A 144,179-nucleotide genomic window follows, 5' to 3' on the forward strand; every position below is an offset into this window, starting at 1 on the left:
CACAAAAAGTATAGAATTATGACATCTAATATGAGAAATGTGGAGAAGGAATAAGAAAAATGAAAAAAATACCTTTGGATTGTGTTTGAAATTGAGTAATCAGCAATTTAAGACAGACTATTAGATAGTAAGGAAGCTATCCTTGAACCTTTGGTAACCACAAAACTAAAAACTAAAGCCTACAATAAGTACACACATATGTGTGCACACACACACACAAATAAATTTCAAAAAGAGATATCCAATTATAATACTAAAGAAAACCATCAATAACAAGAAAAGAGTATGAGAGGAAGAAAGGAACAGAGAAGAGCCTTTAAAAAGCCAGCAAACAATTAATAAAATGGCAATAACTACATATCCATCAATAATCAACTTAAATGTAAATGGGCTGATGCACCAATCAAAAGACATAGGGTAGCAGAATGGATAAGGAAACAAGACCCATCTATATACTGCCTACAAAACACTCATTTCAGACCCAAAGACATACACAGACTTAAAGTGAAGGGATAGAAAAAGATATTTCATGCAACTAATAGGGAGAAAAAAGCAGGTGTTGCAGTACTTTTATCAGACAAAATAGACTTCAAAACAAAGAAAGTCACAAGAGACAAAGAAGGACATTACACAATGATAAAGGGGTCAGACCAACAGGAGGATATAACCATGATAAATATCTATGCACCCAACATGGGAGCACCTAAACATGAAAATCAAATACTAACAATTTAAAGAGGGAAATAGATTGCAACACATTTCCTTTTAGGTGACTTTAACACACCACTCACATCAACAGACAGATCAACAAGACAAAATAAACAAGGAAACAGAGGCACTGAAAAATACATTAGACCAAATGGATTTAACAGACATCTAAAGAACACTCCACCCAAAAGAATCAGGATACACATTTTTCTCAAGTGTACATGGAACATTTTCCAGAATACTTTCACATAAACTAAGAGCAGTAGACTCAGACACTGAGAAGTGTCTAGTGGTTACTAAGGGAAAGGGGTTGATAGCAGTGGGGAGGTGGAGGGGGAAAAAGGACACAATATTTTGAAATCACAATATAAGTTGATCACAGGGACTGCTGAACCACTGTGATGTATATTTGAAACCAGCATAGAATTGTATATTAACAATACTTCAATAAAAAATAACTCCCCACTCTCCCCTCCTTCTAGCCTTTGGTAACCACTATTCAACTTTCTGTCTTTATGAATCTGACTATTCTATTATCTTATAAAAGTGGAATCACATAAAAAAAATCTTGTCATCTGCAAATGTGACAGTTTTGCCTCTTACTCTATTCTTCACTTACATAGACCTTTAAAACATTTACTGAATTTGGGTCTGAGATGCCTCAGGCTTAGACATTAGGCAACCCAAGGAAACCTGGTTGCAGGCAGAATAGAGTGGTATTTTGTTTCATACTCCTGTTTTCCTTCTCTGTGCTGTAACCCCAGCACTGTAGACAGTCCTGCTTGTATATCTTATGTTTCTATTCTCCCCATACAGCTCTCTCTGACCAGTTCCTTTTGCCACCAATACCTAAGATTCTATAAGTCCCTTTACCTTGTTTTGAATTGAGCAGTGTAGTGATTATTTACAACATGGGATCTAGCTATGAAATAAAGAGTGTCCCTTCTCCAATAAAAACCAAGCATTGAATATTAATATCCTTAAGACACATGATTAAGTCTTGCCTACAGTAAATTTTAAGCAACATAAGTGTATGTTTTCAAAAGAGGGGACAAATGGAAATGACACAAAAGCTTTCAGTCATGGGAGAAGAGAAATCCCAAATCTAGAATAGAAGAATTTTACAAGAATGGGAGGCCAAGGAATCAAAGTAAACATTTACTTTCTTCAGTATTTTGCTTAGGAGGAGCCCTGGGAATTTTTATCTTGCAAGGGTTCCTTTCTGGGTGTCCACAGCCATACTGAGCTCCTGCTTGGCGTCAGACTTTGTTACAGGCACTGAACCATTCTGCAGTAAACAACAAGGCTACAAAGTAGCAAGGCAAATATTTTTATTTCCATTTAACAGACAAGAAAACGGAGGCCTGTAGAGCTTCCCAAGAGGCTTTCCTCAGGCTCCTAGAGATGGCCATGACAGAATGGCATCAAGAGTCCAGGGCTCCTTGCAAGTCATAACTACAATTCAGACTTTAAGTATATGATTTTAGTAACACATAGTCATGTTTTCCTTCATCCTGTACCCATTTCTTCATCACTTTGTTCATTGCAATGTTGTTGTCCTCCATTTTTCTCTGTCTTTTCCTCTATTTCCCAAGCACCTTTTGCAACAAGGCCTTAGCTCATTAACTAAATAGACATAGTTAGAGCTTCACATGATAATCTCTGCTGTGAGCATGTTGTCCAAGGTGCCAGAGGCAGAGGCATGACAGCACGTTTGTATATGTGCCATGATCATATAATCAGATACCGTGACGCTGGACAAAGTACAACTGGGGGATAGTAACACTAACACTAATACTAATACTGACTGTACTTCAGTTCTTCTCCCAAGTTTTTTACAGTTGTGTTTCAGAGATTTATAGGAGAATTGGGGAAAATCTTAGAATGTTCTTCTAAGGCAATCTCTGAAATGTCATTTGTTTTAAAAATTTGAAAGGAAAGGTGTCTCACTTCATATTACATTTTCCCATATCAAGCACCATTTCCTGCTCACCCTCAAATGATTGTTTGCTAATATTTTTGTGTATTTGGCAAAAAATGGGTCATCAGTACTCTCTCATTTCATATACAGTGAAAGTTAGAAAATGACTCTGGTAAGGGATGTTTGGGTAAGGAACTAACATTTTCTACCTGTCCCTTGTAAAAGAGCCTCAAGATGATACTTTCAAATCATCTTAACCCCTGCTGTCAGAGACCTTAATGTCACCAGTTATATTTCCCAAGATTTTCTAAATAGCTTTAATATTATGAATGAAACATTCTGGGAGTGGATGTATTAGAGATGTCTGGATGTGGAAGAAATTAGGATGAGATGTATTCCCTTTTCACTTATAGGACCTCCCAGGTGGAAGACAATTGTTCTTAAGTCATTCCAGTTGCTCTATCAATCAAAGTTCTTGAGCTTGAAGGGGTTTTTTCTTCAAAGCTGTAGAAATCGTGGAGTTGGTAGGATAATTTTGAAGAAGAAGATACATGATGGAAAAAAAAAGGGAGAACAAGTTAGGAAGGAAATGACTTGACATGCTATTTCTTGTAAGTCCTTAAGGAGCTTTCAATCACACGATCAACTCCCCCAAACTGAATGATTAATTTTAAAATAAATTAGTGTTCATAAAGTAGCTATAATAAAATAGTAGAAAGAATATTGTTTACTGATGCATTGCCAGTTCTATTTCTTATTCTAAGTAAACATTTATATTTTTAGTTCTTATGCTTTCACATAAATTAAGGATGTAACTCTAGCAGGTAGCACAAAGTTTATTTCCTTGGAAAAATATTTAAATCATAGCTTTCATCTTATCTTTCTTGTCATAACTTTTTAATTTTTTTAAATTAATATTTTTCTATATAAAGATGAGCATGTTTCTTAAATATAATTAGGGAAATACTTAAAAATGAAAAACATATATATGTATTTTTCATTTCACTAAGTAAAGGTGACCACTCTAAAGATTTTGTGTATTTTCTTCCAGTGAAGAGGCTATTTCTTACTGCTTCACAGTGGTTGAATATCAACTATTATATAGTATAGAAAAAAAAAGAAATTCAATGTTATTAAGTAGGATTTGAAGGAAATGATAAAAGTAAAATAGTCATACTAAAGTCATTACGACAACTTAGTCCTTATTCATTTAGGCTTTGCCTCAATTGGAAATATTTTGGTATATATATATATATTTTTTTTGGTTGTAGTTTTCTAATGTTCTACGTGCCTATTATTATAGTTCATTTTGACCACTATTCCTAAATATTGTGACAGCACAGAGCATAGTAAAAAAAAAACTTTCTAATTTCAGGCCCATTGTGCATCTCAACTTCAAATTTACATAGTGATTAGTCCAAGGCCAAGTTAAGAATCCAAACAACCTACAACCAAGCCTACAAGGGCCCAGAATTCTGATACCTTCATAGTTGAGAAAAGTTGATCCTTGGTCTACGAAAATGGTGAGTTGAAGCAGCTGAGTATTAGGAAATCAGTGACAGTGTTTAGAAAATAAAGATTCATGGATGATCCATTAGATGTTCATTTCTCATTCAGAACTGTGGTTGTAAGGATCAAAACGGTAACAGTTGGCTACCAGGATAAGGTGGAGTGTAGCAGGCAGGAATAGTAGTAGTGAAAGATTAGATATAAACTGTACATTGAGGGAACATAAGCCCTGAGTTACTGCTTGGAGACACAAGCTCACTGTAGTGTAAAGACCAGGAGTCTGTAATGGAGTCGTCCACTAATAGCTGTGGAAACTTGAGAAAGGCATTTAACTTTTCTCATCTGCCACATGTGAAACTTGAATTAGTACTATTAATTTGCATTCACTTCAAATTATTTTATGTATTGTGTCGGTCAGTCTGGTTTTTACAGTCACAAGTCATCAGAAGATATTTTCTCAAAAGTCAGCCTTACTGTAGTGAGTGTAAACATAAGAAGTCACTAACTTTGGCTTGACAGTGGAGAGAATTCTGAGATCCCAGGGGAAAGGTAGTTTAGCTTTATTTTAAGCTTTGAAATTGCTTGATTGTGTAATAGGAAATCCTTGTACATGATGGAAACTCATTTTTCATGATTCTGATAGTATAGAGGATCAACTATTGATTGATAATTGATCCATTAATTTGCTGATGAATCTATGCATTCAAAAATATTATCAAGTACCCACTCTGTTTTGACAGAGTAATGACTGAAAAGCCACAGTCCCTTCCCTCCAGGGACTGCCAGCTTAGTAGATAAAGATAATTATTAGGACAAGGCAAAATTTGGTAGCTTTTAAACAACAGTCACTGACAGTAAATTTTCCAGGAACTCATAAGCAGAAACAGCCTCTCTGACTAGAGGGGTTCATAAAGTCCCTATGTAGCCTGACAGTAATTTGTCCAGCTTTTATGGGAAACCAAATGCTCAACTAAGTGTACATTCTTCCTTAAGGAGAATCTACTGGTGTTTATATAAAATTCCTTTGGCCTGATTTTTGCCATAAGCAACTTAGTCTTTATTTCTGCTTTACAACATGACTAGAAACAGCAACACACAAATGAAAACAACAGTAATATTCTCTGAACATACTTCATTTATGTTTTTTAGGACAGATATATTTTTTAAACCATGACACAAAATTACTAGAAATTTCTATAACATGACTGTAGATGTCAAACTTTCTTAAGAAGGAAATTCCTAAGACTCGTAAGAAAAATAGCAAAACACCAATCCTACTGATAAACTATATCAAATGAAATTTTATCTAGAATTTAGGTTCTTGGTGAGGCAAAAAAAGCAGTTGCTTTGATAATATATCTGGATTCCATCTCTTACATTTCAGTTATATAAATATAGTAAAAAGAAAAATTTTAAGACAGAATACAGGGATACCTCTCAGAGATATGTTTCTAGAGGATTTGGTTCTAGACCACCACATTAAAGCAAATATCAAAACAAAGCAAGCCAAACAAGGTTTTTGGTTTTCCAATGCATATAAAATTTATGTTTATACTGCAGTCTATTAAGTGTACAATAGCACAATGTCTAAAAAACAATGTGCAGAGCTTAATTAGAAAAGACTTTATTGCTAAGAAGTGTTAACCATCATCTGAGCTTTAAGCAAGTCAGTCAATGATCACAGATCACCATTAACAAATATAATAATGAAAACATTTAAAATATTGTGAAAATTGCAAAAATATGACACAGAGACATGAAATAAGCAATTGCTGTTGGAAAAACAGTGCCAATAAACTTGCTCTATACAGGGTTGCCATAAACCTTCAATTTGTTAAAAAAAAAATGCACTATCTGCAAAATGCAATAAAGTGAAGTGCAACAAAATGAGGTATGCCTGTAGTTGCCCTGATTACCCCTCCTGAGGGAAACCACAATAGAAAAGCATGTGTGGTGCTGTTTGTCAGGTAGAGGTTCAAAGGACTGCAAGAGAAAGTGTGCAAATTCACAGCATTTTCAGCAGAAATCTAGATGACTACAATTTTCATTAATTCCCTGAAACCATTTAAGGTATACACTGAGATACTTCACATAATGTAGGGATGTAAATATGTTTTCTGGTTCTTAAGCTCCCTATCTAAAGGGTTTTTATACATTCTAGAAAAAAATCTAAGTGTTGCTAGTGATCCAAGACAAATGAGACAATTGTTGGAACTATCCTCTGGATATTTTCAGTTTTCAACATTTTTACAGATCAGATTGCTGCCCAACTTGCTTATTTTCTGTAGCTTCTTCCTGTGAAGGTAGAAGGGAAATTCTCAGCATGGGCAAAAGGAGTAGGGGATCTAGAAGCCCTGTTTGGTTGTATAAGCTAGAAAGATTTTCAAAGTTGGGAAAGGATGGAGTCACCAGTTACATAACCTTTGGTTTTTAGGGTTTTCCTGCTCATTGGCATGTGGGAAGATTTGCTAATGTCATTGAGTAAGCTGAAGTGCATCTCTCATCGGCCCAGAGCTGATGTGGTTGATAAACATAAAGTGGTTGCTTTTGTCCTCAGAGTAGTCCCAGCCCTCCCTTCAATGACTCTTCGGTCGAACATCAGTCTCTGTTTTCTAGTCTAGTACCTAGCAGCTTGTTTCCTTACACAGCTCATTGAAATAAGTTGTCCAGTCATTTTTCATAAAAAACCTTCCAGTGTGACAGGCCCTGTGCTAAACAAGGGTAAACTCACTAACACGGAGTTATGACTGGGAAATAACTGAGCCAGACCTCCAAGGGCATTTATATCATAATGTGACTTAGCCCCTAGTGACATTAAGAGAGTGGGATAGACTTCTCATTTGCAATATCGTCAAGAAAAGCAGAGGTGATATTTTTTAAGACTCAGTGATTTTTATTGTCTCTTGGATCCTACATACATCTTAATGTTTAAGTAGCATATGATAGCAAAATCCAGTCACTTGCTTCTGGCTTGTGAACTGGCATACATGCAAAGCAAACATAACATTTCATGACCCCTTTTTCCTAGTGACTCCTCCCTTGGTCTTTGCAATTCCAGTCTAATTCTGATTTAGCTTTCAACTTTCTATATTCACACATCCATTCATTTTTTTATACATCTTCCATATTTCCCTTACTATTCATCAAGGCCTTTGGACTAAATACCTAAAATTGATTTGCTGTCCAAATGGCAAATATTGATAAACATTGAAGCTGGAGGAATGGGCATATAAGGTCACTATACTTTATTTCCATTTTCAAAAACCAGTCCAAATACAAAGTCAAAGGACAAAAACCACAGTAATCATGATTTTCAGATATTGTTCTTGTGAACAAAATGAATACAAAATTGACCTCTAACTTTATGGGAAGAGAGAAGCTGATAGGAAGATTCACAGGCCTAACTATACTTCCTCTGTCCATTAAAAAATACAAACTTGACCATTAAGAAACACAAGTATTTTCTGCCTTGTGAATTTTGTTTGCAGTAAAGTCTTTATGTGCAAAACTGTCTCCTGTGGTTTCTCAGGTTCCTTGATGGAGTGATGTCATATAGATCGTGATAAGAGTTAGGCCTTGACATCTTAACTGCTAAATTCACCCATTTCTACATTGTGGTCATTGTTGTTATCCACAGGTCTGTGTTTCTTTTTTAGCACATCGCTAACGTTTGGGGCCAGATGTTTCCTTTAGATCAGGTTAGCTTCTTAGTTGCTTCCTTTTTTTCTGTCATAACACATATATGCCAATATCTTCCGTGCAGTTGTTTGAGGAACATTTCAGTGTAGAGTCCTCAAGCTGGAAGCTCTGTATAGAGTCTCAGGGACAAGGAAGGAAGCTTTAAGGAAAAAAATGTAGAAAGGGAAAAAAGAAGAGGAAACAAACAGAGTGTATGGATTTACCAGATGAGGCTGAGAAAAAAATTGACAACATTCTCCAACTTGTTTAACTGTGATCCTCATTTGGAGGAAAAAATGTCAAATGGGGAAACTTTCCAATTTGCATTGTTAGTTTACTTTAATATTCAGATAAAGTTAGTTATCTTTAAGGGCTTGACTGAGTATTCCTATGGCTTAATATTCTCATTGTCTCATTATATTTTCTATTATGTATCATTTAATGGGAAAAAACAAAAGTGCTGACATTATTGCACTGTGCTTCTTGTGATGTGACTTCTGCTTTATATGAACAAATATAAAATATGCACCATCAAAAGACATCCAGGAGTGTGCTGGCTTCTATAAAAATCAAGTTAATCACATCCTATTAATTTATCATCTTTCAATTACATTTTACAAATGATAAAATTAATGTTTAGAGAGTTTATGTGGCTTATGATTACACATCTTGTAAGAGGGAGAATCAGTATTCCCCCTTATAAGCACTATCAGGTCTGACTGGATTAAATTTTGAAATGCTCCAGGCTATTTAAACTGGAAGTGAAAGGAAAGAAATTAGATGTTCAATTTCTTGGCATCTGCCTGCTTGTTGGTTTGTGGCACTTATACGAGGCATATCGTGTAACGTTTATAATTTCTGCAGTCTTCCTTTTGGAAAAAAGCATGGTAGGCCCCATGAGTGTATTGTCATTCTCTGCAACAGCTGTTGAAGTATTTGAAGGAATATTAAAGAGAAAATATCCTCAAGCACCACAGTCATGATGTATGTCAGAACAAAAGTCACCCAAAGAAAGGTTGCAGGGATCCAGGGTTAAAAAAACATGCTAGTGACTCACATCACATGCACTACTGAATGAGTGGTCATAGAAACAAATACATTAACACAACTGGAGGGATCAGTAAAAAGAGTTTCCACAGATTTATGGCTGAGGTAATCCATACAGCTTCAGACATTTGACCTTTATGCAAATAACAATGTACCTAGTCTTCTGTGCCTTGGTCTCTATATTTTATCTACACTTTGAACTAACAGGCATGTAGTAAATTTATAGCCTTTCCTTAAAATTTCCTATTTAAGTCTGTGTACTTTCAGATAGGGTTTGATGTAGCCCTTATTAAGTCAGACTGATCACTGCTTCATTATGCCATTTTAGCCACCAGCAGCCAATAGTAAACAACAGAGTCCTTTGAATGCTGTGTATAATTTAGTCCATCTATATATTTGTGCTTGAAAAGACAAAAATAAAACACATAACTTCTCAAAAAAAGCAAACTAAAAACTCTATCACAGATAAAAATTCTGGCGCAGAGAACTGAAAGCTGCTATTGGTGTCACCTATCCTGAGATATCATATCTAAATATGAAAAGGCAAAGGATAAAAACCACTGAATTAGCTTATATTTTTCAGGAATCCATGACTGCAGTGCCTAAATTCAATAATAAAACAAGTATGATCAGGAAACATACCAGCTAGTTTTATCCCTAATGCTGAAGACTATTGCAATGTGTTATGTAATTATTAAATAGTTTTTGAACTTTATCTCACACAAAAATATTAAAACATCTTGTTATGTAATATTATTATTAAGTCTTTAGGCTTGATGCCAAAACTATTTCAGTTTTGATAGATATGAAGTCCCTTTTCCTTGTACCCTTATAGTTATGATTGATTTCTGGCTACATGTTGAGTCACCAGCTGAATCAGGGACCAGTAATTATGCCCTGAACTCACTAATAAGGTAGATGGACTTGACATAACTGTTCTCTATCTTCCTCTAATCATAAGTTGTTATCAACTATTTACTGAATTAAAAATACTCTTTATGGGTATCTAGATGATATGATACCCAGAAAATGGTGTGGCAAAGAATATTCAATTATATGGTTAGAATTCCATGGTAAAATACAGAAACCTGGTAATTTAGTGCCAATTTGTGCATTAAAAAATGGAAGGTCATGGATGGTAAGAGAATGTGAAAGTTTAAGATAATAATAGTAATATTAGGGCAAAAGGTGGTCCGGATATCTTGAATATTGTTCTAAGGGTCTTTCTTACAACCTAAAATATCTTACATACTTACAGCTACCTGTCTTATTATTGTAATGCAGTTTCCCAACCATTGACTTAAAATACTCAGGGATTAACAATGATAAAGATGGCAAATGTGTCTGTTTTGATTTCTATTTTAAAATCAATTAGAAATATAACTGCCTAGGAAATAAAAAAAAAAAGTTTGTGATCTTAGTGGTTGTAGAATGAGTATGCATTCTATTTATCAACAATGAACACTGCCAGCTATAAGAGATTTAAACTCTATTCAGTTTTAAACTACTGTTTTTCTTATTTTAAAAACTATTTCCTAAATCAGTGGTTAAAGATACTGAGAAACCTAAGGTTATTGAAAACCACAACTATAAGTAGAGGATAGAAAGTACGTACGTCTGCAGATTTCCATCAGCACCATCTGTAGCAGATTTGAAAATCGCATTCAGTTTTTCAGAATGTAGTTTCTACATTCAGAAACTGCTTCACATTGCAGTAAAGCAAGAAGAGTTGTTTCTAGCAATTCAAGATCAGTAATGAAAGAGAATATGTAGCATCACACATATTTAATATTTTGTTAGGTACAAATATAAGTCACATTCAAATAGTGTTATTGATGGAGAGGTAGTTTTATAAAGCATCATGCAACCTTTTTTCTTATTTCATAATTAAGAAATGAAACACTAGAAGCATAATAACAATATGACACATTTAAAAAGTGTGGAAGGCAGAAATCCAAATATCAAAGTTTTGGTCTATATTGGATGACAGAAAAAGTAGTTAAATTTCAGCTTACATTTCACTATATATTTAGTACTTAAACACAAATGTATTAACATTTTTATTTATACATTTACAAATTATGCTTTTTATGACTTAATTATATGGAAGTAAAATATCCTTGTCAGAAAAAATTCAAATTTAGTTTTCTATTATGACTGTATTAAAGAATATACAATCCTTAATAATTTACTAATATAATTAAAAATCTAACTCTTTATCTCATATTATTAGAAATGAATAATATTTTTAAGTAGTAAAGGACTTATAACTATAAAAATGGCCACAGTTCAGAAAAGCTTTGAAATGTTAGTCAGTGAAAAAATAAAAACATATATTTAAAATAATAAGTTAGTACTTTATATTCACTCAAATTTAATGTATAGATGAATCAATGGATGAATAAATACATGAATTGAAAGGAGAAAAGCAGAACAAAATTTGTTGAAGAATAAATTGATTGTAAAGCCAGACAGATTTTGTTTGAATTCTAACACTGCCATTTATTACCTATAGATCCTTAGGAAAAAGATATTTAACCAAAAAGCCCTTCATTTTAGAACACAAAATAATTATAAAAATAATAAATATAACAATATCTCTAATATAACTAGCTATGCAATAGTCACTATGCAGTTTTTGTCCCATTCACCTGCTCTCCTTTGAGTACAGCATCATCCTATGTGTGATATTTATGTGGCTTCAACCTGTGTTGAAGTGTTGGGGAGGAAGATACAAATTCTAAGTTAATATTTCTTCCAAGCTTTACTGTGAATAATGCTCATTTATTAAAATTAAGTTTCAGTTTTTCCCACTGTACTTTGACATCCTCCACTACCTTCCTAGATGAGATACAAGACTAAGGGACTAAGAGTCCTTGAGTTTTCCATTTCATATATTCTTTATAATACATTTCACCAAATTAAAAAAAGATACACCCTCATAAAATTCAATCTAATGAATGACCAATAGGTGTTAATCTTATTAATGAGAGAATTATGTATCTAGATATTTTTCACAAACTCAGGAAAATCTTCCTAATTTTCTCATGTTTAAATCTCAGAGTCACTGGCACCATTCTAGTTATCTCCTATGACATTTGACTAGATAGGTCTGTGGATTAACCAAGAGAGAGTAGAAGTCTGAGTTTGCTGTGCGCTTCCCCACTTTTCCCATAAACATGCCTGAGAATGCTGCTCTAAAAAGAGGAGATGGACTGGAGTTACATTTAGATGTTAAGTATGAAATAATAGAATATATCTACAATGACACTGGAATTTTAGGATCAGAAGTTCCATTAGAATAAGAACATACGTCTTCAAATTAGGCAGATTTCCTGACCAAAAGCAGGGATTTACATTACATGATTCCTGCTTTAGAAATCCCTGATGTAAGAATGCATCTGTTTCAAATATAAGGTATAAACTCTAAAATAAATTGGTTTATAGGATTAGTAACAAGTTAATTTCCAATATTCATGGATAGCATTATTTATATTACTATTTCTAAATTCAAATCAGATAATCAATCAGTTTAAGATAGAAAACACAAGTATAATATTTTTTAATACATGATAGATATTGGAATTAAATAATACCATTCTCCTGTTTAAAGAGAGACTAGGAAGCTGTAATAACTATGCCATACTGTAGAGGGAAGCAGGAATTTCTCAATCTTCCCTTCTGAATGTAAATAGTAATAACTTTGAATTTGATTTTAAATATTAATATATTAGGTGTGGTAGACAGAAATCCATAATGGCACCCAATATTCCTGCTCCCAATGTATACACCTTGTATAATTCCCTGCTCTTGAGTGTAAGTGGGGCTGTGAATATTGTTTTTTTGTGAAATTGTTATATTTTGTGAATATGTTATATTGTGAAATTGAAGGGAGTCAACCAGGTAGGAAGCCTTAAAAGGGATAGAGATTTCAATTATGAGAGATTCTCCTCTTTGCTTTCAAAAAGTAAGCTGCCATGCTGTGAGGTCACATGCAACTAGGACCTGAGGGCACCTTTGGGAGAATGCCTGGCCAGGAGCAAGGAAGGGAGTAGGAAACTCAGTCCTACAACCATAAGGGACTCACTTTGTCCAACAAATGCATCAGCATAGAAGATGACCCCAAGCGTCAAATGAGAATTTCACCCAGCAGAAACCTTGATTTCAGCTATGTGGGACCCTGAGAAGAGAATTCAGCCACTCCACACCCAGACTTCTGACATACAGAACTGAGAAATAATAAATGGGTGTTGCTTTAAGCTATTACATTTGTGGTTATTTGTTATAAAGAAATAGGAAACTAATACATTAGCGTTTTGTTTCATTATTGTTGTTGCTATTCCTATCATTTCTTGTATAAAAACAAATAACCTGAAAGCTATTTCTTGGACTGTAGGTTTTTCCATTCCCCACAGATATTCTTCCATGGAATTAAGGTTCAATGTTAAATTTTTAACTTTTTAATTATAGGTTAATACAATAAATGTATGAAAAACAGCTTACTCAACGAGTCAGTAAATATTTCTGACATGCTTTCTATATGCTAGGTACTCTTCTAAGCAGTGTGGAATATGGCATTGAACAAGACAGTCAAAATTCCCTGGCCTCGGCTGCTGCTTCCTCTCTCCGGGGGCAGCCATTTTCTCTTTCAGATAATAAAATATCTTGCGTGGACCCGTGTCTCCTGAGTCATTCTGAGGCTCACCATCCATTTCCCCAGTCGCTCGTCTTCTCACCCAACACCCACCTTCAATATGTTACTCCTCCTGGGCTATCAAGACCCTCTCATGAAGAATAACAAAACCAGTTAGATGACATCACCAATCATCTCAAGATGCCTGCCCTTCCCCAACTCTACAGCAATGGCCTTGCTAACCCCAGAATCTGTGCCCCCTTCCAGCAGGAAGTAGCTAGAAAATGAGATTCTACGCCCAGTTCCCCAGAGGCCCAATTAAGAAAAGAAAAAGATGGGAATGAAGGCAAATTCTGGCGCACTAGGACCCCCACCCCTTAAGATCCAATCAGCACCAACCAGATGGTCGCCCACCCCTTAAGATCCAATCACCAACGCAGAACACACCCTACCCCTACTCCTTAAAAATGTGCTTCCTCACCCACAAGCTGCACTCCCTCTCTCTGGAGGCAGCCATTTTCTTTCGGATAATAAAATCTCTTGCGTGGGAAAAAAAAAAATTCCCTGGCCTCAAGGAGCTTACATTTCATATGGTAGATATTGAACATTTAAAAAACACCCAAACAAAGAAATATATGGTGAAATCAGGTCACATAATAAATGCAATAAAGTGCAATTAGAAGATAGAGTGTGATGAGAGATAGCTGTTTCAAATACATTGGCCCCTAGAGAGATAACATTTGAGCAGAGAAGCTGAATGAAGAGAGGGAGCAGAACCAGCACACAGCCCTGGGAGGAGAGGGTTCGAAGTAGAGGGAGCAGCCAGTGGAAGGTCCAGAGGTAGAATGTCGTTTGGTGTGTTCCAGGCATGTTTTGAGCAGAGTGCACAAGGTGGCATACAGTAAGAAATAAGGATGGAGAAGTGGTCAGCATCCAAACTATAGGAGATCTTTTAGATTCTGAGTCCTTGAAGATGTTTCCTACTTCTGACACTTTTGCTGGAACTCTTTGAAGACATTATCTATTTTAATGTTTATCTCTTATAAAGATCTACTTAATACTTAATCATTATATTGGTGCATGAAGAAATTTGATATCTTCTAAAGGATGGCCAAGTTTTCATTTGTGATGAGCGCTTTGAAACACATCACCTTTTCCTTGTGGTTGCCAGGAGCTTAGTCTTGAGTGAGCTAATATTCCTGAAAGAAGGTTTTTGGTTAAATCTTTCTCCCATCCTTCATGATTATTTTCATTATTTGCTTCATGTCTCTATTAATTTTATGTTTATTATTTTTCTAAATATGTTATGGAAATAGGTTTAATTTAAAAAATCAATAAAGTCATCACATTTTGCCAGAGATCTTTCTAAAACTGTGATTATGAAATCATTTATTAAACAATTTAATATCTAGGAAATATGTATTAAATAGCTATGTCATCAGTTCCATCAAAAAAATTAAATTAGTATGTTAAGTATGATAAAATAAGATTTAAATTTATAGGGAAGTAACACAATACCATGGGAGGTCAATATAGGAAGAGCTTATGCTGGCTAAGGAGACTTGAAGGAGACATCATGACGAGATGCTTCCACTGAATCTTGAAGTAAGACTCCCATGGGTTACTGAATATGTTAATGCTTATACACTGAACAATAATAATTGATGCCATTAACACTATATATGTGGCAACATTTTATACACACACACACACATGTGTCTTGAAGAAGTGATTCATAGAAGTGTCCATTAATTCCAATGAGATTTGTCTAGGATAGAGATTGAGCATGTTTATGTCCTTTAAAGCTTCTAGTGTACACACCATGTTAAGGATCATTGAATTTGAAAATGCCATTTAGGTAGAAGATTGAAAATTCTAGATAGAGGAAGTTCTTTAAAGCAGTTTAAAATGCAAGGTAAAAATACAGGGACCATTTCATTGAAGAACAGATTACCTGCAGGAATTGAAATGACAGTTGAGGTCCTTTAATACTGGTCTAAGGAGTTTAAAGTCCAATCTACTCAATAGGTACTATTAATGTTTTATTTTAAATAAATAAATCATAAAACCGTATTTGTGTTTTAGGGAAATTAATCTGAAAGTAGTGGGAAGGATAAATGAGAGGGAAGTAATTTTGCATGTGGGAAAATAATTGGGAGACTACGACAATGGTCAAGGTAGGTGATGATCAAAGCCTGACTTAGGTAGAGGCAATGAAAATAAAACACAGGAGGCAAAAGGAAAATATAAGGTGAAGTTAGAGTTAGGTATTAGTGAATTATTGGGCTTGTTGGGGAGCAGGTTCAGGCTGGGCAACAGGAAGTACAGTGATTGGTTAGAGACTGAGAACACAGACTTAAAGATAAGGAAGGAGAGATGGGTATTTAAGGCAGTTGGGTAGAGACGTCCACAGAAGGTTGACATGCAGCTAAAGCACCGTGAGTTGATTGCAACACAGTATGTAAGAGCTCAAGACCTGGAACCATGGAGATCTGGGCGCATATTCGGCTACCTGGGGGACGGTAATAGTGAAGTAAGTTACTCAGCTTTATTAAACCTCCATTTAAAATTGTCAAATGGTAAATATTAGTGTTTTTAAAAATCAATAAACTAATACAGACATTTTGCTAGTATACAGAGAATTCTCAAAAATACTAATTAAATTTACTATTAGGATAGATTTTAGGGGTAAAAAGTAAATTTGGGCATTAACTGTGTAGAGGTGCTAAATTAAGCCTGTAGAGTAGGATACATTGCCAAGGAAGAGAAGATAGAAGAGGAAGAGAGAAAGGATAGACCTAGATCTTAGTAGATACCTACATTTAGAATGTAGATAGACCAAGGGGAACCCAAAAGTGGGCAGGGAAAAGATAGCCGACAGGGCAGGTGTCTGATCTGTAGGTGAAACACATGTGCAGAAACAGAGAGATCATATGGGAAGTGTGATTTAAGAGCTGGCAGTCTTAATTCTAAAGCTTTGTTAGAACCTTTTGGTTGACCTCAGGATTGTCCTGTTTCTGCTGGAGAAAAGAGGACAGAACTACACTGTACTAGACACTACTTTGTAATTGCTCACCAAGAAAGTACATAAAAATTGTTTGATTATTAACTGATTATTATGTGATAACATCAAAACAAATTTTATAGACAAATTGCTGCAGCGTGGTAATAATAATCATAACACCAAGGCTCTGTGTCTGATTTAAAAACTGTGGGATATCTACTTGGCCGCTACCATAATTGGCTATCAGCCTGTTGTTTTGTTGTGCTGGGAGGACTTTCTGTCCTGTGGATATTATTTTCTCTTGGTCCAGAGGGACCCAAGTTTCCATTAGATTACAAGCTCTATACACATACCCAGGTGTGTGCAAAACTCTTGTACAATTTCTTTAAGTCACTTTAAACCTTTTTCTTTAGTATTGGGCTCTTTCAGTTTCTCTTGGTCCATCCTCTGGGAGAATTAACTGTTTCCCTGGACTTCCAGTCTCTAAGGTGTCACTCGGTGTGTTGTGACTCTTCTGACATAGCCTTGTGAAAGCTTCCTATAACCCAAACAAAAAAAGATACACTGACAATGCAATATAACTGTTCCTTCCTATTCACAGTGTGCTCAATTCTACTTATTCATTTATACCATCTGTAACTCTGGGAAAAAAAATCCCAGAGCAAAATACCTCTAAAACCAAAATCAGTCAAAGGGAGGAATAAAGTTAAGAAACCCATTTTTTTCTTACAAGCAGTTGACCCATCTCCCTCTTGACCAGGCTGTAGCAGAAGAGAGTTCCACCCAACCTCTCCAGTCCAGATAAACCCTCCCACGCCCTTATATTTACCTATTGATATGTAGATGGACCAATTTCTCCACCCCTTGAGACACCTATTGATATGCAGATGCACTGAAGCCAGGTGAGAGATTCTGGAAATATTGCAATATTACCCACACCATCTTTCATTCCAGAAGTGTTTCAGCACCAGGCTGAGCCAGACACATTTTCTTATGTTAATTCATGTTATGGTGTAGAATGACTTCCAGAATAGCTTCAACTTAAATACTTCCACACTGTTCTCCTTCCCCTTTCTTTATATACCACCACCACAATTTTTTGTTTTTTGTTTTTTGTTTTATATTAACATTTTTTTATTAAGGTATCATTGATATACAATTTTATGAAGGTTTCACGTGAGCAACATTGTGGTTACAACATTCACCCATATTATCAAGTCCCCCCTCACATCCCACTGCTGTCACTGTCCATCAGCATATTAAGATGCTATAGAGTCACTACTTGTCTTCTTGTACTGTACTGCCTTCCCGGTGACCCCCCCACATTATGTATGTCAATCACCATGCTCCTTCATCGCCTTCTTCCTCCTTCCCCACCCAACCTCCCCTCCCCCTTCCCTTTCATAACCACTAATCCCGTCTTGGAGACCACCACAGTTTTTTTAATCCATGTTTTTTTCTCCACTTTTCTACATACATTTTAGGCTAAGCTACCGTTAAAGGCAGTAATTGTTGCCGAAGTAGTTTCTGCACATTCATTCTTACCTTTCTTCAATCCAATAGCCATGCTGCTATCAGAGTTGGTTTTTTAAATGCAATTCAGATCCAGTCACGTATCTCTGATTAAAGATATTCAGCCTTCCCACTGTTCTCAGGTTAGATGCCTACAAATCCCCATGACATCAGGCTCTTCTTGGCAGTTGTGCATCAGCCCTATTACTCCTCCTTATGCTCTCTGTCAAGCCGCTTGGTTGTCTGCTCAATCTGTATATAATGTGCTCCTATATGTATATATCTGTATATGTACTTTAGGGAAAGCTCTCTGCCCTTTCAGCTTAGCTTATCACAGTGAAACTTCCCTTCATTATTTATCCCAGGATAAGATAATACATGATGATTTGTTAAATAGTGTTGGTCTCCCTTCACTAAACAATAAGATACTTGAGAGTGTAAACTGACTATTCACCATTTTTTCCCATAGAAACATATAATATACCACACACATAAACATAATCTTAATGTGACTTGCTCTTAAATTAATAAGTGATTAAATGACCACCCATCCAACTTAGAAGAAAGCTGCTTTGGAGCTATAATATTTCATGGAAATTCTTGATACAACTTTTACAACTAATGAAGATGATATGAGAAGGGAGAAAAAAATAAGTATATGGAAGTTTAGCAATTTTAGGAAGACTTAAAATCACTACTACTCTGTTAGATTAATTTTAATAGTACAGATATCCATCAATTCTCATTATTTTTCAATAACAAACAAAAAGCCAGCAATCTCCCCTAAAGTCAGTTCTGAGAGGAAATAGCAATAAAAGCTTTACCTTAAGCTGATGTTTAGAATGATGACATTTCACACATGTATAGATTTGAGCAGAGCAAGTTAAGCAGAAAAAAATGAATATATTTGTGGGTAAAATTGTAATATTCCAGAAACTCTTGCCTTGCTTTAGGGCATCTCCATATGAACAGGCATTCCTACAGGGTGGAGAGAAGTAGTTCATCTCCATATCAGTGGGTAATTACCTGGGTGACTGAGGGCTTATCTGAACCTGAGAGGTTGAGGAGAGTTTCTCACTTATTTCTGCCAGAGCAAGAGACAGCCCCCGGACCACAGTTTGTAAGCAATAAGCGGGTATTAAACTTTATTTCTCCCTTTAACTGATTTCGGTTTCAGAGGTATTTTGCTCCTGGATTTCCTCTCCCTGGAGTTACACCTGGCTATAGTCAGCAGGACCTCTGAACCCAAAATTTGTCTAAATGGGTGTGACCTTTGAGAGGGCTGCCCCTAGAGATGATGGGGAGATACCCAGACACTCCCCGTGGATAGTGGGGAGGCCCCAGTGGATGCAGCAGCAGAGGGTGCAGCTTCCCCTGTTATTGTCCCGCCATCTGTGGGGCTTCCAATTTGGGAGCCCCTAGTGGGGACTTGGTCTAGAGAAAAACACTTCCTAGAGGGGTGACGCCTTCCCCAGAACAGGTCCTGAACTGGGGAAGGGCAGAGACACCGGAAGCTGCAGAATTAGCCCTCCGTGAGACAGAAGACTGCTTTGAGGCCCTAAGCATAGCAGCTGGAATTGTAGGGTCTCTTTTCATCGAGATAGTGGAAAATGTTATACAGGAGAGAGAAGGCTATCGAGGAGAAAGGATTATCAAGAGGGTTAGCAAGGGGAGGGACTTAGGTGGGAGAGAGACACACTTCAGCATCACTTGGAGGAACTGGGCGATAACCTATGGGATGCAATTAAGGAAGAGAGACAGTTATTGAAAAGACAGGTCATACTCCTGGAAGATTCCTTAGCAACTGCGAGGGGGGAGGCAGCAGGAAAGCCACCTTGCAGGAGGCGGAGGATGGGGGTGGGGGGTGGGGTGGGGAGGTGGGAGGAAAGAGTGCGCTTTCAGCCTCAGAGATGGAGGAGGAGCCAGGGAGAGAAGAGGAGGAGGTGGGGCCATGGGTGATCTGGTGCTGAGGCCACTGCCTGAGGTACCAGCCTCTCCTGTATTAAAGGCCTGTCCGACTGTAATTAAGAAAATAAAAATGAAACAACCGCGGACTCCTCAGGGGGAGGAGCCGCCCCACCCCACCAGGTTGTGGAGCACTCCATTCCCTGCCCTATACCCAGGACCAGTTGGTGGACCTGAGCATCCAGTATAGGCAGGACCCATTGGGATCTTGGCCTACATGGCTTTTACATGTCTGGGATATGGGGGTGGAAAACATTGTTATGTCAGGTTCTGAGATGAGTAGACTGGCTTCCCTGATGACTCACCTTTCCCTCTGGAAGCAGTTGCAAAATGCCTGTCACACCTCAGGGAATCAGACACTCCTGGAATGGCTGACAGCTGCCATCAGGGCAGTTTGGCCTGATCAGGGTGATTTACCATACTTACCCACTAGCTGGAAAAAGTATGTAGAGCTCCAATAGGTATTGCAGGAATTGGGCATGAAAAATATCTATAATATGGACCCTCAGGGCCCCGGTGAGGAGTTGTTCACTGTAGGAATGAAAAATATGGTGCTGCGTATAGCTCCCACATCTCTTTTTGGGTCCCTAGTGACTACTCTTGCCCCCCACATAAGCCAAGCCATAAGTGAGGCTACTCATACTTTAGCAGATCTGGGGGAGGTTGAAACAATAAGGGCACGGAGGGAAGTACGGGCTGTGACTGAAAGGAGAGGTACAAAAGGTCCTGTGAAGGTCTCGAGGACCCAGATGTGGGTTGATTTGATAAAGGCAGGGGTAGTGAAAGAAAAACTTGATTGGCAGCCCAATAGAATCTTGTTAGAACTGTGATACCAATTAAAGCCGGAGCAGCACAGTTCCAACCACTGAGCTCCAGTACACAGAAACCAGAGTCAAGGCCCCATGCCCAGCCTGTTTTCCTGCAAAAGTTCCTGGGGGACAGTACTTAGGATTCACCCAGGCCCTCACCCCGACAGGAGGATGATTGGGCATCACAGTTCACCGGTCAAGGTCCCCATCTTGGGGGATGTGGTGGGACTGAAGGCCACATGTAGAATTAGCAATTCACTGGTTCCCTGTGGATGTACAACATGTCCTGGCGCTGGTGGACACAAGAGCTGAGTGTTCTCTGATTTATGGCAACCCTGAGTATTTTCCCAGGACCCCTGCTGTGATAGATGGCTATGGGGGTAAGGCAAATGGAGTGAGGAAAGCCCAAATCATATTGGGGATAGGGCTTTACCCCCAAAGGAGTATACTGTGTACATTTCTCCTATCCCTGAATGTATTTGGGGGATGGATATCCTGCAGGGCCTGTTCAGACTGAGGGTACATATGATAAAGGCAGTTCTGAGAGGACATGCTAAGTACCCACCTGTAACTCTGCCTGTACCTTGGTGGGTGACAAATACTAAGCAGTATAAATTGCCAGGGGTGCACAAGGAAATTGGAGAAACTACAGGAGTTGGAGAAGGTGGGCATCATAAAGCCCACTCATAGTCCTTTTAATTCCCCAGTGTGGCCAGTGAAAAAGCCAGATGGCTCCTGGCATATGACCGTGGACTACAGGGAACTGAGTAAAGCCACACCCCCTTTGCATGCTGCTGTTCCTTCTATAGCAGCCATTCTAGACACCCTCAGCCATGAACTAGGAATGTATGATTATGTAGTAGACCTTGCTAATGCTTTCTTCTCTATTGACATAGCACAGGAAAGTCAGGAACAGTTTGCCTTCATGAGGGAAGGCTGGAAATGGGCATTCACTGTCCTTCCACAGGGATACCTCCATAGTCTCCATAGTCTCACCATCTGTCATGGACTTGTAGCCCAGGACTTGGCCACATGTAAGAAACTGCAAATGTTGCAGTTCTATAACTACATTAATGACACTGTGCGCAAGTCTGACTTTCTTTCAGATTTAGAAGGGGCAGTTCTAGACTGCTGCAACATTTACAGAAGAAAGGATGGGCTGTGAACAGCACCAAGATTCAGGGACCTGGTTTGTCTGTAAAATTCTTGGGGGTTGTCTGGTCGGGTAGAACAAAGCTATTTGTGAAGCACTCACAGACAAGGGCCAGGCTTTCTCTCCCCTACCACTGTGGCAGTATTACAAGAGTTTTTGGGTCTTTTGGGCTACTGGAGAGTGTTTATCCCACACTTGGCACGGATTCTGAAGCCCTTATACCAGTTGGAACAAAAGGGCATCAGGTGGGACTGGGATGAAACATGTGCAGCTGCTTTCACTGCTGCTAAGTGAGCAGTTAGGGCTGTGTGGGCTTTGAGTGTAATGGGCTCATCAAGGCCCTGTGAGCTAGATGTTTATGTAACCAAAGATGGTTGTGGATGGGGCCTCTGGCAGCAGCTTGAATGGACACGCCAATCTATTGGATTCTGGTCACAATTATGGAAAGGAGCAGAGGTCCAGTACATCCTGATAGAGAAGCAACTGGTTGCTGTGTACCACACCTTGCTGGCTATGGAGCCCATTGCCGGAACAGCTCCTACCAAGGTAATAACTACCTATCCCATCACAGGGTGGGTGCAAGACTGGACACACAGGTTACAGAGAGGTGTGGCACAGATGCCTACACTGGCCAAATGTGATGCATATTTACAGAAGCACAGTGCCCTCTCTACTAGCCACTTAAGTGGAGAACTCCAACACTTATTGGGGCCAGTGACCTATACCAGTGGAAAGCAGGAAGAACTAGCTTTTGATCCACTGGTACCTGAGAGTCCTTATCAGGAAGGAGAAGCCCCTATACCTGAAGATGCTTGGTAAACAGACAGCTCCAGTCGTGGGCAGCCCCCAAAGTGGAGGGCTGTGGCTTTCCATCCTAAGACAGACAATATGGATGGCAGATGGAGAGAGGAAGAGCAGCCAATGAGCTGAGTTGCGGGTAGTATGGCTTGTGATCACCCAGGAGCCCACCCCTACAGTTGTCTGCACTGACAGCTGTGCCATCTATCAGGGCTTGACCCTGTGGCTACCGAAATGGTACCATGCCAACTGGATGGTTGGTCACCAGCCCCTTTGTGGGCAAGAGTTGTGGCAAGACCTATGGGCCTCTGGTCAGACTAAGACAATTACCATATATCATGTGTCTGGCCATTTGCCTTTGGCATCCCCAGGAAATGATGAAGCAGACCCATTGGCCCAGGTGCGCTGGCTAGAAGGAAACCCTGCCTCTGATGGAGCTCAGTGGTTACATCAGCATTTGTTACATATGAGGCAAAAGGCAATGTGGACTGTAGCCCATTGGTGGTGGCAGATAGACTATATTGGGCCTCTGCCCATATCAGAAGGATATCGGTTTGCTGTGACTTGTGTGGACATGGCTACTGGACTCTTGGTTGCTCTTCCTGCATCTTGTACAGATCAACAAACCAACAAGAGTGACCTAGAGCATCTCTTTGCAGCCTATGGCTGGCCGCCGGTGATCGAGAGTGATCAAAGCACCCACTTTACTGGACATGGGTTACAAGGATGGGTGCAGCAATTAGGAATAAAGTGGAAGTTTCATGTACTATATAACCCTACTGGAGCAGGCATGATAGAGAGGTAAAATGGTTTGTTGAAATCTGGCCTGAAGTTGGACACCAATAGTCTACTGGGCTGTTCAGTTCGCTTATGGACAGTGCTATGGCATTTGAATGAGAAGCCATGAAAAAGGAGCCTTGAGCTCTGTGGATATGCTAGCACACCTTGCTGCCTCTCCTATACAACTGCATGTGCAAACCAAAGAGGAGTTACTGAAGACAGGATATGACCAGCAGAGCAACATCCTGCTGCCAGTCCCTACTTCATTAAACCCTGGGACACTGTTGAATGGATGTGGCCCTGGTCCTTCTGCCACCTTGGGGAAAAGGCCTGGAAGCTGGCCTCATGTATTCCTGGAGTAACAGCAGAGTGGCCCTCAAAGATCACAGTAGTGTACTCAAGACGTCCAGGAGGTAAGAGCTTCTTGCGGGGAAGTTTTGTTTTATCTTTATGACCAGTGTATGTACCTCCCGTAGCCCTATATATTGACCCATCTGTAACTACCACAAGGAGGGGTTGAAAGTCTGGTATACCAGACCAGGACAAGAACCCATTCCTGCCACTGTCCTGTCACAGGACCACTCGCTGGCATGTATCCTACCTGACAGACAAGATTTGCCTATGTTGGTGTCATTAAAACATGTATCTTATTGCCCTTAAGGTTATTTTTTTCTACAGTCCTTGTGGCCTGTATGTGCCCCTTGGCTGTAGCTGCCACATTATGATAGCTCTGAACTCTACCTATTCAGCTACTGACTGCCTGTGGAATGGGCGAGCTATGGACTTAATCTGCATAAGACTTTGAACCTAGCTGAGTCCTCTGGCTTGAAGATTGTCATGATGTTATTGCTGTTGCTATTGTATGTCATTAGTCACAATGCTCCAGTTTTCTCCCCCAGGAACCATTGCGGAAGAGGGGGAATTAGTAGATTGTAAAGTGAGATTTCTGGAGGTGTAGCCTGTGGGTAAAATTGTAATATTCCAGAATCTCTCACCTGGCTTTAGTGCATCTCCATATGACCAGGCATTCCTAAGGGGTGGAGAGAAGTGGTTCATCTCCATAGCAATGGGTAATTACCTGGGTGATGAGGGCTTATCTGAACCTGAGAGGCTGGGGGAAATTTCTCACTTGCTTCTGCAGGAGCAGGAAAGAGACAGCCCTGACTGCAGTTTGTAAGCAATAAATGGGTTTTAAACTTTATATCTCCCTTTGACTGATTTTGGTTTTAGAGGTATTTTACTCCGGGATTTACTCTCCCCAGAGTTACAATAGTAAGCCTTGGTCACAGCTCTCTCCTGCAGGAGATTGCTCTTTAGGAATGATGTCTTTGAGTGAAATTACTTATTCTACGATAACATGGGATACTGAAAAGACAAACAGAAAACCATGGTAAGAAGAGTGTACTGATATAATTAGTTACAAATTAACCCAATATACACTTTAAGCAAGCTGATAATAATCCAAGGGCATTTTCCTAATGTGTTTTTCCTAAAAAAGTTAGCAAGGTTAATGTGTTTAAATATCTTGGTGAATATTCTCATTGTTTTCAAGTATGTACAGGGGTTTATGCCAAATTTTCCTGACAGGGCCACAAATTATGCCTTCCCTGTTATGTTAGAGAGCTGGGATTTCAAGGAGAGTTTACTCTTAGCTCTTACATAAATGGACAGAAATATAAGATAAGGGGAAAATCTTTGATTTAAAATTTGAATTTCTGTAAAGGCAACTTTTTTAAAGCATTGTATTATTAATTTTTAAAGTCCTAAACACAGCATAGTAGAGGATAAAGTCAATGCTGTTTATAATACCTGATGAAGCACATGAGACGATGCTGGTGGTCTGAAGAAGACAGACATCTGACAGAGGAATACGCCCTGACGGCATCAAGAAACAGGCCTGGGGAGGTGCTAGGAAAAAAGGAGAATACAGTACCTACTATTGCCAATGTATTGATGGTACTTTGCATATGTACAAATGAATTGAATTACTTGTTCTGAGAAAAGATTTTCACAGAAATGGGAAATTTCGCAATAATGTCTTGTGAGGGACATTCTCTCAACAGCTGGCAGCAGCTGCTATTAGCAGCAAGATTGGTGATTCAGCTTTAATGCCTTAAAGTTATGCCAGTAATTGTGCAACAATCATCAGATGAGGTTTTGGTTTTGTAAGTTCAGAACTTTAGGTTCATAAACACTTCAGAGGTAACCAGTTTGGGAGGGGGAGTCCTAGGTTTAACTGACATGCTGTAATGAAATGTTTAATTCTGAAGTAGTTGGTAAAGAAAATTTCTGACAGTTCTCTGGATGAGAGTGGTCAGAGGTATTGTTCTACTACCCCAGAGCTATAGTCTTTGTTTTAGCTTGTCCACCAGTATTCTTGCCCCTCACCACCCTCAAGAGTTGAGGCCCAGTAGGAAGTAAACCACTTTATGATAAGGAATATATAACTCATGGAAAGGAAATTCAGGATTTCCTATTATTATTCATAGGACATAATCTGTATTCAAAGAAGATGGTGCTTAGAGTGTCAGAGGCATTCTATGATAGTTACTGGGATTCATACGAAGTGTATGAGCCTGAGTTCACTGAATTTTTATTTTGTCTTCTCACTTCTTTAGTAAAACATTTTGTTTAACAAATTCCTAGTTCAAGTAATAGAAAAACTTTTTGTACACACTTTTTTTCCTTAATGAAAAGGGTCATATTCTGTGAGCACCCACTCCCCCACTTATCATTGCAGAAATCTCCCTGGATTGCTCACCTAACCTCACCAGCTGACTCCTTGCCACCTGCATATCCCTCCCCTATGCCAGTAGTCCAACCTCCAGCTTCCAAGCCTGGTCTTACAGCTGAGAAGTGGCTGGCAGGACAGGCCTCCAGGCTCTGGTGGGTCAAACTCTGCTTGTGCAAACTGACAAGGACAAGTTGAAAAATGTAAATGCAGGAGGTGAGAAATACCTCTCACTGGAGTTGTACCTTACAGGTCTATCTTTTCCTTGTGTTAGGGACATAATGCTTCTGGGGATTTCCTGTGTCATAGCAATACTCCTTAGGGACATTTCTGTATTTTCCCTACCTTTGTTTAAAAAAAATTAAAGAAGCCTTGGAATCTCTCATAAGATAGCTAGTTTGATACAGATAAAACTGGGATGAAACTCGTTTTTAGCCTGTAAGTATAATACAGGATGGGAAAGAAACATGCTTTCAGTCAAAGTTGTGTAGGTTAGACTCTCATATGAACCACTTATTAGCATGTGTCCACTGCCAATGTCTTCCCTTTTGAGTTTGTTTTCTTTTATGTTAAATGGGACCTGAAAATATTAATCTGATTTGAAAGGATAATTTGGTATTAGGAAAAGAAAATGAGATAATGTGATATCCACCTAGCAAAGTGCCACACACATAGACCATGCGCAGTACACAGGACCTATTACTAAAATAAGAAGATACCAGTTTTGGTAATTTGAAAGTATCATTCACCTTTCTGTGATGATAGGTAATACTGGGTACAGATCAACTTCATTTAGAAAGTGGTAACTCCAAATCTATCATTTTTCTTTGATGACAAATATTTAATGCCTCAAAATCTCAGGAGAGCAGGATGACTTTCCTAATTTCTCTGTTCATTTTGTTTTAATATAGAATTAGGGATTCTTAATATACGAATTCCAGAAAATGGTTTATTGTTAGAAATCTCACCATTGTATTTTCAGAGTAATAACTTTAATCATAGGGTCTGCTCAGGCTGATGGTAGAGCCATATTCATATGTTTACTAATAGTACTAAGCAAAATTCAAATTAAATCTACTATTGTCTTGCCAATTGGTTTCAGCCCCAGGCAAGCTCACTATGGATTCAGTGTGACCAAAGGAACCGACAGCAAAACATTCTTGGGGTGAAAGGGTTATACCCAGGTTTATTTCCAGGTGGCAGGTCAGTCACTAGAATCCCATTCACTCAGAGTGAGTCTGCAGGCAGCAAGCCGGTCTCTGCCTCTTGGCCCCTCTGTCCGCACAGTCATCCAACACAGCTGACCTCTGGGCCTCTGTCCTCGGCGCTGCCACCACTTCAGCCTCTGCTCTGCTCTCCTGCAGCCTTGCAGCCCTGCTGCTGTTGGGCCCAGAGCACTGGGTGGAGCTCTTTTTAGAGAGTCAAATTGCCCACAGGTGTGCAGTGGGCTAGTCAACCGGGGCCAGGTGAGAATCCTGGCCACAGGAACTCTCATTTTATCCACACCTATGTTATCCAACTATACCAAAAGATAAATCAGGCACTTCAGCATTGCATGACACTTTCTGCCTCACTAATTAAGGCAAAGAAAAAAGGACCAAATTACCACATAAACTGTAGAGAAAAAATACTGGAAAGTTTATCTAACAGATACTCACATTGTAATGACTCATCAGCAAAAACTACTAAATAAAAAGATTGCTGAATAACTAATACTTAATATTCACTGTTATGTTTATTTCATACTCAAGAAAGGAATGTCTGAACCTGTCCCTACACTATCACAACAAATGGTAATCATGAAGAGAAGCAAGCTGATGAAAGATTAATTACTTGAAGTCCCATGTTTCATAAGCCCAGTAACTGTCTATTCAACAGGGCACAACCGGTTTTAACAGGAAAAGGATTAAGGGTTTTACTTCCTCAACTAAGGCATAAAATAAGAGATTTTTCAAGTTAACTTCCATTTCATCTGGCTCAGGTGTCAAGGATCTATATTTATCTTGTGTTAAGCATGTGTCCGCAGCACTGTGAGTCTCAGGATGTCAGTGGTTTTCAGATGTCAGGATGACCCTAAAGACAGTTGAGTGCTCCAAACCTTGTGCCTTGTTTCTTCTGAGTTCTCAGCAGCCGTGCTGTGGGAATCATGTGCTCCTTTTCTGTGTCTCCTCCAACAACACTCTCTCTGAAGCCAGTCTAAAGATCCTACATCTGGGCAAGCAAGCGCCTCTAGAAGTTGGTGAGCAGAATTATTTTTATTTAGCGGTGTTGTCTATACATGTCTTTATAGTTGATGGACTATCATCTAGTAAATATTATTACTATTTTTAACTCTTTAAAGAGATAAATACTCTCTGGTGCAATAATTTATAATGCTTCTTCTAACAGATTTATAAGCTCTCAACTAAATGGATGAAGAAATAGACTTTTAATGCTTGAATTTTACATTTCCACTAGTCTCTAAATTTCCACTTGTACATTTTTGTACCTTTTATTTTAAAAATATCAGAAAACTTAAACTTGTAATTATTTTAAAAGTATAATTTTAGTGGAAATTTTTATTTCTTCAGATTCTCTAAACTGATCTGGCATGTCCTAAACTAAACTTAACTGATTTCATATTTAATTTAAATTTCTGTTTACCTTTTCATCAACTTTTTAAAATATTGCTCTTTTGAAAAGGACATACTAAAAATCTGACCAATTAGATTTTTATCTTCCAAATTAAAAGGTCTTTTTTTTTTTTTTTAGTGAGACTGGAATTTGAGTGACCTTTATTTGTGGGATTCTGATAATGATTTTGGAGTGTTGTCAAGACTGACAAGTATATTTAAGAGATAATTTGAAAGACCCAATCCTGTTAACAAGCTGCCTCCTAGAAGGAAAGAAGAAAACTAAAGTCTTTCCATACATAAACTTATTATCACTAGTGATCATAGAAATTGTACTGACTGTGGGCACTAGATATCTGTGGGCAGGGAGGGGATTCTGTTACATAGAATTTTCGTTATTACATGGTATGTTTTATAATATGGCTATATAAGACCAGGCAACACTGCAAAGAATGACAGAGCAGTATTCATGCAGAAAGAAAACTTAAGAGATACTTACTTAAAGACCAAATTAAATGCTGTTACAAAAAAAGCATTTCCCTCTCACTCTCCACCCTGTCCTACAAAGTGTGGGAGTGTAGGCTTCTTTACCTTTAAAGAAGGTCACTTCCTTTTATTCTTTGGAGAATGGTTGCTTGGAGCAATGCTAAATTCTGGGGAAAGCATTCTGGACTGATACTTATAAAGGTGTTAACTTCTTGTTCACTTCCTGTGAGAGAGCTCAGAACTCAAGAGGGATCTGGGTCAGATGAAGAGAATAGGCAACCAGCCTTGTTCCCAGGTTTATCTGATGAAACAATAAAAGTGGGATTTGTGGGGCAATATATGAGACTCCTGTAATCCTGACAAGGGGAAAGGAGAAATATTTTCAAATGATGTACAACACAAACACTAATTATTTGGAATCGGATCCTTTTGTAAAGGATAATGACAACTTTGCAGTTAACTGTTCTGAGAGTTAAAGAAAGCAAACACCTGAGAATAATAAAATAATTTTCACCTGGGAAAAAGGTAAGCTCCCGAACTTGGAAGAATCATTGTTAAGCAAGAGAAAAAAAGGCTTTAAATGAGCTGACAAATCATCGGCAAAAGACTATGTAAGACTGCAGAGGGGGCCGATTAAGCAGAAGAGTATTTTTCTTAGAGTAAAGAAATACACAATAGTATATTGTTGTTGGTGTGACTATGGCTATTTTTGCTTTCAGCACCAATTGCTGATTAAGATTACTAATTAAGGAATCTAATATTCTTTTTTTTTAATTTTTGCAAATTTTTAAATTAAGGTATTATTGATATACACTCTTATGCAGGTTTCACTTGAAAAACAATGTGGTTACTACATTCACCCATATTATCGAGTCCCCACACAAACCCCATTGCAGTCACTGTCCATCAGTGTCATAAAATGCCACAGAGTCCCTACTTGTCTTCTCTGTGCTACACTATGTTCCCCATGACCACCACCCCCCCGGACACCATGTGTACTAATCATAATATCCCTCAATCCCCTTCTCCCTCCCCCACCCCCACCCTGCCCCACCCTTCCCCCTTGATAACTACTAGTCCCTTCTTGGAGTCTGTGAGTCTGCTGCTATTTCGTTCCTTCAGTTTTGCTTCGTTGTTATACTCTACAAATGAAGGAAATCATTTGGTACTTGTCTTTCTCTGACTGACTTATTTCACTGAGCATAATACCCTCTAGCTTCATCCATGTTGCTGCAAATGGTAGGATTTGTTTCTTTCTTATGGCTGAATAGTATTCCATTGTGTATATGTACCATCTCTTCTTTATCCATTCATCTACTGATGGACACTTAGGTTGCTTCCATATCTTGGCTATTGTAAATAGTGCTGCAATAAACATGGGGGTGCATATGTCTTTTTGAATCTGAGAACTTGTATTCTTTGAGTAAATTCCCAGGAGTGTGATTCCTGGGTCAAATGGTATTTGTACTTTTAGTTTTTTGAGGAAACTCCATATTGCTTTCCACCATGGTTGAACTAGTTTACATTCCCACCAGCAGGGTAGGAGGGTTCCCTTTTCTCTGCATCGTGGAATTGATATTCTTAGTATTTATAAACTAAACCTCACAGTTAAATTCTTTGAAAAATAATCACAAAATTTTGAAATTAAGAAGAATGGCTTTAAAATGAACAGGGGAAATTTTTTTATTGGTCAGTTGTTTATATGTATCTGGTTACTTTTTGTAAAACTGTAAAGGCACCACTTTACTACCACCTATAAGGAGTGATGTGGTATGCAGAGCAGGGAAGTACTAGAAGGAGGAGGGGTGGGGGGTTTGGGGACTTCGGTGGGGGAGAAATGCTGTGTTGCCATCAGATAACTGGAACCCTAAATAATGCCTAACCCAAAGTGATTCTCTTATTAATTACAAACAATGAATTGTTCATCAGGAAAGGGAAATTGTCTGAAACTAGCATGAAGTGCAGAGAGAAAATAAAAAATATATTTTGGTAAATAATTAGTTTTACTGTTTGTGTGTTGTATATCCCTGCAGAAATTGGCTAAGCCACAGAAAACTTCTTTCTTTACAAAGGGCAATTAGTATGCCATTGGTTCCACAGTGAGCTTTCTAGCCATTTCTTTATGGAGAAGAGCAAGGTAAATTCTGTTTTGTTTCTTCTGACAAATTTAGCCATGTGGAGGTTAAATAGTACTTTTAAATAGGTGTTTAGTAGTATACTGCTAAATAGTGTAAGATGTTTTGAAATATACCCAGAGAACTTTTGTCACATAAACACTATCATCTAAAGGAGGAAATAACAGCAAATTGGCAGGCACTATGGAAGGGGCCTAGCAGACAGCTTGGCTACATTCACCAAGGACTCCAGAGTGGGCTTAAATAAGAAGGCATTGTTCACCCTGCAGTACTTGTGAAGTCTAAAAGTGGAATAAAGACAGTTTTTTAAATTATTAGTTTCATCTCTTTATTAATGTTATTCTCTAATATTCCAATGTAAGATATAAATCTTACATTTCTCCCATTTTAATTTTAGGAACTCAAAAAGAATATTAGTAGATATGTTATGGTTTTAAAAATTAAGAACACAGTCTAATCAAAATACATTTGGAGGCTCATTTTGTTTTATTTAGAACTTCATTATTACCCTATGCAACAGACGCCATTGTAAGATGTCCTTGTATCTCATTCTAGGAAGTTTTAGAAATGAAGAAATAAAAGTTAGTTTATTCACTACAATGATCCCATGGCCTGGACACTAAAAACAATATATTTTTAGAGTAGGCATAAATTTTTAGGAAATACATGAGATATTTTCATCAAGTGTTATTGTTTTACAACTGAATCCTAAAATAGTTAAAAACTTATTTTGGATGGAGTCACTATCTTTCAGATCCACTTATTCATTGAGATATTTGTTGAAAAATACAAGGGCTTACTGTGGGTCAGACCCTGTTGTAGGCTCTAGAGAAAATTATTGGAAACAATATTGTGCTAGGCATTTATAAGGGATCCAGGATCTTCTCCTCAGGTAGTGGTTCTAATTCTGTTTATGTGCAATGAAACCTTTTGAAGAAAGTTACAACAAAAAACAAGTGTGAACTTCATAAATGATGAAGACACAGTGAATTTTGTGGACACTTACCCCGCCACTGCACACAAACGGACCCCTTAGTGAACCACCAACTCCTGAAGAAATTAGACCAAACAAGTGACTAACGTATTTACAGAAGAAGTAAGAGGAAAATACTGGGCAGGGCTGCTTCCCTTGTGCGCTCTTAGCTCATTGCCATTGCCTTTCAAATGTATAATTTATTCTAAGAATGCTAAGTAGCTAACCCACTATACAGGGAATATCTTCCAGAACAGAATGACCAACTGCTGTGTGCACTCCAAGCTTTATGGCTGATAGTTCCCTGTGTTTAATTTTGGTGGAACTGTTTTATCTGGAATGGGGACAAACACTAATCTAAATTTTAGCTTGGTCTCCTGGGGGAAGGCCTTTAGTTTCTGTGGAAACCTCTAGTTTCTAGAAGCCTCATCCTTGTTAGAGCTGTTTGGTCAGAAGTCACATCTGAGCAGACACGGACAGGCAGTTACACTGCAGGGGCGCTGAGCTGGGGTAAGGGTGACATGCAGAGGTAAGGGCACTGCTCTCAGACCTTTGCTGTTACTTAGAGTTGTACTTTGCCACTTTCAGCTGTAAACTGCCCGAAGGTAGGGGTCATTTGTAACTTAGTATCAGCAATGCCCAGTGCCTGACACATAGTAAGCACTCAACAATACATTTTATTCATTTTTTCCCAAAAATATTATATCTAAATCTTCTAGCCCAAAATGTTCACTGTTGCTTAAGGACTATGACTAAAATTCTAAGAAGTTTTAATCATTGAAACAACTTCAAAATCTATTTCTTCTATCTCTTATTCTTAGGGCTCTTTCAAATACCCCAATTGGCAAATATCCCTACCATAAAATAATACATAGATCTGTGCAGAGCCTAGTGTGAGAAATCCTCAGGTAGGGAGTTTCATGGATTCTTATCACCACCAGCACCACTACTGTCCTTTCCAGCTTGCCAGGATTTTTGTTAGTTTTTGTTTGTAGTATAAAGCATATCATTTATTAAATTATGACATTTAATAGAAAAGATTCTATAATTCACATTACACTGAGTATGTAAGCTCACAGACACTGATCATTTCTCAGTGAGTCAAGTCCAAGAACTTTGTTTCATCTAATAACACAAAGTCCTAATTCTTTTCCCCAGTCTGTGTGCCAAGCTCAGATTGCTCCCTTCTGTGGTCAGTCTCTTAGATGTCTTCAGTTCCTGCACGAAGCTTGGCTAAAGCTAGAGAAACCCTCGGCTCAGGCAGTTCCACTCTGGGTCCCATGGTCATCTTCAAGATTTGCTAGCCTTGCATCCAGGCAGATACTGTGATTTCTCTATTTCTCACTTTGGGGACGACCACAGCCTGTATAGCAGTTGTTCTTTGTTAGCCTAATCACGCATGCCCAAACCCTCCCGGGCGGGGGTACAGAAAGGGAGTAGTGGCCAGTTGGTGATAGAGGTGCAGTTATCATCTCTTTTTCTTCCTCCGTCCCTTGGCTAGGGTTCTTCCTGACCTCTTGAAAGGTTCTTTGCCTCAGTCTCCCAGAACTCCGTGTGTTGCATCCTTACACCCCAGTCTTATTATAATAGTTGAGTAAAATTCTATGCCTAACCAGATGAAGTCAGGAAAACAGGAAGAGCAAAGGAAAAAGTGAATCCTGGTATTAATAGGCAAACAGAAAGGAAGCTTGCTATAATTTTTCCCAGTATCCTTCCTACTCCATTAATATTCCTCTTGAGTATTAAAGTTGCCATTTTGTTTCTAAAATCTTGCTTCAGAACTTCTGTACATAGTAACAGCTGGAGCATTTCTGAAGCTGAAATCCTGTAGAATAAATAAAAGCAATTGAAACAATCTGAATGGTCTTTTGTGAGAAGAAAATTACTTACTAATTATTTACCATGGCAGAGCAACAGCTATGAAGCTTGGCTTTTTCTGAGGTTTAAGAGTGGAAGTAGACTTTCGGCAGCTTCTACAATGCTGACATTTGTTCCCAGCAAAAGCTGCAAGTGTCAGAAGTGGGACAGTTCTTAGCACACTCTTAAACTAAGATCCGTTAATTAGACCAATGGAGACTGCGAGGCCACAGAGACACGGTGAGCTTTGCTTTTGATACCCTTGCCTGGCAGCTGCGTTGTCCTTCCCGAAGTCTACTTTCTGCCTTTCTAGGCTCCCCTGCCCCATCAACGCCTACTAAATAAGGGGTCTCATCTCTTTTTATGGTTTTACCTATAAGATGTTGAAGAGGCCCAAGTCTGCATTTCATAGCCCTGATCTCTTCCCTGAGCTTCTGACTCACACATATCTACATGCCTCCTGGTGACCGCTCTGTGTCCTGAGTCGGAAGTATCTAACCTCTTTCAACACATACATAACTGTGCACTGTGTTCTGATTCATGATGTACATTTTATGTTCAGAATTAAACTGTAAACGACCCTAAGATAGGTGTGTCGCTTACTGTGCTTGAATCTATCTTAGTGTTAAGTGAAATATATGTAAATACATGTAGTGTGCAAATACTTTCTAAATAAATGGCTAAGTTAAATTATAATAATTAATTGTAATCTACAAATGCCTGCAAGGCATTATAATTATGCAAAATGATTAGTATTTAATGAGAAGTATTGTAAATTATTGGCTAAGGCATGCTCTCTGTAGTGAAATTGAAAAGGTTTGAAACTTGGATCTGCCACTTCTCAGCTCTGTGATCTTGGGCAAGTTAGTAAACCTCCTGTGTCTTCTGTTTCCTCTGTCAAGTTCTGTAATAAAAATTCCTACCTTGTAGGACATTTGTTGTCATTTGTTCAAAATAAGTGAGTTACTATATGTAAAATACTTAAGTGTCTTGCAAGGGGGTATGTACTGTAGAAGGGTTAACTATTATTATTTAATTTTCACAATAATTTTTAAGTGGGTAATGTTATCCTCATTTGAAGAGTAAGTAAACACACTCAGGAAGACTGAGAAACTGGCCCTGAATATTGCAGCTAATTAGTGAAAATTCCAGGTAGCCTAGCCTCATCCCACCCCCAGATCTAGTCCTGTTATTTCCTCCCCTTTCTTATCTTTCCTCTTGCTGCTTGAGCCTGAGGCCTAGTGCTAGTTCTTGATTTCCAACCCTCTACCTAGCTAATTATTCACCAACCCGAGCTATTCATGCTGCCTTCTAAATATTTCCTTCTCTACTAAGTATTTCCAAGACCTTTCCCAACTTCTTCCTCCCCCAGCCACTACTTTAATTCACAGCATATAACTTTCTGCCTAGATTATTTCAAAAGACTTTCTCTGGCCTCTTCTGTTCTCCATGTTGTGCCATAGCCATCTTCTTAAGCCCACATTTTGTCTTGAACTTCTTCCCTAAGATCTTTGAGTAGCTTTGTATTGCTTTCAAGAGAAACTCCCAAGAGAGCAAATTCCTGGGCATCAGGCACCAACCCCAGTCTGGTATGTTATGCGTTATAGTAGGGCCTCATGATGTCATTTGTACCTCTCTCTCCAGTGTCCTGACTTGCCTTTTGAGACAATCATGCATTGTTCCAAAGCCTTACCAAAATATCTGTACCTCCCAGTTACCTGTCTCTTTATGGGTCTGTATTTTGGGGGAATGCCTTTGATCCCTTCACCCTCTCCCACATTCTCTACCTGGACCTGGATTCTGTGACTATTGAAGTATCACTTTCTCCACTGACTGTCTTCAGGTCTTCCCTAACTGGCAATTCTCCCTGTCTGGGTGAAGGTGTCACAATGTATCATAATTGTCTGTTTGCAGATCCATCTTCCTAACCCCATGAACTCCTTGAGGGAAGATAGCAGGTTTTTGTTTTCTTGATTCTCCTATTTTATCCCAATTAAAAGTCCAGACTGAGAATACCTAAGGAATTTATTTGATTTTACTCTCTCAAAGGCTACAGATTAATGAAACATTTGCCAGTGTCACTGGATAAATAAAAGCATAAATAAATAAAAAACAAAGTTAGTGATTCAAACTATGATAGGAAAGTAGCTTCAAAAATAACCTGAAAATTTCAAGGAGAGTTTGGTAGGGAAATTGATCTAGTATAAGAACACGTAAAAATAATGGAAAAAAGACTGGAGCAGGAATTCATGTATGTCCCAGGCTGTGACCTGGCGGTGTGGGAGCCAGGTCACAGCTTGGTTCAGGTTGCAGGCACGCCTGCCCAGCAGGTGCTTGCCATGTAGGCAAAGGGTTAAGGGCAAGGTAAGATTAGGGAAGGACATACACTGTGGTGGCCTAGCCAGGCTCAGACAATGATCTAGTTTTAAGTCCTTCCTTCTTTTGGAAAACAAGGACTGGCAAGTGAGTGCTGGAGACTGGAGAGTGAGAAGTATCTCATAGCACTCAGCTCAGTTTTAACAGCTGTTTAAATCAGACTTAACTGAACACAGCAGATCTTAAAAAATAAGTGTGTACGGAAATACCCAAAAATGTTTACCTCAGTACTCATAAGAAATTTACCTTAGAAATTGTTTACTTATCTACATTCCTACCCTGTACTTCACACCTCACTGATTACCTAAAATTTTAATCCTTTCCATATATAGACTTTATCTTAATCCCTTTTAAGAAATTACTTAAATTCACTTACTATTATCTTGATAGCCCTTTACTGGGAGGGTCATTAATTCCCTAATTATATTAGGCTATTCCTATGTCCCCTTTTGTAGATCTGAGAAGAGGATAAAATCTTCAGTGGAGTGGCTGAGACGTCTTCCCTTAGTGAGGTTTTGGTGATGGAGACTTAAAGTTCTCCTCCAGCTTCTTTGGCACCCGGACCACAGAGCTCTCTGATGTCTCACGGCCCCTCAGCAGCTGGCATGCCTGCCCTGTGCCCTGGCCTGTGTCCTCATCTCGCCCTTTCACTCTGCGGACACAGCTGCTCTGACCTCACAATCTTTGTTCAGTGCCATTTCGCACACTGACAATAATTTTTCCTGTTCCTTATCACTGTGGCATCTTCTGATTTTCCTTCTTTAATGTTCCATTTAGTCTTCTCCAAATTTTGGGGGGATGTGCTACCAAATATGCCAGAGTCTCCTATAAACACTGGCATGAAGAGCAGAGCTTTTTAGATGCCTTAGGACTGGCAGTGCCCTTCCACCAAGGATCGCAGGAAGACACCTGCGGAGTTGGTTACTCACTGCAGAGAGGGAGAAGTGTGCCACGGGGAGCCAGCGTGATGCAGCAGAAGGGGGGCAGAATCTCTCATAGAGCTTGGGTGGGGTGGGAGCAGGGTTTGAGGAAGCAGAGATTTGTTCTGAATTGGATGTGGTTGGGAAGTAGGGTAATTTCACAATGAGGTGTGTTAATAATCTTATCTAGGAGGAAGGAAGACAAGACTGGCTAAAGCTGCAAATGGCAGAGAAGCATATTCCATTGTGTATATGTACCACTTATGTACCACTATGCTGATGGACAGTGACTGCAATGGGGTGGGGGGTTACTTGATAATATGGGTGAATTCTGAAACCACAATGTTGCTCATGTGAAACCTTGTAAGATTGCATATCAATACCTTAATTAAAAATATATTCTCTGTTCATTTTTGGTAATTCTGATATGTGAAGACAGGCAGGAGGCCATTCCCTGTGGCCTTTTTAATCCACTGTGCTGCGGTGGGTGGCTTCTTGACCTCCTGGAGACATGTCTTTCAATCCTGGAAAGGATTCATGCATTCTGTCCTTATTTCCCCATTGTGTCTGGTTTTATGTTCTCTGGAAATCCCACTATATAGATGTTGGATCTGGTCCACTATTCTGATGTAACTAACGCTTCCTCTGTATTCGAATGCTGTCACTCTGATAATCCTACTGCTCTGCTGACTGTCACTTTTACAATCATTGTAGAAGTCAAAATTTCCAGATTGCTGCCTTTTATTTCTCTGCTTTTATTTATTTCATGGTTTTCTGTTTCACTAGTTTCATGATGCAATATCTTCTCTCAGTTGTGTGAAGACATGAATCACAAAAATATTTAGTGATTTTTATTCCCTTTTCTTGTACTCATCCCTATCGTTTATTTGTTTTAAAATTTGTCTTGCATATCAGAGGTGTTCCTCAAGTGTCTGGTGATTTTCCATTTGTATTTAAAATTAATATGGATCTTATTCTGGAGTTGCATTGTTCAATATGGTAGCCACTAGGCACCAGTGGCTATTGAGAGAAGACTTGAAATGTAGTTAGTCTAAATTGAGATGTGCTGTTAAGAGTAAAATAAAAATTAGATTTCCAAGAGTTAGTACCAAAAGAAGTAAAATATCTCATTAATAATTTTCTGTTATTTGAAATATTATTTATGATATTGGACCTAATAATTTATAAATTAAAATTAATATCACCTGTTAATTTATACTCTAAATGTGGCTACTGGACATTTCAGAAGTATTAAAACCTGAGACTCATGTTATACTTGTGCTGGCCAGTTCCCTTCCACGGAGATCACGTAAGGTCCAGGCCATTTCACTGTCCTCCCCCACCACCTCACCTCCATCCAAAAGTCGTATCAGCAAGTGATCTCTTGCTTACTAGAGTTCTGGAGGTGGCAGTGGAAAAGGAATCAGTGTGGACTTTCACTTAAACTTATTTCAGCTTGGATCTCCCTCCAGCCCCTAGCTGGGCCTTTTGTTTATATGTTAAGTGTTCTCTAGCTGTTGTTTCCAAAGAGGAAACACCCTACCTTTTGACAGGTTGGGAAAAGAGAGTAGGTAGGCTGTGTGGAATACACAGGAAGATCTAGGGTTTAGGACTTCTAAAGATATTCAACCAATTTAGTCCTGTTTTCCATGGCACCTGATGTTGTTGGTTTATGCTCTGTTTGGGGTTATAAAGCAGATTATTTTTGCTTCTTATTGGCTTTTTGCTCTACTCTTAGATGTTTAAAATCTGACACTGTAGGGTCTGCTGAGCAATTCTCATTAGTCCATTTGTTTTCTAAATAATGACTTGTTTCCCATCCTTTCACATCTAAATCTTTGGTCTGAACACAAATGTTCATGTTTTTGTAAACTCTATTATTTTAATGAGATTTCAGGTACAACTGAAAATGTATTCAGTCTGCAATGTTTACCAGAGGTTGCGGTCATGATTTTTAAACTTAAAATCACCTTGTCATTACCTTTTCATCTATTTTGCTAGACTCTGTGCAGGCATTGGAGTCTCCTATAACCTGGTCTAGATATACTTCCCTTTGCTTGTAGACATGAACCATCATGTCCAACCAGGTGTAGGTTATTAACATGACTTTTTCTCCATCTTTCCGATTACAGTGCTAAGTGCTTTATGCAATTACTTAATTTTAATTGCTGGGAATCGCACTTCCTTCTACCTTAGCTTCCAGAGAAGATTAAGGATCTAAGAGTCCTGTGAACATATTTTTAGGATCTCAAGTCCCATTGATCTCTCCCTCAGCTAAACAAAAACAAATCTTGTGTTTGTTTCCCACAATATAGTTTTTATTATATGATAAAATGATATTGTGAGGTATTAATCCACATGATTGTGTCCCACCCTCTTTACCCTCTTTGCAGACTGCAAGTTATGAAGCTGCAAAATGAGACAAGGAGGTGACATCATGTTACTGTTGAGTTTTAATAAAGATTTGGAAAGTAGTTATGATCAGCCTGATCATAACTCTCAACACCATCCCCCAAATAGATAAAAGGGCCATAAACTTGGGTAGAAGTGGGAACACAGGAGCTTAAATGTGAAGGAATTCCAGAAAGCTCCTGTGACCTGGCTGCGGCAGACTCACTCCCACAGGCAAGGTCTTTCTGCCCTTCTGCTCACAGGCACACATGTATGAGGATCTCAGAGCAGAGGTACCGCTCAGAGAGAACAACTCCTAGAAAACATTGCAATGATCACGGCACCGGAGCAGTGGGGTATCATGGGCTGTGTGTGGTGTGTAGGCAGCTATGTTTAGAAGCAGAATCATGGAGTCCCTTGGGCCTGAATACTGTGGTCAAGGCCCTAGAAGGTCGTGTAAGTAACTGAGGGAGAGGGACGCCATCTGCAAAATGCTCATGGCCCGACCAAGGGTCAGCCACACAGCGTGGCTGGAGAGGCTATGCTCTGTGCCCTCGTCTCCTCGAGAGAGAACACCTGCTGAGAAAAATACAGTGGGGTTCTAAATCTCAAAGGACTGAGAAATATCAAAAATGGAAAGTTTCTTAAAATGACTATATGAAATATGCTGGATTAGACAGAATGGAAGTGTGAGGTATAAAAAAATTTAGAAAAGTAGAATTTTATTTCTGCACACCTGTGTTTGTGACTATGAAACTCATTTCCATGTCAGTAATATACAGCCATTCCCAAAATGTTCAACTATGATAGTACTTTCTTGCCAAAATAAATGGAAAAAGCCTTTCCAGGTTACCATGATAGCTTTTCTTTGTTTCCTATTAGTTTAATTTTATATTTCACATTCCCTTTGTCAGGACAGATACAGTTCTGTTCCTGGAGTAATGGAAATGTGGACTTAATTTTCATTTTGAATTTGATTTGATTTTGAAATCTTAACGTGTAACATTTTCTCCCTTTAAAGAAACAGGTCCTTCTAGAGGACGGGAGATTTCTTTGGTCTTTATTTTGAGTTGATTACACATGCAGTTGAGCAAATAATTGGTTATTGAGATGGTATAACAGCCCAGGATTTTTAAAAGACTGCTTTGGAGGGCCATAAACTTTGGAGGGAAGCATTTTGGAAACTGAAAGTTATTTCCCAGTATTTATTATTTGACAAGCACATATGTGTTCCCCATATATCGAACCACTTTTATTAGAATATTCTGTTACAGAGAAAAGCATTCCAGTTGGTGTGACTATAACTCAGCACTTGGACCTGGAGCGAGTTGCTTAACCCTCAGTCCTTATGTCTATCAGTACTTTGTTACTTTTGTCATCTGTAATATTGGGAAAATAATAATACTTATCTCAAATGGCTATTATGAAAATTAATTCAGATAATCCATGTATACTTCTTGGAATGGTGTCTGGTCTGTAGTAAGCATTCTCAGCACTGGCCTTTAGTATAACATGACACAATTCTGATTTTTCAAAAACTGTGCTTCTGGTCAGATTATTATTTCACAAGTTAAATACAAAGTGATGATACAAGGAATAAAAACAGTGATGTAATTATTTTATAAGTTAACCAACACACACCAAGACTCTGACACCTGCCCACTAGTCAGATTCTGGAGATAAGCATATTTTTAATGTACTCACCAGAAATAGTGTTGGCTGTACTTAGCCTAAAAGAGCAAGGGAAGTAAGATAGCATTTAGGTGGCATTTACAATTAGATTTAAATAATTATTTGCCCAGTGTGTCATTCTAGAAGGTGGCCCATATATCTGAACACTTCTCTGTGGATTTAAATGTTGCTCAGCGAAGTTTCAGGAAAAAGGAATCTAGTCTCTACCCCCAGGGACTTTGGGAGTTACCTGTTTGATAGAGGAGAGCAAGACTGCTTTTATTACTTAATCCACTTGAGCAACAGAGAAGAGGGAGCAACTCCAGGACAAAATGCCTGACAGAAGCCAGAGGCTCATGCACGGAGAGAGTGTGCTGTCCTTACGTTACCTGTTTCTGGTAAGGTTAGGAGGGCTTGGAAATAAATATGGCCAGAAAGCATTATATTTGGGTGGCTTCTGTAAAGTAGATTTTAAAATGAGTGATCTGGGATTGAGAAAAAGTGACATTAGGGGAAAATTGATACTTCTAAAAAGCCAGCTTCCATGACATAGTGCTACAATATAGATTATCTATATTTTATGAATGTTTTATGATGAAAATTAGAAGACCCAAGACATTGTTATTTAAAAATATTTTCCTTCTGTGCTTTCAGATGGAAATAAATTTCCTCCTGCATTTAATTTCTTTAAGTAATGACGTATTACTTAAGTTTCCATCTTAATTACTATTACTATTTATACAACCTCAGATTTCTTGTTTCCCTAGGTCTGAATATGAATGTTTGCTTTCTCTAACCCCTAACATTCACAGAAATGATATGTGTTATCCAAAGTAAGAGACATATAAATATAATAAGATCTTTTTGAAATTTACATTACTTAATACAGCAAAGAAATCTGTAGCTGTCATAAACACGTATCTTTTGATGTATTCAGTCTGATGAGTTTTAAATTTTAAACATCATTAAAGTGCTTCTGAAGTTTATATATATACAATATATACACCTTTACTTTTAGTCTTCATTATTTTTTAATTAAATTGATATGTTTTATGACAGTCAACGTACTTGCCCTCATTTTCTAAATTTAAATGAGCCTTTCTTTATAAAGCTCCCAAAAAACATAACATAACAAAGATGCTTATAAACTATGCCCAATATGTTTTTCTTCTTTTTGTCAGTATTAAGGATAATTTTTGTGCTTCAAAGCCGGTTTCTTAGCTCCTACTTATCCCTTTTTATATAAGTTACAACTTTTGCCAGTCTAATGTGAATTGCTTTTTGAATTTTAAGGTGAAACTACCTTTGTTTTCCCTATTAGTGCCTGAACATAGCAGGCACTCAATTAATTTGAAATGAATTTTCTTTAATCTTATTTGAAATGATGTTACCATGACAAGCTTTTCTATTTTCTTCCTTGAAGTCACTTGCTTCTGGTGAATTTTTCTAACGATGGAGAATGTCTTCTGCCCTTCACCATTCTCTGTGTTGGTCAATCATGGTAATTGGTCTCTGACTCACACTTGATGAAGGAGCTGAAATAACAGTTCCTCTGTAAAGTTTATTACTTCTCCTTGCCAGACCTCCCCTGTCTTACATACAGGTCCTCCACTGCCCCATAAACTTTTATACCTTTTCTATATGTCTGTCTGTTACTCCATAAAGCTAGAGTTATATTTATTTATTTTCATAATTTCTGGACCCAGAAATATCAGTGCCAAGGAGGAATAGTTTATTAAGTCAAATAATTGTGTGCAAAAAATTTACCTGTAATCTGTATATAAAAATAATGAAAATAATTCTAAGATGTCAAAGTAGTACAGCAAAACATATCTGCTGAGAGATTTATATTAACAAGAGGTAAGGATGCAGATATGGACAAGGAAATGCTTATATGTAACCACGTATCTTTATGTCTTCTGCTAATCTTTGATATTACTTGTTACCTGGCTGCATAAACTCAAGGTTACCAGTTTTGTACTAATTCTAGAATTTTCCCTGTGTCAGTTATCTCCTCTCAAAAGCGTGGTTAACCTGACTATAGAACTTTTTCTAAATTTGAATGACACATAGAAACATTTAATATGACACCTGACCCATGGTATTATAATAAATATTTTTCCTCTCCCTTATCATTTCAAGTTGTCCCACATGAGAGGGAAGAAATAGAATATACTAATAGAAATATTTTATTTAAATTTAATAATTTAAATACTTAAAACCTTAAAAATATTTCAAATAAAATTTGAGAATTGAAAAGAGTACTGGAACCAGAATATTTCTAAAAAATTAACTTCACTCTAGTAACAGGGTGTCATATATGGGAATTGAAAGGACATGTAATTTGTTCTAATTATCCAGAAACTAAATAGTAAATTGAGTAACCAGCTGAAGAAGACACAGAATATCAGACACAGAAAATTAAAGCAATACTTTGGCAAATATCAGGCCAGACTTGGAAGAAGATATGGGAAAAGAGGTAAAAACTGGAGAAAATAGGAGCATAAGGGGAAAAAGAAAGCAATATTGTAGTTAGGGGTTTTTTTGGTTTCGTTTTTAAATAGCTGTTAAGTCAATAGAGAACAAGCATTTCTGGCTCCCCGAGTCTCTGAAAGCTCATCTGTTCAACGGCTGGGAGGAGGTAGTTCCTAAGATTTCTTCAGTTTCTGCAAGATGAAGCTCATGACCGGAGAGAAAAAAATGTGTCATACATAGAAGTGGGTGAAAAGTCTTTGAACTAAGAGTCACAGCTATTTATAACTGAATAAATGCGGATGTCCTATGAGCTCACGAGACCGTGGTCTTCCACCCTAGAATCTGTGTGTAAATTGTCCTCTGTGTATGAGCTACATCTCTAGAATATGAGCCCCTTGAAGGTTAAGTGTTGCTAAACTATCTGAGCCAATTTGCGCACACCTTATGATGGGGTTCTCTTACTAAATAAGCAGTAGGGAAAGCTGTAGATCTCTCCAAAACAGGTACGGTGAAAGCCCTCTCAGGATGGCTTCTGACCAAAGCAGTTGAGTAGCAAACAGCAAACAGCCTATTCTGTGTCCTCCACGAAGTCCCTGCTCTCTGTCCTTTTTGGTATCCCAATAGTTCTTGCATGGAACATTCATCAGAGACACACCTTGAACATGGTTACTACGGAATTCAGCTAACTGTCTAGTGAGGCAACCAGGAATGCCCTGAAATGAAGATCTAGACAGTTGGCCATTTCTGAACTGAAACGCAGGCAACTGGGCATGCTTTGCAACCTCTGATGTAAGGTAGGGAGGTAGCCAGCAATATTTCTAGCCAATTAATAAATCTCTGACACCATTCATTTCACCAGTGGAAACCTCTCTGCTACAATTTTATGCACATTTCCATATTTTACAGGCTAAAGATAACTAAATTACAGACTTCACTTACATGCTTAGTAGACAGCCCTAGAATGAATGTTCACAACTAGGGTAGCTGCTCACTTTGAGAAGGTAGAGTAAAAGTACCCAGTACTTACACATTGTGTTTTATATGGAAATATTTGAAGTACTATACAGAAAAAATAGGGAACTTTTTCTGTATAGTACTCATGGCAGGGTGATCCTTTTATTCCCTTTGTGGCAGGCAAAGTTCTGAGTACATAGCAGTCACCTAATAAATCTTCATTGACTAATAAATGTGTATATGAGGGTACATGTCAACATTAATCCCCAGAAAATTATTGCCTTAAGTGATATGGGGAAAAAGTCATATGTTGTTTGTGTAATGATTTGTTTTCAGTGTCCTTATTTTTAATTTTTTAAATTCTTATCAGTTGTGTATATAATAGTATACCCACCAAATATTGCTTTCTTACTTCTCATATATGGCAAAAGAGTGTCATGACCATTGCAAACTTGAACTTGTTTGTTTTGCAAGGCTTTGCCCAAAGTTGCTCTCTTCTCTAGCTTCCCACACAACCTAGAATATTCACCAGTACTTTGTTCCTTATCCTAATGGCCAGTGTTCATGTTGTTGTGTGGTTCCTAGGAGGACTGTAAAGTCTTATAACAAAGACACAGAATGAAGAGAGACCAGGCACTTGCTATGAGAAAATAAGTAGGGATATCCCTAGAGAGGGAGTTGCTTCTGTGTTCTTTTAAACGTCACAGATTAAATTGTTTTCTTTTTTTTTCTGTAAGGAAAGAGCTGGGGAGAAGAGCAGCTCATTTTCAAGCTGGAGAGGTTGGCAAACAAGGCTGCAGGGGTTGCTTTGGTTCAGGAATCCCACTGCCTCCCTGGATTGTCAGTCAGAATTCCACAGCCATTCTGGGCTTTTCGGAGGTGGGGCTGACTGATACACAGCAGTGATCTGACCCAGCACTTGGGGCAAACACACCAGAGGCATCAGTGTTAACACCGCGTTGTCTTCCAACCAGCATTTTGAAAGGGAGTTAACATTGGTGGCCTTGCACTTTTTCATCGGACTTCTAACTGGTAATTACGCCTGTATAATCGCTGTGAAGTTATTTAGCCTAACAATGTAGGACTCAACTGGTGCCTGCAATACTAAAATCTCTTACTCTGATCTGATTTTTACTTTGTTCTATACAGTTTAAGCTATATTTTCAGTTTTTCTCAGGAAGTAGAGTATATGAGATATAGACATTCAGACACCTTGACCCCAATTTTTAGATAAGAAATATCTAAAAGAAAATGGAAGGACTTAGTTAGGTATAGTAACCTTAATTATGATCCTGTCAGTAATAACTGCAATACTAAGTAATAAGAGGACATACAACACCCCCCTCAACATACATGCACTTGTTATATACACACAACAATGGAGGAATATCTTAATAGAGCAGCATGCTAAAAGGGCAAATTCATGTGCAGCTATCTTTTGTTCTTAAGAATATGTATGTTCAGGGAAATAGCTCAATTGTAGATAGTCACTTTTTACTTGAAGAGGCAATTATAATAAATACTATGTAGGTCTTAGACTCTATTATACTGTGATTATAAGGCAGAGTAGTTGTCTTCTCAGTCTTGGAGAAAGAATCTGTCCTCCCCCACTTCTTATTGTCAACAGTCACCAGTAGAGGTCACAGGCAGCTTCTACTGCTGACATTCCTGGCATGGCTGTAATCAACAGGTGGCTGCTGTGATTTGTTTGAGAGGTGACTTTGCAACTTTATTTTACCCTTACTTTAGAGAACTGGGGCCATCATATTGTATATCTGACTTGGGCTACTAAGTCTTTGACATAATAGCTAACAGGATATAGGAAGTAGCGTCTAAAAATTAACCATTAAATAAAAGTCAGTTTTCAGTTTGCAAATTATTCCTATGAAGGTTTTCATGGTAAGAACTAGCTACACAGAATGATAATGGGGTGCATAGAAAACCAGGTACCAGAATTAGGTATAATTTTACAGACATAATCGTTTTACTGGTTGCAGATAGCCATTTCTATTAAGTGCACTTTATTTCAGCCTGCACTGTGGTACAATGTTCTGTAGAAATGAACAATATTTTTGTATGCCTTAAGTTTATTTCATTGTAGTCTTAAATAGTTGGAAACCGAGTCTTGTGAATTAAGATAGCATTGGAGACAATGGTGTGCCGCAGTGAGTATTGTGTGAAGAGAGAGGATGAAGAAAATATTTAACATAAACAAGTACAGGAAATGTTAATACAAGCTCATTCACATATAATTCATAACCATGCTGTACCTCAGAACTATGCAATTCTATTTAACATTTGGGTAGTTAATATTGTTATTTAAGAATTCTAGACAAATTATAATTAAATATTTCAAAACAAGATCACAAGCAGTTACTGATTTACAATTATATATGTTACCTAAGTATAAATAATTAGAAAAAAAACGAGCTGACGTGTTGTATAGTAATACTGTTAAACATATATTTTTATATTAAAAGGCAACAACTTTATGAATGCCAGAATTATGTAAATGACTTTGTCTTTAGATAGTTGTATTATGTGTGGCATCTTGTTTATGCATTAAACAACTATTTGCCCAACACATACTAGGTACTGACCATTTTCTCTACCTAATTTCATCTACTTAGCACTTTGAGTAGTTATTTATTCTCCAGTACAATTATTATTTTATAAGTTGGTGTCCATACTGGGTACATTTTATAGAGGTCATTGCTATACTGGGTAATTAGGGAATCCTCCATTGAGTTTGGTACCACAAGTTTGCATATTTCTCCCTTAAGGATGATGAAAGATCAGTGGACTACTAAGTACCTGAAGTCTGTGGAGTCTTAGGTTGCTTAGAAACTCAGTGACTATGGGCTTGCTATGGCGACCCAATTTATCACTGAATGCAAAACTAACTTAGCTGGCATTGTGCCAAATCTGCATATTTTGCTGGAAAGAATATTTAGATCAGGTCTCCCATCATATCAGTGTTGTCTATTTTTTATATAATCAAATTAATAATGTTATAATTTACAAAATTTTGCAAACAGTAATTTTTAATTTTTTATAGATAGCAACTACATGAAAATGAAGCTTAAATTCACCATGTAATTTTAGTTTTCTCAAGTTTATTACATGTGCTGGTTTCTATCTCATTGCCTGAACTTTTTATGTACATAAAATTGCATTAAATTAAAAACATGAGAAAGCAAGAGTAGTAAGTATATAATCTATGATTATAAAAAGGCTATATAAATTTGACTTGTATTAATAGTTCTATACAAATAATCTATATATTTCTCCATATATGTACACATAGTACATTTAATGATTTCATTTTATATTAACTCCTTATTCACATATAAATATGTATGAATATATCAATATGTTACCTTATTATTTCTCTTTAAAATCTTATGCCTTAAGTCATATACCATGTAATCTTATATATATAAATATATTAGAAAAGTAATATATTTGAACTGCACAGTTTTGCAAAAATAAAAAAGACATTAGGTACCTACTCTCATCCTCAGTTTGAGTATTTGCTTCCTGCAGTACGTTTTCAACTATTTTGGCCTTTCTAATTGTAGGCATGTTTTCAGATTTTAATGATACTCTTTTTCTGTTTGTTTGTTTTACATATCCGTGCTATATATGAACTGCAGTCTTCTCTGTACCTCTTCATACATAAGCACTGGATTTATCTTACTTCCCTACTGAGTCCAGTTCTTGTGTGTTTATCAGAGTCAATAGCAGAGGTAGAGCCAGTAGCCTCTCCTGAGACAAGACTGCTCCAAGGTTCTAGTTACTGTCCTTTTCTCATGGGTTTGGTCCTTTATGCATTTTGTTTTGTTACTTAAGAGTTCATCACATTAAAGATTCTCCTGAGTGTAAAAGAGTAAGTCTGACTCAGGTTTTCATGCAGCAAGATGGCATTTGATGATATTTTCAATTTTGGGTTACACTTTATTCATTTCTACAGAATTATGCAGTTGATAGATTTTCTGAATCCTTAGTATGTCAATTTAGCTGGGACGTGCCCATGTTAATGACGTATCTTATCTCACAGATGGAAACAAACACAAAGACAGAACTCAAGCTGTTTTTCTTGAACTAAGTGCCATCAGAACAGAAAAGTCAGTTCCCAGAGGTCCTTGTTCAAGACTTCAATGACTAGGCCACATTAGCACCCTTAACAGACAAGTATTTTGTAGTCAGAAATCCACTATTTTTTAACACAGTAAATGAGCAGTCCTGAACAAATCTACTAAATAACCCAAAGGAATCAAGCTATTAGCAAGGGATCACACATGTTAGTCTATAAAGCGATAGTAGATTGGCATATAAAAATTGGACGATGGAATGAATATTATACTCAGGAACTTGGAAATAATTTTTAATAGTAAAAGAACTCACTACTACCACTTATCAATGATCTGCATTTAATATTTAATCATGGTTTTGGATGTGATTGAATTATTTTAATTTTGGAAATCTTCATTTTAATCAACATGCCTATTTCTGGCAATAGACACATAAATGCAGTTGTGTATTAGATCATTTAAAAAGCTTATGAAAAATTATTGCATAGGAGCATGCCATTCCTCCTTGTATTGCAGTTAGTCACTACTTACCTGTGGAATGAAATAAGTAAAGCCCTTTATAAGACTATTTTCTAATGCAAAAGAATCAGGTTATCTGTTTAATACCATCAGATTTTTGCTTCAAGTGGACTATGTCTCCTTTCATTTCATTACATGTTTGGTATGTACTAAATATAAACAAATGCATATCTGGAAAATAACTAGTTTTTTTTTTAAAGGTATCATTGATATATACTCTTATGAAGGTTTCACAAGAAAAACAATGTGGCCACTACATTCACCTATATCATCAAGTCCCCCCCATACCCCATTGCAGTCACTGTCCATCAGTATAGTGAGATGTCAGAGTCACTACTTGTCTTCTCCGTGCTACCATGTGTACTAATCTTAATAACCCTCAATTCCCTTCTCCCTCTCTCCCTCCCCACCCGCGCTCCCCACCCCTCTCCTTTGGTAACTGCTAGTCCCTTCTTGGAGTCTGTGAGTCTGCTGCTGTTTTGTTCCTTCAATAACTAGTCTTTTTAAACTTGCTACCAGACAACTTACAAAAGTAAAAGTACCATCTAGCCTACCAAAGCATTTAACACATTCATGTCTTTTTTAAATTTTTGCTGTGACACCTTTAGTGTAGGTTCTTCAACATCTATTCAATGGATATTTGAGCCCCTGTCATGTGTCAGACACTATTTTAAAATCTGGAGTGTAACAGTAAATGCTACCAACACATTCTCAGTGACTACATCACAGGGAGTTTCATTGTGGTTTTACTGCCTTGCAACTCATGAATGAACAAATGAATGATGAATTGAGCTTTTTTAACACTTCCTATGAGTAGGACTCTAACGTGTTCTGGAGATATATAGATGAATAAAAAAATGATTACATGGTATTTTATATGTGCTTACTGTTATATAAATATCTGTTTTTTGCATATAGTATAGAAAACTATATTGCAGGGACTTTTTCTTTCCTTTTTTTAAGAGGCCAATTGGTTAAGTCATGTTTCTTGACCACATTTAATGAGCTAGAATTTTGGTTAGATGTTTTAGCATTTACACTTTACATAGAATCTCAGGGTATCTGTCTGGATGCTTTCAACTCAAACTAGCTGAATATCAATTTTGCAACCCACAAAAGTGAAAACTCCAGAGTGAGTACTCTTCAGGCATGGTGGGATCATGGGATCAGGCATGCTCCTGTAACTTGGCTATTGTAAATAATGTGGCAGTAAACATAGGGGTGCATATATCTTTTCCAATCAGGGTTTTTGTTTCCTTAGGGTAAATTCCTAGCTGGCTCTTTCTTTTATTGGTCTCTGCTCTTCCCTTTGTTAGGGTGTTGACTCTGATGCAGGCTGACTTTCCTTGAAATTCTAAGATGCCCATCCCTACCCAGGAGCATGAGCGTGTTTGTTTCCTTATTCTTATGTGTAGAGGATGGGGTTGGGGGAGAGATGATAGGGGAAAGATCAATTCCCACCAATGCTAAACAAAGAGCATAGCTTTTGTGAGTCCTCAGGGGAAATACATGTTCTTATATCACTCCCTATTTAATTAAATAAAGGAACTATTAAATAGAACATTGGCATTTTTAGAGGTAACATGTTCATACCATGTTAATACATGTTGTATAAATTGAAACGTGGAAGCAACTTTTGAATCTTTAATCTGGACTCAATATTAAAGAGCTTCTCTAAAAGGGAAAGCTGCTCATGGCTTCTGGATTCTCATTCATAGGATCTACTAAGGATTGAGGATGTTAAGTTCTTGAAGAAATGTTACTATCTTCTCTTCAGGAAATTCTGAAGCATATTGAAATATCCCTTAAAGATTATGATTTTGTCAATTGAAATGACTGAATTTAGACAGATTCATTCATTATGTTCATCTTTAACTAAAAATTGAAGTCAATCACTTCAAATATGTCTTAACACTTAAGTATTGGGATTTTTCAAGAAACAGACTCAGTTTTAATTGTATTCACCTAGAATTGGATGAAGATTGTGTGAAACAGTGACATATTCAATGATAGAATGCCTTATCATGAAAAGTAAAGGTTCTTCAAGTAATTAATTTGCAACAGAAGACTTAAAAAGAAAATCAGCACAGAATTTTGTTCCTTAACCTAAATGATATGGGAGATAAACCAGAGAAAGTTTAGCAAAACATATTTAATTAGAACTTCATTTTTTGTCTCATAGTTTGAAGAATTTAAAAGTTTTCTACTACATAGGATGGTAAATAATAAGGCTTTATGAGTAAGTGGTAATATATGGAAACCTGCGATTGTATATTGAACTGCCACTTGATGCCTTTCAATACATAGAAGTATCTGTTCAGTGGATAATGTGAGCATATTCATAAAAGAAGTGAATGACCAAAGAACTCAAGGTTTCTGCTAATTAGGGATAACTGATTTTGTAGGTGCAACTGGAATAAGTTAATTTGGATACGATTCCAAATTTCCATCTCTAAAACCATGTATCATTTGAAAGAACATTAGAAGATGAAAATGAGATGTCAAGTAGCCAAATAAAAATCAACTAGGACAGAAAAACATAGGGTAGGCAAGGAAGAAAAGATGGAAAAATGAGAAAGAGAAGAATGTGAAAGAGAGAAGTCTATACCAAGGCTTATTATAAAGACAGTGTTTTGGAACATATTTCTTTATAACAAAGGAAAGATCAAATGGCTTTAACTTTGGGTTGAATGAAATGGTGTGGTTTCCATGTTTTTATGGACTCACTTAACTTCCAAATTTTATTGACAATACCCCTCTTTCCTCCAACCTACTGTGATTGCCCAGTTTTCCCTGAGGAGTTGTAGAAAATACAAGGAAAAACAAGCCTAGCAACAGTCTTGGATCAGGTCCAGAATATGTTTTTAGTCCATGGAATACATGGAGGCTACTGCTCCAAGCCTTGCACATGCAGTCTGGGGAAACAATGATATTCTCAGTGTATTTGCTCTGAACAGGAAAGCACTGTGTCATTAACAAAAGGAACCTCCCAGAGCACACTGAAACGTACTTAGACGATAAGCACCTCAATTCACATTTATATTTTTGTCCTTGAACTGGAGGCATTATGGAGCAGAAGAGTTTGCTTCCCTAAATACTACAACTGACAGACCCTGGGGCTCAAAAGCCAAGAAAACAACTGTGCCCTAGCAGCTTCTGAGGATAGATGTTCTAACTCAGCAGTGCAAAACTATCAGGACTAGTAAAGTCATTTAAGGGTGACATTCCACAGCAATCCAGATTCCATAACCTACTGTTTACTTAAATCACCACCTCAGAACAAAAAATAAGAGTGACATTCAGGAATCTGAAAGGGATGGTCACAGTAAACATGTTTTGTGTTTTTGGAGAACTGTGAGAATGACAGACATTTGCATAAAATATAGGATTGGTACTACGTATATCTGGTTCAGTTAGAAGGGTGGAAGATTTCATTCTACTTAACCACAAGGTAAATTCTTTTATCAAGCCCATTGTCAATGCCCCATAATGCAAAGCAAAGTTTAATGCTGCTATTAAAATGTCAGGAGCAACATGAAGTTTAACAGGTAAGTCAAACTTTCTATTATTCCAAATTTAAGTGTGGAAATTCCAAAGGGAACGTTTTACTTGACTTCTGACAAGGTGTAATTTCTTCCATTTGATCAGATAACCAACTATCACAGAGACACATGTAGGACTATTTCAGGGTTTTGATATTTTTGAATTTTTCGGAGTTAATGTATCTGTCTCGCACATTGTGGAATAATGGTCTGCCACTTTTTATTCTGTCTGGATTCTAACGTTTAGGATTTCTGTAATATACTCATGGAAATATGTCAAAAAAGCATTTAAAATGATCCATAATATTCCCAGGTAAACAGTTGCTTCTGGAAGTTTTATGAGATACACACACACAAAGTATTATGTAGGTGCATATGTGTGTGCATACAAAGGTTTGTTGGTTTTACAAACGATCATATGAGGTTTTATTTATACTGAAAAATACATTGAGAGTAAGATGTTCCCACTTTGAATACTGTGGATTCTTGGAAATCTTAAGACTATATTCTGAGTTCTCCTAAGGGGTTCTATTTGAGAAGTAGCACAATAAACCACACCTATGGGTCTCTTGGAAGACAGAAAACTCAGACTTACCCAAGAGCAAACCCTTCCCATAAACTCACTGAGAACCAACCAGAAAAATGATGATTTGATTTCACTGTAGGCTTGGTAGACTGTTCTGTCTTCCTTTAAAATTTCTAGCAGAAGCTGCTCTGTCCCTGAGATGCAGGGTTTGTGTCAAACGGTTCTTTGAAGTACCAGGGCCAAAGGATCAAACTTCTCCATTCAAACGAACAGAAAGTCATCAGAAATGTGTTATTTCTATGTGTGATTTTTAAAATAAATTACTGTTATGTAATGTGCTTTGTAGAAACTATTTTTTCCAGCTTTAAAAAGGAATCTGATTAGATATGCTTCCATGTACCTGAAAAAGTGTGTGTCTGTGTGTGTGCACATGTGCACACATGTATGTATGTTTAATTCTTTCAGTAATTTGATGCCTGCATGTTGTATATCTTTAAACATAAGGTAACAGATTGTCAGATGGCATATATCTCACTGTAATTGGTTTTTAAAAGATAGACTTGGTGTGGTTAGTATGTGTATTTATTAAATGGAATGAAATCACTTTAAGTCTCATCCATCTGATTTCTTTATATAAGTTCTTCTGTTTTTATACATTCATCACATCTTCAACTTTTTTACTGGTATTTAAACCAAATTTAAAAGCCTGATATTATTTTAGCATTTTAAAACATTATTTTGATCAAGCCATGAGACAATGTTAATATAAGGTGATTTCTCTAACGCTTCTAAAAATTATTTTCATTTTTAAGATAAGGGATTATCTCTAGTACAGATTACCTTTCTCAACACTAGAATTTGTTATGCCCTCAAGTCAGTGACTTTGCTATATTTCTGCCCTGAGATATTTCAAATTAATTGAACATGCATTTTTTTCTTCCACCTTTCTTATTTGACATTCATTAACTAAGTGCTTATTTTTTTTATTGATTATTGTTCTTTTTCCTCCTGTTTTACCATACCTACTTTGAGACCTAGTTATTCTTTTGCCTATTTCTGTTTTTTCCCCCTAATAGTTTCCCATCTACTATATGAGTACAAATTACCCAGACAACTGTGCTGATCATAACATTTTCTTAAATTTCTTAGTATCATTTAAATGTTGACTTTTTTCACCCTCTCATTAGAGAGTTAAGTCAGCTTTGCCAACTGTTCAAGTCAAGAGTAGGTCTGCCAACATTTTAGATGGCCTATGAAATTTACATATTGATCTGGCCCTGCCCACTTGAGAACTCTCCAAATATACAGAGTTCTCTTTTTAATCTCTTTTATGCACAGACGGCTCCTATCATGGCTTCTGTTAAGCTTACAGGCGAGTTTGCTTTATGTTCTTAACGCGGTCTGTTTGCTTTCATCCTGTGTTTTATTCGTTAGATCACATGGTTTAAATCTAAACTGTAATCATCCTAATATTCTGAATTTTATCTTTATTAATATCCTTCACATTTTCTTTGAAAAGTGATATTAGAAACTCCAGTTTTGTCTCTCAAGCTTTTACTGACATGATATTATTAACATCTTGTGCATTTAATGTTGTCTTCTCAAATTATGTGTGTGTGTGTGTGTGTGCATTTATTTATTTATTTTTACTCCTGTGTGACAAGTTTTTTTTTTTTTTACCATATAAAGCAGGTGGAACATGCCACTGGTTTAAAACTTCTATAAATGAGAAAGGAAGCTGTTGAAAAAAGATGTATGTTCATATATATATTTGTACACACACATATAATCATGTGTTTATATACCTATGTATATGTGTGTGTGTGTATAAATCTCCATAGTTATTCCCAAGGGTTAAAGTGATAAAACAAATTTTACTTATAATTCTACATTGGTAACTAATGTTGTGAGATAGTGTACAAGTCTTCAGAATGGATTTTATTTATTTAATCTCAAAATAATTCTGTTAATGGCCACCTAACAGACTGTGTTCACTGTTCATTCTTTATTGTTTTTGGATATCATTTTCCTCTCAACATAGTATCAGGTTATTTAAAATAGTTCATTTGTATAAATGCATTGAAAAGAATATGTAAAATTAGGTATGGTTCAAAACTTTTTTCTTTTTTCTTTCAGAAAAGATCCTTAGTCTGTCTGGGTTTTAATCCTTGTTTGGGTGTATATTAACAGTGTGACTTCAGCATTTATAAAGAGCCTAGGAGGGTGTTATCATAGGTCTACAAGGTAATGCATGTGAAATACTTAGTTCGATAGCTGGCAGCTAGTGATCCCCCAGTACGTGTTAACTCTTATTATGTCATCATTGTAGTGCAAGTCTTCACTTTACCCATACAGTCTAGAATTGCAATGCATGTTATATTAAAATTCTTTTCATTTGATAAACTGTAAAAAACAAATGAATCCCTTAAGAAATTGCATCCACTCTATAGAAGTTGCATACAACTTTACATTTGTAATTTAAATCTACCATCTGATCCGACTGTAAGTTTGAGGGTGTAGGTAGATGCTGTATAATTAATCCTCTTTGAGAAGAAGGGAAATCAAAAATATGAGGACTGTGTGTTGCCCAATTCACAAATCCTATTACTGTTAATGAACCTCTGATTAGAACGTGGCCATGTGATCCCTCTTCCAGAACTCTTATAATGGATCTATCATCTACTTCTCAAATGTGTTGCAATATTTGTTACTCAACTTATTTATACTCTTCCTGTTTTACTTCTCATGTGTTAAATTCCATGAATCAGCTTATCTAAAAGTACTGTTGTAAAGGATTTTTAAAAACCATACAAGTGCTAGAAGGAAGTTTTATTATTTTTCTTGAACAGAAAGCTTTTCAATGCATGACATAATTCTTAAAAGGAAATTGCTGTGAAAGTTAATGGCATGAAAATTGAAAATTTCAATAATTAAAAAGTACAGTAAAGTTAAAAATAATCAAAATGTTTAAAAAATTGTCAAATGTCAGACTATTTCCTGACTAATTAATAAGGAAAGGACAAAAGAAAGATGAATGAGGATATTATCATAAATATTTTAAAATATAAATGGCTATATTCTAGCTGATGTAGAAACAGGACAAAAAATAAGTCAGATATATGTCTGATGGTGCTAGCGGTCTGCAGAAAACAGCAGGGAAGGGAGAAGGGGCAGGGGCCTGACGGGCAGAGGAGCATGGCTGCAAGCTCAGTCATCAGGCCCCTATCAAGGGCTACACACCACGTACCTCAGCTAGCCCTTATTATCGCCCTCTCTTCAGTTTTCTCTATTTTTCATTGAAAAAATAAGTAGTTAATTAAATTTCTAATTCCCAGTCAATGTAACTAGCACCTGGTAACATCAAGATTCACTTAACATCGGCCGGATTCCATGTTCTATGTGGTCTCTCACACAAAAAACTTGCCAAAGAATTGTTCCCAAGCTGACTTTAGTATATTGAAAATTTTATCCTTCATTTTACTAAATTTATGTAGTGCTATATTGGATTTACCTAAGGCAAGGTAAACCCTCATATCAAATACATCCCTTCAAATTATTGTAGATATCTTCTTAAATCTTTTTAAAATGAATACTGCAGCACAACATACTTTACTCTGAAATGGATGCTGCATTTTCCTGCCTTATTGTTCAAGGTGTATATTGTGCTCTAAAACTATACACACAGTTGCAGATTTTCCTTAGCTGTGCGCTTTCCAGGTCTTGTGTGCTAAGCTACTCAGGAACTGCGGTCTGTGGAGTTGGACAGTTAGCAGCTGCCTCTGGGAATGTAAATGTGATTCTTTGGACTACTTGTGGGAGTGACGTTTCCCTCCCCAGAGGCAGTCCCAGGATTTGGATCTCAGTAGGCTACTGATTAAATAGTGATCCAAGTAAGTTCAGGGTCAATGTAGGCACCTATTTTTAATGTATTTTTTTCTGCAATATCTTTCTCTAATAGTGTTCATATTTTCATAATAATTTAACTATTCTTCCAATATGTTTAAAATATGGTGTTTAAAATAGGTCTTATCTGAACTCCTGTGCTGGTGAGCTATTTCTGAATTGTCAAATGGGGGTGGGATCGGGTATAAGTGAGAATTAAGGTTGGTAAGAAAATATATCAAAGCAGCTGAAATGCAATAAAATAGATATTCTTAATCAAAATATTTATTAAACTAGCCTTCATACTACTTTTTTACTCATACACTAAAGATAAAAGGTCACAGTTGCAAGAGAATCATCTTTTTAAATTACCTGTAATCTCTGTATAAATTACTCTTTTAACAAGAAATGCATAAATCATAGTGAGATAGTGCAAGGCCATTTCTCCTTTATTTGAAACATTTGAAGTGGTTTCAAAAATTTTTCAAAATCCCAATATACCTAAAGTATTTTTTTATAAGCAGCTTTATAGGCAGCAAAAATACCCTGGGAAAAGAAAGCAGTGCTTGCAGAAAAGAGAGGGTCTCGGATTCCTTCAGTGCATGGCTGACAAATCAAGGAACTCAACACAGCCGAGGAAGGCGCGGCCCAAGCAGCCCAGTGATAAGGACTGGTTTAGATATGATCTAATGAACTAAATATATTTCTGCCTGTTATTGTTAGGTTGTTTAATTTCAACTTTGAGTAGGAGCCATTTATTTAGCTGGCCTGACAGATGTCAGGTTAACCTTCTGAAGATATTGATTTTTGCCTGTGTGATTCTGAGAATTGCTTCAGGAGACTGGGGTCTTCATTGGGCGGATCTTTCTTTTCCCCAAAGTGCTTCTATTTGGATTACATTGTTAAATAATGTTGTTCTTTTAAAGTAACAAGTATTCATTTTTTTCTATATTAAATAATAGGTCATCCTAAATTGTAACTCTATTTAAATGTTATTTAATAGTTGTATTTGGACTGAAGAAATTTAAGAAAAATGTAACTTAATTTTTTGCTGTTTGTAAGGGTATTTTGCTGTCCTCATGGAACTTCTGTAAAACTAACAGAAAAATGACAGTTAAGAGCCTCCAGTTAGAACAATAGGCTATTTCCTTTTTAAAAGTCTGTTTGTCACCCTTGTTGATTGACAGTCTCCAACTGTTTTCAAAATTGTCACAAAGTACTTCAGATTAATGCTGTATAGAACATGCATTTTATTTAAACTTCGTGAAATGCATTTCACAAGCTGAATCACTATGGGGAAGTGAAACTCAATTATTCCTCCTAGTTTACCCTTTGTACACCCAGACCCAGTTCATCATTTGGAATAATGATTCTGTAGCAAAGCAGATATATAAGAGGCAGCTCAGCAAGTCAGTTCCTTTTGTCTCTCTGGCCTCTGACTGACTTGGATGGGGAAATGGCCAAAAAAAAAAAAAAGTGCTGCTAAGTATCTCAGATATAGGTAATGGGTCCTCGACATAAAAATAGAGCCTTAAGAGCCATACCAGTTGCGTGACATGTGTGGGTTCCCCCACCCACCTTTTTTTAAAAATTCCTCTGGCAGCAAGCTTCTCACTGGGATCTGACGTTGTTATCTTTTTTTTTTTAAGCATATTTAAACCCACACACTTTATGTAGTGATGATTACAGTGTAGGGTTTATCGGCAGAATGCCATTTGGTCTGTTCTGTATTGGAGCATTTGATTGAAAAGCCTTCTTAGCCTTTTTAAAGGTAAGTCATATGATATTTTTAAATGAAATTATTTCTATCTCCTGAATGGTAGACACCTCTATATAAATACTCTTAAGAGATTATATACTACTACAACGAAAAGCAGTAACTGTTTCCTTAAAGCCACCAGACTTAATTTGAGAATTAGATTTGTGTTGTTTCCAAGTTATCAATCTTCCTACATTTTATATTTAAAAAATATTAAAACCTTGTCCAATGGTCAATGACTTTTTACCTCTTGATGTTTAAAATCTTATGTTTATTTATAAACATTTATTAATATTTAAAATGATTTACAATCTAATTTGATTATATACTTAGGCTATTCATGTTTTTATTTAAATTATGAATGACAATGATCATAAATGAAAACCAATATAGTGGGATTGTTATAAATGACTTGCCACTCATGTCAACATACTCCCTAGTATGCAATTAACTGCTTATTGCTTAGAGTCATTAGTTTAATTTTGTATATGAATTGCACAATTTTTGGTGAATCTGACTTTAACAATACAGTTAAATGCAGTGTGAATTTTGGATATTTTCTTAGTAAGCATTTTTTTTAAATGAAAAAATATTCTGTAATTGCTACTGGGAGTAGTAAAGTATATTAATTACAAATAATGATTCAAGATTTAATTAAATTAAATAAAATTTGGTGGAAGAATAAAAATAAACCAAAGTTAAAGTTTTGGGGCTATTTAGGAAGCTTATTACAAATATTAGCAAATTATTTTCTTGAATGATGATATCCTTTATATAAAGGCTAAATCATTCTGGGGAAACTAAGTTTTAATTGAATTACAGTAAGTTAATTCATGCATAACTGTAAATGGCATAAATTTTCTAGAGTTCATCTCAATTTCTGTAAGCACCAAGTAACATAATAAAAATTGTTTTTCAAATGTTTACATGTACTTTTCAGTCCTTTCCTATGTGGTTTTAAGTTAGTAATGTCTTTTGAATCTAAAAAAGACATTGCTTTTAATATTGGTTCACAAAATAACCAAAATGAAATTTGAAAAAATTTTTGTTAGGTAGAATCCAGTGGTCGATTGGATTTTATGAGAGAAAAAATATGTAGAAATGTTTTCATTTACCAGAATCATTATTAAACCAGAACAATAAACACACAGTGATCAGATAACAGGTTAACCCGGGAAGAATATCAAAGTATAACTAGAGAGGTACTTAGATAGAGGGTACTGAAAACTTTGGATTTTACCTTGGAAGTTAGAGTTGACACCTCATTTTTATGAAAATGTTTGGCCATGTTTAATCAGACACATTTGAGTCTTGTGGAAGTTTTGTTCTTGAAGGAACTAATTTTGTAACTATATTCTGATTTAATCATAAGTTGTTTTAGTTCACTGGCCCAAGTCATGGCTCAGACTTACCAGTGGCATTGATCTAAAGCTAGTAGCTGCTTTTCCTTTTACATGATATTCTAAAACAAATAAATAATCTTATCAGATTTTACTGTAAGTGTTTTGCAAATAATCATTCAATTTATATAAACTACCTTACTAGATTTTTTTTAAGAATAGTACTTTACTTGGCCAATGTGAAATAACATTTTACTTTTAAGCTATATAGTTGTTCAAAACTTCAAATAACATTTCAAAATAACAATATTTGCTATGACAGGAATTTTTCACATTATTTTGTTCAATTTTATTTGACATTTGCAAACTTATTTGATGTATAATATACCCATTTTAAAGAAAATCAATCTATAGAGAAACTATAATATTAAGATCCAGAACTGAACCTCAGTTACTTAATTTAGGAGCCCAGAATCTTACCTGTTGCAAATCATACAGTATCTTACTATTTATAGTAGAATTGGGGGTGAATGAAGGTAATGGCATTCCTGTCTAGGTTTCAGAGAATTGCTCTAGATAATCCTATTAAAGTGATATGACTCTAAAATTATCATTTCAAACCTATAGTAATCCCTGTAAACAAGTACTACAAAAAGTACTCCAAACTTGTTTCTAGAAAGATCCTTAGTATAATATATGAAGTCTAATGTACTTATTGTTTTAATTTTTTAAAACTACCTCCAAAACAAGTTTTATTTGTTTGTTGAAGTATAGTTGATATACAATATTATTTTGGTTTCAAGTATACAGCATAGTGATTCGACAGTAATCTACATTACTAAATGCTCACTCCAAGTAGTGTCAACATAGAAAGATGTTACAGAATTATTGAATATATTCTTCTGTGCTCTATTTTAATCCCTATGACTAATTTGTGTATGATTGAGATTTTGTGCCTCCATATCCCCTTTGCCTGTTTCACCCCCCCAACACCAACCCCTCCCCCATGGTAACCACCAGTCCCTTCTCAGTGTATATGAGTCTATTGCTGTTTTTTTTTTTGTAAATGGTAATATTTGAAAAGTATGACTTAGTAAACTGTATAATTGTTTTATATTATAGATGTCTGTAAAATATTTCTCTATTATATTTTTTTACCTCCACCTATTCTGATAGGATAGAAATACACATATGAATTTGAAGGATTGTGGTAATTTCAGTAAGAAAATATGTTGGAGATCTCCTAATCTAGTTACTTAAAAATGTTCTTCTGTGCCCTTGGGTTCTGTGGGGATGACTTAGAGCCCAAGTGAGGTGTGACTGGAAGAGGAAAGGGCCACTGTTCCTGCCCCCTTTTATCAGATTATCTTTTCTTTTAACTACCTTTATCTATTGGGATTGCATATGAACCTTATTTGAAAGGAGAATTCTATCTCTAAACAGAAGTTTGTGAAGTACTGTTCCAATGAACTTCTGTTTCCACATGAAACATAACCAGGTCCAAATGACTGGTTTACACCCAGTTTAACTAGCTTGGATTCAAATCTGCATCTTATTCATGTCTAAGGGATCATGGCTTTGTAAACACACCTACATAAAGTGTAGGAGTGTGAAAGGAACTTAATTTTGAAAGCTAAATTTCATCATCCATATTCAACCTGTTGTTTAATCCACCAAAACTCGAAAAGTGGGTTTTGTGGGCAGAGACCATATTCATTAGGTGAGGAAGACTGAGTATCAAAAGAATAACTGTGTGTGTGTTAGTAGAAAAGAGAGGTGCGTGGTCTGGTTTTTTAGTCTAAAAGTAGAAGGAAGGCTTAGGAATAGAATAGGAAATTTGAAATACTCCCTCATGAGTAGGAAAATGTCATCCAGGTCCTGGCATTCGTTTATGGTACAAGTATTATTGTAATCTAAAACTTTTCCAAGTTTTGTAGTTCACATCTCAAGAAATTTTACCTTTGGGCCAGCTGTGCATTATTTGCATAGCATTTCCCAGAGAACACAGCTTTATCCACACATGGGAATAATTACAGATTTGGGGGGGAATTTTCTCTGATTTTCTGACCTATTTATTGAAGAGGCTTCTTATGGCTCAGTTTCATTTTGTTGTACCACCAGGTATCCAACATATGGAAAGGCATAATGCTTATAAGTTCATTCTAGAAATACTTCATTGAAGCAATAAAAAAAAAAGAAAAAGTAAACTTCTATTGTTCTTCCTCTAAGATAGCCCAAGAGAATAAGATGTACTCATGAATTCTCCAAAAGGAATAGGATCTATAATCTATAAACTGATAGGATATAGCTTATTTCCCTATAGACTCAAGAAAGGTTATATAATTAGTGGTATTTTAATATATGCCTTTTTATTTTCCTTCTTTATGTAAGTCTCAATAATTAATTTTCTTTCCTGTGCCTGTGGTTATTCTTTGCTTTTTAAATTTAAGTACTTTAAACAAAAAGTCAATTATTACAAGTATTGTCTAGTTCTTATGAAGAGAAATAACAATAAAGAATAAAATATAATCCAAAATTAGCAAGTGAAATTAATTACCTGTTTTAATATGTAAGGAGCTATGTTAGTAAGAAAACCCAGTATGCAAGACACACATTTTACGTGCTCAGCTAAATTTGAGAGACGAGTAGGAACAAACTACATTTTTTTTTTCTGAAGCTAAGCATGAATGGAAAATCTGCTGAATAGAATATGCCATGTAACCGGAACATTTCTCTTCTGTACTCAGTGTAGGTGTTGCACAATGTGTTTGGCCCTCCTCTGCCTCAGGTGAATAAAACTCATTGTAATTTTGTAGTACGAAGCATAAGGATAAAGTATGATTATGAAAGCAATGCTTAGTCATGATGCCAAAGCACTGAAGATCAATAAAAAATGGTCCTAAGTAATGTCAAATAACTTGCCTGTTCTTAGGGGAAAAAAAACTGGAACTTACATTACGGTAACAAAAGTGAATCAGTCAGTTGAAAATTTGAAAAAGTAGATAATCTCAATCTTTCTGTCTCAAAAATACCAGTAATGTGTGAAGTAATGTTAGATTAATACTTGTATCTTTGCTTATATATCATCCAGACCAGTGTTAGACTAGTAACTGTCTAACCATGTGATTCAACAGAATAAATTACTTGACACTTCTGTTTTCGATGAATTTAACTCCATAGAGGGATGTGTGCACCATCTCACTTCTGTTTTAATTTCAAAGCAGACAGAGACCAAGCAGTACTGAGGCATGTTCATTACTTGATGTCTTTGGGGGCAGGGTCCTTAGATGTCATAATCATGAGATTTCAGGTTTGGAGGGGGGCCACTGGAGACCATGTCCTCCTGGGGGCATTCCTGAGATTCTGCCACTTGCAGAAACTCTTCTCTATAGTACACAGGGCTGCTTGAATAAAGGAGAATGACTAGAAAATGTCAAATAGGTTCACTAGATTATGGCAATGGATCTGGAAAGGGACAATTAATGTACATATATCTATGTTAGCAACAAAAAAATGCAATTTTTAAATATTTTATATTCCATCTGTCAGAGTTACAAATTACATTGATATGGAAAACATTTTAGTGAAGCATATATAAAATAACTTTCCAAAAGAGATGATTTAATCCCTGTGTTGTATTTCTTAAAGCAGATTCTTGATGTTACATAAACAAAGCTGGAATATGGCACTAGGGATTCCCTGTCCCAATTTTCAAATGGACTGGCAAAACCATAGAGTTCTTCAGAGATTTTCCAAGACCTTCCTAAAGGAGAGTGTCAGGTGGCAGTTGGGAGACCAGGTTAGGAATCAGGGTCTCTGGGTTCCCACCACTGTTACCCTCATAGTCACTGTGCCTATTCATCTTCCATGTAAGAATCTGAGGGAAGAACTAATTCAACTGCTTAAATTAAAATTGCTGATCTCATCTAAGTTATCTTATTTCACAATTGAGGTATAGAGAGATTAAGTGTCTTGCCCATAGTCACCTGGCAAGAGAAGGCAAATCAGTTTTTGGGTTAATTTCTAATCTGTTAATGTCAGTGACACCAGGTTGCAGCCCTGTATTTTTTATTGCTACCTTGAGTGTAATAACTCTATATATATTAGAGTTGGGGCATGGTCTGTGAAATGAGCCTTCTGCAAGCTACCCTGAATCTGTTGATTTATTCATAGCATATAGAGCCCTGTAATGATATTCTCTACTTAGCAATTACAATGGTGGTTTAAAAGATTGTTTTGAGAAAATTTTAAGGAGCTGTACAATTATACTTTGCAACAGAAATTCTACATGATAATATCCAGACTTTATTATCAGCTTTAAATAACTGATTCTGTTGTATTATGACAATCCTGGTCGAAGCCATAGGAGGTAGCATGTTACATGATCCCAGAAGCAGAGAGAGGTGTTTCTGCACTCACCCCTCATGCAGGTAATAAAAAGTCAACCCCATTTGCTCAGCGAGACATAGAATTCCACAGGAAAAATAAGTCACTTGTTTAGTCTTACATGTTTTCTTTTTACATTGGGGAAACATGTGACACTATTGACTATTCAAGTTTCTTAGCCACCAGGACCTCAGGGTGAATGAGTTTGTTGCATCCTTTTTTACAGTTGAAGTATCCTAGGTATAAGGTAAAGGAAAATCACAAAGAAGAAAAAATAAAAATAAAAATTGCCACAGAAAAATTCTGTAGTATTTATTTTTCTCCATTTTGGTGAACAGTCAATAATTTTTCTTATTTCTTACCATTAGCTATGCAAGTCACATTCTTAAAAACCTAAATGTTTCCTCAAGTAGAACTAAGTACTATTAAAATCATAAGAGTTGTCCTCTTTTGCAACAAAGCTGTAGAGAGAAAATGAGACCATAACAAACTACAATTTTTATTACTACAGTTACAGTAGTGACAAAATATTTTTGTGTGACTCTTTTTTGTCTATGTCCTCCATTCTGCTGGCATTTATGTTTTCCTCAGCCATGGGCATTTTGAAGTAGAGCATATTTGTTCATAAGCCACATAGCATGTCCAACATCAGACTTTATCAGTGTCAGGTCAACCCCATTTAGAAAAATGTTGTTACAACCAAAGTAGCTCAAATAAGTATGTCTTCAAATATTATAAGTAATAAATTCTTATTAACTTGGTTATAGCAGAATCCACTCATTCTACACATCATTTTCTTTCAATGGTAATGAAATAACCACATACTATGTAAAGATACCAAAAATAAGATTGACTAGGTTAATTATATGCTGGCAAAAGCTAATTGATTTTGACAGAATTGGCATGAATCAATTGTCTATGATAAAATGAACAATATTGCAGCTGAATAATAAAAAAAAAGCTTTGAGACCAGTAACAAAGCAATGCCTATCATTAAAACTAGGCATGCTCTACATTATGCATATTCCAATTCTATGCACCTGCAGCTTCTCCAGAAGTCAATTATTAACAAGGAAGTTGAAAGTAAAGTACACTTATTTAAAATATTTCAGTGTTTTCAACATTGTTTATAAGAAAACAATTCAGTTATGACTTCAGTACCCATGAAATGAGAGTTTCTTTTAATAAGGACTATTATTTTGGTGCTGTCAGAGAGTATTCTAGTACTCATTTTCTGACAAATTTTCCCAATTTATCCATGTTTTTTGTTTTAACAGCTTACAAAATGATTAGAAGAATTGATAATTTCTGAGACTCATCAGTTCATCTCCTATAAAATCCATATTTTGCTGTTTATTCATGAATAAGGTATAGTAAAGAAAACATCTCTTACTATTCTTCCTAGATGGAGAAGACATCAGTCCACCCACACTCAGTTTACAGATGTAAACACCAGGCAGGATGTGGACATTTGGGTGGAAAAGTCAGACAAAGTGTGAGGATGTATCTGAGTGTCCCAGACTGAAGGGCAGTAAATGAGGATGAAATAAAGTAAGCATGTTCTCCCTAGATAAGATTTCAAGACCTTAGTCACTTGCAGGAAGAAAATTAGGAGAATATTGAAGAAATGCTTTACATGGCCATTTTTTTCTTTTCATTTCTACCAGTGGTAGATAGTTAAAAGCACAAGCGGGGAGGACCTGATATAGAAAGTTTTGTAAAACAAAAAGAAAAGCATTTGTTTATTTATAACTGGCAAAATTATCTGTTTCAGTTGGGTGTTTTCTTTGAACTTTGATCTTTCTGAACTGTTATTTAACCTTCTGTTTTATGATCTCTTTCTAGTAATAGACCCAGACTTCTTGAGAACCACCTTAATCAGACCTGGGAGTTTAAAGAGAGCAGGCGTTGAATCTTAATTTTTCCCCTGAACACGAAAAATGGGTTGTGATCGAAATTGTGGGCTCATTGCCGGCGCTGTCATTGGAGCAGTCTTGGCTGTGTTTGGAGGTATTCTAATGCCAGTTGGGGACATGATAATTGAGAAGACAATTAAAAAGGTAAAGTAGTCTAACAGTTACTTCTTGTCATTCTGATCTATTCTGTCTTTCTCTTTTTGCTTTGGGTGCCTTCTTTCCATTCATGGTAACCTGCAACTTTGTGTCTGCAATACAAAGGTGGTTATGAACGACAATTCTGCACAACAGAGAAAGGTTAAAAGTGGAATGTATATTTTACACACGTGTATTGCTATCTTAGGTATAAATATCCAAATGCTAATAAAAGCTACTTACAGATATGCTGGTCAGTAGAAATAATTGCTTTTAATTATGGCTAAAGATTGTGTTGATATGCTTTTGAATGAGGCATAAATAAGTGTATTTTGTGAGGATACATTTAGAAAAGTAGTTGTACTTTGGTTAATACTAAGAAAAGTAAAAACATATATATATGTTTTCAAAATACATATGTATATATATATGAAGCATGTATACACATACATACAGTCTCACTTAAACATAATAGTGTTTAAAACTGAAGCAGAATCTTTGGTAAAACTATCTGATACACTCTTCTGCTTTCTACATATGATTGTGTTATAAATATTCCCTATTTATGAGGCTTTATATTTGACTCTTAGAAAATATTTTCAGAAATGTTACATAGGACATATACATGAAACAGGTTGACTGTAGTTTTAACTAAAATTAGAGTGATTCAATAGACTGGCTTTGCACAAAAAACTAGAATTCTTCTCCCACCCTAGTTCCTTTTACTCAGCTTCACACTCACCAACTGTAATTGATAAGGGAGAGGAAGGACTCGAATAAAGAGAAGCAGACCTGCTGAAGTCCTACACCAAGGATGGCAGATTCAAATGGCTTCAGGAGTTCAGAGATGGGGTTTAAAGAAAAATAGTGAATCTGCCAAGAACAAGATAAAATAAAGAACAGGGACTATTCTGAACTTGAGAGTGTGTGCTCTGCCTGAAGGCATGTATATCTATTTTTTTTTAAACATAATGCTGGTGAAATAAAACATCTGAGTGCTCGCCTTGGCTCAGCCTGGTTAAATGAAAATGGGCTAATCAGAGGGTTGATAAGTATAGCTCACAATGGAAAGCAACCAAACTCAAATCATAAAATGGACTTGACTGACCGATTCACACTGGAATCTCTGTTAGTGCCAAGACCTTTGTTTCTCTCATCCATGCATCCATGTTAGATGTCTTGCCCTTACTAGGAATATAAATAAATATCATTTTATATGACTGGAGCAGTGACTTAGTTGAAAAGTAATGTATTAATTTCACATCTAGTTTGTCATGACAAGAAGTTATTATTCTCCAGTGTTTCTTTCTTTAGCTAAAAATGATGAAAGTTTTTTATTAAAAAGAATCATCTCACTGTACCATTATACTTTAAAAGATAAGACAATAGAACATTCTCAAGGCAATAGTTCCTATACTTGCGTGCTATATTTGCTCAGTGATAATACAGTCTTTTTTTATCTTTTCTATTAAGGTTGTAAATTTCATGCATTTAACTGAAAAAATATCAAAAACTGAATATAATCCCCTTTCTTGGAATTTCCAGTCTTTTTTTTTTTTTTTTTTTTTTTTTTTTTTAATAATTATTTTTTATTGAAGGGTAGTTGACACACAGTATTACATTACATGAGTTTCAAGTGTACAACACAGTGGTAGAACATTTATATACATAATTCTAGGTTCCAGCTATCACCCTACCAGGCTGTTACAATATCTTGACTATATTCCTTATGCTATACATTACATCCGGGTTACTAATTTATTTTACCATTGGAAGTCTGTCCTTTTTTTTTTTTTTTTTTTTTTTGTGAGGGCATCTCTCATATTTATTGATCAAATGGTTGTTAACGACAATTAAATTCTGTATAGGGGAGTCAATGCTCAATGCACAATCATTATTCCACCCCAAGCCTAATTTTTGTCAGTCTCCAATCTTCTGAGGCATAACAAACAAGTTTTTACATGTAGAACAAATTCTTACATAATGAATAAGTTACATAGTGAACAGTACAAGGGCAGTCATCACAGAAACTTTCGGTTTTGCTCATGCATTATGAACTATAAACAGTCAGTTCAAATATGAATACTGATTTGGTTTTTATACTTGATTTATATGTGGATACCACATTTCTCTCTTTATTATTATTATTTTTAATAAAATGCTGAAGTGGTAGGTAGATACAAGATAAAGGTAGAAAACATAGTTTAGTGTTGTAAGAGAGCAAATGTAGATGATCAGGTGTGTGCCTGTAGACTATGTGTTAATCCAAGCTAGACCAGGGCAATAAAACATCCACGTATGCAGAAGATTTCTCTCAGAACGGGGGGGTGAGGTTCTAAGCCTCACCTCTGTTGATCCCCAATTTCTCACCTGATGGCCCCCCTGCGACTGTGCCTGTCTTAGGTTGTTCCTCCCTTGAGGAATCTTACCCGTCTCTGGCTAACCAGTCATCTTCCGGGGCCATACAGGGAAATGTGAAGTTGGTAAGTGAGAGAGAAGCCTTATTGTTTGAAAAGGTTAGCTTTTTACTTCTTTGCATATTTATGCCCTGTGGCTTCTATGCCCAGCATTTGTCTTGAGGTATCTTTACCACTTGGAAGAATTATGATACTCGGTAAATTTGATATGAGGCACGAATTCTATTTAAGGGTTGTAATTAGGAAGGAAGAAGAAAAGCTATAGAAGTAGCAGGCGGAAGAAAACATGGGAAGATTGATTATTTCTTTGATATATCTTCTTGTAGAGTAACTTCAGCATGTATAGGTTTTAAGCTACTACTTAAATTGCACACACACATTAACATAATAGGAGTATAGTTACATAACCAAAGCATATCTGTAATTACCAGCCCTCTGCAGTGAAACCAAGAAAACCAGTTAGGCACCTTAGGCATTTGTGAAAACTTATCTATGATATGGTGGATATTGTCCAACTGAACTTGAACAGTCTGAGAGAAATCAGACAAATTAAAACAACCCATTCCTGGGGACTGTTCATATGCCATATGTTCTTTTAACAATAAATAGTTTGTAGTTGTAAGACTTTGGAGCGCTACAATTTGCACTTCTCCAAATTCTTGGTTGAGTTCCAACAGTATAGATCCAGTCCAATTTTGTTGTTTTACTGTATGCACAGGCCAGCTTAGATATCTCCTTCCTCATTCCCATGGCAGGTCCAGGAACTGGTGGGATGAGTGCATCTACAGCTGTAGCAGTGCGTGGATCTTTGTTGGGGTTTTTTGATGATCATCTTCTGGCATGAGTCTTCCAGAGGGTGCAGATGTTGGAAGTTCTTTTTCATATCGTATCTTAGTTCATTTTCGGGGTAGCCCAATTAGGCTTTGATCCTCTGTATAAACACAAACAGACCCTTGCCTACACTTTTATATGCCCTTTATACCCTTGTGTAGAACTCATTGGAGGTTACCACACAGGAACTGCCCTTTTTTTTTTTTTTTTTTTTTTTTTTTTTGCTATCACTAATCTACACTTACATGACGAATATTATGTTTACTAAGCTCTCCCCTATACCAGGTCTCCCCTATAAACCCCTTTACAGTCACTGTCCATCAGCATAGCAAAATGTTGTAGAATCACTACTTGCCTTCTCTGTGTTGTACAGCCCTCCCTTTTCTCCTACCCCCCCATGCATGTTAATCTTAATACCCCCCTACTTCTCCCCCCCTTATCCCTCCCTACCCACCCATCCTCCCCAGTCCCTTTCCCTTTGGTACCTGTTAGTCCATTCTTGAGTTCTGTGATTCTGCTGCTGTTTTGTTCCTTCAGTTTTTCCTTTGTTCTTATATTCCACAGATAAGTGAAATCATTTGGTATTTCTCTTTCTCCGCTTGGCTTGTTTCACTGAGCATAATACCCTCCAGCTCCATCCATGTTGCTGCAAATGATTGGATTTGCCCTTTTCTTATAGCTGAATAGTATTCCATTGTGTATATGTACCACATCTTCTTTATCCATTCATCTATTGATGGACATTTAGGTTGCTTCCAATTCTTGGCTATTGTAAATAGTGCTGCAATAAACATAGGGGTGCATCTGTCTTTCTCAAACTTGATTGCTGCATTCTTAGGGTAAATTCCTAGGAGTGGAATTCCTGGGTCAAATGGTAAGTCTGTTTTGAGCATTTTGATGTACCTCCATACTGCTTTCCACAATGGTTGAACTAACTTACATTCCCACCAGCAGTGTAGGAGGGTTCCCCTTTCTCCACAGCCTCGCCAACATTTGTTGTTGTTTGTCTTTTGGATGGCAGCCATCCTTACTGGTGTGAGGTGATACCTCATTGTAGTTTTAATTTGCATTTCTCTGATAATTAGCGATGTGGAGCATCTTTTCATGTGTCTGTTGGCCATCTGTATTTCTTTTTTGGAGAACTGTCTGTTCAGTTCCTCTGCCCATTTTTTAATTGGGTTATTTGTTTTTTGTTTGTTGAGGCGTGAGAGCTCCTTATATATTCTGGACGTCAAGCCTTTATCGGATGTGTCATTTTCAAATATATTCTCCCATACTGTAGGGATCCTTCTTGTTCTATTGATGGTGTCTTTTGCTGTACAGAAGCTTTTCAGCTTAATATAGTCCCACTTACTCATTTTTGCTGTTGTTTTCCTTGCCCGGGGAGATATGTTCAAGAAGAGGTCACTCATTTTTATGTCTAAGAGGTTTTCGCCTATGTTTTCTTCCAGGAGTTTAATGGTTTCATGGCTTACATTCAGGTCTTTGATCCATTTCGAGTTTACTTTTGTATATGGGGTTAGACAATGGTCCAGTTTCATTCTCCTACATGTAGCTGTCCAGTTTTGCCAGCACCACCTGTTGAAGAGACTGTCATTTCGCCATTGTATGTCCATGGCTCCTTTATCAAATATTAATTGACCATATATGTCTGGGTTAATGTCTGGATTCTCTAGTCTGTTCCATTGGTCTGTGGCTCTGCTCTTGTGCCAGTACCAAATTGTCTTGATTACTATGGCTTTATAGTAGAGCTTGAAGTTGGGGAGTGAGATCCCCCCTACTTTATTCTTCTTTCTCAGGATTGCTTTGGCTATTCGGGGTCTTTGGTGTTTCCATATGAATTTTTGAATTATTTGTTCCAGTTCATTGAAGAATGTTGCTGGTAGTTTCATAGGGATTGCATCAAATCTGTATATTGCTTTGGGCAGGATGGCCATTTTAACGATATTAATTCTTCCTAGCCACGAGCATGGGATGAGTTTCCATCTGTTAGTGTCCCCTTTAATTTCTCTTAAGAGTGACTTGTAGTTTTCAGAGTATAAGTCTTTCACTTCTTTGGTTAGGTTTATTCCTAGGTATTTTATTTTTTTGGATGCAATTGTGAATGGAGTTGTTTTCCTGATTTCTCTCTCTGTTGGTTCATTGTTAGTATATAGGAAAGCCACAGATTTCTGTGTGTTGATTTCGTATCCTGCAACTTTGCTGTATTCCGATATCAGTTCTAGTAGTTTTGGGGTGGAGTCTTTAGGGTTTTTTATGTACAGTATCATGTCATCTGCAAATAGTGACAGTTTAACTTCTTCTTTACCAATCTGGATTCCTTGTATTTCTTTATTTTGTCTGATTGCCGTGGCTAGGACCTCCAGTACTATGTTAAATAACAGTGGAGAGAGTGGGCATCCCTGTCTAGTTCCCGATCTCAGAGGAAATGCTTTCAGCTTCTCGCTGTTCAATATAATGTTGGCTGTGGGTTTATCATAGATGGCCTTTATTATGTTGAGGTACTTGCCCTCTATTCCCATTTTGCTGAGAGTTTTTAACATGAATGGATGTTGAACTTTGTCAAATGCTTTTTCAGCATCTATTGAGATGATCATGTGGTTTTTGTCTTTCTTTTTGTTGATGTGGTGGATGATGTTGATGGACTTTCGAATGTTGTACCATCCTTGCATCCCTGGAATGAATCCCACTTGGTCATGGTGTATGATCCTTTTGATGTATTTTTGAATTCGGTTTGCTAATATTTTGTTGAGTATTTTTGCATCTACGTTCATCAGGGATATTGGTCTGTAGTTTTCTTTTTTGGTGGGGTCTTTGCCTGGTTTTGGTATTAGGGTGATGTTAGCTTCATAGAATGAGTTTGGGAGTATCCCCTCCTCCTCTATTTTTTGGAAGACTTTAAGGAGAATGGGTATTATGTCTTCCCTGTATGTCTGATAAAATTCCGAGGTAAATCCATCTGGCCCGGGGGTTTTGTTCTTTGGTAGTTTTTTGATTACCTCTTCAATTTCATTGCTGGTAATTGGTCTGTTTAGATTTTCTGTTTCTTCCTGGGTCAATCTTGGAAGGTTATATTTTTCTAGGAAGTTGTCCATTTCTCCTAGGTTTCCCAGCTTGTTAGCATATAGGTTTTCATAGAATTCTTTGCATTTCCGTGGGGTCCGTCGTGATTTTTCCTTTCTCGTTTCTGATACTGTTGATTTGTGTTGACTCTCTTTTCTTCTTAATAAGTCTGGCTAGAGGCTTATCTATTTTGTTTATTTTCTCGAAGAACCAGCTCTTGGTTTCATTGATTTTTGCAATTGTTTTATTCTTCTCAATTTTATTTATTTCTTCTCTGATCTTTATTATGTCCCTCCTTCTGCTGACCTTAGGCCTCATCTGTTCTTCTTTTTCCAATTTCGATAATTGTGACATTAGACCATTCATTTGGGATTGCTCTTCCTTTTTTAAATATGCTTGGATTGCTATATACTTTCCTCTTAAGACTGCTTTTGCTGTGTCCCACAGAAGTTGGGGCTTAGTGTTGTTGTTGTCATTTGTTTCCATATATTGCTGGATCTCCATTTTGATTTGGTCATTGATCCATTGATTATTTAGGAGCGTGTTGTTAAGCCTCCATGTGTTCGTGAGCCTCTTTGCTTTCTTTGTACAGTTTATTTCTAGTTTTATGCCTTTGTGGTCTGAAAAGTTGGTTGGTAGGATTTCAATCTTTTGGAATTTTCTGAGGCTCTTTTTGTGGCCTAGTATGTGGTCTATTCTGGAGAATGTTCCATGTGCACTTGAGAAGAATGTATATCCCGCTGCTTTTGGATGTAGAGTTCTATAGATGTCTATTAGGTCCATCTGCTCTACTGTGTTGTTCAGTGCTTCCGTGTCCTTACTTATTTTCTGCCCAGTGGATCTATCCTTTGGGGTGAGTGGTGTGTTGAAGTCTCCTAGAATGAATGCATTGCAGTCTATATCCCCCTTTAGTTCTGTTAGTATTTGTTTCACATATGCTGGTGCTCCTGTGTTGGGTGCATATATATTTAGAATGGTTATATCCTCTTGTTTGACTGAGCCCTTTATCATTATGTAGTGTCCTTCTTTATCTCTTGTTACTTTCTTTGTTTTGAAGTCTATTTTGTCTGATATTAGTACTGCAACCCCTGCTTTCTTCTCACTGTTGTTTGCTTGAAATATGTTTTTCCATCCCTTGACTTTTAGTCTGTACATGTCTTTGGGTTTGAGGTGAGTTTCTTGTAAGCAGCATATAGATGGGTCTTGCTTTTTTATCCATTCTGTTACTCTGTGTCTTTTGATTGGTGCATTCAACCCATTAACATTTAGGGTGACTATTGAAAGATATGTACTTATTGCCATTGCAGGCTTTAAATTCGTGGTTACCAAAGGTTCAAGGTTAGCCTCTTTAGTATCTTACTGCCTAACTTAGCTCGCTTATTGAGCTGTTATATACACTGTCTGGAGATTCTTTTCTTCTCTCCCTTCTTGTTCCTCCTCCTCGATTCTTCATATGTTGGGTGTTTTGTGCTGTGCTCTTTCTAGGAGTGCTCCCATCTAGAGCAGTCCCTGTAAGATGTTCTGTAGAGGTGGTTTGTGGAAAGCAAATTCCCTCAGCTTTTGTTTGTCTGGGAATTGTTTAATCCCACCGTCATATTTGAATGATAGTCGTGCTGGATACAGTATCCTTGGTTCAAGGCCCTTCTGTTTCATTGTATTAAATATATCATGCCATTCTCTTCTGGCCTGTAGGGTTTCTGTTGAGAAATCTGACGTTAGCCTGATGGGTTTCCCTTTATAGGTGACCTTTTTCTCTCTAGCTGCCTTTAACACTCTTTCCTTGTCCTTGATCTTTGCCATTTTAATTATTATGTGTCTTGGTGTTGCCCTTCTTGGATCCTTTCTGTTGGGGGTTCTGTGTATTTCCGTGGTCTGTTTGATTACTTCCTCCCCCAGTGTGGGGAAGTTTTCAGCAATTATTTCTTCTAAGATACTTTCCATCTCTTTGCCTCTCTCTTCTTCTTCTGGGACCCCTATAATACGGATATTGCTCCTTTTAGATTGGTCACACAGTTCTCTTAATATTGTTTCATTCCTGGAGATCCTTTTGTCTCTCTCTATGTCAGCTTCCATGCGTTCCTGTTCTCTGATTTCAATTCCATCAATGGCCTCTTGCATTCTATCCATTCTGCTTATAAACCCTTCCAGAGTTTGTTTCATTTCTGCGATCTCCTTTCTGGCATCTGTGATCTCTTTCCGGACTTCATCCCATTTTTCTTGCGTATTTCTCTGCATCTCTGTCAGCATGTTTATGATTCTTATTTTGAATTCTTTGTCAGGAAGACTGGTTAGGTCTGTCTCCTTCTCTGGTGTTGTCTCTGTGATCTTTGTCTGCCTGTAGCTTTGCCTTTTCATGGTGATAGGAATAGTCTGCAGAACTGGGACGAGTGACGGCTGGAAGGACTTCCCTTCTTGTTGGTTTGTGGCCCTCCTCTCCTGGGAGAACAGCGGCCTCTAGTGGCTTGTGCTGCGCAGCTGCGCGCAGACAGGGTTTCTGCTTCCTGCCCGGCTGCTATGGAGTTAATCTCCGCTGTTGCTGTGGGCGTGGCCTGGCTCGGGCAGCTACTCCAAAATGGTGGAGTCGCGTTGGAGCAGGAGCTGCTGGGAGGCTATTTATCTCTGTAAGGGGCCTCCCTGCTCCCTGCAGCCCAGGGGTTAGGGTGCCCAGAGGTCCCGGATTCCCTACCTCTGGATTAAGTGGCCTGCCCTGCCCCTTTAAGACTTCCAAAAAGCACCCGCCAAAACAAAACAACGACCACAGAAAAAAAAACAAGAAAAAAAAAAAATTTTTTTAATTAAAAAAAAAAAAATTTTTATTTAAAAAAAAAAAGGTGGTCGTTCGTTTTTCTTTATTCTCCGGTGCCAGCCTCAGGCCTCTGCTCACCGGTCTTTCTGCCCTGTTTCCCTAATATTGGGGTCCCTGTCCCTTTAAGACTTCCAAACAGCGCTCGCCAAAACAAAGCAGCAAAAAAGCAAAAAAAAAAAAATGGTCGCGCGCTTTTCTTATGTCCTCTGTCGCCCAGCCTCCAGTGCCTGCTCACTGTTCTTGCTGCCCTGTTTTCCCAGTATCGAGGGCCCTGCACTCTGGCCCGGATGGCTGGGGCTGGGTGTTCGGCAGCCCTGGGCTCCGTCTCCCTCCCGCTCTGCCTGCTCTTCTCCCGCCGGGAGCTGGGGGGGGGGCGCTCGGCTCCCGCGGGGCCGGGGCTTGTATCTTACCCCCTTCGCGAGGCGCTGGGTTCTCTCAGGTGTGGATGTGGTCTGGATATTGTCCTGTGTCCTCTGGTCTTTATTCTAGGAAGGGTTGTCTTTGTTATATTTTCATAGATATATGTTGTTTTGGGAGGAGATTTCCGCTGCTCTACTCACGCCGCCATCTTCCCTTCATCCTCCAGTCTTTTAAATATTATTTTTGACCTCATTCAATGAAGACAGGTGATGATGAGGTAGAGCAGTGTGAGATGACCATTGCTCAACACCCTTCCTGCTCTATAAACTGTGCTTTTCCTCTGGGGCTTCTTTGGAGAAAGAACAGAATCAGTGTCTGTGCTAACACACAGACTATGGCTTATTTTTTGGAAAAGCCTCCAGAATAAAAAATATAATCTCCCACTGCAAAGCATTTTAAATGACATATTTTTTTCAGTCATAATTGATGGTCAATAGCTGAATATTGGTGATCTGTTTTTCTTTTTCTTCATTCAGCAATATTAGTACATAGACCATTAGGTGGCATGTGAGATGCCAGAATCTATTTTAGTTTTTTTTTTTATCTTTAAGTTTATAATAGTTCACCATTAGAAGATAAATTTTGACATGTCAAAATTTTGCTTTTTCTTAGCAACAGAGAGAGTAGAAAAAACTATCTCAACAAGTGTAAGGTTTAACTGGGGAAAGCATATTACGAAATAAATATAGAGACCTGTGAGGCTAGAATCTAGAGTATATAATATGGAAAAAATAAATGCTATTTAGAAAGAGAAACTCCTCAGAGTGTTCAATAACTTCAGGAAGAAGGTGAGACTTGAATTGGATTTTGGATCAAATTTTGACTGTCCAAAAGGGCTGCAATAAAGGTGTCAAAGGACTGATTAATATCACAAAAAACAATTGTGGAACTGCAAACAAATGCTGTGAAGAGTGAAGGAAGGATATAGGGAACGTGCCAAAGATATGGGATTAACAAAAGAGATTAGAAAAACAACATAGGGTAAGATTTAGAGATCATCAGGCAGAAGAATGTTTAGTGGATGATGTGAGAGACAATAGTAGTTGGTGTGTGTTTTCTGAAGTGTAAGATATAACAAAACCTTCATTTAGAGATTGATAGCAAGTGGCTAGCTTTTATTTAGTGCTACTAAGAGCTTCATATATACTAATTCATTTAATCTTCACAAATATCAATGAGAAGGTACCTATTTTATAGTCACAAGACTTTAAATCAACTTGCCAACTCATGTAACCAAGAGGAGAGTGGATGACACACACACAGTCTTGTACACTATGATTCTACAGTATAAAGAGTTCAAGGAAAAATTGTTTGGACATGGACACTTCCAAGGAGAATTTCAGACTCCCTTTCAGAATGATCTCTGCACAATCTGCATATTATATAGCAAAAGGCACTGTGGGCTGGGGTGGTGGAGAACTGGTGGGAGATGGGTGCATTGGCAGTCTGGATATGAGACTTGGGAAAGAGAGGAGTAAAACTACAAACTGTGAGATGTCCAGTTGAGATGCTTACTTTAGGAGAATAAAAGAGGTTTTATAAGTGGTTTGATATGATCAGCAAGCAGTGTGTATTTCAAAGGTCAGAGCTCAGATTCATTTGGTCATTACTATAGAGACTACAGATAAAACTAAACAGTAAATTTTCTTTACAGAGAGTTTGAATATAGAGACAAAAAAGCAAAGAGATTACTACAGGACTTGTGCATAATTCAGAGGCAGGAGGGCAAAAACAGAAAAGGGAAAGCAATGACTTTATGTAAAGAAATAAAAGAGTGTAATTATTTTCGAAGTGAATGGGAGGCCAGAACTCAAAGAAAGAGAAATTAAATGTTCTCAGGCAGATAAAAATTAAGTAATAGTTAGAACATGGTCACTAATGACTTTGAAAGCATGATTTTAGTAGGGCAAGGTAATATGGGGGATAAAATAAAGAAATAGAGTGTTTCCCCTACTTTTTGGTAAAATGAGGCTTACTTGTGCAATTTTTACAAGACAAAAGGGAAGAGTATGGATCTAGACTCTAGAAAAAGGAGGTGGCACAAAAACTGAAATTTGAGGGAAAAATGCCTTCCCAAATCCATTAAATGATAGCTTACATTGTGTGCCTGCTACATAGCCATAGACTAACAGTCATCATCTAAATCCCTTCAATGGTCAGGGTCTGTGATACATTTAAGATAAAGCCTGAATTTGCTCTCAGATTTCCATACAGCCATTTGACCTTGTTAGTTTTAGTCACATAAAGATGTTGGAAAGTTTCTTTGTTTATATACGACTGTTTCTTTTTTCTTTACAAAACTATTTTGAAAATGAGATTGGCATATGTATCTGTTTGGCATATAGTGGGAGTCAAATCTCTGAATTATATGTATAGCAGAGGGCCATGTGTCTTCAGAGCACTTGATTAATTAATGCTCAGAAGCACCTAGGTTAATGCTGTTATTTTACAAGTTATGAAAGTTTTAGTACTGGTCAGTTTTTGTTTACCATTGAAATTCATTGAAGATTACTTTCTTCATTTAATTGACTAATATAAAATTGTGAAAATTTTTATCTGTATATAAACACCATTTAAAAAAAAAAAAGAAAATGCTTAATTGGAAAAGATCAGAAAAATCATCTCATATATATAAGGTATAGAGTTGGAGCGCCATGCCTTCCAGTTCTAAGAGATGGGACCCTGACAACTAGCAATTGGAGTGGTCTAAAATAGTCCAGAAACTTTACTTCTAATATATACTTTTTTACTCTTTATTTTCAAGGGATGTTCTCTAGGGACTTCATGCTTTTTATGGATTATAGCTGAAAACTTTCTACCAGTATTTTTGACCATGATTCCTAATAGATCTGTGTGGAGCCAGCAGTTTTATGCAATCTTGCTAGATAGACTAAAAGTCAATGGCATGAGTTGCCACAAATGTGGAAACTAGCAAAGCACTTTGGCAAAAGGTCAAAGTTCTCCACCATTTACAAAAGATAATTTATCACATTGTTATTATCACTTGATAAATGCTTAGTGAATATTGTTAACAGGTAATTTTAAATGTTTTAATTCCCTACAATGTTAACTATAAAACACCAAGAAGGAAATTAAAGATTTTTTCCTATTGAAAGACTAATTTTCAATTATGCCATCATTTTTTTCTCCCATTCTTGAAAAGAATGATCTTTTAGTAGCATGTAAGAAATGCTTTCAGATAAATTGAAATAGTAATTTATTAAAATAGTACATATTTTGAATCACTAATCCATATTTTAATAATGAAATATATATAATATTTATGATATATGCCTTAATATTTCCAAGTATGATAAAATAATTTATAGAATTTTTTTATGTTTAATGACAATATATTAGAACATGAAACATGAAATAACCCAAAACAAATTTTAAATTAAAAGAGCAGTGTAAAAATTATTTAAATACTACATACATTTGCATTTTAACTGCAATAATAAAATCACTTAAAAATCTTAAAAAATGTTTCAAGAAATAGCAAGTAAGCATATATAATTTTTTTCCTCCAGCCCATTTTAATATAAACATAGTTTACTTTTCATGCCAAATACAAAACCTCCCATTTTATGTTCTCACATAAATTTTGGGGAGCTAATTTCCTGGATTTCAGAAGCATATTACATCCAATCTGTTTCACCAGATTTTTATTCTGAATTCTATTTAATGACCTGATAATCTAAAGTCATTTTTTGACTCAGCACATCTGTCACTACTATTCTAATTCATTCTCTTTCAGCATGTGTACACATATATACACACATAATACATACACACATAATACATACACAAATGAGATTTTTTTTTAACATGGGGTCCTAAACAGAACAAATTGTAGTAGTGAGTGGGGAGGATGAAAACTACATTTTCTTATTTTAAGGACGTTTTGATTTCACTGGTGTGAGAGTAAAGATGATTAAACAGCAGAAAAAGAAGTGTCACAGCACACTACATGAGTTACTGCCATATGACTGGCTTAGATACTAAATAAATACTATGAATAAAACAGTTAAAGTGGTCTGGAGAGTAAATAGAGTTCTCCCTCTAAAGGGTAGAAAGGACTTGTATAATAATAGTAGCTAACATTTGTTTAGTACTTGCTATGTACTAACACTGTCCTAAGTATTAACATTTATTAATATATGTAATTAACTATGAGAATAATTCAACTTATTTTCAAACCATATTCAACTTATTTTGACTTTCCAAAATACTAATTTCATATGGTTCAACCTAATGTTATTATCATTTCTATATTACAGATGAGGAAACTGAGGCACAAAGAAATTAAATGACCAGCCGCAGTGTAAATGGTTAGCAACTGACCAAACTGGGAATCTAACTCACAGCATCTAGTTTCATTCCTATAACTTTCTTTTATGGTTTGAGGGAAGAAGCCACTAATCGTAGTCAGGGTGGGAGTAGGGAAAGGGAATCTAACTCATAGCTTAAAATCTGCTGTACATGATTCTGTCTCTTAGTTCTTTATAGGATCCTTGAATATTTTCTCCATTTGCACTCTGTGTACTACACACATAGGAAGATTTCAAGATCATTTTAATAATTACATTAAATTTGCCAGTCATGGTGATGAGTACTGTTTTCCTCAAACAGTAATAATCAAGTGAGCCTGTGACTACATAGAAGATATTACTGTTCCAAACATTTACTTTCAAATTAATGTAATGAAATAACAGTTTCAAGGTAAATGGCTTTCAACCCAGCTAGAGACCATGCAGTGTGAGAGTTATCAGTTGGAATCCAATCATTACTGAGACTGGATACTCTGTATGAAGTCAGAGCCAGATACTAATGTACACATCAGTGAAGTGAGAGGATCTTAAATCATATTACTTTTCTGTGCACATAAATTTCAGTTTTATACTTCAAATTTGAGCTAGATAGACCAAATCCAACTTAAAGCAACAATATGGATGGACCTAGATGGCATTATGCTCAGTGAAATAAGACAGAGAAAGACAAATATCATATGATTTCACTTACATGTGGATCCTAAAAAACAAATGAACAAACGAAACAAAAATAGACTCACAAACACAGAGAACAGACTGGTGTTTACCATAGGGGAGGGGGGGTGAGGAGGCGGGTGAAATAGGTGAAGGGCGGGAAAATCAGTGAGAATATATGATGTCTTACTCTGGGTGATGGTTATGTGATTGTTTACACATGTCAAAATACATTGAGCTGTACAGTAAGTGTGCATTTTATTGTATGTACTTGAATTAAAAAAAGATGTAGATTGTGCAAAAAAAATGAAAGTTTTAAATTCAAAAAGGACACGAAATCTTTTGCTCCTTCTAAAATTAGAGGAACTTGTGACATATTAGAGGATCTTGGTACTCGAAGAGTAGCTATACAATTTTCTAGTACATATAATAGTGTTAGAATCAGAAGAAATGCACTCCTATTTTGACTGTTTCAATATTTTCTTCTTTGTCTCTGAAAAGATCATGGTGGTACAGCAACTAGATAAGACTGGAGTGTAAAGACCTAATTTCTCCATTATCTGCTACTAAATTGTCAAATAACATTGAATCAGACACCTCTTTTCTCTAGGACCTATTTCTACCTCTGAAAAAAATAGGTGGTGTTGATGACCTAATTCTGTGGATTTCAAGTCTTTGTATATAAACTTTCCCATTTTTAAAAATACCTCCAGATCAATAAATAAGGCAAAGTGATTCATGGCCTTTAGAAGTAAGCCATGATACACTTAACAATGTCTTTTGATATCAGAGGCACAAGTATTAGGGTTAAGGAGGTTTTCAGTGCTGCCAATTATAGTCTATCACAGTCCTTTTTCAATTTGATAACATTTATTGAGTTCCTTCCATTAAGATTGGATAAAATATGTGCCTTATACATGATAATTGACATTGCGTTAGTTCTTAAGATTCTTAATAGTGCAAGAGTAATAATTTGCATATTTATGTGTGTTTTCCCTCATAAAGCCTCTTGAAATGGGTAAATTAATACCTTTCAGCTTCTGTGTAGATTTCATCTTCAATACCCTCATCCAACACCTTTACATTTAGAAGAATAACCACAATACCTTCATCTATAGGTAATTTTGTGTTAAGATTTGGCTTGTTAATATGGAAATTAAGACTTTGGGAACAAATAAGTTTTTCAAGGAAAACTGGTTGTCAAAATAATAGGTTCTAACCTCACTTCAGCAGCTCCAGTGTTCCCAGTGTAAATGCATTGCAACAGCATAGGGTTTTGTAATAGCATTTTAGTGTGGTGTCCTGTTCTTCTCTAAGGAATTTCCTTATTTTGTACATTAAGCAATAAATAGAGTATTCTGCAGATATGAAATTTAATTTGACTTCTACCAACTAAGTGCAGAGGTGACAGAAGAAAAATAAAGACAATAACGGCATGGTGTAAAAGAGGACCAGTCTAAGGGTTGGAGACTAGAATTCTCATCATGATCCTACCACTGCCTGGGGTCCCTTGGGCCAGCTACGTGATTTCTCAGAGCCACAGCCTGTGCTACTAGAAAATGTCATAATATTCAGTGTCCTTTCCTGATCCATCATTCCATGAATTGACACTTCCGGGTGAAGGAAACAAATAGGTCAGATTGTTCCTGCATTCATGGGTCTCTTAGGCTCATTTTCTGTGAAACACTTTCCTTCCTCTTCCTCTAGCACAAAATTGGAACTTTCCATTCTGGGCATTCTTCCCAACGTTCTTAATTGGAAATACCACCTGCTACAAAATCACCTTTGTTTGCTCTAGTTACTTGAGCTTCCTAGACTTTCAGCTCAGATAGTGAAAACCACAGAAGGAAGCAAGAGCATCTATGATCACTCCCTTACTTTACAGATAATAAATTGACCCTGAGGTGTTCCAGGACTTTCCGTTCAGTCCCACAGCTCATAAAACGAGGGAACAGATTTCTAACACAGGGTTTTTTTAATTCTCTCATTTGTATTTTTTCCACTCATTCATCTTCACTACAAGGGCCATCAGTGACTTTTAATGGATTCCAAAAAACAAGAGTAGGACAACTTCCTTATCTCATCCTCTTATTTAAATAGTAACCCCAGTAATAATGAATTAGACTGGTGGTAAATTTTGGAAACATGTACCACTGGATTACCGCAAATATCTAGGGAAGCCACATTGAGCAGAATTTTGAAAAGGAGAAGTCAATTTCTGTTTTTCATCCAGAAGCTTGTTTTTCTTAATTTAATAAACATTCAGTGGTGATCTCTTTAAATGTCCAACTTTTAGAAAAAACTAAAAGCTTCGAATGCCACTACATTTTTCTCTCAGTTTTTCTCTTTTACCTAATGAATCCAGCTCACTGAGGGCAGAAGTCAATGTTCAACCTGTTAGGAACTTTTTGGAACAGCTTTAATAAAATTTGCTTAATAAATTGTGCTACCAACTATTGAAATATTGCAATAGTGTTTCTCTAAAGCTTGCCAATGGCTTGCCTTAAAATAAACAGACATGTCTGCAGTATTTCATCGATTCTCTCTGCAAAAGGTTAACTAGAAGAGGTTGCTATAATACTTTATTGAAAATATTTCTGTTGCAAGTATTTGGCAAGGTTGCAAAGGTTCTCATGAACAAGATACTTGAACTTGGTCCTTTTGCTGGCTAACTAAGCTTATAAACTCCCAGAAGTGCCCATATTTACTACAAAAAAATAACACCCACTTTTCTTTTTCATAGGAAGTTGTCCTTGAAGAAGGTACCATTGCTTTTCAAAACTGGGTTAAAACAGGCTCAGACGTTTACAGACAGTTTTGGATCTTTGATGTGCAAAATCCACAGGAAGTGATGGTAAACAGCAGCAACATTAGGGTTAAGCAACGAGGTCCTTACACATACAGGTATGTGAATCCCCCAAAATAAGTGGCACTCTTTCCTTTACCATGTTTTTCTGAAAAGATTTCCACTTGACAGTGCCATTGTACTAAAATGTATTTACATTTTTCTTGCCAATAATATACACTGAAATATTTTGTTCCTTTCTATATAGAATCCTCATCTAAGGATTTAGCAATTATAAGAAATAAAGATTTTATTATGAATTTACCAGCCTCAAATAACTGCCCTACATTTAAGAAGTTACAGGTGTCATAACACTTGTAGCATATATTCTCAAAAAAACTGAAATATGCATGCTGAATGGAAAAAACAATTACCAGAATTTTAAAAACCAGAGTATTTTAAATCCTAAAAATTGAATGTACACATTAGACCAGTGGTTCTCAAAGTGTGGTTTCTGGACCAAAAGCATCAGAATCATCTGAGAACTTGGTAGAAATGCAGTTCTCAGCCCTCACTCCCTACCAAATGAATCGGAGACTCTTGGGTTGGAGCCCAGAAATGGATTTTATAAATGGATGATTCTGATACAGACTAAATTTTGATAACCATGGCATTATATTGATTTTACATAACTACAGTACCTGCTAAAGGATTTCTATTCAAATTAATTTTTAGGTCATATGGGTTTTTATATTTATTTAGTAGTTTCATACTCATATTTTTTCCAGTACTGAGACTGAATATTCTATACCTTTATCTTATACACCCTAATAGTTTAACAACCTCTTGAATAGAATCTCAGACTGCTAGAACATGAGGGAAATGATTAGCTAGAACTTTGCACTTTATAAATTAAAAACACTGAGAGCAACAGATGTGATGCAATTTGTCCATGTTCACACAGATCTGGTAACTGCTAAATTTTCATATACATTTTCTCCTGTTTAAATTATAGACAGTGTCTTGTCCAACTATCAGTGTAAGAAAAGGGAAGATTGAGGTACTGAAAACACTAATTTTAACCACAGATTAGAAATATATTTGTGATACTCATATGGGAACACAGCTAAGTCCTGCATCATTTGTTATACAAGTGTGTGATTTTTCCTCAAGGATAATTATAACTAGTTATATGTCATAGTCAATTCTTATCACAAAATTTCATGTTTATAATGATTTCTTGTAATTCTTAGTTATCTGTTTTAGTCTGTGATTATAGAATTGATTTCCTCTCCATGCATTAGTGTTTCTAAACTGACAGTTTACACTCAAAATACAATGAATTAACCGTAGTTATAAGGAGAGTGTCTGCTGCCGTAGCACATGATCTACAAACTGCAGAGGGCCTTGGGTGTCTGTTCTTTTCTAGAAGTTATCCTCAAGCCTCCTGTCTCTCTACATGTCTGTGACTATTCACAACTGACAAAGAAGACTTGGTTTTCATTGATATTCCCCAAAAAAACAGTTATGTCATTAAAAGTCTATGAATATTTTGTTCGAAAAAAAGAAAGCTGTAGCCATGATGTGTGAAAATCTAGAATTGACATGTGGCCTAGTGAGAATCTAAGCATAATTGTTTAAAAAATCATAACTTGAATGAACTGAATACATATGAGAAAAGAGAATAATTGGTAGCACTTGGGAACTCATGTTTTCTGTTTTTTTCTTTGCTTGTTTAGTGGGGTTGTATTTTTTTACTTTGGAGGATATTGGAATATGGGGAAACATAAACATAGTACTGAATCTAGTTCTTATCCTGCTCTGATAAGTGACAGCTAATATAAATGTATTCTTAAAGGCTTTAATCTATCTCTCTAAGGGATAAAAAGGGGCAAGTTAGATATACTTAATTTACTTGGAGAGGCAGTGAGGGGAGGGTTGGAGAAGGGAAGTTGCATTTACAGCTAAAGTTTATAGACAATAAACTCCTATTTATATAATAATGTTAAAGGAATTGTAATCAACTGGGAGTTATCTTGTCTCATGATGTCACTAAACTGGAGTCATTATAGCTGCTAAGATGCTTTAACTAATGGGAAAACTAATTACTTTCAGAAAAAGCTCATAGTTCATAGTTTGAAAGTCTCCCTTGTTTTGAGGTGAAACTGCCTCCCGATAGATTAGATCCTAAATTCAGTTGAAATTGGAAGTGTAGAAGAATGTCCTTCCTCCAGAAGAATCACAGGCTATTTGATGGCAGCTAAAGTGAGTTCACTGAAACTTTGATCAACAAGGTATGACATGGGTCAATGCATGAAGTTGCCCGGATTGAAATCTTGATTATATATATATATATATATATATATATATATAGTACACTTGGTAATTCCTTTAGAATATTCTTAAAATCAAAGTAAATCCTCTTTATTTTAAGTTACTTAAGTAGCTGTGGCAGGAGTATTAAGAAAGCAAGCAACCTTGGGCAAAATCTAAGGCACTTTCCTCACTTTAACCTAATTAACCTGCACATTCCAAGACCTGTACACATTCGATTTTTTTTTTTTTTTAGGATTTTTTTTTTTTTTATTGAAGGGTAGTTGACACACAGTATTACATTACATTAGTTTCAGGTGTACAACACAGTGATTCAACATTTATATACATGATAATTCTAGGTACCAGCTATCACCATACCAAGTTGTTATAATATTTTGACTATATTCTTTATGCTATACATTACATCCCAGTTACTTATTTATTTTACAATTGGAAGTGTGTTTATATATATATATATATATATATTGTGTGTGTGAGGGCATCTCTCATATTTATTGATCAAATAGTTGTTAACAACAATAAATTTCTGTATAGGGGGGTCAATACTCAATGCACAATCATTAATCCACCCCAAGCCTAATTTTCGTCAGTCTCCAATCTTCTGATGCATAACGAACAAATTCTTACATGGAGTACAAATTCTTACATAGTGAATAAGTTACATGGTGAACAGTGCAAGGGCAGTCATCACAGAAGCTTTCGGTTTTGTTCATGCATTATGAACTATAAACAGTCAATTCAAATATGAATACTCATTTGATTTTTAAACTTGATTTATATGTGGATACCACATTTCTCTCTTTATTATTATTATTTTTAATAAAATGCTGAAGTGGTAGGTAGATACAAGATAAAGGTAGAAAACAGAGTTTAGTGTTGTAAGAGAGCAAATGTAGATGATCAGGTGTGTGCCTGTAGACTATGTGTTAATCCAAGCTAGACGAGGGCAATAAACATCCATGTATGCAGAAGATTTCTCTCAGAACATGAGGGGGGAGGTTCTAAGCCTCACCTCTGCTGCTCCCCATTTTCTCACCAGATGGCCCCCCTGCGACTGTGCCTGTCTTAGGTTGTTCCTCCCTTGAGGAATCTTACCCGTCTCTGGCTAACCAGTCATCTTCCGGGGCCATACAGGGAAATGTTAAGTTGGTAAGTGAGAGAGAAGCCTTATTGTTTGAAAAGGTTAGCCTTTTACTTCTTTGGATATTTATGCCCTGTGGCTTCTATGCCCAGCATTTGTCTTGAGGTGTCTTTACCACTTGGAAGATTTATGATACTCGGTAAATTCGACATGTGGCACGAGTTCTATTTAAAGGTTGTGATTAGGTAGGAAGAAGAAAAGCTATAGAAGTAGCAGGCAGAAGAAAACCTGGGAAGATTGATTATTTCTTTGACATATCTTCTTGTAGAGTAACTTCAGCATGGATAGGTTTTAAACTACTAATTAAATTGTGCACACACATTAACATAATAGGAATATAGTTATATAACCAAAGCATACCTGTAATTACCAGCCATCTCCAGTGAAACCAAGAAAACCAGTTAGGCACCTTAGACATTTGTGAAAACTTATCTATGATATGGTGGATATTGTCCAACTGAACTTGAACAGTCTGAGAGAATTCAGACAAATTAAAACAACCCATTCCTGGGGACTGTTCACATCCCATATGTTCTTTTAACAGTAAATAGTCTGTGGTTGTAAGATTTTGGAGTGCTACAATTTGCACTTCTCTTAATTCTTGGTTGAGTTCCAACAGTATAGATCCAGTCCAATTTGTTGTTTTACTGCATGCACAGGCCAGCTTAGATATCTCCTTCTTCATTCCCATGGCAAGTCCAGGAACTGGTGGGATGAGTGCATCTACAGCTGTAGCAGTGCGTGGATCTTTGTTAGGGTTTTTTTTTTTTTTTTTTTTGCTGATCATCTTCTGTCATGAGTCTTCCAGAGAGTGCTGATGTTGGAAGTTCTTTTTCATATTGTACCTTAGTTCATTTTTGGGGTAGCCAAATTAGGCTTTGATCCTCTGTATAAACACAAACAGACCCTTTGCCTACACTTTTATATGCCCTTTATATCATTGTGTAGAACTCATTGGAGGTCACCACACAGGAACTGCTTTTTTTTTTTTTTTGTCATTAATCTACACTTACATGACGAATACTTTGTTTACTAGGCTCTCCCCTATACCAGGTCCCCCCTATATACTCCTTTACAGTCACTGTCCATCAGCGTATTAAACTGTTGTAGAATCACTACTTGTCTTCTCTGTGTTGTACAGCCCTCCCCTTTCTCCCACCCCGCTATGGATGCTAATCTTAATACCCCTCTTTTTCTCCCCCCACTTATCCCTCCCTACCCATCCATCCTCCCCAGTCCCTTTCCCTTTGGTACCTGTTAGTCCATTCTTGAGTTCTGTGATTCTGTTGCTGTTTTGTTCCTTCAGTTTTTCCTTTGTTCTTGTATTCCACAGATGAGTGAAATCATTTGGTATTTCTCTTTCTCTGCTTGGCTTGTTTCACTGAGCATAATACCCTCCAGCTCCATCCATGTTGCTGCAAATGGTTGGATTTGCCCTTTTCTTATGGCTGAATAATATTCCATTGTGTATATGTACCACATCTTCTTTATCCATTCATCTACTGATGGACACGTAGGTTGCTTCCAATTCTTGGCTATTGTAAATAGTGCTGCGATAAACATAGGGGTACATTGGTCTTTCTCATACTTGATTGCTGCATTCTTAGGGTAAATTCCTAGGAGTGCAATTCCTGGGTCAAATGGTATGTCTGTTTTGAGCATTTTGATGTACCTCCATACTGCTTTCCACAATGGTTGAACTAACTTACATTCCCACCAGCAGTGTAGGAGGGTTCCCCTTTCTCCACAGCCTCACCAACATTTGTTGTTGTTTGTCTTTTGGATGGCAGCCATCCTTACTGGTGTGAGGTGATACCTCATTGTAGTTTTAATTTGCATTTCTCTGATAATTAGCGATGTGGAGCATCTTTTCATGTGTCTGTTGGCCATCTGTATTTCTTTTTTGGAGAACCGTCTGTTCAGTTCCTTTGCCCATTTTTTAATTGGGTTATTTGTTTTTTGTTTGTTGAGGCGTGTGAGCTCTTTATATATTCTGGACGTCAAGCCTTTATTGGATGTGTCATTTTCAAATATATTCTCCCATACTGTAGGGTTCCTTTTTGTTCTATTGATGGTGTCTTTTGCTGTACAGAAGCTTTTCAGTTTAATATAGTCCCACTTGTTCATTTTTGCTGTTGTTTTCCTTGCCCGGGGAGATATGTTCAAGAAGAGGTCACTCATGTTTATGTCTAAGAGGTTTTTGCCTATGTTTTCTTCCAAGAGTTTAATGGTTTCATGACTTACATTCAGGTCTTTGATCCATTTTGAGTTTACTTTTGTATATGGGGTTAGACAATGGTCCAGTTTCATTCTCCTACATGTAGCTGTCCAGTTTTGCCAGCACCATCTGTTGAAGAGACTGTCATTTTGCCATTGTATGTCCATGGCTCCTTTATCAAATATTAATTGACCATATATGTCTGGGTTAATGTCTGGATTGTCTAGTCTGTTCCATTGGTCTGTGGCCCTGTTCTTGTGCCAGTACCAAATTGTCTTGATTACTATGGCTTTATAATAGAGCTTGAAGTTGGGGAGTGAGATCCCCCCTACTTTATTCTTCTTTCTCAGGATTGCTTTGGCTATTCGGGGTCTTTGGTGGTTCCATATGAATTTTTGAATTATTTGTTCCAGTTCATTGAAGAATGTTGCTGGTAGTTTCATAGGGATTGCATCAAATCTGTATATTGCTTTGGGCAGGATGGCCATTTTGATGATATTAATTCTTCCTAGCCATGAGCATGGGATGCATTTCCATCTGTTAGTGTCCCCTTTAATTTCTTTTAAGAGTGACTTGTAGTGTTCAGAATATAAGTCTTTCACTTCTTTGGTTAGGTTTATTCCTAGGTATTTTATTTTTTTTGATGCAATTGTGAATGGAGTTGTTTTCCTGATTTCTCTTTCTGTTGGTTCATTGTTAGTGTATGGGAAAGCCACAGATTTCTGTGTGTTGATTTTGTATCCTGCAACTTTGCTGTATTCCGATATCAGTTCTAGTAGTTCTGGGGTGGAGTCTTTAGGGTTTTTTATGTACAGTATCATGTCATCTGCAAATAGTGACAGTTTAACTTCTTCTTTGCCAATCTGGATTCCTTGTATTTTTTTGTTTTGTCTGCACATTCGATTTTTAAACAAAACGTTGAGTGATTAGGAAATCACTCTTTGGGGAGCACATTCTGAACAGAGGCCTCAGCAGTCAGAAGACAGCCCCACCCACAATGAATCCCAGCAGAAGTGCTTCACATCACACAGGAAGACAGAGGTGAGCTGTGGGGATCAGCCACTGCTGGCAGGCAGGCAGAAAGGTGACCCCACCAACAGCCCACCAACAGTAATTGCAGCTCAGCTGCAAAACAGAACCATACGCTGGTGAGCAGAGTCTTGAGCTTCTGGGCACCACAGGATGGCCACCTCATAAAGGCATTACTTTCAAGACCAGGAGGCATAAGCATAGCTAATCATCTAATATAAAGGAAGAAACAAACCCAGACAAAATGAGAAGGTAGAGGAATATGTTCCAAACAAAAGAACAAGATAAAACACTTGAAAAATGGGCTAAATGAAGTGGAAATGAGCAATCTTCCTGATAAAGAATTCAAAGTAACAGTCATAAAGATGCTCACTGAACTGGGGGAAAGAATAAATTGATGATCTCAGTGAGAACATCAACAAAGAGACAGAAAACATGAAAAAGAGCCACTCAGAGCTAAAGAATACAAGAAATGAAAAATATAGGGAATGAATAGCAAACTGCTGGAAGCAGAGGAAAGACTCAGTGTGATGGAAAATAGAAATCATCAGAGTAACTAAACTGAGGAACAGAGAGAATAAAGAAAATTACTAAAAACAAGAAGATGCTAAGACAGCTGTGTAACAACTCCAAATGAAACAGTATTCACATAATAGGGGTCCCATAGGAGGAGAGAGAGATAAAGGAGCAGAATGTATCTTTGAATAAATAATAGCTGAAAAGTTCTCCAATCTGGGTATGGAAGTAGATATCCAGAGCTTACAAGCGCACAGAGCCCCTTATAAGATGACCCCCAGAAAGACAACACCAAGACATATAATAATTGAAATGACAAAGATTAAGGATAAAGAGAGGGTACTGAAAACAGAGACAGGCAGACAGTTACCTATAAAGGAAATGCCATAAGGCCATCAGCAGATTTTGCAGCCAAAATTTTCCAGCCAGAAGGGAGTGGTATGAAGTATATAAGTATTAAAAGGAAATAGCCTACAAGCAAGAATTCTCTACCCAGTGAGGTTATCTTCAGAATTGAAGAAGAGATTTAAAAGTTCCCAGATAAACGAAGGTTAAAAGAATTCACCACCACTAAACTGGCCTTATAGAATATGTTGAAGGGTCTTCTTTATGTGGAATGTTCTTAAGTCTAAATATTTTTCATTAGTAAAAATAAACCTACAATAAAGGTAATAGACCAGTTACTTACAAAGCAAATATCAAGTTCAAAAAACAAAAGTAGTAAAATCAGCTATATGCAAAATTAGTCAAGAGATACACAAAAGATGTGTATTATGACATCTTACGTAGGAAAGTGTGGAGGAAGAAAAAGAATAAAAAATTAGTACTTCGAGAATGTGTTCAAAATTGAGCAACCATCAACTTAATATAGACTGTTATATATTTAGGGAACTATGAACCTTGTAACCACAAACCTAAATAGATACACCAAACATTTTTTAAAAGGAATCCAAACATAACACTAAAGAAAACCATCAAATGACAAGAGAATAATGTAAGAGAGGAACTACAAAAACAATCAGAGAACAATGAATGAAATGGCAAGAAGTCCATACCTATCAATAATTACCTTAAATGTAAATGGAATGAATGCACCAATCAAAAGACACAGGGTGGGAGAATGGATAAAGAAACCAGATCCATCTGTGTGCTGCTTACAAGAGATTCAGAACTAAAGACATACACAGACAAAGTGAAGGGATGGAAAAAGATATTTCATGCAAATAAAAGAGAAAAAGCAGGCATAGCAGTACTTATATCAGACAAACTAAACTTCAAAACAAAGTAATAAGGGACAAAGAAGAACATTACATAATGATAAAGGGATCAGTCCAACAAGAGGATATAGCAAGTTGTAAACATTTATACACCCAACATACAAGCACCTGAATGAATAAAAAAAAATACTAAGAGACCTAAAGGGAGAAATATACAAAAACACAATCACATTAGAGAATTTTAACACCCCATTTACATCAGTGACAGGTTTTCCAGACAGAAAATAAATAAGGCAACAGAGGCAGCAGAATACAAGTGCACAAGAAATGTTCTCCAAATAGACCACATATTAGGACACAGAGAACCTCAATAGATTAAAAAAGATTGAATTATATCAAGCATCTTCTCAGATCACAATGATATGAAACTAAAAATCAATTACATGAAGAAAACAAATAAAAAAACACTTGGAGGCTAAAAAATCATGTTTCTAGATAATCAATGGATCAATGCACAAATCATAGAGGAAATTAAACAATACATGGAGACAAATAGAAACACAACAGTTCAAAATATTTGTGATGGAGCAAAAGCAGTTCTAAGAGGGAAGTACATAGTATTACAGGCCTACCCTGAGAAATAAGAACAATTGCAATAAATGATCCATACTCACAAATAAAGGAATTAGAAAAGGAAAAAACAAACAAAGCCCAAAGTTAGTAAAAGGAGGGACATAATAAAATCAGAGCAGAAATAAATAGAGAATAAGAAAACCACAGGAAAAAAAAAAAGAAATCAAGAATTTGTTCTTCAAACAAATAAGCAAAATAGACAAATCCCTAGCCAGACTTATCAAGAAAAAAAGAAAACACAAATAAACAACCAGCAATGAAAAAGAAGTTACAACTGACACCATGGAAATTTAAATTATAAGATAATAATATGAAAAATTATATGCAATAAATTGGACAACAGAGAAGAAATGGACATATTCCTAGAAATGTACAATCTCCCAACATTGATGCAGGAAGAAACAAATTATAAACAGACCAATTACTAGTAACAAAATTAAGTTGGTAACTAAAAAAACTCCCAACAAGTTCAGGACCAGATGTCATCACAGGTGAATTCTGCCAAACATTTAAAGAAGAGCTAATAAACATCCTTCTTAAAGTATTCCAAAAAGTAGAAGAGGAGGAAATACTTGCAAACTCATTCTATGAGGCCATCATCACTCTAATCCCAAAACCAGACAAAGACACTACAAAAGAAGAAAATAACAGATTAATAACCCTGATGAAAAAAGATGCAGAAATCTTCAGCAAAATTAATAGCAAATAAAATTCAAATATACATCAAAAGGATCATCCATTATTCCAGGGACGCAAGGATGGTACAATATTCATAAATCAATCAGTGTGATACACCACATAAACAAAAGGATAAAAACAACATGATCATCTCAATAGATGCTGAAAATCTGACAAAATTCAACATCCATTCATGATAAAAACTCTCAACAAAATGAGTATAGAGGGTATGCACCTCAACATGATAAAAGCCATATATAACAAAGCCACAACTAACATACTTAATGGTGAAAAGCTGAAAGCTTTTCCTCTAAGTTCAGGAATGTACACTGAACTGAAGATGAGGGTGCACACTCTCTGTGCTTTTATTCAGTATAGTACTGGAAGTCCTAGATATGGCAGCCAGACAAGAAAAGTAGATAAAAGGCATCCAAATTGGAAGAAATAAAATTGTCACTATTTGCAGATGATACGACATTATATATAGAAGATGTAAAAGACTCCAAAAAACTATTAGAACTAATAACTGGATTCAGCAAAGTCACAGGACACAAAATCAATATACAGAAATCTGTTGCATTTCTATTTACTAACAACAACTAGCAGAAAGAGAAATCAACAGAACGATTCCATTTACAATTACATCAAAAAGAATAAAGTACCTAGGAGTAAACCTAATGAAGGAGGTGAAAGACCTGTACTCTGAAAACTATAAGACACAGAAGAAGAAAACTGAAGACTAAAGTAAGAGACAAATAAATGGAAATCTATCCCATGCTCATGTCAAAATGCCTATCTTGCCCAAAGCAATTTACAGATTTGAATGTAATCACTATCAAAATGCCAATGACATTTTGCAAGGAGCTAGGGCAAATAATCCTAAAGTTAATATGAAATTACTAAATACCCAAAGCAATCTTGAGAATAAAGCTGGGTGCATCACAGTCCCTGACTTCAAGCTACAGTAGTCAAAACAGTATGATACTGGCAGAAGGACAGACCCAAAGATCAATGGAACAGAATAGCAAAATAAACCCATGCACATATGATCAATTAATATATGACAAGGGAGCCATGAATTTACAATGGGGAAAAGACAGCCTCTTCAATACCTGGTGTTAGGAAAACGGGCCAGCTACGTGCAAGATAATGAAACTGGATTAGTCCCTAACACCATACACAAAAGTAAATTCAAAATTGATTAAAATCTTAAATATAAGACATGAAACAATAAAACTTAGGAGAAAACATAAGTGAAAACCTCATGAATACAAGCATGAGTAATTTTTTTCTGGACATGTCTCCCCAAGCAAAGTAAACAAAAGCAAAAATAAACATCAAACTAAAAATCTTCTATACAGCAAAGGAAACCATCAACAAAACAAAAAGGCAACCTACAATATGGGAGAATATACTCATAAATGATTTATTTGATAAGGGGTTAACATCCAAAATATATAAGGAACTCATATGACTCAACACCAAAAAAAACCAAGTAATCTGATTAAAAAATGGGCAGGGGACCTGAATAGACATTTTTCCAAAGAAGACATACAGGTGGCCAAAAGGCACATGAAAAGATGCTCCATATCGCTAATCATCGGGGAAATGCAAATCAAAACCATAATAAGGTATCACCTCACACCAGTCAGAATGGCCACTACTCAAGACAAGAAACAACAAGTGTTGGTAAGGATGTGGGGAAAAGGGAACCCTCCTACACTGTTGGTAATATACATTTTTGCAACAAGGATGGAAAAGTATGGAGTTTCCTCAAAAAACTAAAAATAGGAATAACATATAACCCAGTAATTCCACTTGTAGGAATTTATCCAACTCTGATTGGAAAAGACAGATGCATCCCTGTTTATGGCTGCATTATTTACAATAGCCAAGATATAGATGCAACCACATTGTCCACCAATAGATGCATGTATAAAGAAAATGTGGCACATATACACAATATTATTCAGCCATAAAGAAAAAAGAAATACTGCTATTTGTGACAATATGGATGGAGCTGGAGGGTATTATGCTAAGTAAGATAAGCCAGGCAATGAAATACAAATACTATATGATCTCACTTTTTGTGGAATCTAAACAAAACAAAGAAAACAGCAATAGGCTCATAAATACTGAGAAGTGACTGGTGGTTACCGTGGGGAAGGGTTGGGATTGTTGAGACAAATAGGTGAATGGAATAAAGATGCACAAAATCTCAATCATAATATAAACTAGTCATGGGTAGTTCTGTAACATCTTTCTTTTGATATATAGTAACTACACTAGTAACTAATAATGTATATAATTGATGAATAATTATGTTGTATATTAGAATATATTGTAATATTTTATATCAACTGTACTTCAATTTAAAAAATTTAAATTACAGAAGTTCTAATGATCTAGGTCAATGGTCAGCACACTTTTTCTTTCAGAGCCAGAGAGTAAATATTTTAGGTTTGTGGGTCATTTGATTTCTTACTTCTGCCATTGCAGTGTGAAATCAGCTAAACCCAATACATAAACAAGTGAGCATGGCTCCTTTCCAATAAAACTACTTACAAAAATAGGAGACTGACCCTTATGCTATACTATAGTTTGCTGACATTTGATCTACACAGCAATAAATGAACTCTTGAGTTTCTTTATGCCATCCGTCCAAGATTGTAAAGTGCAAAAGAGAGACTCTCACAGCACTTCGTAGCTTGTCACTTTTCTGGGGCTAAAAAGATATTTTGATTGAGTGTCCCATCAGCACTGCATAGATTGGAGAAGGGGTGGTAGGCAGATTGGGAGGATGTTTCCAGGAGAAGAATGAAAGAATACTAAGAAGATTATATTTTATAAAGTATTTTTACTATACAGGTTCTTGTGGAATGGAACTAGTTTAAGGAAGAACTTCCCATATTGATTAATATTGAAATATATGATATAAAAGCCTGACATTTAAAATTTAGATTTCCAAACTTAGATTTCAAATTCATTTACAGGAATAAATTTGATGGTTGGTGACATGTTGCTATTCATTATGTTTGGGAGTGAAATGGATGAGAGTCCAAAGTTATCTAGACAAGCAGGAAACTCACCAATGGCCTAATATATAAACGTCAATTAAAGTGCATGGCTTTCTCTCTACAATCAACACAGTTAAGTTTTATTATCAATCTGAGAAAAGGTCACTTAAATATTTTAGCTATACTTAATTGCATTTTAAGTATGAAATTGCATGTGCCAGAGATATTTATACATTCAGTAGACATTTTCAAGATTTATAAAAATACTATCCTAGTCGATATGCATAGAATACTTTACATTGCTTTTAAGCAAACAAGGATGAAAACTAAGAATAGAATACCTTTTTACAGACAGAAGTTCCATGATGTCACATCTCTCTTTTGCATTCAATCTGGATTTTGCATTATGCAAAAAAGCTGTATCTTATTTAAAGAGTTTTTAATTATAAGGTCTGAGCTGGATTGAAACTAGATGCATGGAACATTAAAAAACATAATTGTCTATAGCTGACAATTTCTCCTGACGCCAGATGCATCACACAATGGCTTTATAAACTCTTTAGTTTAAGAGATTAACTATTTCAAGTTATTTAGGCACAAACAATATTTTCCGATGGCGTGTAGGTGGGCAGTGTTAAATTGTTTAAATTATGAATAGTTTGCGAGGAACAAATGCAATGCCATATTTCTCTATATTAATTATCACTGGTCAGATAACTAACACATAGACATTTTGCTCTGCTTGTTTGATGTCTTTTGTAGAGAAATAGAGTTCTCATTTTATTAGTTGAAAAATGATGAGAACACTTGTGATGTAACTAATTTTAAGAATCTTATAACTACTAATTATTTACAATATTATTGTATCCTCATCCTGCCATTTATTAAGAGCAAAAAACAAAAAAAACTAAGAAACTTGAGAAAAATTAAAAAATATACACAGGACTCGTTTTAAAAGATTTTTCCTTTTAATGAGTGCCATCTCCTGGTAAAATATTGTAATTACAATTTAAGTTCTAGAATTTGGTTCACAATTATTTTAATATTATTTCAATTATATATACATAAATGTTCCTGAAAAATGAAAGCACTTCAACTTTAAATCTTAATAAAATGTAATATAATTTTAAAATACAATACTCTAAGATAAAGTAGTAATTGACTAATAACAGACTGTCCTGGTTGGTGTTTGAGATTTTGATATTCTGTCTACAGTACTCCAAGAATAAGTAATAAAACTTTGATGAAATTATATTAAAAGAAAAATACCTTTCTATCTTATTGTAAATTCTCTTTTGAAAGTATGTGAGCCATTAATTAATTAATTAATTAATTTAAAAAATGTATTGAGAACCCACCATGTACCAAACACTGCGAATACAAAGCACTCACAATCCCTCCCTACCTAGAGGAGTCTACATTACATTTACATTACAGGAATAAAATTCTTATACATGAGTGAAATGTGGTGGGTGATTTTTTTTTACATTTCAGCACCATATTTTTCAGTCTTTACCTTAGTTACTATTCACTTACTCAATAGTCATTCAAATATGTGATAGTGCGATGAATGATGTAGCCCTTATCTCAGTGACTGTCTAACACCTACAGAAGATTTTTCTCCATAATAAACACCCTTCACCACATTCCTAAATAACAGTTGGTACTTTGCAGCATAGAGATGTCAGATCCAGGACTTTAGAACTGTTCAACATTCAATATATGGGAGAAAGAGTGGTGGGGAATTGGTCTGTAAAATGGAAATTATACTCCATCAGTTATCTTTAATTCTTATGAAAAAACTAGAAAATATGGGAAAGCTGGTGCTGGCTAGGCTATTTGAGCATTCTTTCTAATGTAAGAAAATGTGCGTTTAATATTCCTCTGCTCTCTACTCTCTCCTCCTTACCTTCAGGATAAAAGCTAAATATTTGAGTGTAGATGCAACCCTTTTAGGTATGAGATCTTGCTTATTTCAGCAGCTTTATTTCCCACCATTCTCCTTACACTCTTAGTCCAACCAAATTCAACAATTTGCATTTCTAAAAATACACCATGTTCTTCCCGTCTTATACATGCTACATTCTACCCTATCTTACCTAACTACCCTGTTTGTCATTCAGACCACTTATGTGGGATTACTACCAAAATGTGTCTTGACCCTTAACCCCACCATGACCATCCTAAGCCTGGATTTGTATCTGTGTTAGGTTTTCCCATAGACTGTGTAAACTCCCATAATACCTCATATTCCTTCCCCACTGCTATGCAAATTTAAGACTCCCCTAACTTGCTGGAGACCTAGCATTAGCCTATTTATCATTTTAAACCAATTGTTTAGCATAATTTCTGACTTAGTGTACGTACTCAGAAAGTACCTGTTGCATGAATGAATGGCATTTGAGATCTAATGTCAACTTGAGACAACTATTTTGAATTTATTTACTCTTGTTTTTCAGAGTCCGTTATTTAGCCAAGGAAAATATAACCCATGACTCTGAGAACCACACAGTCTCTTTCCTACAGCCAAATGGTGCCATCTTTGAACCTTCACTGTCAGTTGGAACAGAGAATGACAGTTTCACCGTTCTCAATCTGGCTGTAGCAGTGAGTAGACAACAAAATTGTTTTTGAAATACTCTAGAATCCACTATAATTAATCTCTTGACCAGAAACATCATTAGGTATTATTTATTTTGTCATTTTTACAAACATGTCCTGCGTCATTTTTTGAATGGAATTATGGTCTTTTGGACAGATAACAAAATCATGTAAGAATCAAAGACCACTTAAAGTATACCAGTAAAAAAATTGGACTTTGAATGCTGTCTTCTTGTGGCTGATACTGAGGCAGAGAGAAAAATGTAATCACATAGGGTTCAAATGACACCTAGCCTTGCCGAGATTTGGTAGTAATTTTAAAGTTACAATTAAAAATGTTTTAATTAAACTTCTAGTATTTAATCCATTTATTTGTTAAAAATCTGATACTGCAATTGGTGTTTTAAACAGTAATCATTTTTTGTTTTTTGTAGGCTGCAGCACATCTCTATCCAAATGCATTTGTTCAAGTGTTACTCAATTCACTTATAAAAAAGTCAAAATCTTCTCTGTTTCAAAATAGAACTTTGAAAGAACTATTGTGGGGCTATAAGGATCCGTTCTTGAGTTTGGTTCCATACCCCGTTGCTACAACAGTTGGTCTCTTTTTTCCTGTGAGTACCAAATATGAATGTCGATATTGTTATACTTTAATTGGATAAATACAATGGCATTGACAATTCATACTTTTATAATTTAATGCGTTGATGCTATTTCTGATCTGGGAATATACATTCTAATTTTTTTTAAGTCTCTCACACAGTTTCAGCATTCTGAGTTGGGAAAATATACTTATCTAAATTTAACAACTAAATTTATATTAAGACATTGAGATTTAATTAGATTTTCATTGTCTAAATAAGGTTTTAAGTTGGTAAGGCTTTTGAACATGATTTTTGGTTTTGATTTCCTTTTCAAAGAATCAAGTTTAATACCATATTTTTTGTGTTAAATGTACTCTTCCTATCATTCCTCCTTCTTTAGACCTCTTCCAAAATGTGTTTGAATGTAAATTTAAAAGCATAAATTTGCACACAAAGAGACTGGTAAATCAGCAGTGTCCTATTTTAATGGACTTTGTTCATAATAACTTCCACTGGCCTACAGTGTCATGAAGGGTGGTTTGGAGATTAAGGAAACCATAAACTTGGCAATATACTTAGTTATAGCTTAATGTTTGGAATTTAAATAGGCCAAACTGACCTTTGAATTGGAATTTTGACTATGATTTCATTCAACTCTCTATGTGATATTAGTTATATTCTCCAGTTCACTGTTGTTACTTTACTTCTAGATGGTGTTTAGGATTGCAAGGTTATATATTCAATATGAGGCAGAAAAAGCCTTAAGGAATCAAAGATTATTTTGAACTCAAATACCCATAATTCTGTCCTTGGCTAATCCTGTTTTTAGTTTTGTATACCTAATTTTTAATAACCACTTATTGAAGTTCATAACATTTAGACTATCTCTAGAAATCTGACATTGTTCTCATAGGTTTTGTTCAATATCTCTTCACCTCAATATAATAGGAGTAGTGGTCAAAATTGCCTTTCAAACTTAATTATGACAAAGAGTACTGGAGTTTAGATCATGTCAACTTTTAATATTTTCTTCATTGTCTCAGCATCTACCATTTAATGCTAGGCACCTCTTTTATTCTATCTTTTAAAAATGTTAAAGACAATAATTTAAAAACTTTATTGCATATATATCTCAAACCATATAAAATAATTACAAGTAATCAGTGTTTGAGAAATGTGAAAGGTAATTGCATAATTTTTAACTTGGAAAATAGGGTTTGTTCCAGAAGTAATTTTTTCTTGTATGTGTCTTTTCAGTACAATGATACTGCTGATGGATATTATAAAGTTTTCAGTGGAAAAGATGACATAAGCAAAGTTGCAATAATTGACACTTATAAAGGTAAAAAGTAAGTATCCAGGTAAAGTGTGTGTGTGTGTTACCAGGGAACAAAAAGGCAGGGGTGCTGTTTGTGTACCTGTAAAGGCACAGGCACCAACCTATGAACCAGACCTGTCTGTATCTCCACCCTGGAGATGTGTTCTGCCAGGTGTTAACCATTTAATTGTGACAAATGGTCACACTAAGCTGGTGAGTATCAGTCCCACTTAAGGTTTGGTCTGCCTTTATTTACAGATTCTATTGTAAAAAGAAATCCAGAGGGTCAGTTTCCCTCTCCGCTGTGTCACAGTGCACACATACAACCACACAACCACAGAGGTAAAGAAAATCAGCACATCAACTTATCATCTAGCAGATATGAAAATATAGTTTAGGGTAGTTTTAATTGAGTTTATGACATAATAACTGTTCATTCCAGTGACATGACTTAATAGGTCTGTAAAGATGGAAGCTTAATGGATCCATGCAAATGCTTTCATGACTTTCCCCTTCAAAACTTCTTGAAATAATTTCTATACTGAGAACTGAGCTTCTAAAAAAAATTATCAAAGCAAAAATGGAATCAGTATTTCAAGCACAATTCTAAAATTTACATTAAAAAATCTTGAAAATAAAGAGCATAACTCCTTTGAAGTGATAATAGAATGAGACACAGTCAAATAGCTGTGATCTCTTCTTTTTTCCTACCTCCTGCCTATTCATCTGAAATATACATAACTTAGATGTGTAAAACCAGAAGAATCCCAATAAGTAGCAGGAGAGGAAGCTTGTTTTCTTCTGCTCAAAGTTAAAAAATGTGCTTTACACCAGTTACTTCCTGAAAAAAGAATACAGTAATTAAAATCAAAGAGTATAAACTTTTCTATTAATGTAAGTTACCATTGCCTCACACTGGGTCCCTATCTAAAAAAGGCCATGCAACTGTTAAATATCCACCCATGTAGTACTTCTTCTACAGAGTCAGTCACATATTCTCATAGGAAAGTACAGTGGAGTAAAACAAGCACTTCCACATGCTGACTTCAGGGGAAATCACATCACTGTATACTGAGGAACATGAGCATTTCCACCATTTCAATATTATAGAGAGGTTTTGGGGAAAGTTGCTAAGTGCTCCTAGTTGGAGTAAGAATTTCAGAATAATTTCAGATCATAAGGTTAATTTAACTGATCATGGCAAGACTGAGTATGATTAACTGCTTAAACTGTTTCAAAAAGAAGCAACAGCTTATGTTGACATCTCAGTGGATGATATATTAGGAGAGGAAAAAAACCTCTTTCATCTCCAAAATGTGGCTGTGGATGTAGAAAAACTATTACTACAATTGTTTTTGTTACTTCCAGATACACATCCATATATCTTATTTAGACACCAGAGTATAAATTAGTAAGATCTGTCCTACTTTAATGCCAGCTCATACAAGAGTTAGAAGGGAGAAAAAGTAAAAATTCATTTACATGTTTCTACTCACTATTGATCAAACATCTACTTCTTTTCTCCTCCCCACTCTTCTCTTCTTCCTCATATTAAGCTTACATCAGTTACCTACTTAATGTTTCCTCCTATTCAGTCTGAGCACCCAACATACTACCAAATAATCCATTTCTTCCATTGGAAAAGAAAAGTTTTCCCCTAAGTAGAGATATAAATATCTGAAAAAAGTTACTCAGTTTTCTTTTCTCAGAGCTGTGTCTATTCCCAATAGCATCTAATCAACATTTGGCAGTTTCTATTGTATAATCTGGCCACTTAATGGCGTCAGGCATGTAATTCATCCCAACAAGATGAAAGCTTCAAACAAAACAGGGACTGAATGATTTGGAATAGTTCTTAAACTTGGTATTTGTCACATCTGATCTTTATTATTTTGACAGAAGTATGAATCATAATTATATGAGAAAGGTACTCTTGAAATGTGAGTGTTCATTTTCTTTCTTTTTGTTCCTAAGGACTCTCTCCTTCTGGCCAAGCTATTGTGACATGATTAATGGCACAGGTGAGGGCATTTGTTTGTGGTAATAATCACAATGAACCCACCTTCCTCTTTCCCACAAACCTACCATTATACCTACAATGTTCTGAAGGTTGAGGATATGTGTTTACCTATCTTTTTTATCCATATGGCATAATTCAGAGCATCTATTCTTATAGGCTTAGTAAATGTCTGTTTGATGTAATAGAATTTCTGAAGATTAATTATCTAGAATTAGCCTTTACCACATTACCACGGAAACATTTGCTTTGTAAAAACTTTAATGACCTGTCTCCCTGGCAATGGAGTAAACAGTTAAAAAAAAGAATTAAAGTAGTTACTGCTCACTTCTCTTATAAATACCATACAAATAATAATTTGAAATTGAAAGAATAAAGAAAATCAAGGTAACTACCAAAGGTAAAACACAATTCCAAGTGTGGTTTCAAGCTGAGGTAGAATCAATAAAGTTGCAAGACAGAGTCAACCATTATAAATAAGATGGTCAAAATAAGAGGAGAAAACAAAAAGATTTTAACAATGTTAGATGTCTACTAACCATGAAAAAATGTATTTAAAATGAGCATTTTGAATTAGAATTGGGGAAAAAGAAAGAACTCTGAACTTAGATTTAGTGTGTAATTAGATCTGGCTTTTCCTTGAAGAAAAGCAAGTACTCATATGCCTATTAGTTTAAGAATTAACATTTTTAATAAGTAATGGGAATCAAATATCATGAGGTAATTAAAATCTGGGGTGAACTTTCAACTACTGGAAAAGAGATGTTTACAAAGTTAATGAGAAAATACATTGTTGGAAAGGAATATAATAAATGTGAAAAAAGTTAAATACAAAGTTACTAGGGAATAAAACAGAAACACAGGGAATGTTTGTCTTTCCAAAGGTATTATTAAGCCTTGCATGTTCATTTAATTGTGCTGTCATTTTCTTACAGAAAAACACAGCAACAGCACTGTTAGGTTTGCTCTGTGGCACTCTGAGCCATGGGGTGGGTGAAGAAATTCCTTTCTAAGCAAAGCACTTCTGCAAATAAATTGTCAAGTGTCTCAATACTACTAACTATAGTAATTACATAAGCATAATACTTCAGTCCTTAGATACCAAGAGAAAAACACTGTGCTGCTCCTTAAATAGTAAAGGGTTCTTTGTGGGTTTCAGAAAAAACATTATTAAACAATTCTGTCCAAAGCTATGTTGCAGAGAAGCTCTAGAAGGAGAGAGAGATAAAGGATTCATTAACGACAATGATATGAATACGTTAGCATCAGGCATGAAGTTAAAAGTATCTAAGAAGAAAACAGAAGCAAAACACATGAGGAGCAGAGGTAGACTGGACAGGGCTGAGGACTCTTTGGTGTCATGCCTGTGAGAGATTCTCAGTTATGGCACAACAGAGAAGGGACTAATGAAACGGAAAAGATTCTGGTGTGTTTTCATCATGATTTAAAAGTACTTCTACTTTCTTCAGTCACTGTGAAGAGACATAAAATGGAGATACTGATATGCATTTGATTGTTTAAAAAAAAAAAGCCCTGCCAGGGTCATCAATTTTGTAGTCATTGCCTGTGATGACTGTTGGGTATAATTATGGCATTCTCTTGGGTGATATTTCAGATAATGATTTTTACAGCTTTTCAGCGTATTTTCCTATATTGGTTAAGGTGTTGGGAAGGCAGTTGTAGACAATTGCCATTCAGGGACCTAACTGGGGAGTTCAAACTGAACTTTAATATCCAGTTCTCTCAATGTAAGGAGAGAACTGTATATTACTGTGATCTTTGATCTCCAGAGAACTGGATATTGTTCACTGTGATCTTCTATTGTCTCATTTATCTCAAAAGTGTAAGAGAAATGTACTAAGATCACAAGGTTGAAGCACTTACCAGAAAAAGAACCTGGACTGCATAATTAAAGGATGGGCCTTACCATTTTGAACAGACATACTAAGTGGTGGCTCAATTTGGTGATATTAATTTGAGAAGCAAATGGAGGAGTTATCTAATTATTTCTTAATACATCCAGTGTGTGCTCTGGATTATAACCACAGTAGAAATACAGTAAACTCAAAAAATCCTTTTTGTGTGTGATAGGTATTTCCTGCAAACCATTTGCAGGAAATTCTATTTAGTGAGAAAACTTAATAAATGATTTTAAAAATATTAATCAGCTATTAGAGGAGATGAATGAATCACTATAAAAAATGAAAACAATGGGGACCTAACAGAAGTTACACATGAAATTCATGGTAAGAAAAGTGCCGCTCGATTGCTGAGGTGGGGGATTTCAAAGAGGAAACACAATCACAGTTTTAATAATGTGATTTTGCTGTTATTTTTTTAAATTTTCATTTATTTTTAAGGAGTAAGAAAACGATACAAAATTAAATATCAATAAATGTGTATAGTATACAGACTTGTTGAATATGGTAATTGATAGCCACATGACAATTATTACCACTTGAAATGTGGCTAGTACAATTTCAGATGTGCAGTGACTGAAAAATACACACTAGATTTTGTCAATTTTTAAATTGATGACATGTTGAAAGATTTTGAACATACAGATTTAAATAAAATGTTCCTTGTCTTTTTACTTAAAAATGTGGCTACTAGAAGATTGTAAAATTATATATATATATATATGTATATGTGTGTGTGCGTGTGTATATATATATAGTTTGCATTATATTTCTGTTGACTGTACTGGAATATTAGAGGTTTCTAGAACATTTTAGGACACATATTAGATCTAATCCCTTACCACTGGCTTGATTTTTAAACAGATGCAGCCTCATTTCCACCTTTTGTTGAAAAGACCCGGGTATTGCAATTCTTTTCCTCTGACATTTGCAGGTAAGACAAAGACATGGTTGTATTGTTCTGCATTATTTTTTTCCCCAAGTGACAAAACACCGACCAAGAAGATTATACTTAATAATCACGGTATCTGAGAAAAATGAAGTAAATTTAGGGAACTTTTTCTTGATTCATTAAGAATAAATGCAGTACGGAATTCATAATGTGTTTATTAGCTCTTTAAAAAATTGAAGGGTTTAAAAGGATATTTTACATAGTGGAAATCATTTTCTTCTTTGTCATTTCTAAGCAAGAACTACTTTTCCTTTCTTTTACTAAACTACCAGTATGTTTAATGAAAGTCAAGTCCAGAAGGCATGCCCAATCTTTCTAAAGATGTCCAGAAAAGATACCACTGTCACGGCACCATGCTAAAGACATGCTCCACTGCCCCTACAGTGTCTTTTCTAATTGAGAGGCCCAGTAGGCACCACGCAGCCATTGGAGCCCATGCAAGTACACTTGAATCCTAGCCCTGTTCCTGTTGACAGTGTGGTGTGGGCAAGCATTTAGTATCTCTGGATCTCCTTACCTGTAAAATTAAGAAAGCAGTGTTTCTTCATATAGGGTTACTCGGAGGATTGTAAGAAGTATGTATTGAGCCTAGCCCAGGGCTTAGGTCATGGTGGGCACTTGGTAAGTGATAGAGGCATACAAGATCAGTATCAAACACACACAGAGCCCCAGTGAGCCAGCAGCCTTTCTTTCCAGGATTAAGATTTAAAATATAGAACTTCTAATTTTATTTCATTTAAACTGGGCACAAATGAAGGATTAGAGGGAAGTCATTCAAATATTTAATCTACAGAGGAAATAAACAATGAAAATGTCTCCAGTAAAAATACTCCATGGTAGTCCACAAGCAAAAATTGCTCTTGGAAGCTTTTCAAGAACAAAGGTAAGAATAGTTTATACTCAGGTGTTGAGTTCTGGTATACCTTAAAATTTCACAAGAACTCTTTTCCTAAGAGTTAAATAATCATTTGAAATTCTAACAAGAATATGTAATTTTTAAAAGTTAAAGCAAGAATATAAATCTCAAAATAAGAAAAAAAGGAATCTCCAGAATATAGTTCAACTTCCTGGAATACAACTCTTTCTTCTCTGTGTTTAGGTCAATCTATGCTGTGTTTGGAGGCGAAATTAATCTGAAAGGAATCACTGTGTTCAGATTTGTTCTTCCACCCCTGGCCTTTGCATCTCCACTTCAAAATCCAGACAACCATTGTTTCTGTACAGAAAAAGTTATCTCAAATAATTGTACATTATACGGTATGCTAGACATCAGCAAATGCAAAGAAGGTGAGCAAATGTTCTCAGTATCACAGTCCATGACATCATTTGTAGTATTGTTTAAAATGTAGCCTTTATCCAGGATCCCTTGCCACCAAAAATTTAAATTTAGAGAGACACAACAATAAGGACAGAAGGTAAGCATGGTGGTAGAAAAAAAATTTTTTTTTGTAGTGTTTTTGAGGTCCCAATTGTGTTTCAGTACTGCAAAACTTAGTTATTATTAGGTAAAGCCATACCAATTATTTCCCTCCGCTACTTTGGAAAATGTCTATTTAGGTCCTTTGCCCATTAAAAATAAGGGTTTATTTTTTGCTATTTGTTTTTTGAGTTCTATGAGTTCCTTGTATATTTTGGATATTGGATATGTCATTTACAAATGTTTTCTCCCACTTCATAATATTTTCCTTTTGGTAAAGATACCTTTTGCTATGCAAAATTCCTGTGCTCCTTTAAGATTTAGGGTAAAATGAAAATAATTCTCAGAATACTTTGAGCATCCCAGTTTATCCAGCTGCCATTTTTCTAGCTTTTTCTTCTCTGGAAAATGGTAAATAAAAATAAATTTTCACTATGTCTCTGAAATAAGAACTGACTTAAGCGCAAAATGGAGTCTGTTTTATTTCTCTCACCTCCATCTTGGAGTGGGTGTGAATGAAGAAAGAAAAACAAATCCTCAGTCAATAGACATATTACTGCCTGAAACATGAACATATATGGTTGAAACTTTGTGCTCAGCAACTGTATTTTACATACTGAAAATTAACACCTAAGTAATGAACAATATGTCAACTGACAGGTTAATAGGGTGATGCAGAATTTTTTACTTTTTTCTATAATTCTCCTCATCCACCAGTTAGTTTTATTATGTATTATTTTATTTTAAAAGCTTTATTTGCAAGGTAATCTTTTCTGAGTGGTATGTGAAATAAGAAAAATAATTTATCCCCAGTTGTTTCTTAAAACTTGTTTTCAGGAAAACCTGTGTACATTTCACTTCCTCATTTTCTCCATGCAAGTCCTGAAATTGCAGAAACTGTTGAAGGTTTAAATGCAAATGAAGAAGAACATAAGACATACTTAGATGTTGAACCTGTAAGCAAGTATATTATTGATGTTTTTTTAAATTATATTGAAATAAAAAAATTAACTGTCAGCCACATTTATTGGATTTAAATAAATATGAAAAGTGTCAAAGTAGTTCAATTTTATTTTTCAGCATATGGAACTTTTAATATTAAAACCATTTAAATAGTTCATCGGTCAGGAAAACCAATAATGGAAATTATTTTAATTGGCTTAAAACAATCTGATAAAAATTACTGTTTTAAACTTATTTTATACTTAACTGTGAGTATTGCTTATATAAAGAGACACTATATGTGGATTCTGACTGAATATATATTTGACTGTCATTCAGAAATAAAATTATATGAGCTCTTATGTTTCAGTATTGTTCATTCCCCAAAACAATTTCAGGTAAATATCATAATTAACTAAAACCTGGACATTAGATTGGGCAAAGAAATTTTGCATGTGTGTGTATATGCAGGTGTGTATACTCATTTGTCTAATTATTTAATAAATTTCATAAGTTTCTGGTAGTATAGTTTCACCTTGATTTCCATGTAACAAAAATAAGTTTTGGATGTTATAAAATAATGTTCTAAAAAGAAGTTAGCAATTGTTCTCTTTTTAGATAACTGGATTCACATTACAATTTGCAAAACGACTGCAGATCAACTTACTGGTCAAGCCATCAAAAAAAATTGAGTGAGTCTCTTGAACAGGGTTACCATTACATGATCTTTACTATTTTCTTAAAAGGCTGTGAGTAAATCTATTAAGGGAAGTGGAGAGAATATGAAATTTTCAGCTTCTCTTTGGCTTAATGTCATTAAATGTTTATGGCTTTGATTTGTAATTTAGATTTACATCTAGTGTTTATTGAAATGGTATTTACACATATTTTGGAAATTTTTAGTTTGAGTATTTGGTGGTATCTTATTTTTACTAGGTGTCCAAATATTTCTATGACAACAGTTGCTAGAAAATCTGTTCTTAGAAAGAGTCAATCTGATTAGAAATCTATATCACAAAGGTTCATAAGAGTGAAAAATAATTACAGGAAATAAAAATCATGGAACTTAAATTACAGAGCAATTAATTTTCTGAACATTTATTTATACTAGAAATTACTGAAGTTTCTGTTACATAAATAATATATATTTTCATAATTTTCTCAATGTTTATTACAGAGCATTAAAGGGTCTAAAGCGGAACTATATTGTGCCTGTTATTTGGCTTAATGAGGTTAGTATTTTTATCTATTAGTCATTAAAAGTAGTAAAGTTGTTTGTATATTAAAAAAAGGTTTTGATGTTTTAAAATTGAATATGTATATACATAGTACCTGTATTTATGTTTCTATTGGTCATATGGATGAGTTTTATATATTATTATACCTGAGAGAGCCAAACCATACAGACATTAAGTTTGTGTTAGGTTTCAATTATTTAATTACTTTCAAGATGCACCTATGAAACATTTTTTCTGTCATAGTGCTGTGTTCAGTAAGAGTCATATATGTATGTGACTTCCAAATAACTCTAGACTTACTGAACATTATAGTGCTAATAAAAGCAAACCAATCTCACAAGGGCCAGGTTAAAGTAGGCATAAGCAGTCTATTATTCTGTTCCCTGACAAGATATTTTTAGTGTAAACCATGGAATTGATTAGCCACAGAATTAGGAAATATAGTACATAAGGCCTTAGAAGGAATGAAACTGTTGACCCTTTCCATTTCCCTGTTCAACTAGGATACATCCTTTGGAAAATTGTGAAATATTTCAGTAAGACCATTCTGAAGATCAGTGAAGTCTAGTATGTTGAATAGTCCTACACAATGTGTAAAGGGAAGAGGATTATATTTCACTCTCAAAATACTCTGATTTGGCATTTATTGCCTTTGTTGGCATGCATGGGGAATTCCATTGGCTTGTCTTATAGCTACAGACGACTAACGTCTATATAGGTGTTTGGAGAAAAGAGCAAGACATAAGTAGAGGGTTTTGAGTAGGTTGCTTCACTGATCTACCCAAAATAATGCTAATTATTACCTTGATTACAGACTGCCACCATTGGTGATGAGAAGGCAGAAATGTTCAGAAAGCAAGTGACTGGAAAAATAAACCTCCTTGGCCTGGTAGAAATTGTCTTACTCAGTGTTGGTGTAGTGATGTTTGTTGCTTTTATGATTTCATACTGTGCATGCAGATCAAAGACAGCAAAATAAGTAAGTATATGCCAAAAAATATATATTGCTTCAGTAACATTAGTTTACATATATTTGTTTTCATTTTATCAAAGAGGTGTTGTAAATTAAATATTTCTGGACATGTCTAGTCAAATATCATTTTTAATACATCCTCCACATTTTGAGGTGCTGAATGTAAATTAAGAAATCAATGAATAATAAAACCTCTGAATATCAAGCAGCTCCTACCTTATATTTTTAATTCGGGGTGATAGGAGATAAAAGATGAAATTGTCACCTTTGAAAAAAAGTTAGTACAAGTACAATTGTGTGCAAAATTCTGACTTTTCGTTATTTCTAGGTTAATTATTAAAAAATCACAAGTAATATATCATTGACTTGGAAATGCTATACAAAATTGAAAATGGTAGATATTCGGGAAGATTAAAAAATTTTTAAGGGAAAAGGAAATTAAGTTAAAAATGAGTAAGATCTAAAAACTCAATAAAGATAAAATGTTATTTTAAAAATAAATCTGGAGTAAATGGAAATTTGAAATGAACATAGCATTATTATAAAAACAAGACTGCTGCATGTAGGCATGCTGGCCATGCATTGCCCAAAATCAGAGTGTAAACCCCAGATGTTTAGTGTGGAAGCCCTATAGGATGACTAAAATTTAATGTAATTTCATTTAATTTATATAATTTAAATAATACAAGAGAATAGTAGAAAACAGTGTTCAACACAGTAAAACTAAATTAACCAGAAGAAAAATCAGGTAAATATGGACAAGATTTGAGTTCTGAGAAAATTGCAGAAGTGGTTCAGACCTCTGTGTTTTAGATATTAGGGCCATGCACCTTTGTACATAAATAGGAATGAATGCCTGGCTTTATTTTGCCTAAATGGAAGAAGACTTTCTTTAATAATCAGGGATGGCATTGGTGTGGCCCCTGGGGTAAATATTCCACTTCCTCAATAGTTTCCATCAGCCCTCCCTTCCCAGGCCCCTCAAAACAAATACAACCTAAATAAAAGCAATCTGTTTACTATGAAAATCAGAACTTCAAAACAAGTCTTATTTTACTTCCAGAATGTTGATTCCATGTTGTCTTACAGAAACTCTGCAGCTGTCACTGGTAACCATTGAGCTTTTACTGTGTGCCAAGATCACACTAAATAATTTTCATCAATTATCACATCTAATCCCTAATACAATTTGATGAATTTCCAGTAGCCAGGGATTCACCAGCATTCATTCTGTCTGTAAGCTTTAACAGTTACAGAATCACCCATTTTCAAAGTATGAATCTATCAAATTGATGATTTTCAAAAAATAAAGTGGAATTTTCAGACTGATTTTTTTTTGGTGAATATTTCTTTTTTATTCACCAAAAGGGAGACTTAACAATTCTGCCAACTATCTATTTAGATGAATGTATTAAAAAATGATAACCTAATACATTCACATTATAATAAAGGAAGTATTGCATCATCTATAAGACCTGTTAGCCCATTAATAAATGATATTAGACAAAGGTATTCACATGACCAGTTATGTAATAGAAAAGATCAGCCACTGAAAAGCCAAACAAATTAAACAAAAAACTTGTTCTGGGGGAAAGCATGCTCTTTAAAAGGAAATATAGTAGTTATAAAAATTCTGTATTCTCTAAATTTCATCAATGCTTTATGTAAATGTAGATTCCTTAGGTCCATACATGGTTAAAGTGAAGAAGTGAAAACTTTCCAGAGTGTCTTTGTCAACAAGTATATCAGTTTTGCTTAAATATTTAACTGTTACAGTTTTGTAAAGAGCAGTAGCTTTTCCTTTTATATCTTTTTTCTTTATAAATAGAAAAAAAACCTGTGTAGATTAGTTGATTTACTAGATTTAAAAGAATCAGAAAAGAGTAAGCAAACCTCAGTTTTGATTAAAAATCTACCCAAAGGCTTCATTTTTTTTTTTGGTATCATTAATATACAATTACCTGAGCAACACTGTGGTTACTAGACTCCCCCTATTATCAAGTCCCCCCCACATACCCCATTACAGTCACTGTCCATCAGCATAGTAAGATGCTATAGAGTCACTACTTGTCTTCTCTGTGTTGTACAGCCTTCCCCGTGTCCCCCCACCACCCCACTACATTATGTGTGCTAATCGTAATGCCCCTTATTCCCCCTTACCCCTCCCTTCCCACCCATCCTCCCAGGTCCCTTTCCCTTTTGTAACTATTAGTCCATTCTTGGGTTCTGATTCTGCTGCTGTTTTGTTCCTTCAGTTTTTTCTTTGTTCTTATACTCCACAGATGAGTGAAATCATTTGATACTTGTCTTTTTCCACCTGGCGTATTTTCACTGAGGGTATTATGCTCGGTGAAATAGGCTTCATTTTTATAGACAATTGAAAAAATGAAATGGATATACAAGAGGGAATAAAGTGTATGGTGTTGAATGTACTGTGTAGGTTTTACTCAATGGATCACAAAGAGAATAACTCAGTAGTCCTTTCAAAAGCAGTAGTATATACACCTCTAAATGGATGAAGGTCATAGCAGAATGTGGAAATGTTCATCCAGAGCAGATTTAATTAGCTACCATAGTTCTTTATCTGGCTATGTGCAGCTCTTGCGAGATGAGAAGCAGCCTTCCATGCATCCTTCCTGAATGGGAACATGGATTGCCTTATCCATAAAGTCATCAGGGAACGTTACAGATTAAGAATTTGGGCTAAATTGTAGATAGTATGATGTCTTGTATATATATGAAGTTTTAGTATTACCTGTTTTATTTTTCCACTGATTTATGGTTAAGTTGTAACATTTCTTCTACTTTCCAGGCAGCAAGTAAGTCTACATTTATGCACCAGCTACATCAGGACCTTTGTTAATATTGATCTACAAAATAATGATCTAATATGCTTTATTTTTACAAAACACACCTTACTTTCTAGTTGAAGAAAAAGTGGCACTGTTTTTTTGTGTGTATGCTAAGCAGCAGCACATTTCTAAAGGATTGTAAGATATCATTAAAATCCATACTTTCAACAAAAAACAAGCACCTTTTAAAGTTCATCATATACACAATCGAACTGATTTCAGTTTCTGCAGATTTGGCTCAAGCATGAACCAATTATTTTCATCTGGTACTGAACCACTAATTGAAGCCTTGGTGGCAAATTCAGCAGAGGAACGGATGCGTTAAAATTTTGGACCCAGAACTCTTGTCTTCCTTATCAAGGGGAAAAGATCATCCCTCTTAGCAGTGTCCCCATTCAGCTGCAACAGACAGACCCCAGGACTGCCAGTACATTGCATTTGTGAGCACCAGCTATCTTCAAAGACATTTAAGAATGGAAAATAAATTATTGAAGAGCCATTTATAAGTTTGGCTATGGAATCCTTTGTACAGCAACAGCAGGCAATATAACCATTTTCTTTATAACAGTACAGGCTTATATTTTTCGTCACTGATTATGCAATGGACATAATTTTTAGCACTTTTTGGCTCTTCATGTTTAAGAACTTTGTCATTTTCTACATCTGAAGCTCTTCTGGAAGTCTGAGTAGATTTCAATCTTTCTGCTCAGTTACACATACTTATCCTTGGCAACTTCAGAACACTGTGCTAGTATTAAGAGATGTAAATGACAATAAAGGAATTATCTTATGGAAGATTACAAAGAATGGAATATGCATTAATATTTGTTGTAATATTTGCTTTGTTACCTCAGAAAGACTAGTTTCAACCATTAAAAGACATTCTTCCTTAAATTCCTGTGCTTCCTCTAGTTCCAGTTGTATCACAAAACATTTACCCTAATTTTCTGACTGAAGTATTCTATCTGAATCCATACTTCCTTCTGAAATAATTTTCTGAATTCAATCTTGACAACTTTCTCCTAACCTAATTTTTTAAGCCAACTGAAGGAAAAGCAAATATTTGATTGCATCCTTTACTGCAGCAAGACTTAAGTTCTAGACCATGAAGAATCTTTCTTTATTAGGAGACATACTGTTAAATAATCCTGCCTTATTAGCAAAGATTCACTAATTGCAAAGAGCACCCCTCCTCCTACAAAGCTCTTCATAGGAAGGAAAGATAGACCATATTCTGTCTTGTGTTTTACACAGAGATGTTTATGGGAGGAAGCATTAGTAACTGACTTGGATACTAAAATTAACTTGGTCTCTTCATGCTAGATGCTAGGGCAAATATTGAAAACTCCTAACCAAGTTAGTTACCACCAATCTGGAGGAATCTTTTGAAAATCTCAAAAGCATACTGATTTAGTGTCTTTCCATTTAGCTGGGAGGGGGGAAAAGTATCCCTTTAAGACACTGACATGTAAGAGGAGATTGGAGACATTCTCTTCTAATAATTAAGTGTCTTCTATTTTTTGCATTAGGATATTTGTGGACATGCTCATCTAAGAGAAATACAAAGATTCATGAACTAAGTGGAGCTGAACTATGTAAAGCAGAAGCTGTTCAAAAGAATTGGATAGGGAAATACATATCCATCTCACATAAGATCTGTATATCCAGTCAATGACTCAGATTTTAAAATCTTCCTACAGTAATTCATCTCGTAGTTTTTAGGTAAGGGAAAAGATTTTGACTTATGTGCCTTTGATGTTGTTTAAAGACTAGAATACACACCTATTTAAATTGCATAAAATAAATACAAGAGGAAAGACAATCCATACATAAGTGGATTAAATATACCCTAAAGGAAACACAAGAAAAACAGGCATCATGATGTGTGTGTGCACATGTGTGTGCTGAGTAGAGTAGGGCACTTTGGGGAATGTATTAAATGTATGACTTATTATTTTGCCTTGGAAACAATGTTTGGTATTCAGAGAGGGTAAATGCTTGAATACTTCTAACTGTGTAGGGTGAATTTGTATGCTTTATTCCATAGAAAAACTACATCATTTGGTAGAGAGGCAAATTTTCATTCCAAAATATCTTTAACTACCACAAAAGCTCTTATTGTTGCTCATAACAAGTTTGAAAATATATACCATTTTAAAAGAGGTTAACAGAAGTTAGAGAATCTACACCAGTGTTAATGTTTATTGTTGACAAGTGCATAGAGAAAGAGAACAGTCTATGTAGTTTTCAGTTCTCAAGGAGAAAAAAAGAGGTAAATGGGGTATCATTTCAGGAAAAAAAATGTAGCTATGGACAAATTGGTTGTACCTGAATATTCACTCTGTCAAAATGCTGGATATTTGTGTTTACATTTGTACATGCACAATAATCTGTCAATCGTTTAACCTATTATCAATGTCTGAACTACATCATAATTATTTCTCTAGCTGGAATGAGGCAGAGGGAGAGCACAAACATGGCATCCACCAGCCTATGTTCCTTGAGAAAACCTCCATACATTTCTAGGTGTGTGCCAGACCTGAAGCCTGTCCCTCAGACCAAAACTTCTGGACAAACAAATAGCTTGTTTCTCAGATAAACTGGTGGTATTTTTCTTTGTTGTGGCAGTGCCCTGAAGGTGGTGGTAGTGTGACAAGAACGATCTCTCCAATTGTTACAGTCCCATGGGACCCAGGAGTGGCAGCTCCCAGCCTCCAGAGCCAGGCAATCAAGGGATGTTCGTTAGGTGGCAGCCACAAACACCAGGACACCATATGCATGCAAGAGCTCCCCTCTGGGAGGTAATGGCACTCTAGAGTGTAGCTGAAAATATGAAATTGGTGTCTGTTGGAGCAAGGCAGAGGAGGAACATGAAGATGGCATCTGCCAGCCTCTCTCCCCAGAGGATATCCTGGAAGGCCCCTAGATGTGTATTAAAATTCATCTGGAATTATAATTTTTGTGACTGCTGCCCAGGGACACCTCCAGAGTGCCTGGTTCTGGAGGCCAGCTGTGTATTTATCTGCAGTTCCACAGGATTGTATATGTTGGCATACTTTAAAAGTGACTGCCTGAGGGTCTGGCTTCGAATCAGCCTGAATCAAGATGTTGGCTGAGATCCTCCCATTTGGGATATTCTTGGCACACCCTCATCTACTAGGAACCATTAAAAACAAAAGAAGCTGCTTGAACAATCACAAAGGTTTGAGAGACAAGCAAGAGCTAAGGCAGGGTGGAACAAAAATATTCATCTTCTACATGGGGGCACTACTTCAAGACTGGGTGAGGTGACTGTTGCATCTAATACACAGAAACCTCACAGAGAGTCAAGCAAAATGAAGAAACAGGAATACGTTCCAAACAAAAGAATAAATAAAACTTAAGGGGGAGAAAAAACCTGAATGAAATATAGATAAGTAATTTACCTTATAAAAAGTTCAAAGTAATGGTCATAAATGTGCTCACAGAACTCAGTAGAAGAATTGATGAACACAGTGAGAACTTCAACAAAGAGATTGAAAATAAAATAAAAGTCAGATAAAGCTTCAGAATACAATAACTAAACTGAAAAATACACTAGAGGGGTTCAACAGCAGACCTAATGAAGTAAAAGAGAGGACAAATGAACTTGAGACAAGACAGAGGTACTCACCCAATCAGAACAGCAAATAGAAAAAAGGATTAAAAATGTTGAAGATAGTTTAAGGGACTTATAGGACAATAGCAAGCAAACTAACATTCTCATTATAGAGATACTAGAGGAAAAGAGAGAAAGGGGCAGAAAATATATTAGATGAAAATAAAAATTCCCTAACCTAGGGAAGGAAACAGACATCCAGATCCAAGAAGCTAAGAAAGCTCCAATATAGATGAACCTAAAGAGATCCACACTAAGACACATTATAATTAAAATGTCAAAAGTTAAATACAAGGAGAGAATCTTAAAAGCAATGAGAAAAACAACTTGTTACATACCAAGGGACCACCTATAAGATCATCAGCAGAATTTTCAGCAGAAATTTCTCAGTCTAGAAGTGAGTGACACAATATTTTCAAAGTGCTGAGAGAAAAAAAAACTTCCAACCAAGAGTATTCTACCAAAAAACGCAGTTATAATTCAGAATTGAAGAAGAGAGAAAAAATTTTTCTGATAAGCAAAAGCTGAAGTTGTTCAGCACCTCTAATCTGGACTTAACAAGAAATGTTAGAGGGTTTCCTTTAACCCGAAAAGAAATGGTGCTAATTAGTAACAAAACATATGGAAGTATATATCACACTGGTAAAAATAAATACATAGTAAAGGTAGTAACCTGTTACTAACAAAACTGAAGGTTAAAAGACAAAAGCAGAAAAAATAACAACTACAATAGTTACTTCATAGATACACAAGATAAAAAGATGTAAAATGTGACATCAAAAACATAAAACATGGGAAGGAGCAAGTAAAAATGTGGAGCTTTAGAATGCATTCAAACCTAATGTTTATAACAGATTTAAGTTGCTGTTTATAAATAACAGTTTTTTTATATATAATAATGTTTATATGTTATAAATGTGTTAATGTTTAAAACATTTATATATGTTTATATGTTAATGTTTAAAACAGTTTAAGTTGATAATAACCTAAGTTGTTATATGTGAGCCTCGTGGCAATGACAAAGCAAAAAACCTATAATAGATATACAAAAGATAAAGAGAAAGGAATCTAAGCATACCATTAAAAAATTATCAAGCCATAAAGAGAATGAAAAAGAGAACAGAGGAACTGCAAAAGAGCCAGAAAACAAAATGGCACTAAGCACATACCTATCAACAATTAAATGTAAATGGACTAAAGTCTACAATCAAAAGACATACAATGGCTAAATGAATTTTTAAAAAAGCATCAATATGCTGCCTACAAAAGCCTCACTACAGATTTAAGGACACACAACTGAAATCAAAGGGATGGAAAAAGATATTCCTTGCAAATGGAAAACAAAAGCTATGGTAGCTCTACTTATACTTATATCAGACAAAATAGACTTTAAGATACAGACCATAATAAGAGACAAGGACATTACATAATGATAATGGGGTCAATCCAACAAGAGGATATAACATTTGTAAATATTAATGCATGCAATATAGGAACACCTGAATATATAAAGCAAATGTTAATGGACATAAAAGAAGAAAAGTAATACAACAATAGTAGGTGATTTTATTACCCAAATTATGTCATTGGATGACCCATAGAGAAGTTCAATAAGGAAAAACTGGCCTTGAATGATATGTTAGACAAGATGGACTTAACAGATATATACAGAATATTCCATCCAAAAGTAACACAATACAACTCTTCTCAAGTGCACATGGAAAATATTCCAAGATAGGTCACGTTAGACCACAAAACAAGTCTTAGTAAATATAAGAAGACTTAAATCATATCAAACATCTTCTTCAACCACAATGTATGAAACTAATAATCAATTATAAGAAGAAAAGTGGAAGATTCACAAAATATGCAGAGATTAAACATATTCTGAACAACCAATGGTCAAAGAAGAAATAAAAAATATTTAAAAATTGAGACAAATGAAAATGGAAATACAACATACCAAATATATATGAGGTGCAGAAAAACTGTTCTAACAGGAAGTTCATAGCAATAAATGCTTATTAAGATACATCAAAAAACCTATTACATATCAGGGAACTAGAAAAAGAACAAATGAATCCCAAAGTTAGTAGAAGGAAGGAAATAAAAAAGAACAGAGTGGAATAAATGAAATAGAGACTAAAAAAGGCAATAAAAAGGATAAATTAACACAGCTGATGCTTTGAAAACAAAAAATTGACAAACCTTTAGATAGGCTCACCAAGAAATCTCGACAATAAAATCAGAAAGAGGAGACATTACAAATGATACGACAGAAATTCAAAGAATTATAAGAGACTACTATGAATAATTATACATCAACACATTGGACAACCTGGAAGACATGGATAAATTCCTAGTAACATACGACCTAGCAAGAGTGAATAATGAAGAAATAGAAAATCTGAACAGACTGATTACTAATAAGTAGATTAAATCAATAATCACAACCTCCCAACAAAAAGCCACCAGATGACTTCACTATTGAATTCTAACAAACATTCAAAGAAGAATTAATATTAAACCTTCCTAAACTCTTCCAGAAAATAGAAGAGAAGGGAACATTTCCAACTTCATTTTCCAAGACCAGTATTACCCTGATTCCAAAGCCAAAGACAACATTACAGGCCAATATCCCTGATGAATATAAATGCAAAAATCCTCAATAAAATATTAGCAAGCCAAAGGATCAGACACAATCATGTGAGATTTATTTCAAGGATGCAAGGATGATTTGACATCTGCAAATCAATGTAATACATACATCATGTTAACAAAATGAAGAATAAAAGTCATATGATCCTCTCAACAGATGCAGAAAAATCATTTGACAAAATTCAATATCCATTTATGATCAAAACACTCAACAAAGTAGAGACAGAGGAAGTATACAAACATAATAAAGATCATATCTGATAAGCATACAGCTAACATCATACTCAATGGTGAAAATCTGAAAGTTTTCCTTTAATAACATAATTAGACAATGATGCCCATTCTTGCCACTTTTATACAATATAGTATTGCAAATCTGAGCCAGAGAAATTAGGCAAGAAAAAGAAATGAAAGACACCCATGCTGGAAAAGACAAAGGGACAACAGTCATCCAAATTGGTAAGGAGGAAGTAAAACTGTCACTATTTGCAAAATCACATGATATTTTAAATAGAAAACCTAAAGACTCCACTAAAAATTGTGAGAACTAATCAATGAATTAAGTAAAGTTTCAGAATACAATAATATATGAAACCTGTTAAGTTATTAGTGTATACAAGCCCTTTGAAAAGAGAAGAGAAATTAAGAAAACAGTGCCATTTATAATTGCATCAAAAAGAATAAAATAGGTAAGAATAATTTTAAACAAGGTGAAAGAGCTGTAAACTGAATCCTATAATATTGATGAAATAAATTGAAAGATGGACAAGAAATGGAAAGATATGTCATGCTCATGATTGGAAGAATAAATATTGTTATAATGTCCATACTACCCAAAGCAATCTATAGATCCACACAATCTCTATCAGAATTCCAGTGTCATTTTTCAACAAAATAGAGCAAACAATCCTAAAATTTATATGACATCACAAAAGACCCAAAATGGCCAAAACAATCCTAAGAATAAAAAAGCTGCAGACATCATGCTCCCTGGTTTCAAATTATATTACAAAGCTCTGATAATCAAAACAGTATGGTAAAGGCACAAAATGAACATGCAGACAGATGGAAAAGAATAGAGTCCAGAAATAAACCCATGCATATGTGAACAAAGGAGCCAAGAATATACAAAAGAAAGGACAGTGTTTTCATTAATGGCATTGGGAAAACTAGACAGTCACAAGTAAAAGAATGAAGCTGGACCACTATATTATGCTATATACAAAAATAACTCAAAGTGGATTAAAGAACTTGAATATTAGAACTGAAAACCTGAAATTTTCAGAAAAACCATATAAACTTCTTGGCACCAGTCTTGGTGATGATGTTTTGGATCTGACACCAAAAGCAAAGGCAGCAAAAGCAAAAATAAACAAATGGTACAACAGCGAACTTAAAAGCTTCTGCTCAGCAAAGGAAACCATCAACAAAATGAAAAAGCAAACTACAGAATGGGAGAAAATATTTGCAAATCAGGTATCTGATACAAAGTTAACATCCAAATATAAAAGAACTCATACAACTCAAAAGCAAAACAATAGTGATTAAAAACTGGGCAGGAGACCTAAATAGGCATTTCTCCAAAGAAGACATACAGATGGCCAACAGGTGCATGAAAAGATGCTTAACATAGTCATGAGTGAATTGCAAGTCAAAAACTACAATAAGATAGCATCTCACACCTGTCAGAATGCCTACTAGGATGGCTAAATAACAATTGTTGGCATGGATGTGGAGAAAAGGGAACATTTATGCACTGTTGACGGGAATGCAAATGGATGCAGTCACTATGGAAAACAGTATAGATGTTCCTCAAAGAACTAAAAATAGAACAACCATATAAACCAGCAACTCTACTCTGGGTACTTATTTGAATAAAATGAAAAGACTAACGAGAATATATATGCAACTCCGTGTTCACTTCAGCATTTTTATAATAGCCAATATATTGAAACAATATGTGTATATTGATCATTATGAATGGATAAAGTTGTGGCATATATATGTTGTGTGTGTGTGTATATGTATATATATATATATATATATGCATATATGATGGAATATTATTGAGCTATAAAAAAGAAAGAAATATTGCCATTTGCAACAAAATATAGACCTTGAGGGCATCATGCTAAGTGAAATAAGTCAGAGAAATACAAATACCATATGATTTATATATGGAATATAAATAAATCAATCCAAGTTCATAGACAAATACAGAGAACAGACTGATGGTTGCCAGATGGCAGAATTGGACAGTGATAAAAATGGATGAATGAGGTCAAAAGGTACAGTTTTCCAGTTATAAAATACATAAGGTATAGGGATGTAATGTACAACATGGTGACTATAGGTAATACTATATTGCATATTTTAAAGATGCTATGAGAGTAAATCTTAAAATTTACCAAAATAAACTTTTCCAACTATGTACAGTGACAGATATTAACTAGAGTTATTGTAGTGATCATTTCACAATGTATACAATATTGAATCATGCTACACATCTGCAACTAATACAAGCATACCTCAGAGATATTGTGTGTTCAGTTCCAGAGCACCACAATAAAGCAAATACCCCAATTAAGCTAGTAAAATGATTTTTTTGATTTTCCAGTTAAAAATGTTACACTATACTGTAGTTGATTAATATGCAATAGTATTACATTGTTTTTTTAAAAAAGCACAAGAACAGACACATAGATCAATGGAACAAAATAGACTGCCCATAAATAAACCCATGCTTACATGGACAATTAATATATGACAAAGGAAGCAATAATATACAATGGGAAAAAGTCCCTTCAATAAATGGTGTTCGGAAAACTGGGAGGCTACATGCGAAAGAATGAAACCAGCTCACTGTCTTATGCCATGTGCAAAAATAAACTCAAGGTGGATTAAAGACAGTTTAATAAATATAAGACCCAATACTCTCAGAGAAAACATAGGCAGTATACCCTTTTTAAATTTTCTAATTTTTTAAATTTTTATTATGGTATCATTAATATACAATCACATGGGCAACATTGTGGTTACTAGATTCCCCCATTATCAGGTCCCCACCACATACCCCATTACAGTCTCTGTCCATCAGCATAGTAAGATGCTATAGAGTCACTATTTTTATTCTCTATGCTATACTGCCTTCCCTGTGCCCCCGCCCTACATTATGTGTGCTAATCATAATGCCCCTTAATCCTCTTCTCCCTCCCTTCCAACCGACCCTCCCCCATCCCTTTCCCTTTGGTTACTGCTAGTCCATACTTGGGTTCTGTGAGTCTGCTGCTGTTCTGTTCCTTCAGTTTTGCTTTGTTGTTGTACTGCACAAATGAGTGAAATCATTTGGTAATTGTCTTTTTCCATCTGGCTTATTTCACTGAGCATAATACCCTCTAGCTCCATCCATGTTGTTGCACATGGTAGGATTTGTTTTCTTCTTATGGCTGAATAATATTCCATTGTGTATATGTACCACATCTTCTTTATCCATTCATCTACTGAAGAATACTTAGGTTGCTCACATCTCTTGGCTATTGTAAAAAGTGCTGCGATAAACATAGGGGTGCATATGTCTTTTTGAATCTGAGATCCAGCATTCTTAGGGTAAATTCCTAGGAGTGTAATTTGTGGGTCAAATGGGATTTCTATTTTCAGTTTTTTGAGGAACCTACATATTGCTTTCCACAATGGTTGAACTAATTTACCTTCCCACCAGCAGTGTAGGAGGGTTCCCCTTTCTCCACATGCTCACCAGCATTTGTTGTTGTTTGTCTTTTGAATGTTGGCCATCCTAAATGGGGTAAGATGATATCTCAGTGTGGTTTTAATTTGCATTTCTCTGATAATTAGTAATGTGGAGCATCTTTTCATGTGCCTGTTGGCCATCTGAATTTCTTCTTTGGAGAAGTGTCTGTTCAGATCCTCTGCCCATTTTTTAATCACATTATTTGCTTTTTGGCTGTTGAGGTGCATGAGCTCTTTATATATTTTGGATGTCAACCCCTTATTGGATATGCCATTTATGAATATATTCTCCCATACTATAGGATGTCTTTTTGTTCTACTGATAATGTCCTTTGCTGTACAGAAGATTTTAGTTTGATATAGTCCCACTGGTTCATTTTCGTTTTTGTTTTCCTTGCCCGGGGAGATATATTCATCACAAAGTTGCTCATGTTTATATTCAAAAGAGTTTGCCTATGTTTTATTCTAAGAGTTTAATGGTTTCATGACGTACATTCCGGTCTTTGATCCATTTTGTGTTTACTTTTGTACATGGGTCAGACAATAATCCAGTTTCATTCTCTTACATGTAGCTTTCCAGTTTTGCCAACACCAGCTGTTGAAGAGGCTGTCATTTCCCCATTGTTTATTCATGGCTCCTTTATTGTATATTAATTGACCATATATGCTTGGGTTAATATCTGGAGTCTTTATTCCATTCAATTGGTCTGTGGGTCTGTTCTTGTGTCAGTACCAAATTGTCTTGATTACTGTGGCTTTGTAATAGAGTTTGAAGTTGGGAAGCAAGATTCCCCCTGCTTTATTCTTCCTTCTCAGGATTGCTTTGGCTATTCATGGTCTTTTGTGGTTCCATATGAATTTTAGAACTATTTGTTCCAGTTACATTGAAGAATGCTCTCCGTATTTTGATATAGATTGCATTGAATCTGTAGATTGCTTTAGGCAGGATGGCCATTTTGACAATATTAATTCTTCCTACCCAAGAGCATGGGATGAATTTCCATTTATTAGTGTTCACTTTAATTTCTCTCAAGAGTGTCTTGTAGTTTTCAGGGTATAGGTCTTTCACTTCCTTGGTTAGGTTTATTCCTAGGTATTTTATTCTTTTTGATGCAGTTGTGAATGGAATTGTTTTCCTGATTTCTCTTTCTGCTAGTTCATTGTTAGTGTATAGGAATGCAACAGATTTCCATGTATTAATTTTGTATTCTGCAACTCTGCTGAATTCAGACATTAGTGCTAGTAGTTTTGGAATGGATTCTTTAGGGATTTTATGTACAATATCATGTCATCTGCAAACAGTGACAGTTTGACTTCTTCCTTACCAATCTGGATGCCTTTAATTAATTTTTTTGTGTTGTCTGATTGCCATGGCTAGGATCTCCATCCCTATGTTGAATAAAAGCAGAGAGAGTGGACATCCCTGTCTTTTTCATGATCTTAGAGGAGAGCTTTCAGCTTTTCACCGTTAAGTATGATGTAGGCTGTGGGTCTGTCATATATAGCATTTATTATGGTGAGGTACTTGCCCTCTATGCCCATTTTTTTGAGAGTTTTTATCATGAATGGATGTTGAATTTTGTCAAATGCTTTTTCAGCATCTATGGAGATGATCATGTGTTTTTTGTCCTTCTTTCTGTTGATGTGGTGGATGATGTTGATGGATTTTTGAATATCGTACCATCCTTGCATCCCTGGGATGAATCACACTTGATCATGATGTGTGATCCTCTTGATGTATTTTTGAATTCGGTTTGCTAATATTTTGTGGAGTATTCTTGCATCTTTGTTCATCAGGAATATTGGTCTGTAGTTTTATTTTTTTGTCATGTTTTTGCCTGGTTTTGGTATTAGAGTGATTCAGGCTTCATAGAATGAGTTTGGAAGTATTCCCTCCTCTTCTGCTTTTTGAAAAACTTTAAGGAGAATGGGTATTATGTCTTCTCTGAATGTTTGATTAAATTCAGTGGTGAATCTATGTGGTCCGGAGGTTTTGTTCTTGGGTAGTTTTTTTATTACCAATTCAATTTCATTGCTGGTAATTGGTCAGTTCAGATTTTCTGTTTCTTCCTTGGTCAGAAAGTTGTCCATTTATTCTTGGTTATCCAGTTTGTTAGCACAGAATTTTTCACAATATTCTCTAATAATGCTTTGTATTTATGTGGTATCCATCATCATATTTCCTTTCTCATTTCTGATTCTGTTTATGTGTGTAGGTTCTCTTTTTTTCTTAATACATCTGGCTAGAGGTTTATCTATTTTGTTTATTTTCTCAGAGAACCAGCTCTTGGATTCATTAATTTTTTCTATTGTTTTATTCTTCTCAATTTTATTTGTTTCTTCTCTGATCTTTATTATGTCCCTCCTTCTATTGACTTTGGGCCTCATTTGTTCTTCTTTTTCCAGTTTCAGTAATTGTGAATTTAGACTATTCATTTGGGATTGTTCTTCCTTCTTTAAGTAGGCCTGGATTGCTATATGCTTTCCTCTTAGAACTACCTTCCCTGTGTCCCACAGAAGTTGCAGCATTGTGCTGTTGATTTCATTTGTCTCCATATATTACTTGATGTCTGTTTTAATTTGGTCAGTGATGTATTGATTATTTAGTAGCATGTTGTTAAGCCTCCATGTGTTTGTGAACCTTTTTGTTTTCTTTGTACAATTTATTTCTAGTTTTATACCTTTGTGATCTGAGAAGTTGGTTGGTAGAATTTCAATCTTTTTTTATTTACTGGGGCTCTTTTTGTGGCCTAGTAATGTGGTCTATTCTCGAAAATGTTCCATGTGCACTTGAGAAGAATGTGTATCCTCCTGCTTTTGGGTATAGAGATCTGTCAATGTCTGTTAGGTCCATCTGTTCCAATGTGTTGTTCAGTGCCTCTGTGTCCTTACTTATTTTCTGTCTGGTTGATCTGTCCTTCAGAGTGAGTGGAGTGTTGAAGTCTCCTAAAATAAATGCATTGCATTCTATTTCCCCCTTTAATTTTGTTAGTATAGTATTTGTTTCACATATGTAGGTGCTCCTGTGTTGGGTGCATAGATATTTATAATAGTTATATCCTCTTTTTGGACTGACCCCTTTATCATTATGTAATGTCCTTCTTGTCTCTTGTTACTTTCTTTGTTTTGAAGTATATTTTGTCTGATACAAGTACTGCAACTCCTGCTTTTTTCTCCCTATTGTTTGTATGAAATATATTTTTCCATCCCTTCATTTTTAGTCTGTGTATGTCTTTGGGTTTGAACTGAGTCTCTTGTAAGCAGCATATAGATGGGTCTTGCTTTTTAATCCATTCTGTGTCTTTTGATTGGTACCTTTAGTCCATTTACATTTAGGGTGATTATCGATAGATATGTACATATTACCATTGCAGTCTTTGGATTTGTGGTTATCAAAGGTTCAAAGGCAGCTTCTTTACTATAAGCAGTCTATCTTAACTCACTTATTATGCTATTATAAACAGTCTGATTATTCTTTTTTCTCTCTCTTCTTTTTTTTCCTCTTCCACTCTTTATATGTTAGGTGTCATGTTCTGTGCTCTTAATGTATTCCTTGACTGACTTTGTGGGAACTGATTTAATTTTGCATTTGGTTAGTATTTCGTTGGTCTTCTTCCTTTGCTGTGGTTTTATTTTCTCTGGTGACAGTTATTTAGCCTTATGCACACTTCCATCTAGAGAATTCCTTTTAAAATACACTGTAGAAATAGTTTTGGAGAGCTAAATTCTCTCAACTTTTGCCTCACTGGGAACTGTTGAATCCCTCCTCCAAATTTAAATGATAATCTTGCCAGATAAAATATTCTTGGTTTGAGGCCCTTCTGCTTCATTGCATTAAATATATCATGCCACTCCCTTCTGGCCTGTAAGGTTTCTGTTGAAAAGTCTGATGATAGCCTGATGGGCTTTCCTTTGTATGTGAACTTATTTCTCTTTCTGGCTATTTCTCTTTCTAATAGTCTGTCCTTATCCTTGATATTCACCATTTTAATTATTATATGTCTTGGTGTTGTCTTCTTGGGTCCCCTGTGTTGGGAGATCTGTGCACCTCCACTGCCTGAGAGACTATCTCCTTCCCCAGACTGGGAATGTTTTCAGCAATTACCTCCTCAGAGATACTTTCTGTCCCCTTTTCTTTCTCTTCTTCTTCTAGTACCCCTATAGTATGAATATTGTTCTGTTTGGATTAGTCACACAGTTCTCTCAATATCCTTTCATTCTTAGAGATCCTTTTTTCTCTCTTTGCCTCAGCTTCTTTGTATTGTCCTTCTCTCACTTCTATTTCATTTATCATATCCTTCACCATATCTAATCTGCTTTTAAAACCTTCCATTGTATGTTTCATTTCTGATACTGTGTTCTGTAATGATTGGATCTCTGACTGGTATTCATCCCTTAGTTTTTGAATATTTTTCTGTACCTCCATGAACATGTTCATGATTTTTATTTTGAAATCTCTTTCAGGAAGAGTATTGAGTTCGGTTTCATTTGACTCTTTATCTCTGGTGTATGTATTATTTTGCTTTGAACCAGGTTCCTTTGATGTTTCATGTTTGTATGTGGCGCCCTCTAGTGCCCAGAAGCTCTACTCTCTGGCACTGCCTAGCCCCTGGAGCAATGTCAGAGGTCACAGGGGAGCAGTGTTGGTACCTGGGTGGAGGAAAGAGCTGTTTCCCCTTCCCAGCTGCTAAGCCTGTCTCCACTGCCTGAACCAGTCAGCTGAGTACACAGGTATAAGCCTCTATGCTTTGCATTTGTAGCTGCTGTAGGTGGGGCTTCTCTCTGGCTGTCCTGACGCCAGGCCGGGTTTGCTAGTTTGCGAGCCAGGTGCAGACTGGCCAGTAGGAAGGCACAGCAGGCTGCATATCATGGTGGGGGGCCTTGGAGATGCTTAGCCAGACAGGGGACTAGAGCGCCTGAAGATCGTGAAAGTTCCTAACCTGCTAGGCAGAGTGTACCCAGAAAATTTTGTCTACCTGTCCTTTCTTCTGAGCAGTTAGCTCTGTGCAGCCCTTGTCCCTTTAGCAGCCCTCTCACTGTTAGAAAGTTTCTCAGACTGTCTGCCTTTCTTTTGTCCCAGAGCAGCCAGATATGGATCCCTTTTTTCCACAAATGGCTAGAATCTCAGTGTCTCCAGGTATTCTGCCTGTCTTAGCTTTCCAATCCCTCTAATCACCAGAGCACCATGCAATGTAGGTTTGTGCTCCCAGCGCAGATCTCCAGAGCTAGGTATTCAGCAGTCCCAGGCCTCCACTCCCTCCCTGCTCCATTTCTCTTCCTCCTGCTGGTGAGCTGGGGTGGGGGAAGGGCTTGGGTCCTGCCCGGCCACAGCTTTGGTACGTTACCTTGTTCCGTGAGGTCTGCTCTTTTCTCCAGGTGTATGCAGTCTGGCACAGCCCTCTTTCCTGTTGCTCTTTCAGGATTAGTTGTATTAATTATATTTTCATATTATATGCTGTTTTAGGAGGAGGCCTGTCTCACCTCTCATGCCATCTTTGAAACTTAGGTTTTTTATATTTCAAAAAATCTTTCTTCATTTAGGTGTTTTATTTTTACTTTTGTTACAATTGTTATGGTTTCTATTATGATTACATCTAAAATTCCTGTATCTCCTTTCTCTTAATGTGACGGATGGAAATTTGGTATGTGGTGCCCACCACAATCATGGTGGAATTCCAGCCCCTCCACTTACTATGTGAACTTTGGAATGTTTATTAATCCCTCTGTATCTTAGTTTCCTCATCTGTAAAGTGAAGGTACTAGTACCTCCATCATCATGGAGTGGCTTTGAGGATTCAGTGACTTAATGCATTTAAAGTGCTTTCAACAGTCAATGAAATAGAGTAAGCCTTCAAATGTTAATTAAGATCATGTAAATTTGGTAGAGTATAGCACTGTGAGTTGATTATCTAATACCTCATATTTCTCTTCTGTCAAATGAAATGAATAGCCCTGGGAAGAAGTCTTAAATTAATCAACCTTTGGAAAGAGCTGGAAGTTTATTATCACCACATTGTACTGTTGTATCCTGAATTTAAATGTACTTTACTTAAAAGCTAATAAGTTAGCCTGTAGTATTCATGGATGTTGGCAGAAAACAAATGATACTCTTGGAACAGAGACAAAAGACTGTTACAACATAATAAAGAGCATGAGTATCAGCATATTTGCTGGCAGCTCCCCTCGACCCCAAGCTTCACAGGGGAAATGTGATACAGCCTAGATGGATGTCGGGCACATAGTGGATTTGTATCATTATGAGGAACATGGCATTTTAGGAGTTTACCATTTTGAGAACAAGCAGTGAGCATGTCTTTTTGTTTGGGGAGGGAAATGAATCATTAATTAATCTTTCCAGGTTGGCCACTGCAAACATTAACAAGAAAAGGCCCAAATAAGGAGCAATTAGGGCCTGCCTTTCTTGGCACCTCCAGCAAGACCTGTAGGAAAACCAGAGCCAATGACTGCACCGCCTTCTGCAGTCCTTTAGGCTGAGTAGTTTGTGACAGGCTATTTCTTCTTTACTCTGTTTAGCCCTGTGATAAGCAGTCTGGTAAATGTGACTATACAATAGTCACCTGATCTCTTCTTGGAAGGCTTCTCAGAACCTTTATGTACTATAAATGTATGTGCTATACATCTCCAAGAGGAAAAGTTACTGTTCAGTGTTTCTCAAAGTTTTATAACCATGAATTCCTTTTACTTATAAATAATTACTTATGAATGCAAAGTACATTTTTAAAAAGCATGCTTAGCTGTTGCTCTTTTCCTTGCTTCTCCCATTTTATTTCCTGGTCTTTAAAAAAAATCACTATTAAGATAACCATACATTTAATCCATGCATGAGTATAAAGCTTAGGTCAGGAAGAGGCATGTATAAAGTGCTCAGTATTTCAAATAGTCACCTTCCCTTTTCTGTGGCTTTCAATGACACGTTTACCTTAACCATCTGAGCGTGGTAGCAACTGCATTGTTTTATTAACTCTTCATACCATGTGACACATTCCCAGGCTACATAGCTATAGCTACCATTTTTAAGTGAATACGAAATGTTTCTTTAATTCCCTGCCAGAACTTTCTGAAGTTCTTCTTTCACTCTTACATATGATATCTCACTAAGACCTTAATCTTCCTTTACATTCAATGCCTCCTCGTTCTGTGTCAAACCATATTCACCATCTTACAATATTTATATTAATCTTTCATGACATTCAGGGGATATCAATCTGTTAATGCCATGGAAATTTTGCTCATAAAAAGAAGATCCTTTTTCATAAAAAGTATTTAGCAAACAGTATGACAGCCTTATTCACTGGGGCAGAGACACTGGTGGTCCCAAACATTTTGTTTACTCCCCTGCATCCCTGACCCCTGCGATTATAAGGAGTCAGGCAATGAATTCTGGCTGATTACCTGTGGATGGGTGCCATGCATTACTTCCTAAGAAATGATGTAGAGCTTTCAGATCCTTGTCACCTGTTGCTACACCTGACAGCGATGCCGATGTGACAGTGGGTTCCCATTAACCTGGTTTCCTAAGTGACTATGTGGAACACAGTCACCAGCTCACAAGTGGGAGGCATGCAGTAGAAGAAGGGATTAAGTTATTGTGTTATAAGCCATGGAAATTTAGTTGTTACATTATGATAAAAACAAAACCAATTTTGAATAATAAAATATCCCCCCAAAGCTGGAAGTTTTTAAAGTTGTCTTTGGAGCTACCAACAGCGTATGTACAACCTATGTTAATAAATTTGGAAACCTCGAAGATCCTTGTATTTGAGAATTAAGATATCCTCTAGGAAAATTTACTAAATGATGTTCCTTAGAACACCAATCCTGGGATATAGTACTACATAAAAATGTATCGTATCTGGTAAAGTATTTGGGAAAACTACAAATAAATAGCCCTCTTAGAGAGTCACAAAATGTAAGCATGATATATGTTCAAAGACATCATTTATTCTTTTAACACAATGCTTTCTAAAGTTAAGCATGGAACACAGTTTTTTGTACTAAATATTTGGAGCAGTGACTTACAGAAATCAAATTTGGGAAAGCCAACATGGAAAAATGTTTAGTACTTCTTCTCAGTGGGGCTGCTGGGTGATAGAGGGGTTATGCATATTTCATATAGCTCAAAAGCTCCAGAAAAAATGGATACAATATAAGGAAGATAAAGAAGATACATGTTGGCTCAAAAAAGAAGCCGCTTTACTCCTGGGAAAATGCTTGGTTGTAACTAAATAAGGATGACACTCAACTTCAGTGGACGGCACTCAATCTTCAAATGCAAATACATTATTGGAGTGCCTGAACCTTACCTCTCAGTCATGGCAAAAGTTTCCTGTTACATAAAACATTTTGAAGTGGATAAATGGAGGGAATTAGAGGGTGTGTGCACACACATACAATTTATATACATGTATGAATATACATATATGTATATATATGCATATATATATATGCATATATACACATAGAACATAAAAGTGGCCTGTTGCATTGACTGTTAGATTCTCAGACAAGAATATGCCCTGAATGTAATGATAAGTTTGAGAAACTGAGTGACTTAAATAAAATTCAGAGAGCAAATATTTATTGAGCACCTGTTATGTGCCAGACATTATTCCAGGATAAGATCCTAGTTCTTGGTTCTTATTAAGCTTATAGTAAGCTATATAACAATTTTTTAAAAAGACATTAATAAAGAATTAAAATTAGGCTGAGAAAGTAGTTAAGCAGTTCCTAATATTAGGTGATCAGAGAAGACCTCTGTAAAGATTTGGCATTTGTGGTAAGTGGACAGGCCCTGCACAGTTGTCTATAACCTAATCCCTAGAAGCTGGGTTATGTTTTGTTCTATGGCAAAGGATCTGTACAACTATAATGAAGGCTATAGATCTTCACCTATAGGAAGATCATCCTATATTATCCAGATGGGTCCACACATCACCTCTCAGAATGAGCTATGTTATGCACGATGTCTCAAACTTATTTTTTCATAGCAATGTGTAGGACTGGTTTACAGGCTCTGAAGAATAGACATCCAGACAAATTATAACCAATATGTGCAAAGGGAAAAATGTATTGATTGAAGAGCAATAGACCAGTTGACAGGAGCTCCAAATAACTTTCTAATGGACTTCATTTAGTTCATCTATAAATTGAAGGTATTGAGGCAAACTAAGTGCTTTTTATCTTGAAAATTCTAGCTTTTTTTTAAAAAAAAGCTTATGCTAGTTATAATACACTGTTACAGGCATACACTAAACAATAAAATTGGTCTTGTTCCTCTAGAATCATACCAATTATATTTCTAAGATAATCTTTTAAATATCTTATTAGATTTGATTGTTTTGAAATCTGTCCTCTCACTGAAAACAGTATTTTCCCTTATTTAAGCTTTTATTAAGATTCAAACAGATACTCTTCAAAAACTACACTGCTACCTTAAATTTCCTAGAAAGACATCTTGGTCTGACAAATGGTTCATGGGCTAGATTGGTGCTTTTCAATCTGTAATGGGTATCAAATCACCTGGGGATCTTTGAGAGTGCAGACTCTGATTCCATAGGTCTAGGATGGGGCCTGAGATGCTGCATTTCTCACAAGCTCCAAAGGTGATCCTAACATTGCTCTGCAGGCCACAGCACAAACTTGAGGTCTAATACATTTTCTACAACTTCCTGCCTTTGTGAGATTGATCAACTCAATACTTCTGTTCCTCTGTCTACCCATTGGCAAATAGTGATAGCAACACCTGCTTTAAGGGCCTCACAGAGCTACTGTGAAGATAAAATGAGATTTTATGTGATAATTCAATAAAATTTAAAAATATTCTATCCATAGGAGTTACTTTCAAATGTAGATTCAGTTGGTTCTCTCAGTGGGTATTTTTTATCCTCTTCCCTATAACATATGTGACATAGTCAATCATCTCTAAAACATCATTTGTTAATTTTTCACATAAATCTGGTATTCTAATAACTCACTGATCCATACGAATAATCTGAGTAAGGCAGGGAAGAGTTAGGTATAGGAATAGAGTATGAATACCAATAAAAATAAAATGTAGTGACTGTTATTAAGTCCAGATGTAGTATAGTACCCTCGAACTTTATAGCTGGAAGAGGTTTTAACCTCATTTTGTGGAAAAGTAAACAGATTCAGATGAAAAAAAATGAAATATAATTGTCCTGGATCACATAACATGTTAGGTATCAAAACTAGATTGTACAAAAATTCAAGATGACAGAACAATTACTAATATTTGACATAAGATATAATCTGCATTTAAAAGTGTAAGGTGAAGATAAAAACTTTGATTTCAGAAAAAAATTGGTTAATCTACTGCAGGGAACAATTCCTTAGTTTTTACGTGTGGTTTGTCAAAATGCCACTAGATGGCAGGCTAAATTCAATGTTAAGTATAATTGACAGGCCGAGTGGAAATGGACAGATATTTCTGTATTGAAAGCCTGGGCCTCTGGCTTTGACATGTTTATTCAATTTATTAATATAACTCCTGCCACTAATATGCAGAGATATACTGTATTTGAAACACTTCTAAACATTAGTTTAACACTGAGGCAATGGCCTGGCTACACAAAGTTATTTGGTACAGTGGAAAAAGCATAAAAAGAGGCTTGGGTCCTAGTTATAGCTTTGTCACTAAATAAAGAAACTGTATTGGGTAAGTTATTTAACATCTCTGACCTCATATTCTTACCCTGTAACCTCATATTCTCATCCTGTGTTGCCTGCTGCAGTTAGAACTTTGAGTTCCATGCTCTAAGGGACTCACAGAGCTACTGTGAAGATATTCCATGTAACCTCAGACTGTAGTAATTAATTTGAATCTTTAATCTTTATTATTGGGATGTGATTTGCAAGTGGGAATCCATGCCCTCCTTAGAAATATAAAGAGAGAGAGCCAAAGCTTCCATCCCATAGCAACAGCCTCTGGCTTCCATCCCATAGTTGCTATCACTATTTGCCAATGAGTAGACATAGGAATTTACTCTTTATTAAATAATAAAGTATAACCTAATTTGAAGGTTGTGGGAAGCGCTACACAAGTGTTGATTGTTGTTATTATTCCGAGGTCTTTTCCCCCTTCTTGGGCTGAGAAGGTGGGGCTGGGGGCCTCAAGTCAGGTGGGTCCTCCTTAGCCAGTCCCCCACTCTGGAAATCACCCTCAGTGCCCTCAAGCTCCAGGACCCATCAGTTTCCCCTAATTCTGACTTATGTACATATCTGGCCCCCTGCCTTCTTTGGACACTTGCACATTTTTCTCTGAAACATTCTACTGGATCTAATACTGTGTACCACAAGAACTCTTGCTCCCTCTCTGAATTTAAGTCCTCACATGGCTCTCATGAGAGAATAGGAAACTTCTTCAGTCACACTGCTAGAGGCACTGAATTTTAAAATCTATGGGATGGAAGCCAGAGGCTGTCATACTTGTCCCCTCACACCCCTCTTCTAGGATCCTTTCTATAGAGGTTTGCTTCTCTCCTGGAACTGTCTGAACTCCTATAATTCAGATGCAGCGAATATCTTCAGATACAGATGTGGAATATGTTCATTTTTTTATTATTGTGATGTTAATAGTGTGCATCGATATAAGCAGTTCCTCTTATGTTTCAGCTTGCACAGTTCATATTCCTAAATCTTAAATGCCTCAACTTTGAAAACGATTTTTACACATCGCATCACAGCAGGACAGAAGATGATGAAACAATCAGACTGACAAATAGAAAAAACAAAAGTTCAGAAAAGTGAATTGTTAATAAAATTAAAACAGGAAGACTTCTATGCAGAATTTTCATATGAAAAGATTTGGAGAATGGACATTGACCTGCAAGCCTGCAGACTACAGTCCCAAGTGCCAGTCAGGGGTTGTCAAGACTGGGGCAGTGGGTGAACAGGAAAGATCAGTAAAGCAGACCGAGGAGTTACTGAGGGCAAGGCAGAGTCACTGAGGGGTTTAGGTAAGAGAATGAATGACATGACTAGATAATATTTGTAAATGATCATCTGAACTACTGTGTAAAGAATCAACTGAACAAGCTCAGAGAAAGATACTAGTGATCTGAATTAAGGTAGTTGACACTTGCAGTGAATGTGGAAACTATTCAAGAAATACTGAAGGAGATTGAATTGACAAGATCTCTTCATTAATTTGTGGAATATAAGAGGATTTTATTCAGATGGCTGGGTGACTTGATGCATGGATGTCATGATCCCTGACACAGGCAACACAAAATTAGACAGGGGCTCTGTTGGGGGACGTGCTCAGTCTTGGCAGTTCGTACTTTTTCTGGGGCATATAGAACATGTAAATGGAACTCAAGAGATGGAGCTGGTACAAGACACTCAAGAGAAATTATAGAGGACACTAATAAATGAAAATTCATCCCATGCTCTTGGGTAGGAAAGAATTAATATTGTCAAAATGGCCATCCTGCCTAAAGCAATCTACAGATTCAATGCAATCCCTATCAAAATACTGACAGGATTCTTCAATGAACTGGAACAAATAGTTCTAAAATTCATAAGGAACCACAAAAGACCATGAATAGCCAAAACAATCCTGAGAAGGAAGAATAAAGCAGGGGGGATCTCACTTCCCAACTTCAAGCTCTACTACAAAGCCATAGTAATCAAGACAATTTGGTACTGACACAAGAACAGACCCATGGAGCAGTGGAACAGAATAGAGAGTCCAGATATTAACCCAAGCATATGTGGTCAATTAATATATGATAAAGGAGCCATGGATATACAATGGGGAAATGACAGCCTCTTCAACAGCTGGTGTTGGCAAAACTGGAAAGCTACATGTAAGAGAATGAAACTGGATTATTGTCTAACCCCATACACAAAAGTAAACACAAAATGGATCAAAGACCTGATTGTAAGTTATGAAACCATAAAACTCTTAGGAAAAAACATGGGCAAAAATCTCTTGGACATAAACATGAGCAACTTCTTCATGAACATATCTCCCTGGGCAAGGGAAACAAATCAACAATGAACAAGTGGGACTATATCAAACTAAAAAGCTTCTGTACAGCAAAGGACACCATCAGTAAAACAAAAAGATTTCCTACAGTATGGGAGAATATATTCATAAATGGCATATCCAATAAGGGGTTGGCATCCAAAATATATAAAGAGCTCATGCAACTCAACAAACAAAAAGCAAATAATCCAATTAAAAATTGGGCAGAGGAGCTGAACAGACACTTCTTCAAAGAAGAAATTCAGATGGCCAACAGGCATATGAAAAGATGCTCCACATTGCTAATCATCAGAGAAATGCAAATTAAAACCACAATGAGATATCACCTCACACCAGTTACGATGGCCAACATCCAAAAGATCAACAACAACAAATGTTGGTGAGGATGTGGAGAAAGGGGAACCCTCCTATACTGCTGGTGTGAAGGTAAATTAGTTCAACCATTGTGGAAAGCAGTATGGAGGTTCCTCAAAAACCTAAAAATAGAAATATCATTTGACCCAGGAATTCCACTCATAGGAATTTACCCTAAGAATGCAGGAGCCCAGTTTGAAAAAGATGTATGCACCCCTATGTTTATCACAGCACTATTTATAATAGCCAAGAAATGGAAGCAGCCTAAGTGTCCATCAGTAGATGAATGGGTAAAGAAGATGTGGTACATATACACAATGGAATATTATTCAGCCATAAGAGGAAAACAAATCCTACCATTTGCAAGAACATGGATGGAGCTAGAGGGTATTATGCTGTGAAATAAGTCAGGCGGAAAAAGACAAGTACCAAATGATTTCACTCATTTGTGCAGTATAATGACAAAGCAAAACTGAAGGAATAAAACAGCAGCAGACTCACAGAACCCAAGAATGGACTAACAGTTACCAAAGGGAAAGGGATGGGGGAGGGTAGGTGGGAAGGGAGGTAGATGGGGGAAAACGGGGCATTACGATTAGCAGACATAATGTAGTGGGAGGGCACGGGGAGGGCTGTACAACACAGAGAAGACAAATAGTGACTCTATAACATCTTACTACGCTGATGGACAATGACTGTAATGGGTATGAGGTGGGGATTTGATAATGGGGGGAGTCTAGTAACCTAATGTTGCTCATGTAATTGTACATTAATGATACCAAAAGAAAAAAAAAGATATGGAGCTGGACAAAGCTATAATTAAAGCCATAGAAATGAAGGAATTCATCCAAAGGAAATGTAGAAAGTAGAAAAAGATAAGCTTGAGCTGAATCCCTAATATTCAAGGATCAGCTGGGAGAGGAGGCATTTCCAAATAAACTTAGCGGGAATGCCCCAGAAATGGGAGGGGAGAAACTCCCATGGAAGCCAAGAGAAGATGCTTCAGGAAGGAAGTACTGGTGATTACCAGCCCTCACGCTCAGCTAGACCTTACAGGGGAGCAGGGGAGAGGAAGTGGTCGTGGGGGAAACAGATTGCCCAAGAGTGAGTGAAGTGTTAGGAAGTGTAAAAAACATGTATGTAACTCGTACAAGAATTCTGGCACAGAAAAAGAAGTAATCAATTAAATTTATCAATATATATTAATCAAACAACTAAAAGAAGGTAGCCAGAATGTTATGACATGTAGAAAACCTTCTAACTGTCCCTCTTTTACTATCACCTAAGTGAGCACATTGTCTTCTCTGCAAGTAGAGTATGTTGGTGAGTTTTAGAGAAGCCTATAAAATTCAACTCAGCACTAACACACAGGGGCATGCTTCTGATTGTGTCCCTCTCATCCTCACCTAACTGAAGTTGTAATTCCTAAACCCTTTCCCTTTCTTCTTCCACCATAACCCGTCAACGACTGGATCCTCCAGTGTGACTGGGATGGGTAGTACAGAAAGAGGTCACCCAAGCTGGAGACTGAGGAGAATCTCTCCTTTTTTCTCTTGGGCACCATTTAGGAAGAAGTGGGACTTTGAAGAACTTCACTTTGAGATCTCAGGAGTAATAGAAATAGACCTTAAATTTGCCAGCCTTTTATGGCTGTGAATTGGAGTCTAAACCTGAGGGGATGCTTTCTTGAGGAGTCTCCAGATTCCTCTTCCAACTAACATGAGCACAGTCTCTTTTTTATAGTCTCAGAAGGGATGAAGGCAGCTATCCCCAACTGAGTGTCCTACTCAATTCTCTTTCTTCTGGATGACACAAAGGCAAAGCTGTTTGGCAATAATAATAGGTTCTGACTACAATCACTCAGGGTAACCTATCATCATGATAAAACTGACCACCAACTTGTCTTTTCTGTGAATCCACTCAAATTAATTATTTCTGTTAAAATGACTGCTTACAGTGGCATTTCAACCAAGTAAGAAAATGCCACTTCATTCAAAATTATCAGCTTGCAGATAGGAGAAAGAATTGTGGTACTTCAAGGAAATAGAAAGTGAGTCTAATTTGAGTTTGAGACACAGTATCTCAATCTCTCCAAAAACCAGCCAAGTTTCAGTTACTTTTGGTTATACTTTGTATATAGGCTTGATATTTTTCCTCCACTTCAAAACTTTTGTGATCTGGTATAGGACATTGGAATAGAGGGATTCAACAGAGTTAACATATAGTTCCCATCTTTTGAGAAACATTAGAAGACTGTGATTTATAGTACTGAGTGTTAAGCCAAAATGCCTGGGTTCAAATTCCATCTCCATCTCTGATTAGCTATGTGACATTGGGCAGATGAGTTATCCTTTCTGTCCCTCAGTTTACTCATTTGTAAAATGCAAAAATTAGTAGAGTCTTACTCATTGAATTTTTATGAAGATTAAATAAGTTACAGATTTTAAGGAACTTAGAATGGTATATAGCACATAATATGCATAGTGCATAATAAGTGATAAGTATTTATGAAACAAAGAGAAGTACTTCAGAATCTTGACAGGCTTAAGCTGCATCCCAGCTGAAGTTACTAAGGAGAAACTCCTTGAGAGCACAGTTCTCTCCACGTTGTCACCGCCTCTGTGTTTTCTGGCATGTTTGTCTGCATAAGGTAGTTTCTCACTAACAGTTTATTGATTTTAATTTGCTTTATAGGAACAAAAGCCTAAATAGCACTGGAGAATTAGAACCAGGAAGTTTTCTAACTGCATCCCAGAGACGACAATAAAATGGGAAGAGCTGTAAGAAGATTGTAATTTTAATAACTGCACCACAAGCAAATAGTAATAATTTCTGGTCAGTGCTGCAATTTTCATACTAATAGCAAGCATTTCCAAATGCTGAAAGTGTGATAAATACTGCTGTCATGTCTGTTATAAATTTATATTTATTATTATGAAACAGCTCCAGCCTACAACTGAATTCTCCCTGTGGCCTGTCCTCTTCTTGTATACATAACTGACTCAGCTTGGCGTCTCAGAGTCTCTGGGGCAGCCTTTGGCTCTCTGCTCACACGCAGGCCCTCCAAGATGTATCCGGTACATTGCACATTTCATCATCAGGCACACCCGCCTGGACCCTTTCTCCTCCTGATTTATATGTGATACTGCCAGCCTCCTCATGTTCTTGAGTCACTACTCCCCAGTGGTCTTGCATCTGGCCCAGGGACTCGGGGAATCAGGAGTCAGGTGCAGAACCCTGGATATCTCTTATTGCCAATTAGGATTAACATCTGGGTTAGACTAATCATGCTTTCAGTTTCTGTGAACTGAGGAATGCAGTGGGCCTAGGTGTGTCCAATATGACAGCTGACCCTGTCTTAAATCCCCAAGCAAAGGTTAAGAATTCTTCATCACACAATGTCTAGAATTCCTAATTTTTATTCATCCTATTACACTTGGACACTCCCATTTTTTCCTTATTCTATTTTGTGATGGACTTAATAATACTTAATGTAACTTAAAGAACTTTATCTTGTCAGAGGATTCAAAACACCGGGGAAGCGTCTCGGTCCCTTTAAGGTGTCGCGCACTCCGGTGCGAGTCCCGCGGCCGGGTGGGAGGTCCCGCGCCCTCCCCGCCTGCCGCTTCCGGGCCTCCGGGGGCTACCCGCCCAACGTCCAGCGCGCGCCGGCGGGCCCTGCGGCCGTGAACCATGTCCTCCTACGCCAAGAGTGGGACGGCGGACTGGCCGCACTCCCCCACCTCGCAGGGACCGCCCCGCCGCCTCCCCCCTCCGCGGCAGCCCCTGAGCGCCCCGCCTTCGTGCCCGGTGCGCGGGACCCCGTCCGTCCGTTGGCGGCCCGCCCCCCGCCCCTCCCCCGCACACCTTCCCTCCCAACCCCTCCTCCTCATACTTCGGCCCGTGTCTGGCTCCCGCTCGCTAGCCCGCAGCCTTTCCCAGCCGATGACGGGACTCGGACCCCGCACCCCGACAGCCTTTATTAATGGATGTGGTGGGTGCTCGCGGGCTGCTCTTCCTGGGCATCATCTCCGCCGTCGAGGCTGGGAGTGTGGTGGGGGGCGGGGAGCCTGGGACCGCGGCGGCCATGTGGGTGCGGGCTCTGAGGGCCGCGGGAAGCCGGACCGGAGGCGCGCTCCGGCCCCCGGGGGTGGTCGCCCGGCTCCACGCTGCCGTCCTCACCGGCTTCTCTCTGGCCCCGTGTGTCGAGTCCAGGTGGCCCGAGGCACCACAACCCGGAGGAGCAGGTTGAAAAGATCCGATGGCAGCACCCCTTCGACCAGCTTCATCCTCAGACAGGTAGAAGGTGGGCGCGGGGAGGCGGGCGACAGGCTGGGGTGGCGGCCGAGCTCGCGGTGCCGGGGTCCGGGAGCCGAGCGCACCCCCTACGCGCGGGAGCGGCGGGCGGCGGCTCCGTGTGCGCACATTTCCCGGGGCCGGCGTCCCGGCCGCGTCCTCCTCCCGCTGCCCCTGAAGTCTCCGCACCGCCCTGGGAAGTTGGTCTGCTAGTGTGGACGCAAGTCGGCGGAGACCTGGTTTAGATTTAGGTCAGGGACGTTCAGCTGGAGACTGGAAGTATTTCTGGGTGCACCTTTGGTGGGTGGGGAAACGTCTAAGACGTGCAGCTCGACTTTGAATAACCAGAGCCTCTGGAGTGGACACCTGGTTTGATAAGGCTGAGAGCCAGGGGTGTCTTTTTCTTTCCCCTATTTTGAATACTCTTCTCTGTCTAGGTCTTGGGAGAGCTCTCCAAGCCCTGTTCAAAAGAAGGACAATTTGAGCAGAAAGTTTGGTCTCACTTTGGGACCGCGTCTTTGGTTCACTGAAGGCTGGCACTCAGCTCTGAGTCCTACACTTAGTGTTTGTTTTCTAGGTGCTGGTTTTCTTATATGTGGTTCTAGTGTACGTTGTGTGTGTTATAAAGATAGCCGGTTATGATGAAAGCTTAGGTGTCTTTCACCTTGACACAGAAAATTGGTCCTTAATTTTCTAACTGTCCATGTGCTGTGAATGAAACCACCTCTACATAGCTGCTGGGTACTAGAGAAATCCTGCAAGAGTCACCTTGATCTCTCTTTCAAACAGAAACTGCCGAGGTGTGTATTCATTCAGGGTGACTTGGGAGGATTTTGGTGATCGCATGGAGACAATATAGCCCAGGCTCCGTTCTGGGCTGTTGGGGTGACCTTGGGAAGTTCTTTTTCCTCCAGACCACTCAGAGCATTGTGCAATATGTTTTTAACCTGTGATGGCAGCTGCGGTGTGTTTCTTTAGTGATTATCACCGATTTAAATGGGCATTAAACTCGAAATTGAACTCAGACCTCTCCTAAAGGGTTCATGTAGGATATTTAGTTCTTTTTATGCAGATTTATTATGCAGATTTTCATTTTCTGTAGAAATAAGTTACTACTGCTCTTTAATTCGGTGAGCAGTAAGCATATGCATTATTAAAGTAAATATATTTTGGACTCTGAATTTGTTCTAAAAGACACCTTTGCAGTGCTTAGATTATTTAACATATGTTCCTGGTCTTTAGAAATTTGAGTTATGTGACTGAGATCTTGTGTATTTTGTTAAGTGTCTATTTTTGGTAGTGGTTTATTGTTGCACATCCTTAGAAATACCAATTATACAGCAGTGTATTCCATGAGCTGTTTGGCTGAAACTTTTGAGTTCATCTACATCATCACTTAACTAATGATTTATTCTTCCAAGCACATACAAAAAAATTACTCAGTTATTCTTTCCTCAGTGTACTCCAAATACTGATTGTGATAATGCATGTAAAACTTTGTGTTAAATGTGGTGGTATGTGTTCGCTTAAAAATGTGAAAAATTTGCATGCTAAATAATTTTGAGACTAATTTAAACCAATATAGATTTTTAGAGCAAATATGTCATTTGTTTTTCTGAAACTAGGGTTTGCTAGTATAATTCAAATTAAGGACATAAGTTATACAGTTAAGTTATAATTGTATTATATACCCAATCTTACTATTTTTTCCCCACAAAAATAGTACATACGTCTTGTGAGTATTTACAGTTCAGCAAGTATCCTACTTACATGATCTCATTTAAATGGTATGATACAGTTATATAATGTCTATGATAAAAATAACTGAGGGGTTTTTATTTCTTTGACATGAGATGATTGCAAGTGGAATTTTAATAGTATTTTTTGTTGGAAAAACTGACAATTTTCATGCAAATACCAAAAATGATTTTTTTTAAATGTGTGATAGCTGTTTATGGTGTTAGAGCCTGATTATTTGTAGAATGACTACTGATTTATTGTTTTTGAAATCTTGATATATTAGCGTGATGGAATTTCTTGGTACTATTTCAGTCTGTGTAGTGCCTTTGCATGCAAAGAAGATAGTGGGGATACCAATTGAAATACTGCTGCTCATTTCACTCCTATAATTTACAAAAATATGGAGGGAAAATTTTCACTTAAAAAAAAAGATTGATGTGTTGAATCAGATTGTAAGACTGGGCTGGTGAAGAATAGACGACAGGCCAAATTGGGAAACTCACCTAATGAAACAGTGTTTATTCTTTGAGCTGGTAAAAAGTTTCAGTGTTTGTGTGTGTATATGCACACATATGAGTTGGCCTGAAAATATGCAGACTGAGAAAGAGAGCCTG

General features: G+C 36.4%; 1 protein-coding gene across 6 annotated transcripts; it reads left to right on the forward strand.

The window, feature by feature from the left end:
• Positions 1 to 28,216: 28,216 nt before the first annotated feature.
• On the forward strand, positions 28,217 to 114,997 carry CD36 (CD36 molecule). Of its 6 annotated transcripts, none has more exons than XM_057504450.1 (15): positions 28,217 to 28,487; positions 66,424 to 66,514; positions 66,992 to 67,206; positions 84,463 to 84,623; positions 99,750 to 99,897; positions 100,326 to 100,505; positions 101,733 to 101,824; positions 103,768 to 103,814; positions 106,594 to 106,663; positions 107,781 to 107,968; positions 108,936 to 109,054; positions 109,659 to 109,732; positions 110,218 to 110,272; positions 111,093 to 111,257; positions 114,064 to 114,997. In XM_057504450.1, exons 3-14 carry the CDS (start codon positions 67,087 to 67,089, stop codon positions 111,255 to 111,257), a joined length of 1,419 nt encoding a protein of 472 aa, XP_057360433.1. In that variant the 5' UTR covers positions 28,217 to 28,487; positions 66,424 to 66,514; positions 66,992 to 67,086; the 3' UTR covers positions 114,064 to 114,997. The 6 variants fall into 6 exon arrangements, with proteins under 6 accessions (XP_057360433.1, XP_057360436.1, XP_057360434.1 ...); XM_057504451.1 differs by lacking the exon at positions 28,217 to 28,487 and adding an exon at positions 42,026 to 42,067; XM_057504449.1 differs by lacking the exon at positions 28,217 to 28,487 and adding an exon at positions 59,099 to 59,436.
• Positions 114,998 to 144,179: the final 29,182 nt, after the last annotated feature.

The sequence above is a fragment of the Manis pentadactyla genome, chromosome 7 (assembly GCF_030020395.1).
Source record: "Manis pentadactyla isolate mManPen7 chromosome 7, mManPen7.hap1, whole genome shotgun sequence".
Classification (NCBI taxonomy): domain Eukaryota; kingdom Metazoa; phylum Chordata; class Mammalia; order Pholidota; family Manidae; genus Manis; species Manis pentadactyla.

Coding starts and splice junctions, on each gene's coding strand:
- CD36 (XM_057504450.1), top strand. CDS start 67,087: ATGGGTTGTGATCGAAATTGTGGGCTCATTGCCGGCGCTGTCATTGGA. Junction 99,898..100,325: donor TTCTCAATCTGGCTGTAGCA/GTGAGTAGACAA, acceptor TGTTTTTTGTAG/GCTGCAGCACATCTCTATCC. Junction 109,733..110,217: donor AAGCCATCAAAAAAAATTGA/GTGAGTCTCTTG, acceptor TGTTTATTACAG/AGCATTAAAGGGTCTAAAGC.